Source organism: Melanaphis sacchari, unplaced genomic scaffold (assembly GCF_002803265.2).
Source record: "Melanaphis sacchari strain LSU unplaced genomic scaffold, SCAv2.0 Contig55_pilon_pilon, whole genome shotgun sequence".
NCBI classification, from domain to species: domain Eukaryota; kingdom Metazoa; phylum Arthropoda; class Insecta; order Hemiptera; family Aphididae; genus Melanaphis; species Melanaphis sacchari.
Genome location: NW_020271389.1, coordinates 711937 through 856115, shown reverse-complemented (window position 1 = coordinate 856115; position 144179 = coordinate 711937). Strand labels below are relative to the sequence as shown.

Sequence of the window (144179 nt, the reverse complement as noted above, 5' to 3'; positions counted from 1 at the left end):
TATGGGGGCTATAAAAGTTTTAAAATTTCAGTTATTTATATAATCTTTTAAAATTTATAATTTAGAAAATTGGTTCAAGTATGATAAAATATATATCCAATACAATATATAGTTTTAATTTTTTATTTGTAAAGCTATTTTTAAAGGCTTTTATTCTAAATATAAATATTTTGATAATTGAAAAACTATTTATTCGAATTTTTAATTAAGAGCACAAAAATAAAACAAAAATTATCTAATAATAATTTACAATAAAAATGAGTATTCACATTTGAAAACAGAAGTTTTTATTTTCATAGGATACTCCTCAAGTACCTATACTTAATACAAAACCAAAACATTTCAAGAATTTGAAAATATGGTCTTTATGTAAACATTAAAAAATTTTAAAAATCAAAAATTGAATTAATTGTTTATTAAATGAAAAAAAAAAAATATGGTGATCATGTCTGGTGAGTAGCTCCGTATAAGAATAAATACTCTTACATGATTGTAATAATTTTTAGTACAATCCAATGCTAACTTATACAATACGATTTCATAAACTTTCATTTCACCACAACTGTTCTGGAAATTATACAATCGACAAATATAGAGAAAAGGAATTCGTTAACGGAAATATTGTACTTGAATCATCAGAAATAGTAGACAAGGTGGGTAACTTATATCATTAAATATTTAATAAAAAAATTGCTTACAATAAACACCTTCAGAATACCATAGTGTTTGCTTAATATATACAATTTTGAATTTATTATGTTTTATTATAAGGATCTATAAACTGTTATATACGTAATAAATATTGCTTATGATATATGTGTTTGACATATATACACTTTAAAGAATTTAATAATTATCTATAAATTACGATATAATTTTGCATACACGCGTGATAAAAATTTTAAGGTTGTTGTAGTATTTCTACGTTGTAATCCAGAAGGCGTGAACTGTGAATATTTCCAATCATGGTCATTAACCGATCTTTGTTCTAAATTAATAGACAAAAAACAAATATGGTCCAGTTGGTATGGAACATTTGATCCACAACCAATTTGTCCAATAAAAAAAGTAAGAAATATCATCTTCATATAATTATTATTGTATTTACTAATTTATCTAAACATGTTCATTTTTTTAAATTATTCCATATTTTTTTTAATATATTCATATGATAATAAATAATTTAAAATCTGAATATGACTAAATTATGTATTTAAAGTGATTATTTATATTAAATATGCGGTTTTAGTTATTGTTTCAGTTGGTAAAATAAATAATTATTATAATTTAACAAGATAAAAAAATAAAAAAATTACAGAAACCCGCGAATATTTTTAATTTTTTAAATATGTACCTTTCATTAAAAAAAAATAATCAATATTGTTGTAAAATATAATTTAAAAATCAGCAACTTGTTTTTACTTTTTATTTTTTATTTTTATTATTTAATTATGTTTGAATATTATCATTTAATCTCTATTTTATTAAATATTAAAAACGTCAGTATGAATGTTTCACAAAAATTGATCTTTTAGCAATTATAAACGTCGAAAATGTGTGCTACATTTTTGTTTTATACGCGTTTTAAATTAAATTATGAAGAAAATCATAAGTGCACAAAATATTTTGTAGTAAGAAATTCATGATTTTTTTTTTTTTTTTTACCAAACTAAAAAATTTAGTATGAGATCGTTTATAAATTGCTGTCATAAAATTCTAAAAATATATAAAATATGAGCATAAAGGCATGAAATATTTTGAAGTTAGTTCTTATGTTGACGAAATTAAAAATGATAGCAAACAAAAAGTAGCTTTTTTATTTAACAACTTCAAATATTATGTTATAACTAAAAAAAATACCTAAGGCACGTAAAACTTTTTCCATTATTATTTTCCATATATAAAATTAAATTTTAAATATATTTAGACTAGTTCCATAGTATTTATAATATGAGTTAATTCGAAATTATTTATTCTGTTTTAATATACGTCTATTATGACGTATAAATTAATAACAATAATTATACCTATACATCATCATACAGTATAATAACTATTTTGTAATCTATGAGATTTTGGCAATGTTAAGTTCAACCAGTTTAATTATATAATTATTAGTTTATTACTAATAACTTGTTATTAATAAGCAATAATAGTATAAATGAAGACTGATGGTGTGTAAAGTAATTCTTAAAACGGAGAAATTAGATCTACCAATTGGTTTATTAATATGAAATTAAAAAATAAGAATGACAGAATGATAAAAAGCGCATGTGTGTGTTACATATAAATCATAAATTTACTAAACAATATCCTTAAAAATAAATGCTGAAACAACTTAACAACGTATCTGTTCGGAATCTTTTTTCGTATATTATTATGTAATAATTAATTATTAAATTTAAATTTAACACATCTATAGCTTGATATTATTCAATGATGAGGTATATTTGAAGTCTCTAAACCTATTGAACAACAGTGCAACTTACACAGTTTATTTTAATTTCATTAAATTAGAAACAATTTCTGTGCATTCATATTATGCTTTATTGAAAACTGAAATATAATATAATATAAAACACCAAAATAAAAATCAAATGAATAAATATAGTTTCATGTATAGCATAAGTAATTTTTCTAAAATACCTATTGATTAAAATCATACGTTTTTATCTAGCATTCTAATGTAAATCATAATCAGTATATTCAAAATATAATATTATGCGATATATAAATATATTGTTTATTAGTGTTTGTATTTCAGTTTAATTGCATTAAATGTTTTAAATAAGTATTAATTAACTTTAAATATTTAGGTGAATTCTGCTATAAGAAATGGAACTATTGAAATAGGTCCAGCGATTCGATGGTATCCAGAGTGTATTAACTATCAATGGAAAGTAACACAAAAGTTTTATGCTGATGAACGTTACGTAGGTAGTTACACGTTTGAAGTATCAGTGTTTGGCTACAGGAAAAGAAACATAAAACAATCAAAACAATAAAATATAATTCATTTTACGCACAAAAATATTTTACAATTTATTTAACTATCAATAGATTATTATTATTATTTTTTTTTTTATATATAAATCACATTTACATCTAGATATTCACATTCTAAACATAAATTGTTTATTTTATAGTTTAATTATACTATATTTGTATAATTTTGCTTGGGATGACGGTGTTATTTTACTCATTATACATTTTAATAAATACATTTTAAACTTTTGACTGTACATTTTATTTGAATACAATTTATATTGGTTTATTATTAAAGTAAGGACTTTCTTGCATTCGCATATTTTTTCTGGTTTACTTTTTCGTATGCGGAGTAAGTACACAATACATTTCACAACGTTTATGACTGAAATCTCAAAGTTTTTAGTGCATATTTTTGTATATTTTGACATTTTTGGGTGTAAAGGACATATTTTTTGATTATAAAAGCATATTTTTAGTTTGTAGTGCATATTTTGAAGGTTTTTCGAAAATCATGTTTTTCAGTGAATATTTTTTATGATTAAGGACATAAATTATTATATTTAACTATTTCTATATTCTCATAAAGACAAAAAAGACTCATTTTATCATAGTTGCAAATCTATATATTAGATTACAATAAAGTGATATCAAATTTAGTTAAAACGTATAGAGAGATAATATAAAATTATAAAAATTAAATATTTTAAGAAAAAATATAATTTTTAGAGCTATAAATTTTAGTGTATTAATTTTTTTTGAGGGCATATTTAATTGCATATTTTAAACTTTTGGATGTATAAGTGCATATTTGATAATTTTTTAGTGCATGAAAGTCCTTGCTCTATTTATTATATTTTTACACATATATTGTACATATATAAATATATAATTAGGATAAATATTGTACATTGAGTTTAATACTCATATAAAAATCTATTTAATATTTTTCGTGTGAAATAATTTAAACGTATACCTATATATTGAAACATAAATTAAAATTTTAAAATTTTATTAAAAAATTAATACGGATGTTGAATATTTCAAAGCAACTATTTAAAACATTTATACATTACAAGAACTACTTAATTTAACGTGTAAATTATATACTAAAACTTTTAGGAATTTTGTTCTTAGTGCGAAAAAATTGAATGCTCGATGTAAATAATTCCAAAATATTAAAAAATTAACAATTATTAATACTATAATTTAAATCATAATTTTACTAAACAAACTTACATTTGTTTTATGTACGAATAGGAAGATAATATCATAAAAATATATTTAAAATAGGCTAAAAAAACTCGAAATTGCTATAGTAAAGCATATGATTGACTAAAATGTTCTTTCTAAAATACTAAAATGTTATGCAATCGTTTTTCATAGTCACACGTTATTCCGTTATATCAGATTGGTAACTATTTAAAACATACAGTATAACCTTTACAACTACCAACGATTTATTGTTTTGATAAATATTTGTTTTTTTTTTTTGAAAATTGTTTTTCACGGTCCTACGCCATTCCGTTTGAACAGATAATTAAAGTAACACACTATTTTAAAATTATTAATGTCATCAAGTAGTATTTCTATAACTATGATCAATTGCATTAATATATAGCACATCAAGAAATTATTGGCAATAATATTAAAAATGTCGTTTATTTTGGCTCTTAATGGAGCACTTTTCATTGGTATTATGTCTTTAAGTATTTATTAATATCTAGGTATAACGTATACTTAATCATTTTTAGAATACATCCGAAACTACTCGTAGTTTATACACAAAAATATAGCTCATAATCTTATTGCCATTTTATTGTTGAATACAAATTAATGTTAATTTAATAGTTTTAAATAAAAATTAAGAGAAATAATATATTTTCACAATAGATATTTATTAAAAAAGAAACGAAAAATAATGACATGATTAAAAATTGACCATCATTTTAACTAAATATTAAAAATTACTCATATATTACAATAGTAATTTTATTTTACTAAAAGTATTTAAATTACTTCAGTTATAAAATGTTGATAAATAATATGAATTAGCAGATATACAAATAAAAATTACTTCACTGGACCATAGTTTATTATTTTGCTTGTGTTTTATTGTGATTGATGGTTTAATCCATTGTTAACATACACTGTACGTTTTAAAAAATTTGATGTGAAACCCAACATCACTCTGATTAATTATTCAATCGATCAATACAAAAATGTTAAATTTCTAAATGGAGAATTTGCAATAAATACGAAAGAATAAATAAACAAAGTAAGTAAAAATAAAACCATTATTTAGATTAAACTACGTACATAAATTATGAATTTAATAAATCTTTTAACTTATATTATTAAGAATTAAGTCTTATTTATTCTTCTTTTTTTTTATTATTATTTTTATTAAGAAAAAGACAATCTATACACATAATCTGTACAATAAGTCATTATGATAACAATTAGAAATGATCATAACATGATTCACATTGTAGGGGAAGTCACCCACTGGTAATACCTCTCGCACAAAATTTAGGTTTTATTATATTTAATTATATTATATCTAAGTGTAGCAAGGATGTTTGTTTAGTTTTTTTTTTTTTTTTTTTTTAATTTCTTTTCAGTCTGCGTGGAGGTTGGTCGAGGATAAGATTTGAGGATATTTTTTTAATTAAGAGGTTAATGTTCGATGGCAGTTTTATGTAAAAGGATTTATAGTGGAGTTTTGAAAGTTTACTTACTGTTTCGATTTGTAAGTCGTTATGAATAGATTCATTCGTTACGTACCAGGGAGCATCAGTGATGATTCAAAGGGTTATATTTTGAAATGACTGGATGAGGTGGATGTTTGAAGGTTTGGCTGGCCCCCAAATTTGAATACTATAAGACCATAATGGTCTGATAACGGTTTTGTATAATAGTATTTTTAGTTTTGGTTATAGTTTGGATTTCAGGAGAGGCCGAAAAAGGTGGAGTCAGCTATTCGCTATTTTTCTTTTTTTTTTTTAGGTGAGGGCCCCAAGTTAGGCGTTTGTCGAATATAATGCCGAGATATTTGGTTTCATTACTGATAGAAATATTTACGTTATTTAATTTAATTAAGGGAAAAGTTGCCATGGCAAAGGGTAAAACTGACTTGAGTTGACTTGCTTTCATTTATTTTAATCAACCAGTTTTTACACCAGGCTTCAATTAGGCTAGTATGGTGTTGTAAATTGTGTGCAGCTGTAGAAATATCATCGCTTGTGGACAATTAGGCTGTGTCGTCGGCAAAGGTGGCTAAAAGTGTGTTGGGAGTTCGTGGAATATCGGCAGTATAAATATTATAAAGATCAGGCGCTAGATCGCTACCTTGGGGCACTCTTGCAGTGATGATGAATTGGGGCGAAAAGAAATTTCTTTATCTAACAGTGAAACTTTGATTTTCTAAAAAAGATTTGATAACTAAGAATAATTGAGCTGGCATGATTTTTTTCAATTTAAATAGTAGCCCGTCGTGCCAGACTTTATCAAAGGCCTGAGCAACATCCGAGAAGAGCCCAGCACAATATTGCCTTCTTTCTAAGGCAGAGGCAATTGTGTCAGTGAGTCGATGGACTTTGTGTATATTCGAATGTCCAGGCCGAAAACCAAACTGGGGGGGGGGGGGGGGGGGGGGGGTTGGGGGGCGGGGGGGGGGGGGGGGGGGTGGGGGGGGGGACCGCTTTTAGGGGGAGGGGGGGGGGGGGGGGTAGGTATGATTTGGTGCTCGTGTAGGATAGGTCGGATTCGAAGAAGTATCAATTTTTCGAACAATTTGCCAAGCGTTGGTAAGAGACTGATGGGTCTATATGATGAGACTAAGTTTTTTGGTTTCCCTGTTTTTGGTATAACGATTACGACCGCATGTTTACAGATGATGGGAAAATAGGAAAGCCTCAGCATTGAGTTGTAAATATGTGTTAATGAGAGGGTACATTTTTTTTGACAGGTTTTTTAAAACTTTATTTGTGATTAAGTCGTGCCCAAGTGCTTTACGTGCAGGTAAATATAAAATATTTAAAAGCAATACCAATAACATTGTGTTAATAATTAGGTAATTATAATTAAACAGTTCTATTTGAATTTTAAGGTAGTTGAAATATTTCGTTCTAAACATTTTAAGTAATATCAACAATTATTTAAAAGTAATAATAACAATATTGTATTGATAATATTTTAATTAAGTAACCTAACTTAGCTTATTTTAATTAAATTTTAAGGTAATTTCAATATTTTATCGTTGCGACCCAGATGGTATTAACTGCGAATACTTCAAAACATTAACATTAACAGATATTTGTAAGATATTAAAGGAAAAGAATCAAATATGGTCACGATGGTACGATTCATTTGATCCACCGGCACGTTGTCCATTAGATAAAGTAAGATAGTAATTAATAATTATAATTAAATAGTTATTTTACATTAAAATTAACAGAAATATTGTACTATAGTATTCACGAAGATAAAATTTGTATCTATACATTTTTGATATGTTTAGTGGAAATTATAAATACACAGTTTTAAATTGTTTATAACACATTATTTCAAGTAAATTCTACTTAGACAGAATATACAATATTAAAAATCCTAACACATGCACATAACATTTTAATATTATAATATACTAAAGTGTTCTAAATTATAAAGTTTAAATTATTTTTTTAAATATAGGTACATTATAAAATGAAAAATGCAACTGCTGATATTGGTACATTAATTATGTGATATCCTCAAGTAACTAATTACTAATGGAGACTTACTCAAAATATCTATGCTGATGATAGATTTGTTAGTTATAGATATGCATATTTGAAACATTTTTTTTTTTTTGGTTGAAAAAAAAAATCAACTTGATTTTTAAACCATATTTTATTTTTTTGTTTAAGACATTAAACTAAAATTAAATATATACAACTATTTAATTTTTATCTAATGCTGTTAAAATCTATTTCTTTATTTAAGTTCTCTTAAATAAACAAAAATAGTAATGAAATATTTAGACATGCATTAAATTATTTTGATTTTCAAATATTATATTTATCAATGTATTTAAATTAAAATTATATCAATCCGTTATTATATAATTTATTTTTTATTTATTTAAAAACTCGTTAAGTCAGCACCTCTATGTTGAATTCTAAATTCAATAATAAATTGTTGAATACAAAAAATGGTCTTGAACAATAAGGCTAAATATCTAAAAATTGTTATTAAATCATGTTTGTTGCAACAATATCGTTACACTTTAAAATATAACTTGTGAGATTATTTTGTTTGAAATTTTTAATATTAAATATGGAAATTATGTATAAAAAAAAAGAAAAAAAATAATAACAAGGGCTCTTCTACAGTGGTTGTGGGACTCGATCACTGTTGGAAGAGATTTATATTAATTTAAGTATAAACTTATTTTATGTATTCGAGTCTATACATTCGATTTCATCGCATTTGATTAATTCACAATTTACTTTATAGGTACCTACTTATATAAATAAGCGTTACAATAATTATAAGTTTATAAAAAAGAGCAAATGAGAAGTTTTAGGGGTGTACCTATGGTGACATTCGAAAATTATCGTAATTTCTAAATTTACAGAATTAAGGTTAAATTTTTCTCTTAATAAAAAAAATGTATGAACATTTTATATCTCTAATGAGATTTATGTTAAATGTTATTAAATAATTAAAATAATTCAAGTGAAGCAAGAAAAGGTTTTTAAGGGTTGAAAATTAATAAATCAAGTCTCTCCTTTCTTTATGTTTTACCTTTCAGTACAACCCTGTTAACGACAAGGTTTACTTAAAAGTTATTAGGTACTATTGTAAAAGGGTAAAACATTGCAACTTTCATGGTTTTTTAGATTCTGAACGGAGCGGTGAATGTATTGATTTTCCAATGATATAATGTTGTATTTAATTTATATATAAACAACTTAAAAATTTACAAGAAAAATGTTTTCGTTCTTTAATTTTTACAGTAGTTTCTGATAAAAAAATTTAATCTTATAGGTAAGTTTTAATGAAACCCGGTACTTTTATTCGCATATTGAGCGACTACGTCTGGTGCTTACGTCATATGCATAGTTTACAATAACTTGACAAGTTCCGACCGCTTATCACCGAAAACCACTATATTGGGCATTACCTATATCACATTGAATTTCATGCAGATAATCTTTATTATATTGGTACAAAATATTTCACGTACGCAACAAAAACAATTAAATATTATCAGTAAAATGATGTATAAAAGTTTGTCATTGTCACACGCCATTTCGTTAGATCAGATTGTTAATCATTCAAAAAAAAAAAAATATATATATATATATATATAATAATAAACTACACTAAAATAGTTAATACAATATAATATTTTATATAGATACCGTCATATAGTATAGACAGTATAAACTTTTACAACCACTAACGATTTATTGTATTAGTACAATAAATAAAACTGTTAGAAAATAATGGCAATAATATTAAAAATGTCCTTTAATTTGATTCTTATTGGAGCACTTGTCATCGATGTTATGTCTGTGAGTATTCATTAATACGTTTAACGTATACTTAATATTTTTTTTAATACATCCAATATTAAAAATCGTAATTGATACGCAAATACATAGTTCATAATTAGGGCCAGGAATTTGATGCATTTGCACCTTTTTTAATGAGTTAATATGAGGCTTTCTTTACAGAAATGTGACTTATGTTATTTAAAATTCAATAGAACCATTTTTATTTTGTATTTTTTGATAGATTTTGGTTAAACGGTAATTTTTTACTGATTTTGTTGCAATTTTTGCAATTTTTGTAATTACATTTACATTTTTTACATTTTTCTTTCATATTATTTTGACAAAATTAATATTTAAATAAACTATGGTATTGTACAGCTCAATCCTTCAATTATTTTTCTAAAACTATCATATTTATTTTTATAATTATTTTGTATTAATAACATAAGTTCTTATTTCCGTTTTAAATTTGATTTAGGACTCCGTTGTCTGCAAAAAACATATTTAATGTATAAAAATAAAAGCTTTCTTTATATTCAGATTAATAAAATAATAAATTAATGGTAACAAATATTAATTTAAAAACAATGATTTATTATTAAAGAACCTAAATTTTAAAAATTTTATAATTGTTTTAATTATTTTTTGATAATTATAAGTTATTTTAATATTTTTTTAACATTTTATGTCAAGAAGTTCCGGGCCCTATTTATAATATTAACTATTGCCATTTTATTGTTGAATATAAATTAACATTAAGTTAATAGTTTTAATTAAACATTTTGAGAAATAATAGATTTTCATAATAGATATTTACAAAAAAAAAAAAAAAAACGAATAAATATTGAAATAATTAAAATTGATCATTTTAACTAATTATTACAAATTACTCATCCATAACAACGGTAATTATATTTTATTAGTTATAAAGCTTTGAATAATAATTTGAATTAGTAGATATGTAAATAAAAATTACTCAATTGGTCCACAATTTGTTATTTTTCTTATCCTATATTTATATTTTATTGTGATTGTTAGTTCAATCCGCTGTTAACATACACTGTGCGTTTTAAAAAAATATCTGTAAAACCCAACATCACTATAAATAATTATTCGATCGATCAATACAAAGATATTCAATATTTAAATGGAGATGTTACATTAAATACGAAAGAACAAATCAACAAAGTAAGTAAAAATAAAATCATTATTTAGATTGAACTACGTATATATAGAATAAATCTGTTGTGTTACGTTATTATGAGTTAAATTTTATTCGTTTTAAATATAAATTATTAAAAGCAATACTAATAAAATAGTTTAAATATTATTTTAGTTAAGTAACTATAATGAAAAAAGTTTTATTTGATTTGTAAGGTAGTTGCAATATTAAATCGTTGTGACCCAGATGGTATTAACTGCGAATACTTCAAAACATTGACATTTACAGATGTCTGTAGACAATTAAAGGAAAAGAATCAAATATGGTCACGATTGTACGATTCATTTGATCCACCGGCACGTTGTCCATTAGATAAAGTAAGACAGTAATTATAATTAAATAGTTATTTTACATTAAAATTAACAGGAATATTGTACTATAGTATTCACAAAGATAAAATTTGTATCTATACATTTTTGATATGTTTAGTGGAAATTATAAATACACAGTTTTAAATTGTTTATAACACATTATTATTTCAAGTAAATTCTACTTAGGCAGAATGTACATAATAAAAAAACGTAAAACATGCACTTAATATTTTAATCAATTACTATTATAATATACTTAAGTTTTCTCAATTATAATGTTTAAATTATTTTTTTTAGGTATATTATAAAATTAAAAATGCAACTTTTGATGTTGATATATTAACTCTGTTGTATCCTCAAGTAAAGAATTACCAATGGAAAATTATCCAAAACGCATATGCTGATGATACATTTATTGGTAGCTACACTATTGAAATATATTTTTTTGGTTATAGGAAAAAAATCAACTCGATTTTTAATTAATCAATTTAACTGTAATTATATGTAATCATCTTTTAAATAACCAAAAATTGTCATAAAATATTTAGATACACATTAAATTCTTTTTATTTTAAAAAGTTATATTTTTTTTTATTACAATAAACTTTAAATGTCATCAATAATTTGTTATTACATAATTTATATTTTAATATTATTAAAAAGCTTGTTTATTTATTCTAATATTTTTCAGTAAGTTTAAACATTGTCTCATCTCGAATTTTCACTGCAGAAATAATATAATTTTTTGAACAGTTCAAACAAAATAAAAAAAAATAATCCATGATAAAAAAAAAAAACCACAAAGACCAATCTGTTTTAATTTTATAAATAACATTTGAGTAATTAACCACATACAATTATTTATTCAAGTATTTAGAAAAATACCGGTAGAAAATGATAAATTAAATAATTATAATAAAGGCGAAGAAACCAAAAATTTACAGTTTTTTTGGAATTTGTTAAATATTTAATCAGGACCTGGACTGAAGTTAATACTTAAGGATCTAAGTGATTCAAGTACCTCAATTAATTCAATGAAAATAAAGTGGAGTGAAGAGAGAAGAATTTTATTATACAAGATTTATATTAATTTAGATAAAATACCCACACTTTTGTGTGGCTCAGGTTTAAAATAATTATAATACTGTTTATAAAAATGTTTTGTATTTTTAATAATTGGTTTAAGAAACAATATACAACAGCTATCTTCTTGAATTTAACGTAATCCTCCGACATGGCATAGCACCAGTGGCGTATTTAAGTTTTTTTCATGGGAGGGGATATGATTTTATAAATGAAGATACAAATGAGAATATTGTACAATATATTATAATATTTTAATTCTTGCAAATTTAATCAATTATTGATAAAAAATAATAATAATAATAGGGTAAAGTCGCCAATATTGGACCGGCGCCTTAATTGGACCACCACAATTAATCAGCTGTCAAATATAACTAATAATTATAACATTCACACATTTGTTTAAAATCGTTTTAAAACGTCTTTAGAGTTATCACATATTGTTATTAATCATCATTATCAGTGTTTTATCACTTAATCCAATAACAGTCATTTTCATGCTATTTTTGTTTAATATTCCGTAACGCTTTTCAGTAAAATGGATAAGTAAACTAAATTAAATTTTTAAACAGTGTTATAAGCAATTTTGTATGGAAACTTATCGTTTAAAATAATTTACATTTATATTAATATTGAAATGTATTCATCAATTTTTCTAAAAAAAAACAAGTTGCTTAAGTTGAACCACCAATAGTTTCCAAAAATGGATCACTAAAATAGTTCATTTTTTAACCAAGAAGGTATAAAAATGTTATTTATTTTATAAAAGTATCTGTTAAAACTAGTCAGTAAGGTAGTGACTGATAAATTTTAAATTGTATTGTTTTATTATTCTAAAAATGTTGTTTACTTTTTAAATTTAACCAAGAAGGTATAAAAATGTTATTTATTTTATAAAAGTATGTGTTTTTATTAATAAATATGATATATGTATATTTTTACATATTTCAAAGGAGATAATTTAGTTAATTATTTATAATTTATTTATAATTAAAATGCATAATTAAATATTAGGAGTGTATATAAATAAGATATAGGTGGTCCAATTAAAGATATAGGTGGTCCAAATTAGGCGACCGGTTATCTATGTTTTTTTTAAAAAAAAAAAATGTTACAGTTAAAACATTAAAAAAAAAACTAACTATGCCAAACTGTTGTTTACATGTTTAGCTACCATCTTAGTGCAGTTAAATACTTATTATTTTAAATTGTTAACTATAATACTTCTAAATGTCCAAAGTGGTCCAACCTAGGCAACTCTCCCTTAATAATTTTTTAAATAATATGATGACTATAATTATTTGTATATATACAGCCTATGGGGGGAGGGATTTATTCCTTTGATCCCCCTCCCGTAAATACGCCACTGCATAGCACCATAGACTCGATAAACAATTCAATTCGCTAGCTTTTCCCGAATATCTATTAAAAATCATAATCTCTTTCATATCAGATCAAACTTTCAAAATCAGAATTGGAACCAACTTTTGTCAACTTCATAATATACATGCTAGAGTACCTTAAGGTTCAATTCTAAGTCCTACCTTATTCAACGTATACTGCCACGACATACTAATTACTTCAAATTCCCAACTGGTCATGTTTTCGGATGACACAACAGTAATAACCAAAGTAACTCCCTAGAATCTTCAAATTTGAATCTCCAAACAGATTTAAACACAGTGACCACCTGGTTCAAAATGTTGGAAACTAAACCTTAATCCGTCAAAAAGTACAGCATTTAAAATCATACAAAGATATCTTAAATATCTAATCCATTCAAATTGATAACCAACCAATACAATAGAACAATAAAGATGACTCTGACAAGTACCAAGGTGTGTTTTTAGATGAAAAACTGGCATAGGAAATTTATAAAAATAAAAATCTCATTCAAGGCTATGAAAAAATAAAAACACTTCATCCTTTAACTTTAAATCAACCCTTAAAATAAAATCGTCCATATACTTGTAATGATATGCTCACACATCATAATTTATTGTATATTTTATCATTTCGTTAAATAAAGTAACGGTCAAGTTGTCGCACGCAGATAGCCTTCAATAAAAACCTATAATCCCTATTGATCACTGACGAGAGAGACGATCTACATTGTTTGGCCACGTGGGAACCCAAACGCTATTGTGACCATATGGCACAAAGCGTTTGACCTATTTTCGTGTGCCGCCAAAGACAAGGGATGGTCCAATGAGGCTCTCTGTCATCGGGGACCCTGGCGGTCTTGATCACGTCGTCTTCTCTAGCCAGTGCATGAGCACCAGCCAAACCATCCAGTGCATGAGCACTAGCCAAACCATCGAGTGCATGAGCACCAGCCAAACTATCGAGTGCATGAGCACCGACAAAATTGCAGTGCAGGCGCATCATACAAACGAGCAGGAGCTCTTCCCAAGACCCATCACACACCCTACAACTCAAGACTGCGGGCGACAGCTGGACTTCTTTCTTTTTCTAAGATAAAATCAGTGTTGTTTTTCTTATTTAAATTTAAGTTTTCCTTAAGTCATATCGCAACTTGTATTATCTTATCTTATATCTTTCTCTGAGGATCGTACTACAGGTATACACCGCGGCGAACCAGGTAAGGTGCATGCCCTATATACTTATTGTCAGTACGAAATACTTTACTATTTAATTTACATACGGTGTATTTGATCATATTCTCGAAACACGATCTCGAGAACCCTCCGAAGAACAGGAGGAAGGTAATAACGCAAGAACAAGTACATTCAATATTATTAATACCGGACTTACATATAAGGCTTGTGTCCCTTGTGTCAGTCCGGCCACGTCATACTCATAACAAATACCCTTTTATAATAATTTTGAATATCTTACTTCTTTTTAATTTTAATTTCTCTTATTTTTGTGTTATTACATACTGTATACCTCAATAATCAGTCTATTAAACACTTATGCCTGCCCAATAGCTTCTTCCACAAAAATAAACCAAATCTAAATTCTTCAAAACAAATTTTCAAGAATTTATCTTAAAGCTCCAGGGTTTATGAGGAATAGGCAAATTTACAATAATACTGGCATCTTTTTTCTCCAAGACTGGATAAAATTACCGTTCAAAACCTTTCACGCAAATCTTAACACATCCGATGGCACTTGGTTCTGCAGCCTGGGAAACAAAACGAAAAATCGACGTTTAAAATCACGTATACCACAAGATCTTCTGTTAGAGTGTCAGACTTAAGTGAGGATGAAGATCAACCTAAAATTTACCACATAAAATACTTATTAACTAATATCAACATATATATATATATCATTATCACAATATCACAAACTAATTGTAATTTTTAATTAGAACACGTAAACAAATTTGTAATAGCATGTAATATGTTGAACATTTTTAAATTTAATTAAAAAATAAAAATTGATTGATTTAAAAAAGAATTGGTCGAATATCGATTAATTAATAATTTATGTAACATATTATATTAAAATTTCTGAAAATAACTAAATTGAAATAATAGTATTTATTACCAATTCAATTTATTGAAATAATATTATCAACACTATAACTATCGCATTTTAATTTAAAAAAGTAAATAAATATGAAAATAATTGCTGCAGTTTTTTTTTAAAAACCAAATAAACAGGAAATTGATACAATTTGACAACGTTAAACTATTATAACAAAATAATAACCATTTTCTTTTTTTATAATATGTACTATTTATTTTTTTTTTTTTCATGGCCGATTGATTTAAACAGATAATATGCGTTTAAAAACATATTATAATATTTTAATCAAGCTATTTTAAAATAATTTTTACCGTCATAAAGTATAAATATTAAATATTATTCATTTTTATAGCTACAAGCAATTGTATTACATAAATACATAGTTACATATATCAAAAAAAAAAAAAATAATGTCAACATTTTTAAAGATAGCATTTTATTTTATTCTAATTAGAACACTTGTTATAAATGGTTGGCCTATATAGAAATTTTTATTACATATTATTACGTATGACATCTTTATTGTTTAATTAAAATTAACTATAAGTTAATCATTTTAATTAAAAATTAAGAAAAACAATACATTTTTACAGAAGATATTTACTAAAAAAGAAACAAATAAATATTTACATAGTTATAAATTGATTATTTTACCTAACTATTACAAATTACTCGTATATTACAATGGTAATTTAAATTACTTCAATTATAAAGTTTTAAATAATAATATGAATTAGCATATTATATTTACTAATTACTTCTCTGGTCTATAATTTATTTTTTTGCTTACACTATATTTATGTTTTTTTGCGATTGTTAATTCATCCAATGTTAAATTTACGTTTTAAAAAATTTGATATAAAACCCTACATGATATTTTAATAACAATAATATTTTAGTCGGATAATTATAATCAAATAATTTTATTTGAATTTTAAGTATGTTTTGTACAATATATTAATTTAAGTGTTTAGTATTATGGTTGATTTTCCCCATACGTTTCTGTTTTAACCAACTTACTATATGTACCTATTAGATATTTTTTAAATAAGAAGTCCATCAAAAACTTATAAATTTGATAATAGTTTATGGATCCAGTAAAAAAGGTTTAAATGGTTTAATTTAAATTAAATTTTATTAATTAAGTTTAGATATTTCTAAAATTAAAGGTTGTTTATTCGATTGAGCAGCTGACATTAAATAGTCATACAATGGTTTAAAGGTACATTTAAAAAAACAAAAAACCATTATGTGCATACTGGAAACACACATTGTGTAGGGCATCTATTGAACTTGGTTATGACCGATTCATCTGAATGTTGTGTGAATGCAGAATTTCTATTTAGCTTAAATATAGATGATCGTTGTATTTTTATTAGATTCCTGATTAGATAAATATTGAAAGAAATTTTACTATACTATATTACGTACATATTGAAAAAGTAATAATATGAAAAACATAGAAAAAAAATTCATATTTTAAATCACATATGCATGGAATGAATTAATCTCAGTGTTCTATAAATTAAAATGCAAACAGAAAAACATGAAAACCCATAACTTTCCAAGCTCAATTATTGTAGTTTAAATGAAGTTCGAGAAAATTATTTATTCGAGGGTAAAGCGACTTTAAAGTTATAAAGCTTAAATCCTGTCAGTTTTTGTTAAATTATCTTTTGTGTAGTAATCATTATCATGGTCACTATAAAGATAACTAAATAACTTTCACCACAAGTGTAAATATTTACTTGTTTAACAGTGTGAAAATCGATAACCCAAAAAAAAACTGTTTAGTATACACGTCAAGCCTTTGCGATGCATATACGACAACATTAAATCATCAATTTAAAAAATGTTACTTATGAATAATTATTTTAGTCTTGTTAGCTTGACACTTTTCTTAAACATAACTAATACCTAATAACCATAAATGTTTATGTTTACAAGCTGTTTGTAGTTTTTATTGTGTATTTGTGTGCAGTAACTTTCCGTGAGTATTACAAAATGTCTATTATTAACGTTAACGTCTTAAACATTCTATATTATTTATTATTTTCTTTTTCGAGTAAAGATTAATTGCGGTAATCACTTAGGGAACTCCTTATAGTGATTAATTTTGGTAAAGTAATTATGGATTCTTATATAGTAACCTTAAATAGTCGTCCGATATAATTCAATAACGATATTCAGGCACTCAGTTGTTGTATACAGCAATTAAATGTAATTGATTTAACTTTCAAAAAATTCTCCACATTACAAGATAAAATTATATTCTAGTACTTTTTTTTTATCAATGAATTTATTATTTTACTACATCATAAATTGAATTTTAATTTATAATTTATCATGCGAGTTGCACACTTTAATTTCTTCGAGAAAAACATATTTACCACACCAAGTGAATGGGAAAATATTCTCATGTTAAAATGCTTATTTTAAATAAATGTTTAGAAAATTTAACGACGATTCATGCTGAAACAAATAAATGTGATCGTTGATTGACAGATCGACTTACTATTTTTAATTGTTCACTATATTATAATATATTGTGATTTAGATAACGAAACGAGTACCATATACCTAATATTATAATACGTAATGTTAATAGGATATAGTTAATATTAGAAATAAGTAAGTTGGCATAGGTAACATGGATATCGAGTAGTCGGAAATATAGGTTACGACTCGGAATCGTCTAAATATTGTCATATTTTAGATGTAAATAGTAGCTGATTTTCGTAGATATAGTTAACCGTTTATTCTGTTTTGAAACTATGACCACTTATGTATATTATTATATTATAATTGTTTAATAATAATAATAATTATTATTATTATGTATGCGTGATGGTGATCAGCTGTAGCTAGTGCGCGTTTTAGTTGTGTTATTATTAAATAATCTCAAACAAATGGTTCGCGTCTTCAAAGTCGGAGATTTGTTGCTTTATTATATAGCATATAGGTATGCTATAATATTATGGTAACGAAGAATAAATGACTAAGTGCGGGGGAAAAGTGCGAGTCGAGCGGGTGCACAACATAATACACACACACACACACACACACACCTATGTGTAGGTACATGATACATTATAAGTATACATATATTATATAAACCTATACATATACTGTAGAAGTCCTCGGCAGAAATACACATAAATCGTGATGGCAATAAGCTCCTGTAATAATAACACACCGTATACGACGGAAGCCGTGTTAATGGTGTGACGCGCTCGCCAGCACATATTATATATAATTAGTGGTCGTGCGGGTATTCGGTATTGTACGGTGGGTGGGTGGGTGGTTACGAGACCAGCGTTTCCTTTGCTACTCTTCAAAACGACAACACGTTTTATGCATCTATATGTTTATATATATTGTATAATGTGTTAGCGTGTGTTTCGTATCCGACGATATAATCCCTTGGACAAATTAATGGTGTAGAGACGGTATTAGGCAGCGAGGCACTGTCAGCAGCAGGGTTGTTATGTTTTTAAACGAAACGTTTCAAGCAACGTGTTTTCTACGCATATAAATTTAATGTATAATACATTAATAATATTATGTTTAAAACATCGACATATTCAAACATAGCAATGACTAAAATCACAATAGATAATACGCATTAAGTGTTTAAAAATGTTAAATACGGATTAAGATTTAACGATATTACTTTACGATAGTGTAACTATACCACGCGTTATTATCGCAGCACGGTAAGACTTCAAATTTAATGTTTTGGCGTGGTTTTTTTGTCCATAGAAATAACTGAAAACTATTAATGCATAAGTACACATTTATATTTAACAGGTTTTTAGTAAATTTTATAAATTCTGCAAAGTTCTAATTATTGTAATATGGTTATCATCAGAATTCTATCTACAAGTTGAAGTATTAATAGTATTATTGAGTTAGAAAAATATTATAGTATAAATCTATAGTGTTTCATGTCTTAAAACAATCTTGACCAAATAAAGGACGTATAACCACAAAGGTATAGTAGTTATTAAATATCATATATATATATATATATATATATATATATATATATATATATATATATACATAGATTTTAAATCGTATTGAAAAGCGACTAGAAGTCAGCTCGAAAAATTATTGAGATAAAATTATAAAATATTAGGTATAGATTGAGCTGAAACACGAAAATATGTACTTAAAGTATACATATACTATTGCTTCCAAACTCGATTTAAATTTACTGCAAAAGGAGAATCGAATTTGATACGAACAAATATTATATTTTACATTGTGTAATGTGTATACGTGTCGTCACTTAAATCTTGCTATTGAAATAAAAATAGATGGATGTTTCAAAACACATCATTGTATTATTCCGTGTTAGTCATATTACAAGTACTAAATTATCTGACCAGTGCAATATAACAAAAGATAATAAAATTCATTACAATAGTTATTACCTTATTGAAATTTCAGCGTAACAAATGAAAGAAATTTAAAAAGTCCCGAACAAATTATTTATTTTTATTTTTTACAAATTGAGAATAAATAATCATATACAGTCGATTGTGTTTAAAACCTATAAATATATATTTGAAGAAAAAGTTGCAATTTAGTTTTTATGGAAATAAATAAAGGAAATGAAGAAAATAGAAAAATATGAATAACAAAATATTTAATAGGTAATCTTCAAATAAACGTTGGACATGTCCTACATGTGATAAGATTCACAACCCTCAGTTAATCATGATATAAATTGTGTCTAGAAAACAGAATCATTTTTAACATTCCTCCTAATCTTTCAAAATTACTAGATTTGAATCTCACACCCATCAAAAAACTGTTGGATTTTCTCAGCTATAAACTATTTAAATTTATTATTTATATCTAATAATAAAGCAAGTAATCTCATGTAATGATAGGCGATAGCTAACGGCCATAGTTGCCACGACTTTCCTTAATAAAACGAATGTTAGGTATTTTCAAAACAAATAAAAATTGTAGAATACCTATTAACAAGCATATTTTAAAATAAAATATTATTAGCATTTTAATAATACATTGAGCTAGAGACTTGAACGCACGATATTATATATTTCATGTATATTTAAATTTATTTTTATTTTCAATTAATACTAATTATAATATTAGGCGTCAACAATATATTATATAATGTATCAGCATTAAATCCATTTTTTTATATTGAATTCAAGTAAGTGTATTCAGCCCATAAATTATATTATCTTAACATAATTAAAAAGATCTATTACATATAATTCTAATATGATATATTATACGTGTGCTATAAGTTATAACGCAGTAATATGTTATCGTATTAATAAACATTATTATTAAACTTATTAAGTTTTTCGTTATTTTTGATCCGAGTAGTGCCACCTCGGGGCATGTACCTACCAATGAAAAATCATCAACGGCGATTTCACCGTGAACGAGGCCTTTGACGAAACAACAATCATCGCGCAAGACAACTGTATTATTATTATTTATAATACCCGCTGTTGTCATTACATCATACTATACGTGACGTGCAAACGGTCCGTCATTTAGGCACTGCTGCTATAGCGGCCCCATTGTTGTTGTGCCAATGACATCCGGAATATTAGCGACAAACATTATTACGTTCGCCACACCGCGAGCATATCATATCCATTTGTCGGCGTCCCCTCGTCAAAAAAAAAAAAAAAAAAAAAAAAATGCAACAACAACAAATCGAAAAGAAGAAACGCGCCGAAACACATGTATAATATAATATAATAATGCATAATATTGTTGTACGTCGTATTCGACCGGCGGAGTATCACCTCTGGTCCATTAATCATATTTTGGCGGCCGATTTTTATGTTTTCATCGTAAAAACCGACGGTTACGATCGTACCTATGTATATATATATTATACATGTACAAACACACGCGCTGCACGCATACAGGTTAAGCTCGCGGAGATTTTCTCCCTCCTTCTACCACAGGTCACCCCTATGTTACTTGAACGTGTGTGTGTGTGTGTGTGTGTGTGTGTGTGTGTGTATATATATATATTATGTATATTGTATATGCGTGTACTGTGTATACACACACACACACATAGAGAAATATTCTGTTTTTGTTTGCTGTGACGACTATTGGCTGGAGTCGGTGTGTGCGGGGTAAACCGAATGGGTGAGCGGCAACGACAGTGGTGGGGTGTCACAATGGGTGCCGCGACCAGTGATTTCAGACATGCCTAGGGATAATAATAATAATAATAATAATAATAATAATAATAATAATCACACAACGATAACAATAAACGATGACAATAACGGATGCCGTCGCTCCGGCGATTATTATATACGATTTTTTTTTCTCTCGTTCTCACTTCTCCCCGTCGGTCCGTCCGTCCGTGCGGTCGCGGCGGTGCGCGTACACACAGGGGCAGATGACAGGCGGCGGCGGCGGCGGCGGCGGCGGTGGTGGTGGTGGTGGTGGTGGTTCGGCGGCTTTGTGACTCTTTTTCACGGATTCAAATGTTTACGGTAACATCTCCATTTGTGTGTGCGCCACTATATACGTATATGTGTACGTGTGTGTGTAAGTCACCCCACACGGTATGGTATATTCGCACGTACACGCGATAGTCGTACGTATACGTTATACAAGGTGTGTCCCCCCTTTATACGCGATAATAATATAATTTCGTGTGTGTGTGCGTGCTGAGTGTTTGTACATCCGCGAGCGCATTCGCTACGCGCGAGATGCGGACAACATTTTTATTATTATTTTCGATACGTCTCGCACATGCAGTCGTCGTATAATAATATATTACGTTATTATGCGTTCCGCAGTTGGCATTGTGCTCGCGATTTCGTATTGTAACGAAAACTTAAACCCCGACGACGCGCTGCAGCGGCGGCGGCGGCAGAAGCGACCGTAGTGGCTTCTGGGCGACGGCTCCCGCTGCGCCGCGGTCCGCGAAATACCGTCGGCGTTGACGGGGACACGTAACGTCATTATTACGACAATAATAAACACGCATGGGTAGTGGGTATATGACATGATATGAAATAAATTATTATACGTAAATACTTTGTACGCGTATAGGCGCACCCGGCGCTTTTCCTGTTGGGTCGTATACGGAAATATTGCGGCTATCCGCCAAAACTGATGTACCTACGTATATTATTATTAGGTATTATTATATTGTATTGTTGTTGTCGTTGTTGTCGTCGTTAACATCACTATTCACTATACTATCTATACGAGACACGGTTAAAGAAAGACTGAAAGGAGAAAATGTCCTACATTTTGCGTCGTTAAAATCAATTCATTTTACATCAGACGCATGGCCGCCGTCGACGTTTAGCGGTTTAGGGTCCAGTCCTCCCCGTCACCACTATATTATTATATCTTTGAAACGTCAAAAAAAAAAAAAAACGTTTTTTACACCACTGAAATTTATACAAAAAAAAAAATAATATTTTAATGATATAAATTTACAATTTTAAAATATTCGTAAATTGCAGTGAAATAAAAATAAAATCTGCGTAAGGCTTTAGATAATATTTTTATCCCTAAATTTGATGACGAGTTAATTCGCTGTGATAATAAGTTAACTGAATAAAAATAGATAATTAATTACGAGTTAATAACACGGGAACAGCACATGCGATTATTATACGTTCCTTAAAAAATTGATATGATTAAGAATTACCTATAGCAATATTATTATAATACTATCTTATCCTAAACTCATTATTCATAGCATATCCTACTACGAGACATCAGTGTTGTAATGAATAAAAAGTATTTTTAGCAATATTTTTATTTAAGGAAATAAATACGTACTTAGTAATTGACAAATTATTATTTAAATACTATACTTAAATTACAAATATTATTATTTAAATGAGTTGACATTTTACTACACAAACATTAGCTAGCTTTTTTGCATAACAAATATTAATAAGAAATCTGTTACTAATGAATTATGAAGTAAACTATATTTAAATATTGAGACCAAACTAGGAAAAAGAAATTATTGAGTTTTTCCCTTCCCCTTCTTGACAATTTTTTGAGTAGGCCACTAGCGTATATGAAATTTTGTAACTCTTCTATATAAAACGTCAAATTTTACAATGTATATTTAATTATTTATTCGAATGAAAATAAATTTAATTTGATATTTTAAGTATTAAAATAGATACATATTAACTAGGGAAAAAATATTATTTCTAACATTATTTTACTAAGGATATAATAATGTTTACCGATATTTATAATTCATTATTCAACCACATTGCTATCAAAATACCTTATGTACATAGCTGCACTTCACCCGAATTTTATTTTTAGTAAACAAAGTAAAGAAGTTTTGGAAAATGCATACTAATGTTTTGATACTACTATAAAATACAATTTGTCCACGTTATTGGCATAACAATGAATATTTTAAACAATTGTTGTGATTGGGAGCGATATAGAAAAGTATCAATATTTTCTTTTCAAAGCAACCCAAATCCTCTTATCTGTAAGAAATACAATAGACTATAAATATTTCGAAAACACCAGTAGTAACTATTTAGGTACGAAATTACTCCACGAACCTTTATATTTGTAGTGCACTTAAAGTGTTGGAATAACAAAAAACAGTTTAATATAAATAATATTTTAAGCCTCAAAAGACATTATTATAAGACCAACAATGCATTTGAATTGTTATTATTTCTTTATAGGTAATCATATTATATACAAACGATTCTACTAATTTCCAATGGTTTTTCAAAAAGTAACTACATTTTCCCACCATTCTCTGTTTATATATACAAATCAGTACAATTACAGCGTTCGGGTAAACAAACATTTAATAAACTCTTCATTTTTACAATTGGACAGTTAACATTTCAACAGGTGAAAAATTATCATAATATACAGTACGGAATTGAAGTAATAATACAAATAAAATTTTAAATGATTCTCGTGAAAAAACAAATGAAAAATTATCTACTTATATTACTTTGATCTTAAACTAACCTTTTTTGAACTTAAAATTGGCTTGAAAAATATTAACATTTTTTATACATTAAAACCAATTAAACAAGATGTTAAAATTCGATTAAATAAAATATAATATATTATAGTACTCGTTTTCAGACATTAATTCTATCACTAACCCTCAAAGTCTATGTTATCAACAGTTCTAAATAAACTTGTCAAAAGCTACCATTCCTCAATAATTATAATGAATTATCTATAAACGTATTAATCATCCACCATCACAATTTTCAGTACACGTTAAACTATATTATTTTCTATTGTTTTAAATTTATTTATTATCATTCAATAATATTATACAATCATTAATATTTTATACGTCAAAATTTTGTTAATACTGTAAAAATTAATAGTATTTATTGTTTATATTTAATTCAATAAAAATAAATGTATAATTTATTGTATACTCTACTGCCAATAAACCAAAACGAATAAATAAGGATATATTCATGTACGACAGCCAATAAAAATTATATATTATTTTATCCAGAGATGTCCGACTTCTGGTGAAGTGTCTTTAATCAAATAATATAACACTTGTGTACATAATAATATAATGTACAATAATATAGCCTATTTTTATGAACATGAAAGGATAACCATCGTAGTTTTTATACAATTTTATAAAGCATTTGACAGACAATCATAATTTTGTCTTTTTTGCCACCTTCCTGCCTATCTATTTAAGCAATCTAAAAATATGTACAATAGGTTAATTGTTGGCCATTGTTGTAATATGTTTATCGAAATATTATTGTTGTTATTATTGTTATTGCATTCTTTTTTTTGCCCAATTATTGATGGTATCGAATTGATCGAGCGGATTTAGCTACCTATTTTCCTGGACATACAAATCTGAGCTCAAATAACAACAATCCATAAATGTACGCTATTTTATAAACCTACAGTATAAAGCTACCAACTATTGTTATATTTTATCAATTCAAAACATTCTTATGGGATTTTTCGATCGATATAACATTACAGCCTCGCTACTAATGTTTTTCAAAAATAATAGTATATTATACGTATAAGAAAACATTATTTTACTATTCGAATTATTACAAAAATATATAAAAAACAAAACAATTGAATTCATATTTTACTATACATGTATTTGTTTAAGTTCGGCATAATCAACATAGCAGTTTATATCATACCAAAACATAAACACTGCTGTCCGTTTTTAGTAAAATGTAAATGTAAATGCTATGCCAATATTATCACTATGCTATACCTATTAGACATATGTTTGCAAAGAAAATATTGGTAGGTATATTGTATTTGCCAACGTGGGCAAACTGACACCATTCGACATATTCATACCGTACATACACCTGGCTGTTGTGTTGCTTTTGTATCAGAGATACAATCTAATTTTGTATAGAGTTACACGGTAAAAGGCTTAAATTCCCACCAAGTAAAGACGTAAAATGTCCATCACGAGAGTCCGCGGGCGGAAGAATATGTTCGCGGCTCATTACGCCCCCTATTTTGCCGCTCTGTGTTGTTCTTTATTTTTTTGTTACAAAAACAACATTTTGTTTATTGTTGTTGTTCGACAGCCCTCATAAACCACAACAATCTGACAATACACATAGGGTGTAGATCTTCATTAGCTGAATAATACAACATAATTGCCTTTCATATAAAAGAAAAAATGTTTTATACACTTATTCGAATGGATAAAACGAAAATAAAAAAATCTAACCTAAGCTGTTTTAACCGTGGGACTTTCTGAACAGCCGTTCGCCGTAACAAAAATAACACAAGCACATCTAAAAAAAATCTATGATAAATCTTAAATAAAACGCAATAGTATGAACAATATTTTAAGAAAAAAATTTAAAAAAATACTATTTAATAAGTAAATAAATTGTTTAACATATTACAGAATACTAATTGAAAACCTTAATAATAATATACATGTAAGTTTCAATTTATAATATTTTAATGAAGTTTAGGGCTTTTTAATTAAAACTACTTAGTTAACAAAATTACAACTCCTATCATTTCCATTGTATAACACCTACTACTTTCTTTCGTCAACCGTATTTACATTTTCTATAAGGATATACAAAATAATAGATAAAATAATCTCTGTAAATTACTCTTTCTTCTTTTAAGTAACTTTTATTCTCTACCTAATAATTGCTGAAACTAATAGTAAACTCAAAGTTTAAAAAAAAAACCTACATTTTTATTCAGTACAATTAACTAGATTAGTATGTGATATTCATAAATTAATGTTTATACTAAAATATATGTAATATGTCAGTTTTAATTATTAAGTTATGGCTACAAACAATTTATTATTGTAAATAAACTACAAATTGTATTGAATTAGTGGAATAATATATTTGTTGATATTCAGAGTTTATATTTTCTCATAATCCATCGTATCACTAACATTATGCCACTTCGAAATAAAGTCGTATCATTAGAAGAATTAGCCAAGAAAAAAATTCACGAAATTCTCGTGTTAAATAAAGATCAAATAAAAGAAAAAGCATACAAATGGAGACTTCTCTTCATTGAATATCTTCCAGCAAATATAAGAACAGATCTTTTATGTTACGGGTATTTCTGTTGTTTAAGTGTTAAATATAATGATGAATAAGCAACAGTTAATACTCACCAGGTTTTGGAAATATGATAGTAAATGCAGATGGTGCAGGCCCAATTACCCACTTAATTGTTGGGTGCCACTTTCAGTCGCTCTTTTTGACAAGAGAATTAAGTATGTGCCACCTATATGCATTAATGATTTAGAAAACGATTTACCACTATTGTTGTCATTTATATCATATCTTTGGACATATCGTCCCAACATTGACAAATTATTTATGAACCTCGTATACGTATATGTGAGTAAAATGTGTCCATTAAACGTCAATATAAGATATAATACTATAAGTATAATGATATTATTTTAAAACTTAAATATTTTAAAACTGGTTTTAGAAAAATTGCAGTACATGGAATAGCTGTAAGAATAGTATACAATTTTCAATGAATATTTTAAGCAAGTGTTTTGACGAAGGTTTATCAAAGAATCTAGTTCAACTTCAGCTGACCTATCAATGTGATAATTCAATTTTAATTGCTATTGGTCGACATTCAAAATGTTTAAAAATGTTAGATGTTTCATGTTCATCTACCATAACAGTTGATGGCATCAAAAGCTTTATATTTAAAGTATATAAGTTAACTTGTTATAATTATGCCAATACATGTCTTGAATCTAAATTAAACTTTATCTGTATTTTCAAATATTAAAAAACTAGGTATTATACATATAATATTATAAGTTCTTTAGTTTTAATGTTAATAGAAAATCTGATTTTTAGAATCTAAATACCTTACAAAATGATATGTTAAATGGATCAGAGGTTCAAGTATACACATTCTTAAAAAGTATAACTGGAAATCGAGAAATATTAAACACAATTTGTTTTACATTAGAAGAAATACGATTGCAGTATAATAAAACTAGTAATTTAGGGTGGATTTTTATTTTATCTTGCATCCAGAGCCTAAGACATCTTGGATGGCCTGGAAAATGGTAAAGTACTTACATAGATTTGCATATAGGATACATATAAGTGTATTAATTATTATAGTTATAACTCAATTTTTTTTCTTTTTTTAATTAAATCAAAAGAAAACTTCAAGTAAAATAAATACAAATACCAAATAAATATTTAAAATCTAATTTATACTTTTTAGTAGTAATTTTGTTTTTATTAATGATAGGAACATAAAGAAAATAATTATGACCGTTTGGCATGAAATAATTAAGCCTAAAACATTCAATCTACAATCGATTACTTTGGTTGATTGGGAATTAACTTATAAAGAAATATGCATAATTACTGAATGTTTACCAAATTTAACAAAACTCAATACAACATTAACCCGAAGTTATGAACCATTGAACGATATAAAAAATCAACTCTTAATAAAGTTCTGGAATAAATTGAATTCGTTAACATTATACATAGACAATTCGATTGAATATTTTAAAGTTTTTTGTAAAAACGGATACATTCAAAATCTTACTGAATTAACAATTAAAAGTGTAGTAAGCTAGCATTTATATGCATTATTTAATATTTAAATAATTATTAGTATATACTATGAATTTAATTATTTTTCCATATAAGTAGTTAATTAAATATTTCATTCTAAATGTAAAATAATTTTAAAAAAAGTGAAATTCAAATTTAATTTAAACATTACGCATTTTTAAATATAAAACTTTAGCTTGTATAATTATTTAGAACATCTTAAATGTTAATGCATATTTATGATTTGATTTTATATTTGTAGAGAAAAATTATAGATTTGGCAATTTAATTTAATTTTAATCAATGATTTAAACTTTAAATCTATTTCATAAATTATTTCAAAAAATAATTTTCTCTGTCTTAGGAACCCTATCTTTTTATTTTTAAATTCCCCTATATAATACCCATAAGTTTGCAATATTTTACACAAATCATTTATTTGTCTCTCTTAGCCATTTTTAATTTTATATAGTTTATATTACGTAAATTCCAAATATTTTAGAATTTTTAATGCATATTTTTGTAATTTTAAATTCATGAATATATTTGTGTTCTTTTAGTACATTAAATTCACAGTATTTGTTACAAATATATCTTTATTCAATACAACTAAAATAAATACCCACTATTATTGTTTCAGGGTATTTTTTCTTATTAATAATATTATATTATATTATTTAATTATTCTTATATTCATTTTTATATTCATTTAAAATAACAATATTTATTTTCATAATTGTTATTGTTATTTTTATTGTTTATAGACATTTATTTATTATATAATAATAAATTAAGTAATATAAAATTGTCGTTTTTACCAATTAACATTTTTTATATGGTAATAAATACCTATTAACTAATTGATGAATGATGATATGATTATCCAAGTATAAAAATAATTGTATTTTATGTAACTAATTAGGTTGATTTACAGTCTTTAGATATCAGCTTTGATCTAGCATTATTACAAAGTGGTTGTCCAAATTTGATAAAATTAGACATTGTTTCCATGATACTTTATATAAATTTAAAACCAACTGGAAAATTTAAATACTTAAAAAAAGTAATAATGGAAGCACCATTTGCAGAAACCAAATCTTGGTTTTTATTTTACGGTTGCCCGTCCTTAGAAGAATTTCAAGTATAAATATAACATATTAATTTACTTTTAATTGAAAATAAAATGCATTGTAACGATTACAATTTAAAAAAATGTTAAGATATTTAACGAAATGGATCATGAATATTGGAAGAATATTTTTATTAATCCACCATCATTAATATGTCAACAAATGAAACATTTAGACATTCTATTTGTTCTTCCTAATGAAAACGCAGGCTTTTTAATTCAACCATGCATCGTAAGTATTATTTATTACTCAATATTTTACACTCTTTTAGTATTTCAAAGTTAAATGCCCATAAAAATTTGTAAAATGAATTCAAAACCTAAAATATATTATAATAGATAATTAATTTGTAATAAATTCGTTAAATTTAAGTTCAATTATATAATTATTAAAATAGAGTTATTTGAACATAGTAATTTTAATTCTCAATATAAATACATAGTTTGATTTAGCTATTTACAGCCTATACATTAATTGCGTTTTATAAAAAATAAATAATATGATAGACGATATATTGTTAATATATTATTTTTCAGATGAGCTATTCAATAATAACAGAATTTATTAGAAAATGTCTAGTATTGAACATATTTGGTCGTATTCTAAATTTTAATATGAGTACACAAGATACTGAAAATATACATAATTTCATACGTTTGCATAACTATTCGTTGACAATATATTAATATTAAAAACAATTTTAATTTCTTTTTTTTATTGATAGTGTATCTAAAGTTTTTTATTTTATTTTAAATTTAAGTTATGATTTTATAGTTTTAGTAGATTACTAATTCTTATTAATTTAATATTTTAATTGAACCAACAACTAATTTGAAAAGCATTCAGCGCGGAGTATTTTTATAGTACATAAATGAATTAAACTATGTATTTAGAAATGAAAAATTGAAATAATATTTACGATTATAATAAGACATTGATAAAATATGTATTATGTACTTAATAAGAAAAATGTGAATGGATTATAAATAAATCACAAATAATAATAATAATCATTCAAAATATTAGCGATTGTATTTTTTTAACATAATAAATAACAAAACAACAATCTATGTTAAGTTATAATTCATAATTAAATTTAAAAAACTAGTTATAAATAAAATGAAGCATATTTTAAGTAAAATACGATTTATATTAATTATTATATTTCATGAAAATCGTGGGACATAAAAATGATTTGAACTAAATAAACGTTACTGAAAATAGACTCTCCGATTCCAAATCGACACAGAAACACACAAGGCAAAAGACAGCTGTACATTATACGTGTGTATGTTTATTTGTGCTTTATTGTGCGGGTTTATACACATAATCCAATGTTATTCTTTCATTAACATCGTTCGAGTTGATGTCGACAATAGAATGCCACCCCACATATGAATCGCTCGGATTATAATATACACACACACACACATATAATATTATATTATTTTGATCAAAATGGCTCGTAGATTTTTTTTTCCCCCCATGCGTTACCACCATTGCCAACGTCCTACTTGGATATATTTATTAGCGGTCAGGGGTTCTCAATGGAAACGGGGGGTGACAAACAAAAACAGCCTCCGGGGACGTCGAAACAATAAAAACAAAAAATGTATATCAAACTTAGTAGATTGATTTTCTTATCAAACAATTATGTTAGTTAAACACAAACTCACTTTTTTAGATTTCAATCAAAAATTAGGGGGGTATATAAATTTTAAACTGATGTAGGTTACTTTTTGGAACAATAAAAATGCTCAACAGATTTATACTCACTATATTTTCTATGAAATACACCTAATTGACATCACTGGGAAAATAGTTCATTTCCAAATGTTTTAGTTATCTTCAAGAAAATAGTGAAGAATGGGAAAATCATAACAACATTAGTTGTACAAAAGCATATATTTTTGATTTAATCAAACTCGAATGATTTATTTTTTTATTAAAACGATCTTGTAACTAAATCTTTGATTTAAAATTTAACAACACTCATTACAGAAGTTATATATTATTATAATATCAAACTGAAATAAGTATTATAATATAGCAATTATGAGCATGTCAGAATTTGATTAAATTTACTGCAAATACTTTTTAAAAAAGTGTACTCTTTACTTTCTTGTTAGTACAATATTTATATGTGCTATGCATTAATTTTATAAAAACAAATAGATAAATTAATAATTGAATACTACTGTCTTTTATTTCTACACAAAAAATAAAATTTAACATAATTAACCTAAATACTTTTGATTATAATAAATTAAACTACTAAGTTTGATGTTTTGACAAATATTTGTTTACAATAGAGAAAAATCATAGTTAAATCGTTAATAACACAAAGTCTACTCCTTCAAAACAAATTTTAACTACATTTTATATTATTAATTGTTATGAATTTATAAAATTTTAAATAAATAATTAATTTAAATATATAAAATAAATTGAGAATATTTTATACTTATAAACATAACATTAGATTTCAAAAATGTAATTCTTAAATAAATTATAAATATTTACTGATATCAAACTTCCAACGTAACATATCATATAAAAATAAATGAATGCGTACATTGTTTATGTATGCGTAAGTTCTACTGCATTTAATATTATAATCCAATGATCGAAATACAATGAAAAAAAAAATTACAATTTCAAAATCTCTAATCCAATATCTTTGAAATGTTTTAATAAATAACATCATGCTTGTTATATCAATATCGATATGCCTTATTAGATCGCATAAATAATTCATTCGATGTAAATCAACTGATCGGTTATTCCAGGTGAAAAATTAATTTTCTATTGAGAACATTTTAACCCTGGTTTTAATACTGAATATTTTTTCAATGAGGGCACGAGATCAATAACAATACATTGATAATTTCATTTTACAAACATCTTGGTTACAAATCAGTTACAAAAACTCCACTCAACGACATTAACAGTTTATCCATTTTCTAGTGATTTATAATTAAATAGATACTTATACGAAAAATATAAAACGTAAGTTTTTCCTTGTTCTATCCTTAAGAAATAAAAATTTAATTATTTTATGTCATTGGGACTTGGGAGTATCAAATTATCCATTTACAATAATTAAATAAAATAACAAAATTACTGTTGATTATGATAATATTACATAGGTGTAGGATAAATAAAAACAAATTTGAGTGAATAAAAATTATTTAGTCCACAAATATAATCATATAAAATATGATATTATAATAAAATAAAATTTATAGTTGATGAGAGTTTACAGCATATGATGATGATGTCATGTTTATAGTATCAGCTTTGGAATGTGACAAGTATGCTGCTGCATCATGAACGTTAATTTGCCTATCACTACTCCAGTAGTGTACCTACATAATATTATAATGCATATAGCCTGTAACGATATTTTTTATACCATTTAATATCACCATATCTATACCTTGTTGTTGTAATAAATAACGAGGAAACACTTGTGCTAAATAGAAAATTATTTTTCACATAACACAACGATGTGTATTGTCGTGAGAAAGAAAGTCAACCAGAAAGAAACATTTTCCACCAAAGGGTTTACCATCGTTACCAGATTTATTACACAACCCGATATGTCGATATAAATCCAAAGCTAATAAATATGGATTCGTAGCAGCAAACAATAAATAGCACATAAAAATTTCAAGCAAACCAATATAATGTACCGACAGGTTTATGAGTTTTAACTAGGGGGCCAGCCCAAGGGGGGTTAACAAAATAATAATAATAATAATAATATTAACAACTAAATTGAACAAATGAAAAAAAAATTGAACGAAAACTGTCTGGCAATAAATATATCTTTATAATCGTATGAAATTCTATTTAGGTTTTTAAAATAACCCCAATCAGATTGGTTCTATTGTCGAAAAAAAGGGTTATAATATATATTGTGTCATATGTACGGGGTGGTGCAGCGGGAAAATTATAATAAAAAATAAGCCATATTATATATACATTATACAATATACATATATACTATTTTTTGCACATTTGCTTACATACAGAACAATATTCACATCCGAACTAAAATGTTAGCCGTACATTAGGTTCACGCCTATTTTTTTATCGTTTTAATAATAGATATATTTATACATCCGAAATGGGGCGGACATTTAGATTGTGGTACAGCCAATTTTAATTGTAGTTGACATTATGTTAAACATATTTTGACGACCGATTGAATTCATTATAATACAATAAGCCGATGCAAATTAGACAAAGTGCAGTTTTAACATCTCACTAAAAAATTATTATTCATAAAATCGTATTCGCATTCAAAATACAATATCCCCTCACAATCAAGTAAACAATGAATATGATATACTAAAAAAATGTTCTAATTAAATACGTAATCTAACGCCTGATATGCACTTGCACTTTTTAAATTACTAAATTTATTATTACCATAAGGTATAACAATATTTAAATTATCCACTTCGTATCAACGCGTAATGACTGTGCTGAAAATATATTTATTATTATTTACTGTCAATTACTCAGATTGTTCCATGTCATTAGATTGTAATAGTAATTTTTATATTCTTGAACCTTGATCCTTTATTTTACTTCTTACGAATATGATATCTATAAATGATTGTCCTACTAATTATTCATAATAATGCCGTAGGCACATGAATGAACAATATCGATTAATAAAAAACAATTGCAAATAAATTATGGATAAAACGTAAAATACGTAAAATAAACAAATAAACAGTATATTGTGCTAAGGTGATTTAAAATATCGAACTTTTATACTTAAACATAAAATGTATAGGATTTATTTGAAACACTAATATTAAAATTACACATAGTATAAATATTCAAATGCCTAATATTTAGTAAACATTATTTAATATATATATACATAATATTATTATTAACGTATGCTTGTGTTGTTCGTGTCCTGTAATATCTTTTGGTTTCTTTTTTTTTTCACTTATAAAATAAAGATAAGTACACGCAATAAATAAAAGCGTGAGTTTATATATAATATATTTATATACATAATATTAACCTGGTCGTGTTCCCCGGGAGCAAAGTCAAGCAGTTTTCTGGTCACGGTATTTTACTGTAAAGAAATATATACATGTATACATTTAAAACGGACCCTTTTTTTTTTTTTACCCGATTTACCCTAAGAGGGTTGAGTAAGGCAGAAGCTATATGGAACAAAACAACATTATACTTTATGTACCAATAAATAAAGTGTTACGTCGCATAAACCAAAAATGGGACATTATAATATACGTATACTAAACCGTATATACATATACAGTATCAACGGTAGTATAGTCAGAGAGCAGCAGGTTGCAACTGTTCTATCCCTCTGCGCTTACAGCAGCAGCATCTCTGCACGATCATATTGTATATAATAACACGTAAAAGGGCTAAAGAAGCTGCTTCTGTGCGTGACAGGCGTGATATTGCTATAGTTTTTTGTTACTTAGTCGTGTATACGTAGTATGGTCCGGGTCAGTGTAGTCTAGCAGCGGCAGTTTTTTTCTGTTTCTTTTTTGCTTCGAGTGCGGGTTCTATATTACCAGCTACTATTATACATATATTATTATACGGGGCCCAATATAACGACATACACACGTTACACACTCCACACGCTTGGTGTGCTGTATAAATCCGCCGAAGGGTTAGACGTCCCGCAGATTCGCCAAAGGCTTCTTCTTTTCAGCCAAACAAAAAACATGTATACGTGTGTATATATATGCGTGTGTGTTTGCGTGTGTGTGAGTGTAGCACACAGTTGTTAAAACGATATACGATTGTGATCAGTAGCAACGAAACAAAATGTGCATATATTCTGATATTGTTTAAGTACCTATCTTTGACCATCTGGACATGACTTAAATAAAAAATAAAATAATAATACAATAGATGCGTTTAAAAAAAAGAACCTTATACCATGAAGACGGAAATATAAATTCTAATTCACGCTTTATTTAAAATGTTTATATATAAATCTATCACAAAACGAGTATTTATTCCAAAAGAATATGAACAGATCAAAATGCTTTTACTTTGTCATTAAATAATATAAATATATATGACGCTAATAAATTAATAGTTAAGTATCACTAAACCACACATCACCAATATTAAACGCTATGCTAACAAATAGTGTTACAGTTGTTGTACCTTATGATTTAGCTATATCTAATGAACGTTATATAAAAACGAAGAATAATTACGTTAATTAAAAATATTTACAGTAATAGTTTTTAATACATCTATTTTACTGTCCAATAGTTGTTCACCAGCATAATACATTATAATTTAGTGTACACTTCAACGAAATTTTAAGTACTTCAGTGTTAAATGTAAATCCACCATTAACCGCATTCATATGAAAATCGTGTTTACTTTAAACAGCCCTAACCGCGTACCTATACTTACTTATATTACCATAAATTATTGTACCGATTCGTTTTGAATCGTAACATAAACACGATACACCGACACTTTAAGGTATATACTTTGAAATCTAAAACAAAATCCATTTAAATAATAACTGTCTATTTTGATAACCTTGTAAACCCTAAATAAAAAACTATTTTTTTCGTTAGTAACAAACAGAACAAGTATAGGTACACGAACTAAAATATATTTCATACATAGGTGTACCTATGCATACATACGTATTACAATGTATTATATACATGTCTATCAATTTACACGGCCAACATCTCATTATATCTATGCGTGTTTGTGTATAATAGGTAGGTATACCACTTGACAACGGTTACGCTAAACGTCAGCGAAATTTGGTGCGCGTTCAACAAATATATATAGGCACAGTAGGCACCTATACATGCTGCAACAATAATAATACACGAATTGGACTATTCTACTGTCACAATATCAAATTTCATTGTGCAACACTTTTAAAAAGTACATAACAACACCTATAATAGGTGCTCGTGTAGAAAGTTGTATCTATCTTTGTTTGAATTATTATTATTGTTATTTGTTCTTTACTACTTTACGTCTTTACAATAATAATACGTATCAAGTGTAATAAAAGGTAATGGAATCCATTCGTCGCTGACAGCACCCATGAACGTCAGTTGCATGTATGGCTGTATATTTTGTTCACCGCAAAGTTTAGAAATGACAGGACTATAAAATATTATAATAAACGCATATAAGACGTCTAGGTATGGTATTTTTTTTTTCAAACAACTACCTAGTTATATTGTACACATATATACGTGGGAATAGATAAAAAAAAAAAAAAAAATTAATAGCGTCTTCACATCAACGACTGTAGTAACGTACAACTATTGTCAACAATACGGATTAATTATGATGTTCGATTTGTTACATAAATATATAAACACCTATAGTCGGTATAAACCAATACCTAACATACTATAATGGATATGTGTACCAATGGATTAATTTTATGTTATTGTTATCGTTTGTACAAGGGTAGGAAAACCAGTCTTGAAATAAAAAAAAAAAAAAATTGTGGTTCTTGAATTACTCATTCAAATAAAAAAAAAATACTCTTGTAAACTAGTTAGAGCATGGCGTGGAATAATTTCGGTTTCTTTTCATGCACATGCTGCAAAACCCATTTGTCTTCATTTACCGACAATTCTTCCTGTTAATAAAGTGGTCCGACCATATGATATCATGATGAATAAAGTCAAGGTCCTTGACGACCCCTTGAACCCTCTTCTTGAAACTTGTTTAAACCCGTTTACTGCACATTTGATTTGTTATGAAAATGAATCTTTTTGATCAAAGGCCGTATATCTATAATATTTTTCATGGAATTCAATTAACGTTTATTTAAAAATTATAAAATATATCCTTAATATTTGATGCAAAAAATTTTAATGAAACATTTTTATCATTGCCATAATTATTACTGAATTAACAAATAATATTTAAATATATTATATATGTATATGTTTATAAAGAGGAAAATAATTTGCAAATGTTTGGTAAACGAATAGTAAAAATGACATTTTTGTAACTACATGGCACAAATATAAAAAATGCTAAAATGTTTCACAATGTGTAGTATAAGGTTTTTATAAATACAATCATATATTTTTAAACAAAAATACTGTATGTGTGTTGAAATATTGATTTTAAAGAATTGTATACAAAAACCATGAACAGTATTTTTTATATTTCTTTATACGCTAAATCATCAAAACACTTTTTAAACCATAACTGAATAAAAAAATTCACCATATTTTCAATAGCTAAAAAACCTACCTATGTACCTATTATGTGTGCGGTCAGTTTTGAGGTCCATTAAGTAGCTACCCCGGGTAGATCTTTGACATTGACAAAGTCGTGGGTCTCGATTCAAGTGTTCCGACCGGAAATAAATGCTAAAAAATGTCATTTAAAAGCCTACTGCCGTGATACAACAATTTGTTAAATTCGTACCACTCCGAAACCCGGTAGCATGTTGTTACAAAAAATATATATGTTAGACGTTGTTGTGTATTTTATTTATTTTTTAACCCCGGGCTTACGCAACAATATACATAAAGGTCAAAAATCCATTAGTAAACAATGTATATCAGAGTTATGCCGAACATTATAGTATTCTTTGAAAATATATTTGTTAGGTCGGTCGGTCGAAGATTCGTTTTGCCTTGTTTTTTTTATCATACTATTGTATGTATTGATTTGAAACGCAGAGAGACTTTATTTAACTTATTTCACATATTATATCCGGTGGTCGACATTGTTAAGAAATAAGAACTACCTATCTATATAATATTCTGTATATGTACATCTACACAATTTAATATTATTTTTAGTTGAGTGCTGTGTTCAAGCACATGCATATACATTTATAGTAAGTAAATAATATGTTTAATATTTCTATGTGCATTTTATATTATTACTGTGGCCAATATTGTTTTATGAATTATGATATTTAAATTCAAAACCTGATACGCTTAAGTGTATTCGTCCGGCTAGACATACGGACTGCGGACTGTTTTAATCCACCTTTGTATTGACAAAAGAGATTAATGCTATTGAATGACCAGTAACCAGTCAATATCGTCTTGCAGGATGTCACATTGTTAATAGAAGAAAATATTATATTTTTTAATCCAGTTATACCTACGCAATACCTAATCCCCGGGACTTAAATATCGTGGAATACATACGAGTTTAAAACCCACAACTGTTACAAGAGCATTGAATAATATGTTATGAAACATTCTACATGCGAATTTAAGCTGTTTTTAATACAATAAAACAAAGTATTAACAGAAATTGTAACGGAAAACCAGTTTAAAATGTAGTGCATACCATTTCTGTGTTTGCATTTACTGACTTACTATTAATAATTATGAAATGTATATTAATAATTATAAACTGTTTTCTTTTCAAATGAATAATAATTGCATGTCGACATTATTTTGTACGGGTCAAGTAAATATATATAAAAAAAACACCATATGATAAATGATAATAATGGTCATTATATTTTCCAAAGTCAATTAATGGTCATTGTTTTATATTTTACAAGTCAAAACAAATTGTATAAATTACCTTTACAAACCACAATACATATTTAAACTAAGTCATCTTAAGTTACAGTTGTTTATTGTTTACAGTATTTTGAAAGTTAACTTCTATAAGAATAAAATACAATGCATACAAATAAAATGAAAAATAAGAACTTTTAGTTCCACTTGTCAAAATTATATACTTTTACATTTACAGTACATATTATATTTGAATAACCATAATTGGGAATAAAATATGGAAATCATAGTTAAAAAACCAAATCTAACCTAACATAGCTGAACAATAAATTATGTATGACTAAACACATATGGAAAACAAATTTAAATTAATTTATCAAAACCATAAAATCATTTGCTTTAATAAAGTGAAAACTATACTCTTTGATTTGATAAATAACTAAATCTTTTTGCCTATTATTTAAACGGATAATTTACATATATATAAATATACATGTAAATATTTAAAATCTATATTATAATTAATAATAAAACAAAAAAAAATAAATTCAATGAATGTAAGAATATTGAAATTAAATGGTTAGAAAATGTATATTTTTATACTATTCAACAAAAAAAATTGTGTATTAAATTATAAAATAATAAGAACAAAAATTAATCTAAGTTCAAATTGTTTTATATTATACTATGTATAAACATAATTATATGTATATTATAATCATTACGAAAATAAAATTTTGGATCATTTAAACAAAAATATTAATAAAACGTTTTCAAATTCTAAAACATTAAACTATTGAAAGTATGATTATAAATAACATCCATCTCCTTAGGAACTATCTCATTTTGTGTAACCTGATCTGTTCATATTAATATATGTATACGTAGTTATAATAAAAATCTATAGTAGTAGGCCAATATTCTATTTATTGTTATAGGGTTTAAACCTAATCATTATTGTGTATGCAATTTCAAACAAATATTTCCCCTCTATTGCCTCATATAAGCAAATGTCATACAACAAAATACAAATTGTATATGAACTTGCGGTCGATTTAGAATCCTTGTCAGTTGTCAGATAACTGGATCGTTATATTTAATACATGCCTATATGACCCTTTTACAATGTGATTGTCATCTACCACCATGTGCAATGATAAATGCACCAGGGTCATTTATATTATTATTTTTGTTTGTTTGTTTATCTGATGTAGGAATTTGATACTTTGTGTTGCAAGCCAAACGTACCGAATTTGTATCATTTACATCGTATATTATAATATTGTACTCTACAACATTGTTCTCACGAAAACAGAATAACCGTTATGTTGAAGACTTAACTAAACAGTAAAGTTGTATATACCAGTCGTCCGTACATATTATACTATAGTAATAAAATGAAATATAATATATTTCTAAAACGCGAGAGCAACATTTTTATTTTTTTTTTTAATATACATTAATATACATACCTCGTGTATAAAGTCTAATCGCTTTTAATATAAAATCAAAATTCTAAATGTATCAGCGTACCTCGCCCAATCCATAATCGCTGAAATTATTTTCTAACCCACTTTATCTACCGCATATAGGTACTTAAAATAGTATATTGAAATATTAAATTAATTGTTTTAGACTGACCTAATCTATATTTGTAACGAAGGTGTATTAATGTTATTATATTCTTTTTTGCCATGATATACGCCTTATTTCTATCTATTAGCGATCGCAGCCTACAACGACATAAAACGAACGACCCTGCTGGGTCGTTGTGGCCCAGTTGCGGTGGCCACAAACACTTTTCATTTTTTTTGTCTTCTAATGAGACTACATAATTCAAACCTGGATACATATTATAACACACATACCATGTATATACAAAATAATAATAATAATAATAATAATAATAATAAAAAGCAATGGGATAATAGTGGTTAAAAAAAAAATTGAGCTGACGATATTTTTTTCGGCTTCACGGGAGTCTGTTCAAACCCAAAACCACAAATTCCACTTAGGTGGCCCAAGTAATGTTTATCATTGTCATCTATTGTTTCCATAGAGTCATAATTTTCTTGACCTTTGGTATTCACTCACTTCCCACGGTTCGACTGGAATACGAATATATAGAATTAATCGAAATCGTCTATACTCAATAGGATCCCCCCTTATTCAATAAATTATGCAAAGTATTTATCTAGACCAGCCTAATACCTATCATGATTACCTTGACTTAAAAAAATTGTTAATATTGCACTTTTTCAATTGACATATTCTTCGAAGACAAAACATGTCAAGTTTTCAACAGTTGTTTGTATTTGAGTATTTAGTGTGTATATAGTATGAAAAAACATTAAGACAAACATTTGACAGCGAGACTTTAACGGGTGACAAACAAATTTCGTTCTAGTTCTCATTGTATGTATACAACAATACAATAACAACATTGTTTCGAGAAATATCTCCCTTTGGAAAGGTGTATTCATATAAACCCGGAGGGTACGCAATTCGCAGGGGATGATTTAGTGACGACAGCTCTTGGCCATAACAATGACATCACCCTGGTTGTAAGTGGTAGGCTTGCGCTCGCTTATAATCGCATAAATTTATGCGGATTCCGTGTATAAAATGAATATAACAATGTAAACGTTATAGTTTCGCTGGCTGTCAATTGTAAAATAAACACGTTCCGAAGAAGTCATCGAGTGGTTTCTGACCTTTTTTGTCTATCCCTTTTCATAAATGAGGTCGACTGTTGAACTGCATCGTGGAAAATATAACGCGTAACAATAGCGGCAAAAAAATAGTAAGTTATAACGACGAATAGTAGGTTAGACAGTATTTTACCTAGGAAATTTTTTGTTCTTATTTAAAAAAAACATTTATATATTTTTTTTCATCGAAAGGTGATTTTTTTCCATACGTTGTTTTTATTAAATTTAATATAAATTAAAAATCATACAGGAACAAAATACATCGATCCATTTGTATACTATGCTATACTTATGTAAATTATGAGTATACGAAAATGGTGTATGAATATATATATTACAATCGACCAAGAATAAATTTAATCTATAAGCTGTGTTTACGAATTTATTAGTAACAATAGTTACACTATTCTTAAGTTCATTCAGTCATCGTAAAGAACCAATAAAACAACCTTATTAATAAAACTTGTCATAATATAAAATATAAGGTACTCATGTCGAAGGAATCCGGTAAATAAATACTACTTATAACATTTTATATAAAATATAATTAATTGGGTTGAGGAAGACTTTTAATTTTATTTTAAAATAATCTACATTTGGTTTGTAGTTTATCATGCTAAATTTATTCCACCTTATAAATTATTAACAATAATTAATTTTTCAAAACAACAGATCAAAAATGGGCCACTCGTCGAATAATGTCACAACATTTTACATTATTTTACCTATGCATAAACCTGATCTAGACGGGCGTCCGTACAAATTATATATTGTATATAATATAGATAACTATAGCGACTAGGACCCCAATATTTGACATAATATGAGTATTGATATAATATTATTGTAATATATATAATAAAATAAAATAATCTATGGTTTTATGTTGCTTATTTTTCTTGTATATTAGTTATTATTATTATTACATCAAAAATATTATTGTATAACCTTTTGTTAATTTAAACACAGCTGTTTTACAATAGATACATATATCACCGCAAAAAATTCTCAGTCCACAATTCCACATGAATAGTTAATAGTTTTATGTATAAAATAATATTAAACTTACACGATAATAATTTTAACATAATATTATGCATGTGATAAAAATCGTTGAATAGATTATGAGTGAATTTTGACTATGGGTTGTATATTTTTACCCATAATACCCACTTTCACATATTGAAAACTCATTTTATTCAACTGTAAATTAAGCACACAAGACTTATAAAATACAATTGAATATAACTCGGTTTAAAACATGATTGATATTCGATTTATTATTTAATAATACAAATAAATAAGCTTAAAATATTTCAAATATTTATCATAATAACCCTTCGATTAGTATGAAACCATACATGAAAAATATTTGAAGCCCAATTAGTGGAAATTCCAACCAGGATTTAAGCGAAAATTGGATTTCGGGTGTTATGAAGGCGTACGAAATGGTACATACCTACTACGCATTCAATCGGCCGACGGCGTGGCAAATCCCACGCACGCATGAACAGGCATTGGAGGATTATTATTATTTGCTGCAGAGGACGTGCTGGGCCAGTAATAATAACAGTGTTAAAATCTCGGGTACTTGGTGCGATTTTAATAATATGCCGAGATTTTTTTTGGTTACACAATCGTTTGTGGGTTTCCGTTGGACCGAGCTTAATTCGATTACACGTCCCGGAATGAACGAATTTGACACCCGATTGACCACAAAGCGCTGTACATGCCATGCAAAAGGGTCTGTAACACTCAGAAGTAGTTCTCACGTAGCCAACGAATTGCACATAATTCGTAAGTTCCTAATTTGATTACCCGCGTTGTTTTTGAAGCAGTTTTCGATTTGTTCTTGTCAAAAAGTATTGAGCATGTGTAGGTACTTATTCCAACAGTATAAAACCATACAAAAATATAATTTCATAGCTATATTTAAGACATTGTTGTCTTATTATTATTATTATTATTATTATTTCTCCGCGATTAACGTTCATTATTTTAAAAACAATAATTTCAATGATACCTTTTTATTTTCACTCACTAGGTACTCACAATATAAACTATAACATTATGTGAAGTATAATGCACCACGAAATTTTTTTTTAAATAAATCAACTCTTCATATTAATTAAACTAGGCTGATTGTTTTCTGTTAAAATATCTTTAGACAATTTAAATAGATATTGCAATATTGCAGCAGTTACATTATTTATAATTTTAAATCAACGTAATACTGTCCTTTTTTTATTTATTTTTTGATATAACAATAAATATAATCGAAATACATAAATACTTTATATATATTTATAACGTCTCAAAAAACAAATACAAAAGACATAATATTATCTAACTATATTTCGCAAGAAAAGTATTGTTCTAATGATATCATACCAATCATATGAATACCTGTATTCATAGAGAGTACTTATGTATAGTATAGACGATCGTTTTCAAATTTTCATATAATATAATAATACTTACTAAAGTAATAAAATAATATAATATATATATATATTATAATTCTATAATGACAGGAAGTAAAGCAAGTAAAATAAATAGGTATCTATAAGTCTACGCGGAAATTATTAGATCGTTGTTGAAAATCTATACCTAATAGTTAAGATAATACGAAGTAGGTATATGCACTTACAGTGAAATGAATTCTAAATAACGAATACTCTCTATAGCCTCTGTCACTTACATTTTGTTATCCGTCTGCAGGAGATGTCCGCTATTCGGTTTGTAAAAAAAATTGTAGTCTGTTCGAAAAAATCTATGCTATTTGCTGAGGTTTCACTTATACTTAGGTACCTTAAACGCGTTGCTCCGCGCGTAGATGGGTATCTATTTTATACGATCTTCAATAAATAAACCACGGTATACTGCCGGGAGATAGGTAATATCTGCAGGAGTTAGCGTCGCAGACGTCGGTATAAAAAACAAATAATAGGTTCTTTCTATAAGTACGCGTCAACAACGGCGTTTTGAACCAATAATATTTGTCGTACGCAAAATATAACAAAACTGCTATAGGTATAATAAACCATAAATATTATAAGCACTCTCACGCGCCGCATAAAACTATACACTGCAGTTCATAGAAATTACTATATAGATACATATCATATTATTTAGATTTATAAATCTATTATAGTGATTATGAGTAAACATAGGTATATGTATATAAATTTTATGTATTATATATACGCATATATATATATATAGGTCTAAAGCGTTTCGCGAGGTACTTCATCGCCTGCACACGATCGTATGGGTGGAAAACGGTGTTCGACATTAAATATATAAATGTGTGTGTGTGTGTGTGTGTGTATATATATTAGGTATATAATAATAATAATGTATAATATTATATTATGTTGTGTGTACGCGAAAGCCACGCGACCAAACGCCGCCCGTTGTAGCTGCAGGCGCACCCTCCGCGGCTGGAGGAGTTTACCACCGCCGCCGCCGCAAACGATTATTGTTATTATATTTTAAAAAGGCTGCTGGACAACAAAACGCAGCTGCTCCTGGTCCGCAAATTAATTCTCGGCCAGTAATCACGCGCGCGCCCTTTTCGCCGTCGCCGCCGTCGCCGCCGCCCAGGGCCGGGGTGACCCTGTAAAAATATTATGATAAAAACTGCGGCGGTGGCCGACGTCGACGACTCGTTTTTCAAAATAATATAATAATATTATATTATACGCGCACGCACACGTCACATAATGGACCGCTGTCCTCGTCGATGACCGCGGCACTCGAGTCGCATAATATTATTATTTATAACGCACGCGCGCTCGCGCTAATAAACCGATTGGCTGCCGGAGCCATGTTGGATTGTGCGCGCACCGCGTCATCGTCGTCGTCGTCGTCGTCGCGCGGCGGTCACGATCCGTCGTGGTAATAACCGCGGCGGGTATAGATCATCATCATGATTATAATAACATAGCCTGTGCGCACACGAACACCCACAACATAATGATGTATAAGTATAACGACTGTCAGCGTTTTATATTTTCTTGATATTGTCTAATTAGATATAGGTGAAAAACATATTGGCGCGTTTTTTACGCGTGCGTTGTGGGCGGGATGCATTATAAATTATAACATTATTATTTATTATAGATAGCTACCTTATATATATTAACCTGTTATTAATTTGTTATTAGGTATAGGTAACCTACTATACACGCGCGCGACGAACAATAAATTCTACTCCACGAAAATGTTCCTTCTTATCCTTCTTATAATTATATAGAATATATATATAGATACCTTGCCTATATTCCGGAACAACTATAACGATTGAATTTTCAAAAAAAAAAAAAAAAAACATCAAATACTAATTACAATATTATTATATTGTTGTAGTCTATAGATGGGAGCAGCAATAATACCTAATTCTTAACTATAAATGTATTGCATAACGATCACTTAATACGACCTTACCTTTATAAGAGATAATAGGTAGGTATACACACAAAGCCCATATACTTGCAAATAGGTATAGCACTTATAGCAAATACAATAAATATTTTATATATATATAAGTATATGCACTAGACACTACCAGCTTCCAATGTGTATATGTATATATTATATGTATTTTAGTATTTATATAGACATAATATTTAATGCACATATTGATTATATAGGTAGTTTAAAGTTTCCAACACTTGTCTACCTCTAACACAAGCAATACTTACTAGAAATAGATAAATTATTTTAAAATTTTATATGCAATTTATCTAAATATTTTTCTTGATTTAAATAAAATAAAATATATTTATTACGATTTATTGGGATTTTAAAAATAAATTAATGAATTTAATAGGTAATTATAATATTTTAATACTTATGCTTGTTCAACGAATCCCTACTTAATATCTATAGGTACCTCGTTTAAGTAAAAAAATAATTAAAACTAAATATAGGTAAGTATATATTAAAGCTTTTATTTATTTTACACGCATCATTCATCGATACTATCACGCCCTGTTAATACCATTAATTAAAATTAATGTTATAATAGTTTATATATTATACTAAATATTACGCTTAAATATTAAAATATAAACTAATAATAAAAACTTATGTGTTTTTAGGGATTCTAAGTCAAAATATTTAAATTTAAAAATATAGAAAACGTTTATATAAATAAACACGAACATATAATAGCTTACGTCAATAAACCAAAATAACATAACATTATTGTACACAATACTTTCTTATAAAATTAGTTTAAATATTAAATTATGAAATTACAAGCATAAAAATTAATACATTTTTAAAGAATAAAAATATATACAGAAATTTTCTGAGTTGATTTTTTTCATGTACCTATTTGTATGTTTGGTAATTTTGTATTCTTACTCCCCAATTTGCCTTACAGTTAAACTTTTAATTTTTGATGAAAGCTATAATAATAAAGAATAAATAAAATAGTTCACACAAAAATGTAGCAGATGAAATCAAATCGCACAAAGTGAACTAGGTACCATTGGACCACTACTTATAAAAAATAAAAGAAAGGATAAATTTAAACATGTTTAAAAGAAATATAATGATGGCAATAAAAACAGTACAATTTTTTTAAATGCTATAATTAATCTTAGTCATTAGAAAATAATTTACTTTATCGAATTATTTTATGAAAATAAATTAAAACTTTCTATTTATATAAATACTTTTTTCTAAATTTTTTGAAATAATGTATACCTATATAGTCTACTAGTTTACATAATCGAATCATTTCACTTTTTAACATATATTTTGTTCAATATTATTAGGCTATAACGGCTGTCGGCTAATATCTGTGAAGCACAACTATTAATGATACTGCAGCGTGTATCAGCGTGAATTAACTTCACGTGCTAATTTTGTTAGAAAATTAAATGTTTACAAATTTTAGTATTTTTTCCTTGGATGTTTTGACCGATTACCTTTTTTAGACATGGAAAATGTAATGAAATTTGAAAAATAAATCTTACTTTTATCTTACGTTTTATATGCGATGCTGCAATTAATTACAAATAAATATATAATAAATTAATGCGTAATAAATTGTAAATATCTTAATAAAATTATAATTCTATAAAAATCGGATCTCCTGCTTTTAGTTAATTTTTCACTCTTTCTAGAGAAAACTTAATAATAGTACCTACCTATATATATATACAGCAAAATACCTAAGCACCAATTACCAAAATCAGTTGTTGTAACAGCTATATAATTTATATTCATACCTACATAAATGTAAATACACATATAGAGTACATATATACATATATATATTTATATACGTATCATATTCTTGTGTTGGTATACTGTTAGTGGATAGGTACAAAGCGTACTACATAATATTCACTGCTAAACAAACCGATGACAATCAACACCATAATAATAGTAATAATATTTATAATAATAATAATAATGAAGTGCAATTTGAATAGGGCAGCCCGTGGTTCCTAATTTCCTAAATAAGAAAACAAGCCTCATTTTTCTCTCAGTCGACAAAACGAGTACAACGCATATTTGTATTGTTTCTCGCGTAGGTACATTTCCATAATGTGAACGTCGTCGGGGGCGTCACTTCTGTGCGCTGCCACACAATAAGCATTATAATTTGTTTGCGCTCTATTTATGCCTACTTCCTTGGCTGTAAGCAAAACAAAACATCGTCGGGGGACAAAAATAATAATACGACCTAACAGACAGGAACTGAAACCGGTCCGCTATATACCTATAGGTAAAAATGGGGGTAATATTTACATACACGTACGTGAAACCATTTTTTTATAATCATCTAATGGTGGACAGACTTTGACCGTATGAATGCCTGTGTGAAACCTATATATGATACGTATATGTATGTATAAATGATCTTTACAATTCACTCTTGGCGGAACAACAAACATAGGTGGTATAGTATTGCCTAGAGCACTTACAACTAAGCACATTGTAACCAATGTCCCACGTTCGGATGAAGTAATTGCTCCTACTTGTTTTTTTTTCCTTTTTGTGCTACTATATTTTACTAGGATTTTGCACAGTAGTTATCCCAGTTTCATCTAAGTTATATAATATCTGATGTGCTTCAAATTTATAACTACATATAGGGGCACTTTGGTACACTTTATTTCGGATTCCTGTATTTAAACCTGTTCAAGATATAATATAATATGATTATTGTTTGCGTGCGATAAGCTCGCCGACTTTATCGTCGCCCTCCTCCCATCTTGTATATGTGGCATCGGCGTCTTTGACCACCGCTGTCAAACGGGCCGAACACGCTCGCTCGCTGGTTTCGTACGACATCGTCGAGACGTTGCCGTAAACCCTTGGCCGTGTGTGCCGTCAAAAATTTCTATCGTTGCACCCGTATTTTAATATATATATAAATATACATATATCCATCTGTTATTATTTGACCGTGGAGTTCGTGAGTGGGCAGTGTACCTACAGCATAATCCATACTGGTGTTCCTGTAGCGGAGATTTCACGCGATCACATTGGTCGACATCCGAGTCGTCGATATTGGTGATATCCATAAATATATTATTATTGTTATTATTATTATTTGTTTTGTCGTATACCGATTCTTTTTTTTTATTTGTGTCATATTATTTGGACGCCCTTATTAATTTTTTACCTCAATACGAGTTTTACTATGTATTATATATTATTATTGCACGACGGTGCGTAAACCAAATTTGTTTATATTATTATATTTATTATTTGGTCACCCGCCCCTTTTACAGGTCACGATATTATAATTATTATTGAGATAAATCTCTGGGTATTATCCTCCCTGGTATATTTTTATTTTTGTCAACACTAGGGCTGTGAATTTAATGCACCAAAAAACCTTAAAATATGCACTTAAAATGCAAAAGATTATAGTATAAAATTCATTTAAAATGGTTTTTAATTTAATTTTTATATTTATATTAATATTAGGTTCAGGATATTAAATATTAGTACAAAAAAGTGTTTATTTAATAAAAAAGTTAAAAAAAATTGACATAATAATATATAGGTACAGCCTGTGTAAAATAAAAAAAAGTTTTCAAACAAGTTAATTGACAGAATTTGGTTAAAAATATTAGAAAATGAACTAAAAAAAGCAAAATATGACCTAAACAATTAAAAACATCAAAAATGCAAAAATATGCAAAATAAAAGTTTCATAGATGGATTCGTAATTACAAAGTTCAAATCATGTACTTACAAAGCTATGTTTTACAATCACCAAAAAAAAATGCACTTTCCTATAAATTCACAGCCCTGGTCATCACCATTTAAGGCCAACCGCCACCCCCCATAGGAGCCTTTGTGGTACAAAACCAATAATTAAAGAGAATACTTAAGATCAAATTATTAGGTACACTTTCAAAATTCCTGTATTTAATCCAGTATTTAAATTATTTAATATAAACTAAAATACCAAAAAAAAAAGTAATAATATTATTACAATTAAAACAAATACAACAATAAGCAAATTAAAAATATTACTGTATAATATGTACTACTATAATTATAAGTGTTATAACTTATATGTTTCCGACTATGTTGATTTAGAGCTCAAAATATCCATTAAAAAAAAAATAAAATTTCTTTATAAAAAATATATGCAATAAATAAATAAAAATATATTTCTTTCTTTTTTCTTTTAATTCACCTACAAATTAAAAGACATAATATTATTGTACACTGTTATGTCGACAACACCATATACTAATATTATTAATATACCATATATTAATGCAGTGCATAGGACATAGGTAAAACGCTTACGGTTGTTACAGAGATATCTAGCAACGAAACAATAAACTAAAATTTATTATCAATTTAGTGCGCAGTTATCTGGATAGAGGGCATTCGCTCCAACCAACCGTAGACAACAAACCACGGTTAAAGATATATCTTTAATCGTGCAACAAACATCTTAATTATCTATGCGACTGTCAATGACAACAACATTATAACCACGGTCTTGGAATTTTTCTAACCAAAATTCTTCGAGAAACCGCGGTCTGTATTTTAACCTAACCAATAATAACATAACAATATACTATCTATTATCAGCGACTTTATCGCTACTGATATAGTACAGCAAATTGATTGCACGGTGAACGTTATGTAGCATCGTCGGTGTTGTTGACTGTTGTTAATAATTATTATTGATATTATGATTAGTGAGTACGTTTAAGTCGTTCGGCCATAACGTGATATTAAACTAACACAGCGTTCACTTCACTGTACTACAGTCACAGAGAACGCGTCGTGGTCGTAAACAGTAGCCGTCCAAACAGGTACAGCAATCGTTAATAGTTGTGCATTTTTCACCCAATGTATGGTATGGTTTTATTTGTAAATTTTGGTCAATAATTTATAGGTGATTTCTATTGCTGAGTGCTACATGTTCATATAATATATTTGAACAATGGCTCCGACTGTTCAGAACAATACAACTCAGGAAAAAAGGCCAATACGATCTATAGAAAAAAGGTATGTTATTAATAATATAGCTTCCTATGTTTTATATTTATATTATTTGTGTACTTGTATTCATTATTGATGATTTCTAGGTCCGATTTAGTATGTAAAGTGAAATATTGCAATATGCTACCTGATATCCCCTTCGACTTAAAATTTCTTTCATATCCATTTGATGCTACAAGGTACTTTACCTGACCAAGGATACTGTTTTACGCTTTGCTTTAACTGTTATTTTGATTAATTTATAATAATGTATTTTATAGGTATATACAATATAATCCAACATCTTTAGAGAGATCATATAAATTTGAAATACTTGCAGATCATGATTTAGGACTCAACATTGACTTGGTAAATAAAGATAAGTATACAGTAGACTATAATTTACAAATGGATATTGCTGATGAAAAACTTTTGGAAGAAGATATTTTAGCTCCACAAGATTCTAAAAGGTATTATTTTACATTTACTATTATAACACAAATTATTTAATCAAAATCCAAATCCATGGCTTCTTTTGTTTATAATATTAGTATCATATATTACCTAGGTACAATGTGACTTAAAACAATTCTCTAACTAAATCTAAAAATTATTGGATAAAAAATTATTTGATTTTGATAAATAAAACATTGAAGTTTAAAACTAAAATTTAATTTTTCTCAATTTTAAATAAAATTATGTATTATTTATTATATTTTTCTTTTTCTCTATGAGTTAATATATTTGTGATACTTATTAATAAATAATAAAAATATTTTTTGAATTAATTTAAACTCATTATCTGAAATTAATTTTGTAAATATTTTTCATCAAAAATAATATTTCAATTTTTAGGTCTAGGCATCATGCCAGGAGTGTATCGTGGTTGCGACGTACGGAATACATTTCTACAGAGCAAACCAGATTTCAGCCACAAACTATTGAAAAAGTTGAGGCTAAAGTTGGATTCAGTATCAAAAAGAACTTTAAGGTATAATAATTATAAAAATAAAACATCTTATAAGTATTTTTTACTAAAATTTAAATTAAAAAAAATGTTTTAGGAGGAAACTCTTTACATGGATAGAGACAGTCAGATGAAAGCAATTGAAAAAACGTTTGAAGACAATAAAAAACCAGTTGAAAAACACTACAGCAAGCCAAATGTCCATGCTGTTGAAACATTAAATGTTTTTCCAGATTTCAAAGTAACATTAAAAATATTGAACATTTTTATAGAATCGTGTGGAAAATATATCTTAATTATTGTAAATTAGAATTGGAGGTATCCTTGTGCTCAAGTTATCTTTGACTCGGATCCAGCTCCAGTGGGTCGGCCAGTTCCAGCCCAAATAGAAGAAATGTCTCAAGCTATGATTAGGTAATTAATCCTTATATTTAACTATCAAGATGAAAACAATTATAAGAATAACATTGATGATAAAAAATGTATAAATATTAGAAACTAAAGCTTATGAAAAAATTTCAGAGGTGTAATGGATGAAAGTGGTGAACAGTTTGTAGCTTACTTTTTACCATCTGAAGAAACGATAATTAAACGTCGTGAAGATGCTCTTGAATCACGTCCGTATGATGATGATTATGAATACGAATATAAAATGGCCAGAGAATACAACTGGAATGTTAAAAGCAAGAGTAGTAAAGGATACGAGGAAAATTATTTCCTAATTGTACAACCTGATGGAGTATTTTATAATGAATTGGAAACTAGGTTAGAGTTAAACTATTTTAAATAGGTAAATATTTTTTTTATTTTACGATATAACTTATATTTTAGAGTCCGTTTAAGCAAGAGACGACAAAAAATTGGTACACAGAGTAGTAGCACTAATACTAGATTGATAGTACGTCATGTTCCAATCAATGAACAAGAATTCAGTGTTCACAAATTTAGAGAAAAACAATTACAGCCATATGATGAAGAAGAAGAAGCTAAAGCTGAAGAAGCAGCTAAAAAAGCAATGCAAGGTAATTGTTGAACATTTTAGCTTTGGTAGACTTAAAAATAAATTGAATATTGAATGAATACTATAATTTTACTTTGTTTATTTTTTAATATAAATTAAAACTTGAATGAAAGATAAAAAAGAATTGATATAGTTTACAATTTAAATATCACATTGCCTAAAGAGGCTTTCTCATTTTTAATGTCTTATCAAAAACATCAAATCACATTTTTGGTGTGTCAACAGCTTTCTCAGTACTCTCTTTTTTATCCCTACAGGCTACAAGAATACCTTGTACATTTAAAATATATTTATTTTTTACAACATGTTAATTGTTTAAAATAGAAACAAAGCGTATAATTTTATATTTTAAACATTTTATTGTGTATTATCATCCCAATACATATAACAAAATAAGTACCTAAATATAGACATGTATTTATTAATGGATAATCTATAGTAAAACATTTAAAGAAAAAGTTATTTAATAATTGTTTTTTTTTTTTATAATATTAGTTTAGTCTACTTGAATCTAATTTTTTTCTTAGTTAACCTGAGTAGTGAGTATTGATTATTGTCTATCAGTACTCGCACACATTTTTTTTTATGTTAATTAACATATATTTTTAATTTATTTTAGCTGCAAAAGAAAGTGCAAAGGAAATTACAACTAAAAATAAAGCAGACAGTGATGATGATGATAATGATTCTAGAAAAGGTAATAAAATCTTAAATCTATTTAAATGTTGACATTTAAAATTAGCAATGAACGCTGCACATTAAAACACTAATTATGTATGATTTTTTTTTTTTTTATAACACTGGTTAAGAAAAGAGTTTTAAAGTATCATAGTATCATACAACACATTATACTAATTTATACATTAAAAATTAAACAATTCTTTCACATTAAAAATAAAAGTTTTGAATAATTTTAAGATAAGTGAAAATCTATTTTGAAAATAAATTCGACCCCTGTATTTTGATAAAATCAACTTTATTGTGATTTAATTTCAATGCTATATAATATAAATTGTTAGTATGAAAATAGTCACCTATTCTAATGATCCATTAATCTCACTAAAAATGCACTAATTATCATAATACATATCTAGATTTTGAATGGGTGACTATCTAGAAGTTAAATTTAAAAAAAAAAATGATTTACTGTTTTTTAACAACTTAAAAACCATTTGAAGTTCCTTCTCCTCTCTAAGCTTACTCAATAAATAAAATAATTAATAAATAATATTTAAACAATTTATTTTATCAATTATCTATATAACTACTGTCATAATTTAAATAAAATGGCTATGTAAATTACTTTATTATTTATAAATTTATAATACATGAATATATAATAAATTGTTTCTAATGTTCACAAGTGATTCTAAAAAAAATGATTTAGTTTCAGATAGTGATGTTTCTGATGATGACGAACCTACGACTAACTCTAAGCATGCTAACAGTGAAACAGTTGATAGTGACAAAGAAAAAAATAGTAAACGTCAACGAACTGCTAGTGAAGTAAATTCTGATAGTGATACTAGCATTAAAAAACTCAATAGTCATAAAGTTAGTTCTGGAAGTGACGAAAGTGATAAATCTGATGATGACGATAATATCAAGAGAAAAGAATCATCTCAAAGTGGTGACAGCGAAGAAGAACGTAAAATTAAACGCGTGTCTAGCGAAGCTAGATCGGATAGTGATAACAGTGATGTTGAAATGAGAAGTAAGAAAAGTTCAGAACGTGGAGCCAGCGATGTCAATTCAGATTCTTCAAACTCTGATAATAGTGAACAAGAAAGCAACAGAGGTTCAGATAGTGATGAATAATGATAATCAATGAGATTTCAGTTTAAGACTTACTAGCATCTAAATAAAATTAAAATTATTAAAAATTATATTAATTCCAGATTTAATATTATAAAACTAATGAATTATTCTTATTATTAAAGTTATCTCTTGAACTGTACATCATTTGAAACATATCTGTAGTAAATTTAAATAAATGTATTTATATATTACTAAGTATATCAAATTTAAGATGATAAGACCGTGAGCATTGTTTTGTCATGTCACACTGGACTCGTAGAGCTATAACTTCAAGAACTATAGTTTACATCTTTTTATTCCTTATACATTCTTTTAATCAAGAAAAACAATCTAATTAAATTGTATTAGTGTCACTGGATGCCTCTTTCATTTCAAGTTGTTAACCAATGTATCTCTTTTTATAAGTATATACATGTTACATATATATTACTTATTGTATTGTTTTGTATCGATTGTAAATAATCAATTTTTATAAAAAAAAAAAATTAATAAATATATTAAAAAAGTTATTTTAGCTTATAGTATAACCATTATTAACTCTGTATATAATTCACTAGGTATACCTGTACTCAGTTATTTTCCAAATCCACAAAAAAAAGTAGTCAGAAAAATCAAATACTAAAACAGCTTAATATTTGCAAACGAATGACAAATCTTAATTTCCATTGTTATTATAATGAATTCTGAAAACAGTTTTATATTCAGTAAGGTAAAGAATGACTTGAAAATTACTCTAATTTATCATTTGATACAATAATTTTAAAGTTTAAGAACTACATATGTTGCCATGTAGCCATTGGCCAACTCCGCTGTCCAAAAATGTGTCAAGTGGATATAAAAGATGGACTTATGCATTTTTAAAAAGAACTCCCACACCTCAACACATTGTTTATTCATTAATTAAGTAGACAATATATTAAATGATATTTTTTTCAACATTTAGAACATGTTACAACCCATGCAGTAGGCCAAGTAAACAATCAAAAAGTGAGTTTTATACCTACTTAAAGAATGGATTTGCCAATTTTCGTTATCTTTGTAATATCAATTTGAAAATTGTAATACACCTCAGGAATACTAAATAAAAATTCATCAGTCCATTTTTTATTTAAAGCTCATTAAGTCTAAGGTTTATTGTTTCTTATGAGATATAAAAAATTAAAGAAATTTGAAAAACTGTTAACAAACAGGCTATTATTGAGCATGTTAGCGTTGCGTGCGTACTCCCAACAATCAGATATTAAGACTATTAAATGATTTGGTTAATAAAGTAGTACAAAATATAACAATGAACAATATGTTATTTATTTAGTTAAAAACTAAATATATGCTGAAGCGTAAAAAAGTGGCTAAGTGACTGAAAGTGCTCAGGTCTTAACGACTAGGTATGGTACATCTACCATTGCTCCTCTCTGGGCTCCCTTTTAAAATGGATTCAGTTCCTTGGTAATTATAGTTAACGGCCTTGCAATTTGCAGGTATCCTTGGAGTTGTTTTGATATTTGTTACTATAAAATAACAACCTCCACGTTGCAGTTGCACTTTAATTACTACTGATACAGTGACACGTGTAATGAGTATATTATTATTATTTATTATATACTCTGATATTATGTAGCCCACGACATTAATAACGTAAGCTTATAGATTTGTACGTATCTACGAATTGTTTGGTAAATACTAAATAACGTACGACACGTGTGTAATGTGTATAGATTTGTGTAGATATGGTTTTCTTGGTAGATAGGTAGCATACGACACGTCGACACGTATGCCAAAAATAATTACTTATTAATTTAGTTTATATATTAAGGTTAACGTGCCAGATTGAAGAGTTTGTTCTTGTTCGAATTGGTTTGACATTTGACATACTTGTTACCCGCCAATTTACAAAACAAAAATTAATATGCCGGAACGCCCTGGACCAGTATACCAGTTACCCGATTTATAGGATAACTGTAAAAGATGAGAGGACAACAACAGCTGGTGACCATCAACGGGGAAACGTTATGAGTTTGCGGGGGTTGTGTGTAATGCCACAAAATGAAAACAGTAGAAGGGGAAAGTGTTGATAAAAATAATATAATAACATTGAAGAGCAACTATTATAGAGCTACAAGGACGAACTAAACAGTATTATCTCTCGGCTCTCGCGATATTTGCATAATGAATAATAACTTCGCTAGATAAAGGGGAAAAAAAATCATTGACTGCTTGTCTTACCTATGTCGCAGTTATTAGTTATTTTTAATACACATGTGTACGGACAAAGAAACAATCCGATTGTCGACAGTATACTTTATATACACCAGCGAGTTCAGTGATGGTTACGTAAGTTTTTGTCAAAGGTTTTGTATTTTAATTGACTAATAATTTTCATTATTAGTCATTCGATTGAATTGAATTAGAACGATTTTGATTTCCGTACTAACTACGTCTAACACACGTTCATTGTTTCACCCACATTCTACAATATGGCTGACCTGATGTTTGATTATCAGTTTCGTTTGATACTGATCGGTGACAGTACAGTGGGCAAGAGTTCACTGTTGAAATTTTTCAATGATGGTAAATTCGTTGAGGTAAAAGCTTTGTCAAGAAATTCCATTATGTCTATATTGTCAATTTCATAAATTTGTCCATTTTTATTATTATTTACCAGGTGTCTGATCCAACGGTTGGAGTTGATTTTTTTGCTAGAACAATACAAATACCTAGTGGTCCACGAATAAAATTACAATTATGGGATACAGCTGGCCAAGAAAGATTTAGGTGAATAAGAATTATTTTTGTTTTAATTATTGTTCTTATAAAGCTAATGGTTATATTTTATATGTAATAGATCAATTACAAAATCCTACTACCGAAATTCAGTAGGTGCTTTGTTAATATATGACATAACAAAACGAGCCAGTTTTGAACACATACCTGTTTGGATGAATGATGCCAAACGACACATTGAACCTCATCGCCCCGTATTTGTCTTAGTCGGGTGCAAATTAGATTTGGTAATTTTTAAAATATCTATGTACAAATATCTGTTCTAAAAAAATCTGTTATAAAGTACTTCCTGGATAAAAGTTTTTTGCAAAAGTATTGTGTTTTAACAATATTCGAATTCTTTAACTATTGTATATTATGATATCTGCTTTTATTGGATCATACAGTAATTACTAATTAACATAATTTGTTTTTTTTTTTTTTTTTTAATTACAATAATTTTAAATTTATTTATTTAAAAATTTTACGTTAAAGTAAATATCTTTTATAACAGAAGTATTTTATTAAATCTAATTACCTTTACTAATTATAATATATGTTCCATAAAATTATTATAGATTGTTCTAAATAAATTGAATAAAAATTAATTATGACAAAGGTTACAAGGTTATCTTCTTGAGTTTATATTAGTAGAGAAAGATTCATAGTAAATTTACTAAAATAGTATTGAATAAAGATTGTAACAGTATTTTGATTATTTTATTATCACAAAAAAATGTTTTTATAGAACAAAAAAAAATTAATAATAATATAATCAATTAACAAATATTACCAGTAAGTTTTATGTACAAAATAATTTATCTAAATATGAATTTTTAAAATCTCAGGTAATTTTAAAATTACTACCAATCATTTATAGTGTATTTACTTGTTTTTCATAGGTAAATAATGGTGCTAGTAAGAGGGAAGTGACTGAAGAAGAAGCCAAACAATTTGGCGCAGAGCATAATATATTCACTGTTGAAACATCTGCGAAAACCGGTTCTAATGTTGAATTGGCATTCTCTGCTATCACCCAAGAAGTAATTTATTTATTTATTCACAAATTTTTTATGATTTATAATATATGTGACTTGGTATATTTTTTTCAATGCTTATCAATACATGTACTATCAATAAATCGAAAAAAATAGTCATAATATCTAAAATTTATTTTAGATTTATCAAAGGATAAAAAGTGGTGAATACCAAATGGAAGAAGGCTGGGATGGCATTAAAAGTGGCTATTCACATCATTCAGCTAGCATTGATTTTAATAACTATATTGAAGCTGAACCAGCTAAGTCATGCTGTTAAAACTTGATTCCCCTTCTCAAGCTTATTATTCTTTATTTTATATTAACTGATTAACAATTTTATGAAACAAACATTTAGCTTTGATGACTTTTTTTTTAAATTTTTAAATGTTTATCTTGACAAATATTAACCTAAGTTAAATATGTAAGTTACACTTAGGAGAACGGTACAAGACTAGTATTCTATGAATTATTGTTAATTATAGTTTATTATCATATATATTTATATATAAATGTATAATTTTTTTGCACATAATTATATTTTTTTAATATGAATGTCTTACAATTAAGCTTTGTACAAACTATTAGTCTTACTCAAATAATAAATTATTAGAATTTATTTCCAAATGTCAACATACACTGTCTTATTGCTTGTTGGCATAGATGGTAGTCTCTGAAAGGTGGCACCATGTGTTTATGTAATAAAGATAAAAGTGCCATGAATTCTGCTAAAGCCTTTTTATAATTGTGCTTGTCCATTAATTGTTTGGCTACAGAATATTTATTCTCTGTATCCTTAAAGAAAATTTTTATTAATATTTGTCATTAAATGTAATTGGACTATAGATACCTGCAAAACTTTTAGAACTGGTAACAGTTTAGTAGTTTTTGAACAAACTAAGCAATGAACTACAAACTCCATTGATTCTGTTGTTATTGTGATTGCATTTTTACAATGTGTACACCTGATTCTGAGTGATTTATTTGTCTTCATCTGTTCCAAAGTTGGCCAGTCTTGACAGCAGGCAATACAATTACATTCAAACCAATACCTATCACAGTAAGCCCAATATATTTCAATCAATTACCCACAATATTTTGTTGTACATAATATGTATAATAATTTATTAGTCACACGAGTAACAGTTAAAATATTATTCAGTGTTAAATTAACTTGTAAAAATATATTTTTATTCAATACAAAATGTATGCTGGTAGTAAAATAATTTGATAATATTAAAAGTAAAATGTATTTATTTGAAATATCCTCCTCTTATAATCAAATAATTAAACCTAACTAAATGTCAAAGTTCATTAATTATTAATTTTCTGAACAGTGTTAAAAATATTTAATCTAAAAATATTATACCAATTTAATCAGTTCTGTGATAATAAAACTTAACTGTACTTAAATACAGAGTGATGAATCAAGGATGTCTTATTTTTCTTTGATAATGAAATAATTTAAAATCTAATTTTTGAAATTTTTAAGTACATATGAGACAATATTTTTTACTTATTTGAGATATTTTGTTTTTTTTTATCATTCAAAAATATTGCAGTGATAAAACTTCTATTTTTAAAAAAGAAAACTCTTTTCTGTAAAATGTTGAGCTTTTATGTTTTTTTTTTTAACATTTATGATGTATTTTAATTGAGATTCAAACAATTGGTTTTTGAGTTATTAAAATTTGAGTATAAAGGATAATGAACTCTTGCCTGTGTATAATAGATAGGTATATATGTACCTATATGGCTATATGTGTGTTATCAAAATGATACATATAATATATCATTATTGTAATTTAAGAATGGTAAATACCTATTATGAAGTGTCTGTAATCGCTCTTCTTTTGGATGGAACATAAACATTGGACCATAATTTTCTGAAATCGTTTCTCCAGCATGCAGTTCACGGATGTTATGAACCACGACTGTTGTTCCTCGGTGGTACCTAAATTAAGACAATTTGACAATCTGTTACCGATTGGTCTTGTTGTGTACTGTGCAGTAAAACCACAATCATCGTAGTATCTATACATTCTATACGGTAATATGCATTGGTATTTGGTACTTACCTGACAACGCATGGATCACAAGAGTGGTTCAACAAAGCTAGGGTCGGGTAAACGGAGCCACCTATGAACACGGTCTGTTGCTCGTTGCCAAGTTGTCGGAGTTCGGAGACTTCGAAAGCGTTAAATTGGAGAAGCAGTAAATGATGTAACAATAGACTACCTATGAACAACTCGTCATCGGTTAGTCGACGGTTTGTGTCGCAGTCTGCAGGGAAATAGTTTGTCTTTTTCAAACAGAACAAGTAAAAAGCAGCCACGTGTGTTCTGTGTAATATATCTTGTACAGATCTCTTTTCCCGATGGGTTACCAAGTCGTACAAGTTCACGTAATTATCGGGTTCATGTGTATCACGCGGTCTCAGCGACTAGAAAAAACGTAGGTATATTATATTTAAATTGTAAGTATTCGGATAGGATTATACCATTATATAGCTTATAAGATGGATAACGAAATACTAAAAGTAAACATATTAAGATAATTAGGTAAATTATAGGCATGAGTGATAAGTGGATAAGTGTATTAGACCAATCCTATTGTCAACCCAGAAATAAATTCTAAGAACAGTGTGGATGTGAAACCTACCTTTATAAACACTTTTATTAATTATAATATTATAATAGGGCTCGGATGTTTATGCACTTAAAACTGCTGTAATATGTGTGCATTTATGCAATAAAAATTACGAAATATGAAATCAAAATATGCGCTAAAAATTATAAAATATGCATTTTTAACCAATAAAAATGCCAAAATATGCACAAAAATGTTATCAAACTTCATAAAACATAAATATTTCATTTTTATTACCTTGTAATTATTTTTATTTATTATTTTTTTAATATAATGTTAAATACATTTTTTAAATTTACATAGCGTTTTATTTACTTTAATTTTCATTATTATTTATTAATTAGGTATTACTATTATGGCATTATTAGCGTTATACTGTGCTACTATGGTTTTTTTTTAATTTGTTCAAATTTGTAACTGCATCTATTATTGTTAAAAGCTTATGAAAAGCTTCGTTCTACGTCAACTGATGTTATCTTAGACCTTGTCCAATTAAGTACCGTAATTTCAAACAAACACGATAAGTCGATAATAAATATTTATATTTTACGTCAATACTTGATAGATTGTAGACTGTAGTTACTACCTATAAAATCTATATGTAAGTACACATTTTGAAATTAATTGTATAGTTCGTTAATTAAATTGTTTTTTTAAAAAAATGTACTGAAATATGCATTTTTACTTTTAAAATCCCAAAATATTCAATTAAAAATATTAAAATACGTGACCAAAAAATATGCAAGATAAAAACAATATTATTGAATTCAGTATAACATGAATTAAATTTCTATCCAAGTTAGCATTAAATTGGATAAATAGAAAAAAATATGCAATTTCATAAACATCCTAGCCCTAATTATAATCAACGAGCTGCTATTACATGATTCAATAACTTCGGTCGTAGGTCGATGAAATACTTCAACGGCTGTTGCGTGATTATTCGAAGTGCGATCAGGCACGTTATGGAAACCCCAGCCGAGAAGAGCGCAGGTAACATCGAACATTCTATCGCGTGATACGATTCCAAAGCGATCCTTTTGCAAAACTCACCGCAAAACGCCACTCTTTCACAGTCCGGACACGGTAAAGGCGCCACTAGCCTGCAGTGAACATTAAAATTATTGGTATAAAGTAATAATGATAAAAAATGTAATACATTTCAATTTTTAATTCGTTTTGACTAGATAACAGCTCTTTTTGGTAGGTATTTAATTGCTTTGAGACATGTGTCATGTCTATTTAAAGAATACTTTTTAATGTTTTAAAAATATTATTAGATATGTCTAAAAAATACTGATATAAATATTTTGTGATAAATCTAAATCTCTACATTTATTCATTTTTAGCTTACCAAAAAATAAAAACAAAATACATTTTATTAAAAACTGAGTTCACAAATAGATTCCAATTTTCCCTTCCCTCCAAATATTTTACTTTTTACTTAAAGTACCTAAACTAAATAAATTGCTCTTAAAGTTGATGATAGAAGTATTTTTACTACTTTTAAAGATGACATAAACACAAAAAAAAAAACACTTAACATTGTAAAACTATCTATATAGAAGTATATATGATATTGCTTGGTTAAAATTCTAAAATGTCATGCTGTTATATTATTGTTGAAGGTATATTTTAATCTGTTTTAATATATTTAATATTTAATCGATTGTCGTACTCGACGTACATTTATGTACAAATACATCTTATAGTTATTATTTATTAACGCAACATTTTCCTATTTTAATTTTAGGATTAAAATCTTTCTAGGTATCTATTATTGAAAATTAATATCACGTTCTAATTCTGCAACCCTTAGTTCGTTAGTTCTCGAGTTACCTAATCCTTGATTAAATCTACCTCCGTGTCTACACTAAATTAATAAATATTTAAATATTATAGTATTTAAAATCAACGATAAATTGATAATATACCTATAACATATATTTTATAACATTAGATGCCGCCGAAAGACAAAAATCCGTCACGTATACCTGACGAAACAGTTGGTGCAATGCGAATGATTGTATTTTCGAAGTAAGACTGAGGCGTACGCACGCTCGACCAACAAAACTTTTCCAATGGGCACATCCCTTCCGGCTACCGCGTGTCTTCCTTCAATTTCGTTGTATTCGACGGACACTGCGTTGCTAAACGCAGGATATGCGTCGCTCCGGCCACCGTCCACTTCCGGCTCCTCCGATTTTGTTGTACCGGTCTCTATAATCCCTACGCATACGAATATAAAATAATATTGAAACCTGCGTGAAATGTGAATTTAGAAAAGTATAATATATATGTTTTTTATTGCTCCTTTACTATTCTTAGCGTGCTTGTCTTTGCCCAACATCGTCAACATTATCTGCACGTCTAGCTGTCGTTTGCGTCGTTCGTCAAACGACAAACGTGAATCGTCCAGAGACTGTATGGTTGCCTTAAACGACTCTAATGCCAATTTTAACTGTTTCGTGGCCAAAAAACATCGCGCTTTCCTGTGTATTTAGTACATAATAATTTATTAATATGTGTCGACCTTTTACATAATTGGTTTTATTTTTCATTTTTTATTATTGTAAGACTACTGCACATACAAACATGTAGTACTCGGCGTACGTTGTACATTTTTTATTATTATCGATGTCACGCTCTAGTATAATGTATTTTAGGAGGAGGTAGCACTTTTTTTATGTAGCCAAAAGTGTCTATTATTAGTTATTACCTATCTATAAATTTTGGACTCTTCCATAGTTTAACACCATCGTTATACATATAGGTAGATTTATTTATTTATAATATATTTTCAATTTTTTTAACACTTTAATATTCCTTTATTACAGTCACGTGTATTCAGTGTTAATTCAAACGATGAACTGAAAAGTAGAATCAAATAGTTAAAACTGTCATTCACGGGCGAGAATTTGATTAAATTTTAGAAGGGTAAAAATCTTCCAACATAAAATTAATCTATTACCTATAGTATCATAAAAAAAATTATCATTATTATTTTAATTTCAGATGATGGTTAAGTTACTTAATGTTATAGGTTTACTTAGAGCTGTCATAATAAAATTATCATACCTATTCATATATTTCATAACAAAATAATTAGTTTCCGTATACCTACTGCAGGAATATTATGATATTAAGTAGGTATACCTACCTAGTACATGGTGTATTAATAATGTATATTGGTTAGCAAAGAAATGATCTTATCTTATATACGAATTATGTTAAAAAATCTGACAGATTCTATTAGGTCTTTTTTAAAAAAGCCAATTAATAAATAGAGGCATATAGTTGCATACTTAGTTAAAATAGAAATTATTAATTACTGTTTGATACTTGTTTATTTTTAAGTGTCTATATCAAGACGCCCAAGTTATTATCTTTGCTTCTTAGTAAATTAGTAGCTATAATAAAAATCTTAAATAGGTTCGTTTCATGAATCATGAGTGTGCAGTGTGCACTGCATATCGGTAAAAGGGCAGGATGTTTATATAATTACATATATTAAAATGCGTTATGTATATTCCACGTGCGACGTACCTATCGTATACTTTGTGTCGTAGATCCTTGGGATATCCGTGGTCGAGCGCCCGTTGTATGTCCGAAATGGCCAAGTCATAATTTTCTAAATGATACAGACACGCCGATCGATTAGCATAGATGATCGACAATTGTATCTTCCAATCTGCCATAAAAATCATCTCATTATGTTAAACATTTCGTCTTTCTTTCTCTTCCAACTCCTAAACACTACCACTACCTACCCAATTATATAAATAATAATCTTATTAAATAATCATTTACCGTCGGTTTGAGGACAATGGAGCACAGCTAAAGAATACCAATTCAACGCATTTCGATAATCTGACTTCTGAAAGTAATCAGTTCCGGATTTTTTCATTTCCAAAGCCTTATCTCCATTTTTGTAGCTCGCTGGTCTGTCTTCAGTACTTTCACTGTCACTAGAAGCCTGTCCGTGTGCGTACAGTCGTTCGTACACGAACTGTATCTTCTGTTTGTCGTCCGTCAACTCGTTGAATTCATCCCAATCAGATGATTTTAAAATGTTACGAAATCGATCATGTCGAATTGAAAAGGGCTCGACGCCCGGCGTTAATGGTTCGTTCATCACGATTCACGATATCGCGACTAGATTGAAGGTAGAAATAATATGTATTATTATTGTATATCATCCGGCATAAAACAGGACTCACAATTTGAGCCAGAAGGTATTTTTAGAATTTTGGACGTTTTCCAGTAGTTTGGTTGTTCGGTATGGTGAGAAATAACGCTTCGTGGAGTTGAAATACGACGCGTTTTTTTTTTAATTTATAGAGTTAAATGTTTATCATTACCTGTGTCCTGTTACCGTTGGGAACTCGTTAACGGGGACGTTGAACCCCAATAACTATTTATGATAGAATGTCTTCACGACCAATTACAATGTGATTCGGAAAACTAACAAAAGTGTAATGTTTTTATATAATCATGTTGTAGATGCCGCTCACGGCTCACCTGCTTATTTATATTTTAAAAAACAATAAAAACCTCTCTCGAATAAGAATAAAGTGTCACTACAATGAATAACTTCCCTATTTTTTTTCGTGTAATTGACAATTACCAGCGAAGCAGTGAACATTATATTTTCATCACCACATATTCAATACCTACGCTCATTATTGTAAATTTTATGTTATACAAATAGGCACTATAATTAAACATTAGAGTACCTTGAGAAACAAAAAAATAATAAGTACAGCAATTTTAGCACTAAATAGATAATCTTCTCACTTCTGTGATGGTTCTAGCGCTTGTTATAGATACTACATAATGTATGGTAGCGCGTGTCACTTCTAAATAGGCACCATATAATATACAGGGTTGGGCACTTTTCAATTGCAGCAATTCAATTACTTAAGTAATTTGTAATTGATAATTGACTATAAAAATATTTATGTAATTTGTAATCGGTATAAAGAATTATAATTTTTCAATGATAACGCTTTAACAGATTCCTCAACAAGTATTGAATTAGAGATATTGCAATTTTTTAATGACAAAAATAAAAGTTTAACATGTTTGAAAAATTATTCTGTTGTTAAACAATTATTTATTAATTATAATACTAATATTTTTTCGTCAGCACTGGTAGAGAGATTGTTTTCATTTGCTGGCTTTATAATGGCACCATTGGCACCTAGGTACTCGTTCCCGGTTGTCTGACGAACAATTCGAAAAACTTGTATTTTTAAAAGGTACCTATATTTTTCCAATGTTTTTTTGTTTTTTTGAATTAATTTATACACTTTTTTTCATATGATAATATTAATAACTAATACAATAAAATTGTAATAAATTTTTAAATGTAATTGGTAATTGTAAGTAATTCAATTATGTAATTTGTAATTTGTAATTAAATGTTCTACAATCATGTAATTAGTAATTTGTATTTAATTACTGGTATTTTGAGTAATTTGTAATTTATAATTAATTACTTTTTTTTTTTGATAATTTGCCCATCCCTGCATATATATTCACAAAATATTTAGGTTTAATAGGTATGTGTGAGGTTGAATTCTACAATACCTACCGCATTGCACTTCGTACTTCACGTGTATTTAAAGGAATATTGGATATTGATATGTATGTGACTATGTGATCATGACGTAATATACATATACGTCAATAAACTTTGTCACTATTTGAATTTCAAACGTTTACATAAAAAAATTTTAATTTCTTTATTAAGGACGAATTTTTCGAGATTTTGTGTAAAATGTTTAAAGTTTTTAACCTAATTTTAACATTTTTTTTTATCTACAATTAAAAAGAAATTAAAAAATTGAATTGTTTATAAACAGCTTAAAATATTCACGTCCAATTATTTAGGAAATTTCATTCTGTACAAATAATATTGATTTCAGTAACAGAATGTTTTTAGTTCTACGATTAATATTTTTTTGATAGGTAATAAAAAAATAAAAATCATGAAAAGTTTAAAATTTGAACATCAAATATATTATCCATATTTCAAAAACTTCAATCGCTTATAAAATGTATGATTTTATTTTAAATTTTCGTTAAATTCCTAGTCCTCAGTACCTAACCTGTAAGATATCTTAGTGTACAGAGTACCTAGATACACCTATATTATAAATTACAATTTCAAACTGTAACTATCAAAGTTAAAATTTGTAATGAAACTTCATCAAGATTTTTTGCTTAACAAATAATTACTATACCAATTTCCACATACCAAAAATGTAAAAATTTCAAATATTTATAAATAGCACAAAGAACTTTGAAAAATATATTTCATATTTTTAAATGCTAATATTATTATTAAGTAAAAATCTCGTTTTTAATTTGTTCTTGAACTAGGCACAACAAATTAATAAAATTTTATCAAAAATCAGTTGTGCATAAAAATTCCCATTTTATCTAATTTGTTTTTCCTGATTTTTTTTTGAAAGAACTAGAATTTTTTGCTTTTGTACAAGATACCAGTTTTTTTTTATAACTTTCTACCAAAACTCAAACCTTTTTTACTGTTTTTAGAGGTGACATTAGACAATAAAAAACTATTTATCATTTTAAAACAAATAAATAATCTTGGATTAAATAATTTAGTTAATAGACATCTGTACATAGTATACAATTGAAATATGATTAACATGAAGAAATAGAATCAATATGTAGGATGCATTTTTAACAATATATTAATTAATAACTGCTAATTATTTCAAAAATTTGAAAGTTTTTTCATCAGTAATATGTGACCAGCTGGTTATTATTCAAAAAAATAAAACCAATTCCTTCTGAGTTAATTGATTTCGTTTACTTTTTTACATTAAATTTCCCATTAAATGGGCTCATAAAAAAAAAAAAAAAATGGAAGCAGGTGCAGAGTGCACCTATGTCTGTTTAAAACATATTATTTTTTAAATATAGCTTGGTGCAATTGTTTTATAATTTAAATTGATATTTATAAATTTAAACTAATTCAAAAAATATGTTTATTGTAATGTAATACATGTACAACTAAAATGTATACATTTTAAGAAAAAAAATTATAAGCTGAAGAAGGTTGTAGGTTCTTTTTTTTTTACTCTTAAGTTTAAAGTATAATTTTAACTATTATAAAATGCAATACACACAAAGGTATGATCAAAAAATATATTATGTTATAATAATGGTAAAAATAAAATAACAATTATATCAAACAGTTATGTATGATCTACGCATTAGAGACATATTCCTAGTGAAAAAATTTCACACAATAACAAAATAGTTTTCTATTTTACAATAACTATTTTTCATTTATAAAACATAATTAATTTTAATTATTATTTTCAACAGGTATTTCTGTGTGTATTCGTATTCCATGCATTGACTTAATTTGATCTTTTAAAACCTGAAACAAGCAATATAAAAAATTATATTTTAAAATTAATTTTAAGTGTACCCATATTGTAAATTCTTGAGTACAATTTTTAACGGTCAAAATATATAATAATTATAAGAGTATTGATGTGATATAGTATTGAATATAATAAATAATATCATGTTTCAAACTTTTAATGTGGTAAGTAACTCTTCAATTTCAATTTTTTTTTTTAAAAAAGAAGTTTTTAATGATTAAGTATTATCACTAATCTTAAGATTACAGAAAAAATAATAGTATACATTTAGTAATAATATATGTAATCTATTAACACTAAGTATACATTAAGTGACTTAATAAAAATCCTGAAAAGTTCGATGAAAATTTTAAGTTATCTAAGGAAAGTTACCAATACTCTATAATTCTATCTATAATTAATTAAAATACTTTAAAATGTATAGGTTTATATAATATTACCACAGGTACATATATAGTATGAAAGTTCAATTATCAGAATGTTTTCAAAAAAAATTTTTTTTTTATATGGTCATTTAAGGTTAATTACTTATGAACACATGCTTCCTAGAACTTTTTTTCAGTATGTGTGCCTGATTTATAATTAAAATCAATAATGATAAATTATTTACTTCATTAATAAGTTGGTGTTGTTTTACTATACTCAATCCCTTGAATTCTGTCGTGGAAATAAATACTTCGAAAATAGCACCACAACCACCTATATTTTAAAATAAGTTAACATATAAAAAAATTACAAATAATTTAGTCGATATACTAAGCTAATTGTATTAATTTTCTTTTAGTATTACATATTATAATCAATAATCATATTAAAAACAAAAGAATTTTTTTCTTTAATGTTAAAAATATATAATACATGATTTAATCTAAGTAATAAAAAAAAATGTAAGTACATAAATTATATAAAGATACATTAACATAATCATTGTCTTAATGAATGATTCTATGAAATTATTTTGGTTATAAGTGGTATAAATTACAATGTGATTTTAAACAAATGCACATTAAGAAAAGATTTCTTATTTTTACTTTAAATTTTATATTGATTTAAACTATAAGACATACTTAAATAATAATAATAATGATAAAGAAAAAAATAATGATGCAAAGTTTAAATTTAAGATCTAATGTTTTTAATAATTACCTGAAATATCTTTGATTTTGATTTCTTTGGCTTGAGGAAATTTTTTTTGTAATGACGAATACAAAATGTTTTCACCACCTTTTAGAGTAGCTACTTTAGAGCTATCAGCATATTTTCTTAAAGCAATCTATTCAATCAAAAATAAAAATATAATTTTGAAATAGATCATCATCTAATCATCAGTGATAAGAACAATAATTTAGGTATTTCTGTTTGACTTACACAATTTGCACTAAATAATTTAGCACTACGTTTTGTAATTTGGAACATTTTTCAAGATTTTTTCAAAATAAATAAGTCGAAAATTTACCAATGAAATTAGAAACAATATTTTGTTTAAAGTTCATGTATTTAAATACTATACAGATTAGTGATTACGGATAATATAATAATTTGATAATGTAATGCTAAAATGTAAAAAAGTGAAATTGTTAATTACTAAGGACCTTAGTACCTGGTAGCAAGTACTATAATTAGTACTTGATTAGAGATTAGAATTTCAATCAAGTTTACGGAAATTTTTTGAAAGTTTATGGCTCGGAGTGGAATGGACTAAGATACCATATACTATATAGATAGTAAGATACTAAGATTTATAATAATTATAGTATCACAGAACACATTCTGTGATATAAGGATATGTAGTCATTGGTTAAACGTTATCATAGTTATCAAATTAAAAACGTTGCTGACGTCTGTTTGTTAAATAATTCTATTTTTTTTTTTCAATATCAATTTCGTTCCAATGTTCATTGTTATGAACATAAAGTATCAAAATGGCAGTCTGTCATCAAGATTATTGAGTATATTAAACGTAAATTGTTTGTGTTTTGTTTTTATCTACGACTAGTTATTAGCTAAACAAGAATAGTGATTCCTATTTGCTGAATAACAGGTAAAGCTTATACGACTTTTGTATGTTTGTTCAGTTTGTTCAGTTTGTTCATTATTTAGTCTGTGCAACTGATGAGTCAATATCCTAGATCTTCCGGGGTTGACCAGCACACCTATTATGTAAATGTAGGTCTTGAACTAAATTCCAGTTCTTGTTCTATCGTTAGAGGAATTAATAAATATAAGTAGATTCTGTGGATTACGCTAGTAAAATGTATGAATGTTCCATACGTAATATTTATGAACAAAATATTAATTTTACTTCTGAAAATTGTATTGGCCTAGAAATTGTCAGATATTAAAAAAAAAAAAATACCAAGTAAATAATGGTCATAGAATATTATAGTTTTACTTTAACATATATTAAAATTAAATTTGAATATATTACCTATATTTTATTTTATCAAAATTTATTTTTAGTACCTATTAACTATTTATCATAATACCTATATAATTTTTATATTATCTAAAGCAATCTAAATTTTATTATTATTTTGTAGTTTATATTATACATGTTTTGGATATCAATATTGATTAATTTTTAGAAACACTATTAATTTTATTTTCCTTTCTCTAAGTAATTAAATATTGTAATATCTATTAAAAAGTATAAAAATAATTTTTGAACTTAATTTTCTTTTCAAATTACTCTTTTGTATAGTACATTTATTTTATAGATAAAGTTTTTTTAAATAATAGAGTTAAGTAATTATTAGCTGTATGTACAATTTTGAATGCTGTTATGAATTTGAAGAGTATTCAGTAATCTTCAAACTAAAATTTTTCTTTAAATTGTGAGTGGTAAGAGATTTTGTCTGTTGTCATCACTAGCTGACTTATTGTTTTCAATACTTAATAATGTATATTTTATTTTACTCTACACGCAAATAATAAAAACAATAATTTATATTAGATTAATTAATGATACCTACCTAAATGACTAATAATTTAAAATTTCTTATAAATTTATATGAAAAATAACAATAAAAAATTGCACACTTACATCTAGCTGGTCATAACAGGTTACATTAGAAATATATTTAATATAAATTTTTGTTTTTGTTTAACCATTATTAATAATATTTTAGCCTTGAAGTTATAAATTAATGCTTTAATTTCAATTCATCTTATTATAATAAAATAATTGACTATAAAATATGCCATCTGATATGATATTGTAATAAATTGTATGTTGATATAATTTTGGTTACTTTATTTTCTTCAATAACTACTAAGTGTTTACTAATATTTAGCTTATCTGTAATATTTTTAGGCATAATATATAAATAAATTATATTAGTTTATTAAATAAAACTATTTAAAATTATGAAACTACCTATGATAAAATATGTAGATAAAACAATATAAGTATTATACATATATATTTATTGGGATATTTATATAGGTATATTAATTTCATAATTAATAAATTTATTTATTATGTAAATTCTTGGATATTGTTTTTCATCAAGTTATTAATATTGTTCAAAGTTCTGTTATTAATTTTAATTTATTTTGAATTCGTAACTAGTTTAGAAAATAACATTATCTAATTAATAGCATAGATTTCACACTATAAAAAATTTTGAAATTTTATATTGAGCTGATAATAATATTATAATATTATGTTAAAAACAATGATAACAAAAAATTATATGTAATAATATTATTAATATTTAATAATATGATAAATAGAAACATAGTATATATTAGATAATAATTGTTTGCAAGTGTTTTAAATTAAAATTATTTATTGAATTCTAAACCATAAATAATGAAGAATAGTTAGGATCGCATGTATAGTTGTAAAATGAGCAAATTAATTTATGAATTAGATTTTTAATACTTATATATGTATGTATGATTCTGATAATTGATTATGTGTATTAAGATTTTCATGATCTGTTTGTTTTATTTTATAGTTACTCACATTTTATATTTTTATACTTATTGTAATAACAATATATAATAAATAATTTGTTTATAGAATAAAGTTATTATAAAGATATGAAATGGAAGATTTTGAAAGAGATGAATTGGACGATAGTGAAGAAGACACAGTAACAGATTATTCGCAGATGAATACAACAAATGATGTAAATAATGTAGATTCAACTGATTTTGTGTTGAGAACAATGTCAAGCAGTACTCTAGTTCCTACAATTAGTGTTACTCCTCATTCTACTGGGAAAAATTATCCAGTTCTTGGTTATTATTTTGATATTATATAAGTATTCAAAATTAAATTTTTTATTTATTTAAATTTATACATTTTTACAGAGGAAAATATACAACAATTGCATGAAATACACGAGGTCATACAACAAATGCGTGATTCTGCCACTTTAGGATTGACACATGTAATTAATAGTTTTTTTTTAGTTTGAAATGTTAATACAATAATATTTTTTTTGATGTTGTAGATGATAAATTTTTGTGGAATAAACAATGCATTAAGTTCATCATGTCCTTCATTAAGTAAACCTTGTTGTCAGTCTGATTTGGATACTTCCAGTCTCAACTCTTCTCCTACTCATATAGATTTATCTTCTACATTTGACTCACTTAAAAAACACAAAATTGGATTTGTTAGACGAAGTATGTTTTTATATTATTATTTTATTGAAATTTTTTAATTAAATTATTATTTTTTTTATTATTATTATTTGTCAAGAACATTGTTTCAATTTGCGTGATATAATGGGAAAACATTGTACAGAGTCTAGAGAAAGTGAAATTATTCGGAGAAGAAGTTGGGCAGCATTAGATGACTTAACAAAGAATATGCATACCTTAAAAATTGTTAAACGTCAAAAGAGGTATTTATAATGTAACAACCTTATTATTCTTTACTGCTATAAAATAATTTATTTTTAGTGCCAGTTTAAGTAGTATGGAATCTGAGACAGAAGATCCATTTACAGATAGCACAGCAAATTTATTAACTACTGACAGTAAATCATTTTGTCGTCAGAAATCGAATAAAAATGTTGGTTTAATTAGTCGCAGGTTTAGTGGAACTTCTTCTACCCACTCACTTAATGAGACTGACTATCAGGTATGAAATGAAAATGTTATTATGTTTTATTATTGATTAATTTTGTCATCACATGTGTTATAGAATGGTTTTAACAAAACAATCGTTAAACGAGCTGTTGAATCTTGTTTATTACAAGCCAGACTTCCTTTACAAAAATCTGTTTCTACCCCATCAATTATGGGTACACGTGATATTTTGAACAAAGAAAATGTTTCAAATAATGATGTCAATAGTATTCCAATGTAAGTTATTTAGATTATTTATTTAATTAGCTTAAATTTTTTAGTATTTTATTTTGTAGTTAAAGTTCCTGTATGTCATTATTAGATGCTTTTTATTAAATTAGGCATTTTATATTTTTATTGATCACTTTCTACCATCAATATTTTATTATACTCTAAATGTTATATTATACTTATAATATATTTATTTCAATGAAAATAAAATACAAACCATTAGTAATTTTAATTTAATTTGTAGTAGATTTGCCCAAGTACTTAATTAAAATATTTTTGAGTTGAGTTTGAGTATTCAGTTTTTTCAATTGAGTTTTTTTATTTAATTATACTTAAGAGGACGTCGTACCCGCATATGTTATCTCCGTCTTACAAATGCGTAACATAGCAAATATTACGTTCAGAAGATCACGGTTAACTCCTTTAAATTGAAAATTAGAGTGAATTGTTGACCTCTTTTGAAGTTTAAAAGTGAGATTATTATCTAGGGCATCTCATAGGCTTTTTATTATATTTTAATTTTAAAGCGAGTTATGTGTGTTTTAAGACGTGCAAACAATTTACAATTTTAAAATACTCATAACTTGCTTTAAAATTAAAATATAATAAAAAGGCTATGAGATGCCCTAGATAATAATCTCACTTTTAAATTTCAAAAGAGGTCAATTCATTCTAATTTTCAAGCTGAAGGAGCTAAACGTGATCTTCTGAGAGTACTATTTGCCATGTTACGCATTTGTAAGACGGAGACAACATATGCGGGTACGACGTCCTCTTAAATACAATTTAATAATACAGAAGAAATAAATTTGAAATTTATAAACAAGTGGTATTCAACATTTCATCAAGTAAATTTTTTCTAATAAAAGTTAATAATTTTTTCTATTGTATTAAATACTTTATAATATGCATAGTAAGTATTAAAAACAAAAATTTTTATTTTAAATTTTTTATGGAGTGAGTACCAGTTAAAGCAAATGGTGTAAGCATAATTATCTTAATGATTTAAATTGCTAATGATATAATAATAATTGTTTAATTACTTTATCACAGATTGCACGTATATTGCTTTATTTCAAATGTATAGTTATTATTATTTTTATTTTTATTAAAGTAAATACAAAAATTCTACCCACCATAGAGGTCGTCCTAGTGGCACAGAAGACAGTGAGACTGAAGAAGAAACATTGGATGTAGATAGTACAATGAAACGTTGTTATATTACCCCTTCATCTAATAACACAAATATACCCTTCTACAATTTATTTTCTGAGTGAGTTTAAAAAAAAAAAAAAATTATTTGCACTTACTTTGCACATTTATTTATTCATTGATTTTAGATAAATAAGATAACAATATATTTGTAATTATGCTAACTTTTATAATTACATGTTTTAGTATGTCAGAAGATCAAAATGCAAAAAGAAGAAAAAGAGGAAGTTTATTTTTTAGAAAGAAAAAGGATAAATCCAAGAAAATTCTTCATTCTTGGATGTCTCCACCATATAGTAACTTTGAACAGTCATGTGATTGGTGTGCTAAGCCTTTAGAAAATAAACCAGCTTTATCGTGTGAAAGTATGCATCCATTATAATGAGGTTAAATTTCAGTTGTATTAATATTTATTTAATTACTAGGTTGTTTGATTACGGTACACCAAAATTCATGTAAAGATCAAGTTTCTGAATGTGTTAAACAAAAATATGGAAAGGTTTGTATTTTTTTTTAAAAAATTGTATTTATTTTAATGTATCCAAGTCTAATATGAATCTATAATTATTTTTACCACATATATTAATAATTTTTATAGAGTAATTTGAGATTTTCATCATCTTCATTCCAACAAAGGTTTTATGGGAAACGCCAAAACAATAATAATCAGTCTTCTTCTCCCAACAGGTAAATGCATTATGAATTAATTTAATATAAAAATGCACGTTAGAATTTACTTTTAAATGCTATTTTACTTAAAATAATTTATAATCTTAATAATAACAAAAAAATGCATAGGATGGTAATAAAATTTAGCATGTAATGTATTTAATAAATGTTGAATTGTCAATTGAAAGCATTTTCATGGATTTTATTATTATTGAGTATTATTTTAATAAATATTAAAATTTAAAAATAAAAATGTGATAGATTTATTTTTTCCAATTAATAATTATTATTTATTATTAATGTTGATCATTTGATTTTTTTTTTTAAGTTTTATCAGTGGCGGTTGTCATATTTTTAACTGGGGTGGTAAATAAATGTTTTTCTGTCTATAAATGTTCTTAATCAATTTAATAATCATTATGCCTATAATTTATTTTAGTTATTATGTATAGTTACATAAACGTATGGGTCTAATATTTTTAATTAAGCTGTATTGTTGTACATTAGTTTCTAGTTTTCCTTTAATGAATTTAAAAATATTAATTGTGTTAATAAGATAATAAAGAGTAATTTTTTATGTAAAAATATTTATGTGATAAGGATAATCATTGTCATTTATAAAAATATAATAACAGATACTCAATAATTAAGTATAGTCACTATAATTTAAAAAAAGTCATTGATTATCATAATTTGAAATAGAATTTCTAACATGTCAGAAGATATACATTATTAAGTATTTAAGTATAATGCACTAATATATATTTGCTGTATAAAATATCATATCAATATTCAGCAGTTAACATTTTTCGAGATAAACTCTTTATTTTCATACAAAAAAAAAAATCTAAAAACAATATAATAGTATGTATTTTACTTAAGTGATTAGTATTTTACAATTTTTGTTTATTAAAATAAACTATTTATTAAACATTTTTAAATGAGGAAGTGTTTAAATTATCTCACTAGCAAAATTGCCATTGAATTTTTTTTTTTTTTTTTGAAGATTAATACATGAAATATTAAGCAATCTTTTATTAAATAGAACTGTTGCTTTACAGTAATAATTGACTGTTCTCATATCCATATGATTGGAAAGAAAAATACTTTAAATAATTTGACAAGGCACTATTATTTATTAACTATCTACCCTACCTTGATCTATTTACTATTTAGTGTAATAAAATATATTAATACATACTTGAAGTATGGCATATTTTTACAATTAATTTAATTAGAAAAGTGTTTTAATAATCAGATGAAAAGTTTTTAATATTAGATTAGAGGGATTGAAACCTAATATTCTGTACCCCCTCCCACTTGGCCATCTAATCATGTTTTGGTTACTACTACAAATTATCCCTAGAGTACTCAATGTAACTATTAAATATTTTATATTTCTATATAAATACATTAAATTTATATAAACATTTGTTTAAAACGTTTTATTAATAAAATTATATGTATAAAAAAAAAAAAAAAAAAAAAATCACTTTCATTAATACTAAAATTGAATATTAATGTTAATATATTTTAATGTAATTTATATAAAAAGATAAACCAATATGTCTAGCCTTACCTTCATTAAGCATTTTAAATAAAACTTAACTAAATGTCAAATTTAACGTATTAGTGCATTTTAAAAGTATAACAAGTATTACCTAAATTTGGATTTTAGCATTTCAACAAGATGCATACTTTTATGCATCAAAATATATCTGAACAAAATAAATATATTTGTTGAACATAAGAGTTTTTTCAATTTATTAATGTTTATTGTAAATTTTATGTTTGCATGGCTTTACATTTATATAACATATATTAACATTTAAAAATCATAGTTTTATTATTTTTATTTATTGTTTTTTAACCTATATTTCTTTTAGAAGAGGCTAAATATTTTGTATTGATTTTAAAATTAAAATTTGGATTGTAGAACATGTGAATTTGTATATATAGTAGATATGATAATTTTAATAATTGGAAAAATATTCCTCAATTATTTTTGTATGCATACTTTTTTTTCACCTATCCGTTCTCAGGAAATTTATGGTGCAGTTTTACTCGCCTTGGAAAGTGGTAGCAACAAAATTAGGTGTGAAGTAAGTGTCCCCCACAACACATATAGTGATCTATTCTTATTGCAACCCCTTTTTTATGTGCATTTTGAATAATACTTTTGGCTCTATTTTATTATAATTAAAATGTTTTGTTTGATTTTTACTTAAAATAAATTTTAATCGTAATAACATTTTTGTGTAATATTATTATAACTAAATCTTAATAGTAAAATAATCAGCTCTTGTACAAAATATAAATTTAAATTTTGAACCATTTTGTATTTTTTTGTAACCTAGATGTGGCCTATGATAGATTAATATTGAACTAAAGTTAATTATTTATTTCCTATTAATATTTTACTATATTGTATACATATATACAATTATTTTTTTTGCTAAAAGGATAATTTTCCTGACCTATTAGTTATTTTTTACAATTTAATTTTTGAATATTAATATACATTTAAATTTTGAAACTCCTATTTCTAAGGAAAAATTTTAAAGTCTAAATTTATTATGTAATGATCTTAAACATATTTTCATTATATGTATAAAATGTTGTACACAGTATAGTATGTTTAGATGTGTGTTATATATTTTTATGTTTAGAATTTAAATATTTTGAAATGCATCCAAAATTAGTTTATTTTTTATTAGAAATATCCATTTTTTTTCTCAACCCTATATATTTTATGTTATTATTTAATATATCTTTTATTAATTACTCATATTAATTTTCATTTGTAATTTGCCATATGAATTTAGTCGTATAAATAATTAATTATTAATGCTGATGAATTGTACAGACACATGATAAATATATTACAATTTTTTCTTACAATAATATAATTAATTACTGTATTAATATGTACTAATATTTTTAAATTAATTAAAAACATAATTATTACCAAGCATTTTAATTCATCATTCATACCATATTTATTTGTATTTTATTTATAAAAATAAAATGATAAGAATAATTTCTATTTTTGCATGTTATTTTAGTAATGGCTTAGTGTAGATCATATATCTAATGTTTGTACTTACCAACTTAGAACAAATAACTATTAAATTTTGAAATAGATTCTGAGCAATATTAATTTAAGATAAAACAAAAGTTAATACTTCATTGAGAAACTGAAATTGGATATTGGTTCCATTTGTTTTTGGGTTAAATGGTAATATACTGTAAAATATGTGTATTTACAGTATATTGTAAATGATTCAAGGTACAATTTTATTTATGATAGTATCTTCAAGGATCATTTAAAATCCTAATTATATAAAGTTACTAGATGGATCTATACTATTTTGTTCTATTCACTTAATATAGAAATATTTTGAAATATTTTCGGCTTATACAAAAAGGTTTAATAAAATTAAAATATTATTTTGTTTTGTTTTTTTCTTATATGCTTAAAATATGAATGATGAGAAAATAAAAAAAAAATATCTGCTATACATTGAGAACAAACTGATATCTTTTTACAAAAAATTGTTATACAAATGCAAAAAGTATTTATATGATATAATTTAATAATGTAAGAAATATTGTAAAAAACAAACTAAAAAAAAGGAATATTTTTCTTTGCTCAGAATCCAAATTTAATAATATATTTTCTGATTTTTAATCTATTTTTGGAATTTTTCAAATAATAACATTTTTTATTAAAAACAAAAAAAATAATAAACAAATAATTAATTAATATTATTTTTTAATTTTGTAAAGTTATTTCAGTTAAAGCAGATCATATATTATTGTTGTTATTTATACATTTAATATAGTATAGAGAATGTCACTAAAGAATTAATTGAAATCTATTCTTTTAAAATTGTCTAATATTCTTATTAATTGTTAGAAAAATAATTATTGATTTAATTTGTTTGTGCATTAACTTTTATGTTATTATGTATTTTTACAAATGGTAAATAATTATGTATTCATTTATATACATATATTTTTATATATTTATATGTATGTAAAAATTAATATTTATTTTAGTAGTATTTATCATAACCTGTATAACCTGTGTGTATGTTATTTATCTTTTTTATATAAATTTTTATTTTTTCATTTAAAATATAATTTTAGTATATTTTTAACTAATTGAAATTTTATTTAATTTTAGCCATCCAGAAGACAAAGATGATGCTCATAATCATTCACAAGATGGTGTTGTGTAAGTAAAAAACAATGTACTACATTTACCTAAATTATACATCTAATTTTTGAATTCAAAACAGTTAATATTAAGTATATTATATTAAAAATTATCTACCATCTAGATTTTTATTTGTTAATGTTAGAGATACATAACTCTGTTTAAGGAGTTAACATGCCGTGGTCTGACAAAAATTAATCCTATGTATTCTCACACAACACCCTGCTATAATGAAACTGGTCTCAACAGCAGGATGTTGAGTGGGTAGGCATAGAATTGGTGTGTTTTCTCACTTATTCAGAGTGTAGGAAATGAATTATTTATTATGTTCTATATTGTAAACAATTCCATTATGTTAAATATATATATGAAATGAAAAGTTCTTAACATTAAATAGTGAACAATAAATTATGAATCTTATGTGTATTTCATTATATATACAAACATATGTATTATATTTTTAAATTTTAAACAGTTCAGCTGCTTTAACTTGTTTTTGGTTTCAATTTTAGTGCTTTGCTAATATTAAATTTGTATTAGGAAACACTTTTTGATTCTTCATTTAATAATAAATTGTCTTAAATTTAAATGTCCCTCTAATCAAAAAACTTAAGAAAATTTTTTTTTTTAATATTTATAGCTTGTATAAAAGCTTGTAAAAGTCTTCCCTGTAAAAACAACTATGTGAGCTTAACATTAACACAATATAAATTTTAATATATATCATAGCATTATTAGTATTACGTCATATTCTACAACATGTTAATAAATATTCTCATATATTGTATATATAATGTTTTTGTAATAATATGAATTCCTCCTATTTTTTTTTTAGGTTTTCAGATGAGGTTTCTTTAGTACAATTTGAATTTTTAAATGAAAGTAAGTATTTGTTCGTATATAATATTATATATTATATAATACTTATAAATATGGATTTAAAGAAATTTGTCCAATCACCATGTCTTTATCAATTATAAATACTAGTAGTATTTATAACCTTTCTCTATACCAACTTAAAAATACATAAAAAAATTGATAAAATTCAATATCTTAAATTTAACAGAAAATAAAGTAATTGTTGAAAACTTTCATTTAAAAAAATCAGTTTTAATAGTGAATAAAAATATAAATTTTATTTTTTCATATGAAAATTTCTTAATATTTTTGATCAAAATCTTATGATGAAGAGTAATAGAAATTTAATCTATATTTTTTGCACCAATATTTTGTATCATAAATTATTTTTTATGAGATGGAGATTAATAAATTAACCTAAGTAGATATGCTATTTGCTTTTCAAATACCCAATGCCTAAATTAAAAATTAGTTAGTCGGAATTGGGATTTGAAGTATTTAAATAATTGCTTTGGAGTTAAAATTTAAATTAAATAATTTTGATTCAAAGTCTTGCTTAATAATTGCTCATTTTTGATATTTTAATTTTTATTTTGTCATTTGTTTTTTGTTAAAAAGATCATGTAACAGCTCACGATTTAGAAACCGATCCTACATTAGGATTGCATGAAGAACAACCAGATTCATGGACACCTACTGTTACTAAAGAGGTAATAGATCATTTTATAGAGCTTTTGTTTAATAGTGATATTTATAATTTTGTTTTATAGGTTGTGAAGAAATTGAAAGATAAAGAAATAAAACGTCAAGAACATATTTATGAATTTGTGTTAACTGAAAAACATCATTGCCTTACTTTGAGAGTTATGCAAAAAGTAATTACATATAGATTATTTTATTCTATATATACATATATATATATATATATGTATAATCAAACAATAAATTTGTTATAGGTGTTTGTTGATGGTTTACAAAAGCATTTTCAACTTGGCGATAAAGTCTATCGTATGTTCCCTAGATTAGCTGAACTTACTGAAATTCACATTGGATTTTTGAAAAGTCTGAAGGAAAAGCAACGTTTAGCTGCTATCAATAATGGTGGCGTTGTGGATTCCATTGCAGATTTGCTTTTAGATCAATTTTCAAACATAAATGCTCAACGTTTAAAGAGCTCTTATGGAGAATTCTGCTCAAGACATAGGGATGCATTGGATGTTTATAAAGTTTTAGAAAAAGATCCAGCATTTTTTAATTTTATTAAGCACTGTCAGGTTAGTGACTTCAAAAATAACATGATTTTACTTTCTACTAATTTACAATTATAATTGTTGTAGGCCAATCCTTTGTTGAAAAAAAAAGGTATTCCTGAGTGTGTGTTGTTTGTTACTCAAAGACTAACTAAGTATCCATTGCTCATCGAACCTCTCATAAAAACTTCAAAAGAAAACAAAATTGAATGTGAAAAACTTTCTAGGGCATTAGCTATGGTTAAAGTTAGTTTTTTTTTTTATTTCTATTTAGATAATATTTGTTAAATTTATTGATTTTATAAATGGTGTATATCTAGGAAATCTTGGTGGAAGTAGATTCTCAAGTAGCTGAAAAAGAAAAGGAAGATAGAAAACTTGAAATATATAATCGGATGGAAGCTAAGTCTTATACTAATTTTAGAGGACGTAAATTTAAAAAATCTGATTTGTTGTCTGAGAATAGAAGACTGAGGTAAGTGTTTTTGGTATTTTATGGTATAACTAGGAAATCGATTTTCATGGAAATTTTTAGTTTTACTAAATTAATTTAATCACTTAGTTAAAATGTTTAAGGTGTAATGATTTCGATTTTAATTATTAATACAGTTTTAATCAAATAGCTAAGCTAATTTACTATTTTTTTTATTTACATTAAAAAAAAAAAAAGTAATTTAATAATTTCTATTAAATTAAATGTGTGATTTTGTTTTTTAACTCGGAGAAATGATAAAATTATTTGTTACTCTATAATGGTTATAAACTCATGAAATAATTTTCAAAAAGTTTCTTTTACTGTACCTCAATAAATCAATATTTAATTATGAATGTAATAAACGAATAAAGTTTTGTAATTTGTATTAGTTTTCTCAAGTAATATGTAATAGGTTGTGAATTATTAATAAATGAGTTTTAGATTCTTAATGATCATTTCATTTTTTGAAAACTAATATTTGACAAAAATAATAATTTATCAGATCCATTTAAATCTTTAAAATCATTACTTATAAAAAAACAAACATTCTTTATTGATTAAATAAAACTTCAAATACTTAACTACATAAGAAAAAATAAATTTAATTAAAAGCCTTAAATAGTGTGTACATTTTAATTTTTTATAATAAATATTTTAAGTAAATATATATATTTAGTATACATATTATTTAAAATATATATTTTCTTAGATTTGAAGGAACAGCTTGGCTTATGCAACGTCATGCAAAAACACAAATGGTGATGGTTAATGTTATTGTTATGACCGATGTGTTGTTTTTTATACTTGAAAATAATCACAAGTATACATTTTTTATGCCTGAAAGCAATAAAGAAAAAGAAACTAAAGTAAATTTTTTAGTTAATAAGTAAAAGATTTGTAGAATACGTCATTTGGTTATTTTTATTTAAAGAAATTATTTTTTATAGGTTTTAAAACCAGTTGCTGGTGTAGTATCATTGCAAAAACTTTTAGTGAGGGAAAAAGCTGGAACTGATACTAAAGGTATTTATTTAATATCTTCTAATCCAGCCGAACCAGAAATGTTTGAACTCAAAGTGCATAAACCTAAAGACAAACAAGTATGGATACAATCTATTCGTTCAGCTGTACAGGAATGTCCCGAAGAAGAAGATGATGGATATGTAACCTTCAGTTTTGAAGAAAGACAAAGGCAATTAGAAACTAAAAAAAACAATATAAGAGAAATTGTTGGTATGTATCATCTTATTATTGAATATTTATTTACATTACTTTTTAGAGTTATATTATGTTTTTATATATATATAAATTTCTGTGTATAATTTTGTAGGAGTCTTGAGGCAAAAAGATGTGGAACAAGCTTTGATTTTGGAAGAAAAAATGGGATTACAGCTAAAGCTTTTAGCATCTGCTGGAGTAGAAAGTTTACCAATCGAAGCTCCATCATATTGTCATTTAGTTACTGAACATCAAGATTCAGAAAAGATAAGAAAAGAAGTAATGAATGCTATACAGGTAAACTAAATATAATTTAAATTGTTATCTATGTTTTATTTTTATTTTTATATATGAAATATTTTATTTTTGTTTTCAGAAAGTCAATGAACTTGCTTGTTCGTTGTATGCTTCTGGTACAAATTTGTCTCGTAGCGCAAGTTCTGTTGGTGAACATCAAAGTGTAACATATGTTTCTCCAACGTTACCCAAAAGGGCTGAAACATTTGGTGGATTTGATAATTCATTATCATCACCAAAAAGTAATAGACATTATATATACTTACTCATAAATTAAATGTTACTTATTAGGATTAAAATATAAAATTTTTGTTATAAATCAACTTATTATATTCATATATATTTAGATGTTTTAAGAAAATTACCAAAAGTTGTGGATGGTAATGAAAATAGTGTGGAATCTGGCAATTCTAGTCCAATAGGTACTCCATGTTCCACGCGTAAAGATTCCAAATTGGTAAAATTAGATCTAAATTTTACACAATGATTATCATAATTAATATTTACTAAATGTATATTATATTAATATAGAGAGATAGCAATCTTGCATGGAAAGAAAATTGCAGTACAAGCTCATCACAAAGTGCCACTACAATACAATCATCTAGCGAGTTCCCTACATTATTAGCTCTAGGAAAAGAACAACAAGCTACAGCAATGGAATTGACACATCATATTTATACTTTATCTTCTATTATTTCACAACAAATGACTAATATTGATAGGTAAATATAATGATAATTATAAATATGTTGGTTAGTTTTACATTGAAAACCAGCTTTTTTATTTTATGTAGTTTATTATTTTTTTCATACAATATTAGACTCTCAACTCAATTAATCTACAAAAATCATTTAAATTATATTTATGAATAAGTGAAATTATTATTGAATTATGTAAAAATTGTACATTAATATTAAATGATATTAGATTAAAAACACAAAAGGTTAAAAAACAATCAATATTAAATTTATAAACATGTTATTTTAGAGTGCTTTCACAATATTTTTTCAAAATTTAATTCAACTAAAATGTGTTCAAATAAGAGTCTATAAAAATGAATATAGTTCATACATTACTGCCCTTTAAAATTAAAATACATTTCGATGCTAAGTATGCATTAATTAATTAATATATTTATCAAAGATAAATTTCCTCTAAATTTTGTTTATATAAATTTGTTATTATTATTGTATTCAACTTTGGACAGTGGTTACAATGATATAAATTAAATGTATTATAATTATGAAGTATAAAAGGGAGTGATCATAACATCAAAAATAATTAGTTGATTGAAATGTTTTACTTTTATTTTATAGTCTTCAAGCTGAATTGGCTGCTTACAAATCTCAAAATCTTCTAGAAGACCCAACAGTAAACAGTTCAAATATGAGTTCTAGTGCCTGGTTAAAAGATAAAAGGCCAATTTATAGACATAATCATCAATTGGAGGAACTACGTAATCTACAAGATAAATTAACACACGAAAAAGAGTCTTGGATAAGAGAACGGGATTCTGAGATTAAAGATCTAGAAGAAAGAAGAGAACAGTTACTCAGATTACAGGTTAATTTAAAATATCAATTATTAAACTATTCAATTAACAATAAAATTATTTCTATTGAATTCTAAAATGTAATATTTTATATTTTTAAATATACATAAGGTTAGGTTAGGTTATGAAATTAAAATTTCAATTATTTTTAGGAACAAGTACGGTTGGAACAAACTGACGTTACTCAGCAACGAGAGCAGCTTTATCTTAAATTACAAATGCTAACCAATCAAGGTATTATTGTTTCACCTAATATGCAACCACCACCTGTGTCCCCTAATCAACAGACTCAAAATCAATCTCTCGCTGATGGAGTACCTCAACAATTGTCTCATTCAGAATCAGTACGTAGTAAAAGAACTGATTCTATGAAATGGAAGCAGCATACTCCACCTTTACCCACATCCTCATCAACATTACCTATTAACCTGATTAGTGCTACTAACCAACAAAAGGTATGTATTTGTAATGAAAAATTTGAGGTAAAATTCTGATGTGATCTATTTTTTTATTATGTTGTTTAGGTAGCTTCCAAAGTTCAAATAAAACAAAAATTACCATTTAAATTAGCTACTAAGTTGGGTAACAATAATTCAAGTTCTGCATCTGACACTATACCCAATATCACAACTTCACCTTCTTCCCAATCTACAAATGCTTTTCAACAGCTTTTACCATTAAAGTTGCGTGAGAGTGCTAAGAACCCAATGAACCCTGTTCAAGGTAGTTCCGTTGAAATGCTATCACCAACCAGTCAACAAGGTCCTAGTCATTCACGTACAGGATCTAGTCCAGCAATGATGCAAAGTGCTCAGGTATTATAAGTTTTAGTGTATAAAATTTCTATCCATTGTTGTAATTAATTAATTAAATATTTATTTTTATTTATAAGAAACCAGATAATGCTAACATTTGACATAGGAATTGATTATAGATTATTGTACAAATAATAAAATTAATTATTAATTTTATACTTAGAATGGGTTGTGTGATTAATAATTATTGCATTCATATACATTATCTTTTTGATTACAATTTATTGATTAAAAATCTAATTCTTTGTATAACTACCAATATACTATTCACTTCATTGAGTAGAAGTGCTAAAAAATTGTTTTTGCATTTAAAATTTGAATACTATACTTTATTAATGTATTTTAAACGATTATTGGTAGCTTTTTTAGTCTAAAACATATATTTATCTTAAGCATTAAGTTTTGCAAGAGTTATATATTATGAATATGGATTTTATATTAATCTTAGTAATATGATGTTATGATGACAATTACATTTATTTTTTATTTTAATTATTTAGATAATCGAGGGAAAACAATCGGGTAACAAAGCTGGCAGAACAAATACCTATCCAAAATTGCCTGAAAAATTTCGCATTCGTAGCCCAGAGTCAAAACAGTCCAAAACACCGACTACACAAACTAGTGGCAGTATCAATAACACCAATGCTACTCCCACCACCGAAGAAGAAGTAATATTTTTCTGATTATAATATTATTCTATATCTTAAAGTTTTCATTACTAGTGGATCTCTTTGTTTATATTTAATTGGACAAACTATTATGGACATTCTTAGACAATAATTATATTAATACTATATAACATTCTCCATATATAATATTTCTCATTCCACTATTTAACTTTTAAGTTTTTTAGAATCATAAAACGTCTTTCACATTTTTCCCATTTATAATACTCTTAATTCATAATGGTATAAATATTAGTAGATTCAAATTCCCAATGATTTTTTTTTATATTATACACATAGTATATTTATTTTTGTCATTGGTGTTCAGTTGTTAAAATATGTCTCCTATTGCATTTGTTTTTCCAAAATGTTTATCCTTTATTTTCATTGTGATTTTTTTGTCTGAAATTATTTATTTTATTTCTTGTAGTTATCTATTAAAAATCCTTAAATTTAAGGCTAGTGGTAATTCAAGCTTTAACTTGTGTTAATTTTTTTATACATTTTGTTTTATACTTCTACTTCTATTTATATACTATTATTATCATTATTATTATTATTATTATTTTTTTTTTTTTTTTGGGAAGTCTTTCTTTGAAGTAGCTTAAGCAATAATTGATGACTAAGACTTACTATACTTCGCCTATATGTTGCCTAACATAACTAGGGCTGTGATGCACCTTTATTTTGTGGTTATTTTTATATAGTATTTTTTTATTAAAAATATTTCATCAGCAATAATCGGTGATAACAGTGACTTAAGTAATGACAAACATCTAAAATGCAAAGGATAAATACTATCTAATTTTGTATTTTTTTTTTTAAATTTTCTAAAATTAATATGTTTTATCATACTTAAGAAACTGTTTTGTACTAACAATGTGTCTTATATGCAATACTTATTTTTCAATGTGATTAATTATAAAAATATTGTTTTGATAACTTTTATATAATAATTATTTTAATATTATATTAAATATTATGGTTCAAAAAAATATATAGTTACTTAAATTTATAATATTTATGTTTTGTAAATATCACTAAATCTTCAGGATTATTTGAACCATTCTTAGTAATATATATTTTTTTTTACCCCCTGTTTAACCATTTTTTGTTAATGACGTCAGTGCACACTGATTATTATTATTTTTTATCCAGTTTTATTTACTTTTTACTGTGTTTAAATCATGTTAAGCCTAGTTCACAGTATTATATAACTTTTATGACCAAAACTATGTTTTTTTTTTTTTTGTTACTCCTAGATTTTTTGAGTCTTTTATTTGTTATTAAATTATTATTACAAATATTTTTTTATTTTTGTAATAATACCTATATCAATCTTCTTAGATTATTAATAATTTTTTTTTTAATATGTTTTTGAAAGCTCATTGTATTTTGTATGATGATACCTACCTTATATATTTATAATAATATATTGTCATCATCATCATAATTATTATTATTATTATTATTATTATTATTGTATTGTATTACAGGTTATAATTTATTATATATTTATATAATATATACACTCATATTTATAAATGAATATAAAAGAAAATATATATTGAACTTTAAATTTTTTTATTTATATTAATTGTGTTATAGAGTTTTGTTTTAAAGGTTCAAAAAAATCATATTTTGATTTTTGATTCAAAAAATCATACATGATTTATATAATATTGGTTTTATTTCAATTTAAAATCTTAATTTTAGTGTTATATTATATTACTTATAAATTATAAGTATAAGAATTTATAAGTATTAATAAGTAATAATAAGTTTTTATATCTATTTCTGCAAGAATCCAAAAAACATAAATAAAATAATTGTAATCATTATTTTTTTTTAGTAGTTACCCTTTTGTTTAATCGAATTTTGAGATAAATTATTTCTATTATTAAAACTTATTGAATTTAAATATTTTAAAAATTTTGTTTTTAAAAACAAGAACTAAAAAGATCATAAATTTACTTAATAATTATTTATAAAATATTTTTTTAGTGGGTTTTTAACAAAGTCAAAAATATTTTAAATGAAATTGAATAAAGTATTTTATTGATTAAAAATAATAAATATATTGATAGGAAAATAACCAGTATAGGACATAGGTATTTGAAAAGTTTAAGCAATTGTACTTCATTTGTTTCATTTAAAACACCCAATTCATATTTTTATTTTTGTTCATACTATCTATAGTTGTTTATTTAATTAAAATTATGTAGCATACAATATACATATACTTAGGAAGATTATTGATACACACTGTTTAGGTTTCATTTTGTATATAAATTAGTAATATACCTGTCGAACCCTCGCCGTTATGACAAATATAGTTCGAAATAAGTTTTTATGTAAAAAAAAACATATAAAAACAATTTAAAATGATTTAACGATTGCTGGAATAGTGGCCCCGCGAACACGCTAACAGAGTTGGTGATACATGGCTGCAGACGGTTCTTATCAGGGCAACCTTTTTAATAAGTCTGGCAAGTTGCAAGCAACGTGATCGTTATCCCTGTAGCACGCCGTGGATCAGTCCGTCGTCGTTGACTTGCCAATCGCTCGTTTGTTTGGACTGTAAGTTCTCAAGGATTTTTTTCAAGGACAGGTACCACACCACACCGGAAACCGTGCAAAATAGCACCTCGACAAAGAAACCGTCCATAACGATGACACATTCATTTCCAACGAGCTTCTCGCAATCCTGCGAACATTTATTTTAGCATATTTTTGTTTTACACGAATTCAATACAATTTCAATATTTGGTATATTCATCAATACGTGTCATATAATATATTGTGTGAATATATTATATTATAATCACTTAGGTACTAGTCTTATACCGACTAATACCCCTTAAACTGTTTTTAAAAGGAAATTTTTGTACGCAGGGTACAAAAAAAAAAAAAAAAACTGGCCTTGACTCTACCCTCAAATTATTTATTTTGTATCCACACATCATTATATAGAGTGACGGTACCGACGCTAAAGGTTTTGGTTAGATCTCGTGATCGTTCTTTGATCGAGTACTTAGGTATTCGAACAGTTTTGAATTTTTTTTTTAATATCTCGAGATATAAGCGTCTCAGCGATTCGAGGTATTGGCTTCATCACTCCTCATAACTAGCTGAAAGTCGCAATCGAGCCTAATCGATTTTTATCTTCATCCTCAAAATGTTTGCACCCACACAACGTAGAAAAATGATACCGTCGTCAAATGTTTTGATTTGACTTTGCGGAGGAAAATAAGTTTCATTTCATCCACGTGTATACTCGTAACAGTTGCTTACTTTTTTTTTTATTATCCTTACTATATAGCATAAACTTACAAAAACCGCAATATTATTTAAATTCTACGGTAGGCGATCGCTTATTTTGCCTGACCCTTAAGTAGGGTCTGCATACCAAATGTAATTTACATTCATAGATTAATATAGTTATTAGCAATTAGCGCGCCAATACTTAGTATAACTCATACTTATCATTTATTAGTTATCAGATCGTATTTAATACCAATATTAAAATCCACTTGCACAATATTGAATACCTTATCCAAAACATTATCGACTTTGCATTCAGAATTAAAAATATTGACTTCGAATCTCCGTTTTACTTTTTTATTATTAATAATAATGTTAAGTATAATTTCAATTTTATGTTTTCGATTTATAGCAGACCCCAAATTATAAATGTATCCCATGTATAAATATATTGTGTCATAATGACAAATGAGAAACTTTTAAAATATTATTATTTTCATAATGAATAATTTTGCATATTTTGCTAAGTCTGGAAGGTGTGCAAGTTTTTTGATTTTTAAGAACTGTGATGTATATCATTAAATATGGTTCCCGAGAAAGATTGTAATATTCAAGCCTTATTTGAAAAAATATTTTACGTTGGTTTCGTCATTGTCGACCATCCAGCACATATTTATCATTTTTTTTTTTTATTATGAATGCGTTTGTGGTAAGTACGTATCAACGACCAGCTTCATTAACCGTTAAAATTTTACAAATCTTTATTGCGTTAACATTTAATATTAAATGCTAATTATTTTATTAATTTAAACAAATCAGTGAACAATAAAATGTAGACTAATTTAATTGAATTGAAACAATAATCATCGATTGTTTAATTTTCTGTTTATTTGCCAATTCAGGCAAACTAAAAGTTTAATATTATGGTAGGTACTCATCTGTTACTTATCGTCCCTACACTACGCGCACATATTATACAATATTTTATCGCTATATTTTATCGACCGTCTTTCGAGTTCACATTAAACAATGATGAGGCAGAGATTTAATATTTTTGTTTTTTATTTACTTTATTTGCCGTTTTCGAAAGACACTCGATTTCTCGGTGCGTCGAACACCGTTCCACCGTCAGCATGTCGAGCAGTCCCAGAGCCACAATCCGGGATATAGCCATTCCAAAGTACCATACAGTATTCATTAGTGACATGTAAGTACCACCGATCCTAGGGTCGCTGATCCGTAGGAAAAACGATCTCACGCTTAGGTAAACGGCAACTAACAACACCTGTGGAGGTTGAGGCAAAATTAATAGATAATAATAACAAACAAAAAAAAAAGCAGCATAACAACTATAACTTTTTATCGTAACACATACCTATTAGGTAAATATTGTAAATATTTGTGGAAATCAATAATAAAAATATGATATTCAATATTGTTATTTGTATTTTATATCAGGCTAATTGTTAAATTTGTGGTTTATACATTACGCCAATTTTAAGGGTTATTCGTTTTTAAAAATATGAATAGTTGATACGGTTCGTCCGGTTGGACGACCCGTGTCGTAAATAAGTACAAATATTCATTTTATGTATTACATATTTCTATTTTCATAAAATAATTATTATATTTAACAATTTATGGGACTGCGTAAAGCGTCGATTTGTGCCGACCAGACTTGAATAAGTGGATCGGCACAATCGGGGGCGCTTGGTTTTTTAGCCGGGAACTTACCGGGCTCTAACTATTGAACGGGATATTTTTATATTACAATATATATATATATATAGGGGGTGGGATCCGGCCGATGTCGGTACAAACTTATTAAAGCGGTACTCCGACAACGAACCTGGATCGGGTAGGACAGCTTAAGTAAGCGCCTGGGGGGGTCGTGTGTTGGCTCTGACAAGGGCCGTTTATTGAATCGTCTTCGGTTTGAACGCCGACACGGTTCTTGTATTGTTGAGCGGTAACGATGTGGACAGTTATCGCCGGGCGTCTGGGTATGGCACCGTCCGTGGATCGTCGTCGTCGGATTGTACACCACTACGGGTCTTAGACCGTTGAGCGATGGCCACGTGTAGAATCAACGCCGATTGTTGGGATACGGCACCGTCGGTGGATCGTCGTCGTCGGGTCTCACGTCAGCAGTGGTCTTGTATCGTTGAGCGATATCCACGCGGGTAACCAACGCCGGACGTCTGGGTACGGCACTGTCGGGGTATCGTCGTCGTCGGGTTTCACGTCAGCAGTGGTCTTGTATCGTTGAGCGATAACCACGCGGAGAGTTAGCGTCGGTCGTCGGGTTACAGCACCGTCGGTGAATCGTCGTCGCCCGATTGTGCTGGCAGCCGTCGAGCAGTGCTTCGTTGTCGTCGGTCAGCGGTCTGGAAGTGGTCTTGGTCTTCTTCTGTTGGGTTCTATGTTGACTGTTGATAGTTTGAAGATTTGAAAAAGACTGACTAGATGGTCAAAAGTGTCCGGTATTTATACCGTCTTCGGCCATCTAGTCCGTTATTCATTGGTCCGCGTGATTCGTACTGACAGATACAAATCACACCGTTGCTCTGCTGTTTATATTTACCAGGTGTGATTTTTATCTGTCAGTCTTCCTTGTTTTACCCAATCGATATTGTTGGTCTTGAAAAAGACCTTTTTACTCATACGTACAGTTTATTCCGTAACATAGTTGTGACGATAAGGGAATTGTTCTGAATAATGTTGATTCAAAAAAGAAAAAAAGCGTGATAATCCTTCTACGATCAAAGCTCCAGTCGCTCATGTTTGGTTCAGAGATAAACGCACGTGGAAGTTATACTCTTGCACAAATTGTATAGCTCAGAGCTCTTGATAACTGTTGTTGGTGACCAAAAGTGGGCATTAACTAGTTAGTTTAATTTTTAATCAACTTATGAACTTAAGTAGCTTAATTGACAGTTTAAATAACTTAGCTTTTTGCAGTTGATATTAGAAATTATTTCAATAAAGTTATAATTTTATAAATAAAAATTGTATTTTTTTAATATCATATGGACTTCAATTGCTATATTACCTATATGAAAAAATAATATTTGTTAAATTATAAATTTGGGATGTATATAGTTTAAATTAATAAATAGTATACTATGTAAAGTAAAAGGTCATTTATTTTGCTTTGCACTGTACAATGTACATTATGATAAAAGTTCAGTAAAATTGTTTTTTATAATATAGTTAATTAGAAAGACACAATCACTCCTTATGTTATTTACATACTAATTAAAAAAAAAATAGATAAACTTTTTTTTAACTGAGTTCAATTAATATTTTTTCCATATTTAATTTTAACTTATCGAGTTTGTGTTCTTTTAATTTAACTTAATTTGAGTTAATTATTTTCATTAACTTGCCCACTTTTATTGGTAGGTAACTACTAATTAAAATTGCGTCCGTTTTACCTTTTTACACGAACAAAAATAAAAAAACGATTTGCGCTCCACGAAATATAAGTTGTAAATATATATATATATACATTTATATACTATTTAAAAATATTAATACACGGACAAATAAACATTTGAGTTTTCCAAGTATGTATTGTTGAATGTTCAAAACCGGATATCCTATAAAGTATAAGATATAATAATTTCACAACAACCGGCGTATATTTAATATAAATAACGCATATTATAATAATTAATATAGGTATATGTATGGTGTTTTATAAATTATTAATATTTTTCAATCGACGTACTGAGTGTGCAATACTGCAAGTATGAAGTCAATGTACGAGACTATATAATGTTATCATTATTAGTGGCGGTATCACTTGCAGTTAAAGTTAGTGACGAAAGACAAGATAATTATACGTATTTTTTACTTACCAGTCTCAAAATACGAAGGAATTCGAAAATCACGAAATAGTAATTCGACCAATCACTGTACTCGCCGTTCATAAAGTTCGGTGTATAGTATACGAGGACTCCCGAGGAAATTCCCAACACCAACCTACAAAAAAAAAACAAAAAAACTAACAGTTATATTATTGAGGTATGCCTAGCAGTATGCTATAATATTAAATTATGATATTTTAATAATTTAATGTTATGGCATTTATAAGTTATAACGATCAATACGGGCCGTAGACTTGGTCCGCGTTTAGAAAATTGTGTATAATGTCGTACGAGTGCAGAACGCTTTTCTGTTTAACTTTTCCCATCATAGACGTGTACCCGATAGACCTGTTTAATGTTTATTTATTATTATTTTGAGATCGTAGTTACATTTTTTTTTTCGAAAGATAAAGTCAACGCACGTGGGCACGATGCGCGCGAGGACCTCTTACGAGTATTTTATTCAGATTTTTTACGGCCGCATAAACATCCAAATCCTAGTTATTAGGGAGTCGGAAATCCTGAAAAATATTTTTGCTGTAAACTGCACATCTATATAAAATAACGTACATAAATAGACGAGTATAGCTGTAAACTCGCGTGTGCATTGGTAGGCACCTAAATGGCTGAATATCTCTAGTATGTATTAGGCATATTATGTACAGCCGGGCGCTGACAGCCGTCAAGCACTACGCGCGCCGCTTAGTAATGCTAGTAATGATAGTATGCTATGTTGCGAGAATATTATAACATTATATATAATAGAATATGAACTTTTAACTTGAAAGTTTAAATTAGAGTAAAAGTGTTAAGTGTTTTAAAATAATACACACAATTCAACACTCGTTTTGTTGTCAATAATATTAGAGTGAATATTTGATTACTTTTAGCCCTTAAATCTGATTTTGGCTTTGGTTTGAGGAGATTGGTTCTACTTTTTGAAATAATTAACACCTATCGGTGCTATTTTTTTATTAACGCCATCGGTCTAAATGACTATGGAGGAAATGTACCTTTATACTCATATTAGTACCTAAATTTTTAAAACTTATGAGCATGTTTGAAACTAGTTCTTCGTAATTATCTGCTTAATGATTACCCAAGAAATTTTCGATAACCGACACGTAACTAGACCAGGCAGAAGCTTTAGTATCATTCATATATTTTGGGAAATTAGAATCCTTGATCAGCTTACGAATTTTAGGGCCATCAAAAATTCTAGCCTTTAGTTTTTCCAAAATTAATTCGGGGAACGATCTACAAATATATTTGAAACAATTTCAATCTTTTTCTAAAGCCTTGACAAATTGCTTCATTAAGCCAAGTTTTATATGGAGTGGTAGTAAGATTATTTTTTCTCTATCCTCTAAATGGTTCGTTTATGATGTTTGCTTCACATACAGTCATATTTACTCTTAAAGGTCATGTCACTTTCTTCCAATGATTTTGTTTTGCCCTATTATCCCATAAGCAGATAAAACAAGAATGCTTGGTATATCCACTTTGTTGTCCCAGAAAGATGTTCACCATTTTAAGGTCAACACAAATTGAAAACTTGTGTTTTTAATAACAGAGCTTGTGCAAGACCATTTTAATATTTTGGTACTCTTTCGTCAAATGGGCGATTGGAAGTGATGCATATTGGTTACCATTATGGAGTAAAACACACTTCAAGCTTCTAATCGAACTGTCTATAAAAAGTCGTCAATCTTCTGGTCGAAATTCAACTCCCATTTGAAGCACAAGTCCAGGAATGTTATTACAATACACAATATTCTCATCTTCGATAAAGTAAGGAAGAAGTGTCACTTCTCTCGACCGAAAAGCTGTTTTTTTAGTTTTTGGCTTTAAACAGTTCTTTTCTTTAAGTCTGGAAGCTAAAAGTTCAGATGCTTGTTTTGACAAATTGAGGTTACCTACTCAATTAACCATTATATAAGAATAAAAATGGTCGGAAAAGATTACACATATTTAACCTAGTTTATCGTATATAAGTTATGGCCAAAAAATGAAAAATCTTAATTTTGGCATATTTAGATATTTATTATTATCTCAAAAATATGAGCCAATATGATGAAAGTATAGTATTTTATTTGAATTTAGTAATGTCAAATGAACCAATATTCATTCAAAAAACCTTGGCAACAACATTTTTTATTTTTTTTTTGTCTACCAGTGTTATTATTATTTATGCACACACACACACACACACACACACACACACACAGGTACGTTATACAATCTACTTTAATAGGTACCTGTTATTTTTTTGCTATTATTATAAGTAGATATCAAATTATTGTCTAAAATTACCAATATGGCACCGTCTTGTAAAGTATTTTCAACGGTCTCGGCCCAGACGTATATTTGGCTATAAAAATAGGAATAAAAATCTTTATTGGAATCAACGACAGATCGATCAAGGCGATGGATTCTTTTGTCATGCCGTATTCCATAAATTTTGGATTCGACACGGATGTCCCCAAGGACGAAAACGAGAACTGAAATAATAATATTTTAACCATGAAAACATACAGGTTACTGTAATATCTTAGATAATAGACAAGAATACAAATTGACAGCCACTAAAATTACTATCGAATATTATTATAATATATTTTCATCGTATTAAAAAAGTTCATTACTTCATATGCCAGCATAACTGCGGTAAATATTTTCATTGTCCGAAGATTTATGATTTTCCATAACAGTTTATACATTTGCTTGACGTCGATTTTGCTGATTTTATCGACTTGATTACATCTCTCTTTTACGAATATGGCGATAGATGCGGAGACCATAGTGTATGTTATTCCCCAAAATAATAAATATCCTGTAAGCAAATAATTATTATGCAGTAAACAGGAACTAATTTCGAACATAATAATTGAAGATGAAAAGCTGGAAACTTTCTAATGTTTCACATACTTAGGAAGCAAAATAACACGTGATGGAAAAAGCGAAACGGATATAAAGTGCAGAATATCACAAGCAAAACAAGCGTTCTACAAAAAAAAGCACCTTTTCACAGCAAACATTGTCAGCCTTAAGACAAGAAAAACTCTGATTAAAAGTTTGAAACATGGTGCTGGAGAAAAACACTGAAAATTTCCTGGACAGATAGAGTTAAAAATGAAGAAGTATTCCAAAAAATGAACGAACGAAAAGTAATATGGAAAACAATCAGGGTAAGGAGGAAAAAATAGAATGGACATATAATAAGAAACAATAAGTGGATAACAACAATAATAGAAGGAAAGATAGACGGAAACGCCAGAAGAGATAGACCAAGAACACCATTTATGAAACAAATTATAGAAGATATTGGAAAAAACTAATTACAAAGAATTAAAAGTAGCAGTTATGGATAGAGACCAATGGAGATCCATCGAAGTCATTGAACCAATCTAAGGATTGTTCAAAAAAAAAAAAAAAACAAATAATTATTGAGTAGTGGTTTTATTATTAAAGAGCGCGAGAATGCAAACAATTTCTGTAGCTGTGTATAGTTAGACGGCTAAACATTAAGCTGTCTGGAAAAATCAAATAAGACCGTTTCAATAGTGTAAAAAAGGCACTACAGAAAAACGTTCGCGTCTCATATAATGGTCGAATATTTATCTATTTTTTCTATTAAAAAGTGGATAACTTTACTCAGGTCATATCGGAGAATGGTTTTTAATTTATCACGCCAGAAGGGTGCATTAAAAAGTAGGTACTCAAATATGTGTACGACGCGATGAATGCGAAGACGTTTAACATTATGACTTTTAAAAATAGAGTTTTTCAAATCGTATTCCAATCACAAGACCGGACGTCTTTCAAATAAAAAGGAAAACAAAAAATAATCAAAATCTGACTAAGAAGTTGACGAGGCGTGAGAGTTTTTCTGGAAGAAATCTATAACTTCTTGGTTATTTTAAAATAACGTGTAAGTATAACTACGTATTTAATTATTACTACACAGATTATATCTACACAAAAGCAAAGATTATTGATTTTGTTTTAATTTTCTGCCACTTTTGCACAACTAGGACTGGGATTTTAATGCTCTAAAAATCTCAAAAATGCTTTTAAAAAATGTAAAAACGACTTAAAAAACTCAAAAAATGCATCAACTGACCTAACCTAGTTAAAAAATTGGAAAAAGTTTTAAATTATATTACAACAGAGCATTTTTTTTTTTTTTTTTTTTTAACAGTATTAATCATTGTTATTTGTTTAATTCTATTGTACTTCTGTTTTTTTAATCATTTACTCTAAAATAATAATTTAAAAAAAATTTTTATCGATGATTACTTGTTATGCTATATAATTCTCATATAAAGTCTCTTATTAATCGAAACAATTTTTGTTTATTTTATGAACAAATTGTGAAAAATGTTCTAAAAACTAAAAAAAAATGCACTCAAATTGTCAAAAAATACCCTAAAAATGTATTTAAGGTTAATTTTGTCAAAAAATGCAAAAAAAAAAAATACATTAAAATAATCAGTATCACCCAAAACACATTTTATACTTACGGACCAACGTTTCAAAAGACCAGAAAAAAAGATGCCTTTGTATTAAAAAACTCTATTCTACTTAAAACGTATTGTTTATATACTTACCTGTACTCTATCCAGCGAGAGAATATGGGCGATTAAAATCGGTTTTTTTGCGCATCTTCACGCGACACTTGCGAGCTGGTTTCAATGCGTATCCGTCACGCGGGGGGTGCGCAAAATTTGCATGTTCTCGCTCTTTGAACAGAGTATTTAATGTTATACGCGGTAAACGCATGTACAGAAAGTGCTTTACACTTATCCCGCATATAGAGGAACACGCCGCCTACTATATTATGTATTCATGTACCCGCGTTCCGTGTTCGGACAATGTTATATAATTTTAGTTTAAAACGTCAAAATTCATTTGAATATTTAATGGAATTAAAATAATTGTTTATTTACAGTACTCGTAAACCGGAAAATACTTAAAAGTACGTCCTTTAGATTAAGGACTAAGGTATGGCCGTATATATAATATTAACATGCGGATTACAAAAAAAAAAAAAAAAAAAGTAATAATTTTAAAGAATATTGATTGGAAACAAATTTACATGATATTATGTTAACGGTTACAAAAATAAAAAGCATGATAAATTATTAAAATGATTATTGGATTTTCATAGCATATTTCGTACACTGTCTAGAGAGATTTATTAAAGTATATAATATTATAATTTTAACGTACCTTGGTAATTTTCTTACTGTGTTTTAAAATATAAAATTACGATTTTAGCTGTTTTCTGAGTAATTAAGTTATTTTTATCCCTATTTAAAAGGTCGTTTGTATAAACTATAGGTACTCCCCGCAAGTTCCCAAAGTGTTTGTGTTTATTCAACAGAAAGTCAAAAAATGCATTAGATATTATAGCTTTTGCATTCAATAAACGATACACAATTTTTTTTATATATTTACATTTAAATGTGCGTTCGTGAAGATTGTAAATAATAGATGTTAATATTTGCATAAGAGAAACTTTGTTCATCAGTATGAATTGATTTTTCCTCATACATCGACGATTTAATATTCTCTATGTGTACCTACACAAATTTTGACTAAGCTGAAAATCTGCGTTCTCGTGCAACGGATTATCTGGTATAAATCGTATAACTAATGAATACTCAGCCGAAATAATTGCTTATATCAATACAATAAATCGCAAATGTTTATTTTATTTTATTTAAGCTACAAAACAATAAATTCAGGACGTGATCTTAAACGTCGAATGAATAGGTTTTCCCTTCTACAAACCATTTAATGTTCCTAAACCATAAGCTTGGCATATGCGTACCATAAATGGTATTATAACCCATAGTACAGTTTTTATATAATTGCATTTAATTTATGGGGCCATATTTCATGTAAGAACGGCTTACCTTCCATTGAAATCATGCCACCTTTTTGGGCTGTGGAACGTAGCCACTTGTTGCAAAATTTCTCAGACTCTAACAATATGAACAATACGTAGCCGAATGCTACTCCCAATGCTTGACCAGACGTATTGCACGTTGATGCGTATCTTAGGTTCTCCCTGCAAGCCCATAAATAAAAACAATACAATATTCGAATAAAAAGCGCTGTAATATTATCAGCGGTCGTTATAACCGCACATTTTCAAAAAAAAAAAAAGGTCGTCTTTCAAATACACATACGTTTATACATCAATTTTGTACAGTTTTCCCCAAATAAAACGGTTTGGTACTGCACACGCTGCAAGTATCAATAACAAACACATTTATCTAAAATCACATTTTATTTAAAAGTAACGAAATTAATTTAATAGAATATTTGAAAACACTGGAATGTACATTAATTCAAATATTATTTACTAAATATAATAATAAATAATTAACTTATTTTTTCTCATTACATGATATTGAATTATTTTTAATTATCATTGAATTCATAAGATCTTATGAGTCGAATTAATTTTACGACGATTCGTTTATCGTCATGATTAATAATAATAAATGCGTTTAATTTTTCACTGTCAACGAAATGTGTGTGGTTGTGAATTATCGACCTTCTAAATTTTGTTTTTTAACAATAGAAAAAAATGTGCGCTATATTGGACGGTTAAAAAAGTGTGGTTATGAATGCTAAGTGTGCGGTTTTGATCGACGCCTAATAGTATTTGGCTTAAATTATTTAGTCGGCGAGAAAGCTAATATATATATATATATACATAAATATATAAATATGTGTATGTAGGTACTCATACCGTAATATTATAGAGAGCTATTGATCAATACAATCTAATAAATATTATCCGTGCAATACCAACACAATAATGCGGGGTTAAGCTACCTGATGCTGATCTCCTTTGTTTACCAGCGTATTAGCCGTATACGATCAAATAGATAATATGCAAACATGAACAACCTAAGCGTGTTTAATGTGTGTGTGTGTGTGTGTGTGCTATATTAATATTGTTTGCTTTAGCTAGTGCTGCATAAACACGGGCAAACACATCCTTGATCCTCGGGTGTAAATACCTATTTCGTAAATTTTAAATGTTAGATTCGTGATTTAAATAATTAAGTGTTCATATTATAGCGCGTAGGTAGGTAGGTATATCGCTCGAAACGGAATGGAGGGCACGGTCCCAGAGCCGCCGCCCTCTCTGTGCGAGGCGGCATCGACACAGGGTGTCCGCAGTGTATTTCAGTTGTCACGGTACCTAGCTGAAGTAGAGTATCAACTAAAATTTATTAACCTACCTCCTTAACAAAGTGAGCGTCCATCCGTCGACGGCGATGTCATTAGTTGCGGCTAAAGCGTTCACACAAAAGAACGCGCACGTCAACGTGATCGTACGCGTCTCGTCCTCCATCAGCCATTTTACGTTCGACGCCACGGATATCAGCAACAGTCCTGCGTGCAAAAACACTCGTTTTTTAGACGATTATTCGGAAACTTCAAACCGAGATATTGACGTGTAGACTGTACAATGTGTGTGTGTGTGTGTGTGTGTGTGTGTACAGGTAATTTCATCGTAGGTACCTATACAACATTCTCCTGGGACTAGCCATGTCTTCCGTTTGCCCACACGACGCGAGTACATGACGTCTACCAACGGAGCCCACAATAGCTTTAAACTCCACGGTATATCGACTACACCGAACTTTGCCTGAATCGAAAATAAAAATAGGTTTTGTTGCATTAGTAATTTTTAATGACAATCGTATTCGTTAGATTATTTTCGTAAATAATAGACGCCGCAATGAAACTTAAAACGTTTACATCGTAGACGAACCGAAATATTTTTACTGCAGTCTGCTAAAAAATTAGTTGTACATCATATTATTATTACCACCAGCGATAGATAAGCACACTTCAGACAAGCAAAAGTATATTGTTTTACATAACAATAAAAACAATGTCATCTGTAATATGTGTACACCAACAAATAATACGTTAAAAGTTTCAATGTTTAAAATAGGTACTTTTTACTTTTTAGTATATAAATATCAGATTAATATAGATTTAACCAATAAAACCTAGAATTAAATTGACTATGCTATTGGCGAATGTCAGAATTTCGGATTTCTGTTTATTGATCTTGAAAAATTAAACAAATTAATTTGGTCAAAACAATGATGTTAAAAACAAAACGTTTAAATCAAATTATGCGTTAAAGTGAAATTAGTATTTGATCATTGTTCTAATTTTATTTGATTAATAAAATATAAATGATTTGAAAAAAAAACACGAAAATAATATTATTTAAATAAACTCTATAATGACGATACGTTTAAAGATTCACTTAAATTCTTCATTAACTTTTAACTTCATTTTTTAGTTATCAACATAATAAAAATTATAAATGTGATTGTGGCTCATGAAATTGTTATAATAATATGATATATCTATAATATTATTATTTATGACTGTATAGTTGACTACCGTGAGATCAATAGCTGCATAAATCAAAATTCCGAAAATGCATATTAAACAATAATATGTTGTTAAATGTATTATCAATAATATAAAATTAAATTTTTCCTAACATTAAAACACAGATTTAATACTTGCTAATATTTCAGTACTTTGAATTTTTACCATAGCAAATGGCTTATCTTGAAATTCGCAATATTACGTTTGTAAAAGCCTGCAGAACTACAATAAATCATTCCGGGGTCTGACCGAATTAATTAGTATGTATTAGAACTCACCAAAATGAATCGGCAAAAAACCGAAATCCTGACACTTACCGGTAGCTATCATTAAAGTCGATTTAATTAAATTTGGGCTTTTTCGGTATTCATACTTTTATTGTAAAATACGAACGTCCAATAAAACACACCTGCTGAACATATGAGACGTTCATGTTCTGCATGTACGTCCTAATGGCAAATGAAATCCCTATCGGTACACCTTGTAACATGTATAGCAGCACAAGTAGGGCCACATTGAGCCTGTCCCCTTTTAGGTTGGGCTTGATGTCTGTTTGAGCTTCGGACGGCGTTATGTCGTCGTCGCTACATCGCACATGGTTGTTGACACGTGCAATCACTTCTTTCCCGTTTTCTGTTGTCGGTTTCGCGATAACGACGTTCGCGTCTTGGTAAGCAGACTCTAAGTCGGCAAGTTCCACGTCCATCGATCGTTCTCACGTTTTTATAAACGATTACGTTCAATATTTTGATTGTTGAAACAAAATCTATAGACAGTTAACCTATTTAAATATATTTAATTAGGTATTTAGGTAAAACAACGACTATAATAATAATAATAATTATTATTATTATTATTATTATTATTATAATTTTAATAGGGCTTGTAAATCTATGGACTAAAAAAGTTTGAATGTACAATATGCAACTATGCTCAAATATGGACTTAAATATTCGATACAAATTTTTTGTAATTAAACAACATAAACTCGTAACTATTATGTTAATTAATTTTTCAAGCTTATAAACAAAGCTTAACAGCATTTTAATTTTTTTTTCATTTTAAATTTGTGTGAAAAAAAATTGTTTTTTTTTATTTAACGTAATTAATATTATAAAGCGATTATTAAAATATTAAATATATTATTATTATTATTTATATTAATGTTAATCAATGTTCAGCTATGTATCTTATCCGTTGGGATTTAATTCTGTACCAAACAGTGACTGCTCTAAGCTCTTCATCAAACTCTAGAGCACGCGAAACACATCGTATTAGATATACGCTACCTATTATACTCGTACACAGTACCTATATAAAATTATAATTAATTATTTATACAGATTGTTCAAACTGAACACGAGAAATATTATATTATACATGTATATCGAGTGCCGCATTGCCGTTAACAGAAGCTCGTAGCTTATCATTAAACATTTAAACCAAGAACATAAACCGATCACCTACCCGATCGTCCTTTTTATGAGTTTTAATAAAAGTCGATCGATATCGTAAGTTTTTTTTTCAAAGGGAAAAGAGAAAATTTGATTTAATATATTTTTTTTTTTACGAAGTATATTGTTTAAAACAGCTTTTTACATATCTAAAATGTTCAGTCGATTGAACACCAAATATGTTTTTTGTTTGTAAATGCGACAAATTTAAAGGACCTGTTTATATCTGTATCGTTTTAATATTTTACTTTTAACAATACGTTCAGCGATTTACTAGTCGCATCTGTTTTATATTTTAATCATCTATATTTATTATTTTTTTATTGCAAATAAACAATATTCAGTACACACATACAATTATACGAATAGTCCTCAAATTTAACATTAACATTGGATTCCTTTTATTCTAGTTTTTATACAATAAACACAGATACAAAGTAATACAATATAAAAACAATGAATGTATATTTAAATATTATACATTTTTTTAACATTTTACAGGATCTGTAAAATATTTCAAGAAAAAAGCAATTAGCTAAATCACGTTGATGAAACTTTGTTTTTAATTAGTTATTTAATTATTGTTACACGGACAAAAAATATATTTATAATAATTAATAATTATTAAGAATGGATTATTGAAAAATTCATATCTTTTAGTTTTTATTTAGGTATTTCGATTAATTTATCGTTAATGCGAAAGGTATTTTTAAAGTTCGAGTAGTAGTAGAATAGTGAAGGTCTTATAAAATCTACAATAAGCTAATTTTAATTTGTCAACTACTTTTTTTATGCAAAGATTCTGCAAAGATAATCTGTATAAAATATGAAGACAATTATCAGTATTTATGTATAATTTAACTAGAAAAAAAATGTATCTATTAATACTCTGTATTTATATCTATTATAAAGTGTACAAAAAATAATAAAATTATATTAATTGAATTATTTAATTAGATATTTTTTAGAACTTACTCTATTTAGTATTTTATTATTTATTTTTTTGATGAATAATTATAAATGAATAATTTAAAAAGTTCTATTTTAATGAAACTAATTTAAGTTCTTTGATTCTGCATTGCATTTTTATATATTTTTATACAATTTTGTTATGATGTTTAAAACTTTTACGTAGCTGACACTTTGTATATTTGAATTTCCATAAATTCTACCTCGAAGAATAATTTATTCATTCAACGTATTATTAATATTTAGAGCGTGAAACTTTTTGTCTATGAGAACTTCTCAGTATGTGCACAGAATGTTTTGACGATTTCTCATAGACTTATCGCTTAATTCAATACTTCATTCATGTATTTTTAAACGTTCTTTTAGCTGACATTTAAAAATAGATTTCGTTAATTTTATTTCGATGCAATTTTTTATTTTTTGCGAAGAATCATTTGGTTTTAAATATTTAAATATTATAGAAGCAGAGCGATGAATTTATTGATTTTACAATATATGTTTTTTTTTCTGTCTGTCATCACCTTTTGGGGCAATAAAAATGCTTTGATTCTTAATAATAGGGGGAGAGGGCTGCTAGTAGAAAATTAAATCTAGTTGGTACACTATGCCGAGAAAAAATGCTCAAAAATTTAGCATAAAATCCCTTAAAAGTTGTTAATGTTTCAATTAAAAAATATTTGAAATCTATAATCACAATTTTTTTTTGTAATCGTTTAAAGTTAGGATTTTTGATAAAGTTCATAAAAATCGCAAAAATTATTTTGCATTTAAAAATACATAAAGTTTTTTATTTTTATATATAAGATTTAAAAAACTTGTTACAACGCTCTTTATTAGTTTTTCAACCCATAATTGAAAAAAAAATGATACTGGAAAGCCAAATCAATTTTTCATAAGAATTTCAAGTTTAAATGTTAACGATATTCGATATTTACTAAAAAAATAATTATTTTTCGTTACGGTTTTTATATTTTATTGTATTTCAAAAAAATATGATAATAGATACTGGAAAGTTGAAAATTTCACTAAATGTTTATATTGTTATTTTTATTATAAGATAAATGTTAATTATTTAATTTATTATAATTTAAAGACTTTATTCGCGGGAATCTATATCATTGAATTCAAATTTAATACACCTTTTATAATGGTTCATTCGAAATCTAATGTACCAGAATTATACCTACTCACCTATCTTTTTTTAATTATAATTTTAAAGTTTTTTCTTTAAAAAACGTTTTAATAAGAAAATCGATAAGCAGATAAGAATAATTTTCATTATTTAGTCATTAAAGGATGGTTATTAAGATTATATAACATTAATGATTTTTTAGGAAACTTGCAAAGACATAATCACTAATTCATAACTGTATAATATATCATAAGGAGAAAATATTAATTTTTCTAAAACAATAATACACCCAAGTTGCGTAATATTTTAATATTAATATCGTATGACTACATAGAAGTGTTTTGATCAAAAATTATGATGAAATATAAAATCAAATTTATCACTTTAATTTTTATTTAGGTATTTAAATAACTGTTAGTACATTTAATAAAAATAAATAACTAAATATTCATGCAAAGTTAATGTATAATCTAAAAGTCAGTGTATTATTGTTTTTATTTATTTTCACATTTTAGGTTTATATCCCTAAAAAAAAACAAAGAACTAGTGAATTATTTAACTAATTAATTAAATTTAACGAAACAATATATACATGACAGTAAATGTTCCAATAAAACCAAGTTTTTTTACTTGATAGATTTTCTTTGTATTAAATCATTATATTTTTAAAATTTTAAAATGCACTTATTCATTTTTTTTGGCAGCTGAAAGTTGAACGATTGACTGCACCACAATACACAATTGATGTATTGTAGGAACAAACGCTATTCAAAATAACAGGCACGTTAAACGGTCTTGAAATTTCGTTTTGGACAGAAAAGTGATTTGCGGACGATACGCATGAATACATTTTTGGCCGGTTACTATGCAAGTGAAGTACGTAAACAATTCGTTTGCCAAGTCCGCCCCGATCTTGGTAATGATTTATAAGTTACAACAAAATACAAAATGTCTTGAACAAGTTGAAAACAACGAAAATGTTTATTATGTGTCAATATGGGTGGAACTAAGAGAGACATATATTGTTAGCCTTTCTTAACCATACAAAACGTGTCAAAAAATAACAACGTTTTAACGTTTTTTTACAACATATTTATGAAGATAATTTAATATGAAAGGTATATTATTTGTTGTTAGAAACCAGTCACCAACTGCATTAAAGTAGTAATTTTAATTTGTTTAATATTTTCTTTATTTTAACAATAATATTTAATTTTATTTATTAATAAAACTAATTTTTTATTCGTAGTAATTTTTGGCGAAAATTGGAATTTTTAATAGAAAATAATTACTGTTTCTAAATAATTGTTTGATAAAATCCAAACGAAAATTTGTCTTTATGATTTATTTAAATCTTAAAAATTATTTACTATCATTACTTGAATCAAACTTTTATTGTTTAATTTATTGAATTTATGGTATGTTAAAGTAAAATATTTACCTGTAAGTAATATGTAGAGTGGTATAAGTAATATAGCTTTTAGATTTTTTTTTACCAACAGTTAATGCATATCTACATGTTGTCTAGTCTTGTGATTTATGCAAATTATATGTTTTTGTTTACCAACAATTGAAAGAGCGGTTAATACGATACTTATTTTATCACTGCAGTTATAAAATCGGGTTTTTAAATATTAAACAAAATAAAAGAAAACCGAAAAAGCTTAAAGAATTTTTACAATTTAATGTGGTTGACTATTGTGTGATGAATATGAGCGATATTTCAATACTTGACGTCAACTGTAAAGCAACGGAAATTAACATAATATTTCTATTTGTTATTCCTATCTATAATTTAAATTTAAAATGTTATCAGCTATAACAGTATATAAATCATACACCAGGGGTGTCCAAACTTCTGCGAAGACTAAGCCATGTCATGTGAGTAGAAGTTATTGTGAGTCAAATATACGTACATTTCAATAATAATACGTACATTATTCAATTAAAATAATTTGTTCTCTTAATATATACATTTAATTAAAATGAACGCTGCATTAAAAATTATCGCGGGCCGCGGGTTAGACACTTCTGTCATACATTTTTGTTTTATGTTTTAGATGTAGGCAATAACTATTATTGATTAGGGTTATTAAGTTATTGAATAAGTCATTATTATTATCTTTAATTATTCAAAACTCAATAGTTGTATGTTATAATGACTATGCTTTCTGTAATTAAAATAGAAAAACACAATAACAATTATTTCGATAAAGAGTAATAGATACGTTGGTAATAAATGAGTGAGTGACTATAATCGTGTAATCGTGTTATAATTAACACGTATATCACATGATTGTAAACGATGCGATGTGTCATAAGATACAACTCATAGTATTCGAAAATATATACAATTCTGAAATAATATTATGGTTAAGGCAAGTTAACTAGTATAATGATTAATGAACACTTGTTGAACTCGAGTATAAAATTTTGTTTGAGGCCAGAAGTAATTATAAGTCTATACGAATGCAAAAAATTAAACATCTATAGATAATTACACCTATCATATTATATTATTATATTATCAATGCATTAGTAATTTTTATTTTGCCATCCATACACATAATATTATATCAATAACTATCAGTGTCGACACCTATACACATGGAAATATTATATGGAAAGCTTTTAATAAAATATGTCAATGAAATCATGAGACATATAGAAATAGAAATGTATTTTTTTTTATACATAATATCTTTTTCAGATGGTTAGTAATGCATAATGACGACACATAATAAACATAATGAACGATTTACTCGTATTAACTTTGATAGCAGTAGTTTAGATAAATTAATCAGTTATCAGTTTTTCATTCATCAAAATTCCAATTTTAAGTCTGATTTTAATTATAATCTGTGTATGCTATGAGATAGCAGCTAATCTAATGACAAAGTATCCAAATTGATTTTGGATGAATTCATAAATTCACCTTAGTTGTATTAAAAAATAAAGGATAAAAATAACAGATGTATTAACTAAGTATTAATTGGAGAGACACAAATCACAATGAAATTGTTATTTAGTAATTATTAAACTTGACATTTAAATAATTATGTTTCAATAATTTTGGTGGTCGTTGAAAGGTAATTTTTTATGAAAAAAATATTTCATAATATTAGTTTTCAAATTTTTAACTGATTTTTTATATAATATATAAAATGCTATTTTTTTTATATTTTAAGTAATTTTTTTATAATCTATTTATGTTACCATTAAATCCGAATCCTAGTTATTAATTATAAATTGAGTCTCTATTATTATTCATACTTTTATTATAATTTTTTGGCATTAGTGTTTATTATCTGTATAAATGTATTTCACTATTTCAGTAAGTATTAAGTATATTTTGTATTTGTATTTTTGGTCAGTAATTATTCACATGGATTATAATAGAATTTTAAAATTTAAGTTACACATACGTAAACACGTGTCACACTTACAATAAACACTTTTTTTTCTATTTAAAAAAAATCTGCAATAATGATTAGTCTTTCTACTATGAATTGTATTATTAATCCAGAACGAAAAATAATTTCTTTTTGATAATAATTTTCAAAAATAACTGTGTTGTAGTTAGATCTGTAGTAAGTTTATAATTGCTTGTTAATTGTTACCTTAACAAACATATTGTCAACTTCATAAGAGTACTTACTTAAATTAGTTGGCAATAATATTTTCTTCAGCTGTAAACATCAAATTATTTAGATTCTCAATTTTATTATTCTATTTTTTTTTTTTTTTAAATTGTGTTAATTTCAATGGAAGATGAATAAGTAAAAGTTAAAACTATTGTTTAATTTTAACTTTCTAAAAAAAAATGTCCTATGCTTATGTTTATTTATCGGTAAAACTGAAATATTTAGAAAAGAATTATAATAAATAAAATAATTATTGTTATCTTTATTCATTTACTTTAGAATAAGATGAATAAGTGTAGTATGATATTGCATTTCAAAATTATAATAATTATATATCATATTTAAATAATTATATCTGTGTTTGTACATTTCTTCAAACATTTTTGACAGTGTTGTAGTGTTATTTATATATGAGTTCAAAGAATCTAAATAAAAAAAAATAAAATATTGTAACCGCCATACCAAAACCATCATCTAAAATTGTTGTGCATTTTTAGTTTTTGAGCAGACAAGCAGAGCGATAAATGTATTTATTTTACACTGATTTTTGTATTTGTGTACATGATAAGTATTCAATAAAATGCTATATTTTTTACTTTGAGAGTGATTTTGAATAAAAATTGGATGTAGTTTGTACTTTAAAGAAGTAAAAATTAAAAATTTCTATAACTTTATTTTTATAATTGTTAAAAACAAACAAAATTGAAGAAAAAAACAAACATTTTTATGCAAATCCTTTTTTTGACAAAATTGATTGTGTTTTTCGGTATAAGGTGTAACTCGAAAATAATTAATCGTAGATACTTAAAATGTTTAACGAATGTTTAAATTATCATAGGTAAGTACAAATTTGGACGAAATTAGTTATTTAAACAAAATATAAGTATATGACGGTATTCATTATTTCGTTATAATTTAAAAATATTATATTATATGTGTGAAATAAACATTTTTATATAAATTACATTATCATGCATTTTATTATATGTTGTGATATTTTTAATTTCTTAAAGATACTATATATCTACACTATGAATCTATTTTGATTTTTTTTTACGTTGTTTAAAGAAAGACGTTATTACATTTTGAATTATATAAGTTAGGTAATGTTAATATAATATGGTATAGATACATATTATAATAACTAAATAGATATTAATAATATTATCAATTTATTATTTTTGAAAAAATTATATCATCTTACCTTAATACTAAAAGTAAAATAATTGACACTTTAATAGCTATATATTGCAGTAAGGGGTTTGCTACCATAGCGGATGCACGTGTGTTACACGATACGTGTCATTAACTTCCTATATTGACCGTACTCCATTCCGTTATTACGCAGCACATAATAAGTGTGCCTGGCATACATATTATGGTATCACCTCACGCATTTAAAACGCAATTTGTCTCTGCATTCTAGCTCTCTTTAACAAGGGGAGAAAATCAAATTTTTCATTTCACCTAATCGTTTTGCAGTTTGGTCAATGACAGATGGTAAGACTGAATCTGACGTATTTCAGTCCAATAACAATATAGTCAAGCGAGAACTACCTCCATTCAAAAACGTACCCAAGTCCATTCGCATGCTGGCGATCTATTTAAAAGAATGTCAGCAATTTTTTTTTTGAATTCCACAAGAAATTAATACAGCTCACGGGTATTAATAATTTTTCGTGTAAACCGACGCCATCGTTTTTACTGATCCGCTCAAACAGTCACCTAACCTTCTCCACAATATTGAAATATCTAAAAAGTATCAATGCAGAATTTAATACCTTTCTTTCTTACTAAATGAACTGATGCACGATTGAAATTCGTAATTTTCACCATTCCACAGTTTTATCTGCAGATATCTCGGGTACTCTGGCGAAGTCAGGGCATTCGGTTTTACGTGTGGTTAATATAAACAAAAAAAACCAACTTTCATTACTAGTTTTTTACGTCGAATTGGCATTTAATGACAATTGTCAAGAAATTTCTAACATTTCTACTCTACTCTACTCCATTGTGATTATCGAAAAACCACACGTCATATTTAACGATCCACCTCAGTGCCATATTTTTCAAGCATATTTCATACTCGCAATTACTGTTGTTATCTGGCCAGGTGTGTAAAACGTGGCCAAGATCATTACACCGTATATCGCACTAAAGACCGTAGTCTTCCGGCTAAATGTGCTCTGTATTCTGACAATCATATAGCTTCCTACAAAGAATATCCATTTCATAAAATATTGATCGAATAAAAAAAAAAAAAAACCAAACGATGCAGAATCTCAAATACAAGATTCTCGCATTCATCGTCATGTCATAAAATTCAATTCAGGTCCATCATATGCCAACACTATTGCAGTTCAACCTACAAATAGTATTTACGATACAATTTGTAGTTGTTGATCAAAATAAGAACTTTACGAAACACTCTATTTTTCCTTTTCAACGTCCTTATAAACTCCCCGTAATAAATACTTACATTCAATTCTCAATATCTAACTATTTATGTAATTTGTTATAATTTAGATATGTCATCTATATAACTATATTATTATTATTTTTTCTCTCTTTCAGTTATGTGTAATGCGCAAACTGTGCAACTTAACGGCTATATTATGTAATTACCAAATGTATAATTTAACGAAAATATTGTAATTGTTGAGCTGTAATAGTTTTTTACTAGACGCTAATAATAATAAAAAAATAGCAATATCAAAAAACATATCATGAAATATACTTTGTGGTATAAGCTGACATTGTCTCCGCTCAGAATAGTTTTTCGTGTACAATGATATATTATTGAATTTAAATTTAAGACACCTATAAAAGTGATCCACTCGACACTTAATCTACAGTAGAGCTGTACTAACTTACTTACCTTTTTAAATTTTATATTAGCATTGACAGAAAAATATGAATAACTATAAAAAAATCAATAGGTTTTAAAGTACCTACACATCTATTAGTTGTTTATCTCAAAGTTTAAAAAGCAATTGTATGGTTATTCAAACATGACTAAAAAATTTCACTTTCATTTTTAATGTCTTACGTTCTTGAAAAATAATGTAATTTTGGAATTTCAACTAACTCTAAATATTTACTAGAAGTGTAGGAATAACTGATATTTATAAACAACAAATATAAGCTATTGTCTAAAACTATAATTTTATTTAACTCATACCACTCAGAATATTATTAATTTATTTATGTATTATAATAAATAATTCTATTTTATACTTTTTTTTTCTTAATATGTATCTCTAGATTTAATATATGTGAGTGTTTTGTAAATGAAAAAATATGGGTACAAGTATAATGTATATTATAGAAAGAGTGGAATGAAATAAAAATGAAAATATCACAACATGTATACATCGTAAGTGTTATGAGCATAGCATCGTTTTACATTACTACGGAGAAAAACCTATTTGTGGGTAAAAATTGTAAATTGAATACGTTATTTACTTCTGGATCTTTAGGTACGTATAAAACATGACTTAACTTACCTTTGTCGGTTTCATTCAAATACATATCATGACATTCGCAAATCGAGCGTATATTCTGCGCTTTAGATGTGCGTAAAAAATATCACTAGATCTCCGTAGTCCGTATAATAATGCAACATGTTAAGCGCTTTGCTAAAGACAAAACCTACTTGAACAGAATGTACAATAGTAAATAGACTATTGTTGGTTTATTTTGATGATAATAGTACATTATTTCGGTATAATTAAAATGTTTAATAATAATGATAAAAATTAGAACAATTTAAGTTTTGTGTAAAGAATATTGATCAATCAGCAAAGTGTATTGAACAGTATAAACATAATATTATTAACATAGTTAAAATGTATTACATATTATGTAATCAACGCGTAACACCAGAAATAGTTCCCGATGAAGGGAATTATGAAAAGATTGTCAATGACGACACTGGTCGTCATCGAGTCAGTTGAACTTGAGTTCCATTTTAGCAATTAACAACATCACAAAACAACATGATAATTATTAGGCCACGTGCATTATGTGCCTATGATATAGTAGGGTGGTAAATTATCTAAAAGTGATATTTACTTGCCCGAAATGAAATTGAGAGTTTAGAAAACATGCATAACGCATTACCAAAACGTATGGGTATAGGTAGAATCGACCGTCGAGTATGGTTCTGTGGTTGTTGATCGCAGTTGAACCACAAAGTTACTAATTAATTAATGTCTATATTATGCGTCTTTATTAGAACGTAATATTGTTATATTATTTATTAGGAACCGCACGGAATGAGCATGTCAAACGCGAACGGTTGCCAAACGAAAATCCGAGAACTAAACCGGTGCAGACGTGTTGATTTAAATGTGTAATTTATTTTTAGAGTCATCGTATATAATAATGGATCGTCACGTAATATTTTTATATGACATATAATAATGATAATAATAATAATAATAATAATAAGAATAATAATTGTAATTATAATAATAATAATAATAATAATAATAATATTCATAAATGCGTACAGTGTACACCTATAGTGTACGTTATAGTATGATTATAAAATTTAAATGGAAACAAATCGATATCACAATAAGTACTTATAAGTAAGAATCATTACTTTAAAAATTGTTTTAATTGACAGATAAATAGTGGTCAAAATTCTGATGGTAATATACATAAATGTATACATACATAATACAGATTATAATATTATATTACATACATACAAATACATATATATATATATATTATTGTATAATCGAATAGTGCAGCTTTTAAGAATCACTTAACGTTTTAGCTTAGATATACACACATACTTCTACGTAGAAAGTACAAGAGTAGCATTATAAAAAAATAAGTTTATTTTTATATTAATATTCTATATAAATTCATGCCAGGCGTAGCATTGAGAAATTCACCGTAAATGTGAAATATATGGGATATTAAAAGGAACAGTAGAACGTTCACGAAAAGTTTTTCTTTCCATTGATTTTTTCCACGATACCACCCGCATATGTCTGTTGGACCGGAATGATATCCTAAAAAACTTCTTTGGATAAACCGAATAGAGTTTTAAGGAATTCTATTGTAGAACCGTCGACAAATGCGAGACACAAAATGTATTAGTAGAATAAAATTTTTCTGTAACACCTATAGGTGGTGTGTACGTCCCGTGTTAAATATAAAAGTGTACCTAAGATATTATTGAAATGAAACTATTTTTAAGAATAAAATATAATACATAATATGTTATATATATATAGAAAAAAAATAATTATTATAGTTTTTTTGTAAAATAAATATGTTTATACTATAATATTTTAATAGTTCTTTGTCGGTCGTCTGGTGTGCTTTTTACAACAACGTGGCAAATGGTTCTACACGCTGTTACTTAAGTTTGCTATCACAAGCAGCAAACACTATAAAAACTAAAAGTACTGAAGGATGTTTAGCTCAATATTTAAAAAATGTAAATAGTATCTATTGTAAATATTCTTGTGTACTGCAACTTTAAAGTAGGTGCCTACAGTTTTCTCACAGACACATCCGGTGTTACGTATTTTTAGTTTTTGTAATTTTGTATTTTGTATACACAATAAAAATATATCTCATACATTGAATATATTATATAAAATGGTGCATATTATATGCAGGTATCTACATAAAATATGACATTGGTTGGAGGCGGTTGAAATATGTTTGTAGCGTTCAGAATATACAATTCGTTTACCTTTTCTAATCGTTGAATTCGTAGCCGCATAGATATATTCTATAATGTATTAACATGACATAATGTTTGTGGGTATACCGTCTAAATACGGATAAAAATAAATAATTTGTCTAGTTAAAATAATCAATCTTTGGAGTTTCAAATAGTAAACATAGTAAAATATTTTTTACGAGCGTTAGAAAAAATAAATATAATCTATACACCGTTATGTGCTATTATACTATAATATCAAGCATTTCTGTTCGTCAAATTAATCGTCTAAAACGCGTGCTTGTACCAGCACAGGGTATATCGGAGTATAAATCTATAATAGTGCACCGACCTACAATACGCGAGTTCACGACAAGGTCGTGAGAGAACGAAATATTAGAAAAAAAAATAAAGGTGAAAAATATATTCACGGGCTTGTCGCGAATGTAATGGAATCTTTGCAAAGTCAAACGGTGACGACAGCGACAACGACACGTATCTTAAATATTTTGGTACTACATCAAACATGAAAAAAAATAAACATAGAAAATTCAAGTCGAAACCCCAAAATTGCAGTTTTGGGCGTTCGAATACATGATACGTGTCCCGAATATATAAAAAAAACTTTTCGAGTCAGTTTATGATTACCGTACGTATAACTATAATACAATATCATATATACGTATGGGGAAACCTTTAAAATACTTTCCGACAAACGTGTACTAAATATTTTTTTAGAATTTTCGCTTAAATTTTTCGTGTTCATTTTAGTGAACACGTGGGTCCGTGTACCGCCCATCGTGAAATACAGAGGTACAAAAACCCCTGCGTGTGCTAAACATTATTATCATTATCATTATTGTTAAAAATAATAGTAATGATAGTAATATAATAGTTAACTAATAATCCAATAATATTAGGTCTTTGTGACGTAACAACATTAAGTTAAGAACAAAATAATTAAATACAAATAACGGCAATCTTACTATTCGAATAAAATCTAAGATACCTATTATATAAGAGTTTAGACAATTATTATAGGTAATTTGTTGTTTTTTTAACTATCTATAGTTTCTAAATCATCACCATAACAATTTAATTTTGTAAACTTCTATACGGTTTTAGAGGGTTAATCCAATTAATCGTGTGTGAAATTCAGCCTCGTATTTTAAAAGTATTTGTAAAACTAGTACTATAAAAGGTTCAATGCAAAACATAATATAGGTAGTCGAACATTCCAAAAATACCAGACGTAAAATTAATAAACTTACACGTATAACAGAAGGTTTTGTTGTCAGTTTCTAAATTTGAAAATTAATGTTTTAATAAATCGCTAATGATTTAACAAAATACCTAGGTTCATCTAAAACAGAAAAAGGCAGTATATTTTTAGGTAAATAGAAAAAAATACACTTAGTAATTTATTGGTATATTATATTTCTATTTAATAATATTTAAATATTATTTTTTAAGTGTCAGGGGTTATTGCATAATTTTTTAATAGTATATATAAATAATTAATATCAACATTGTGAATAAACGTTTTAAAAATTAATAATATCTACATATCGTACCAAATGTGGCATACAATATTCAAAATGAACTGAATTTTTAGAATTTCGAAATATGAATAAAAGGATAAAAGTATTTTTTAAGTTATATTTCAGCGAAAAAATGTATCCCATTATACATATTTTATACTTTTCATTCATTATGAATACCAATGGTTTACAAGGTATTCGCCATGCTTGATTTTTAAATTCAGTATAAAATCAATTGAAGAATATAATTTATACTTTATAGAAAACGCCGTTGCATCGGCTGATACGTAATTTTCTCTAAATATTCGATGAAAATGTATAAGGAATTTTTATGTATTTTGTAGTATACCTAAGATTACTTATCAATTAAAATCAAATGCATGAATTATTTTAATTTCCAATCAATACAATATTATATTTTTGAATTTTTTAAAGAAGATGTAAAAATTTAATGAATGGTTTGTGGTTGGTTTTGTTTCATTGACTTTATGTATTATGTATGAACATTGTGATAAGTTTTATGATGCATCAAGTATCTTTTACTTTACCTTCTTCTAACTTGATATGGGAATGTGAAACTTTTTTATGATAATGAAATAATTGTTCTGTCAGCACGTTATTATAATATATTCATATAAATATCACATATTCCGCGGGAAATTAATTAAATACAGGCGTTCAAAAAAAAAATGTGAACACACGTTTTAAATTATAAATAAAAAACTAAAAAATTAAAAACCCACAGGCTGCAAATAAAAGGATATGAAAAATTGATAAAAACATCTCTGCACATGATATATTTAAATCATAATTTGGAATGAGCACTTATAGATATTGAAAAGAAAAAACCATCTATTTATTATTGAATATAGCATGAACAATAGTATATATTATTCAATGGTTTGTTATTTTAGAAAATAATCAAATACGTGATAATCTAAAATTGATTGTAAAGTACTTATGATTAAATAAAAAAATGAAATTATATTTCAAATACTGTTAAAACGATGACCAATTTAAGATTACGTAGTAATTAATAGCTATGGTCATAGAATATTGCCGTATTTTTAATACTTTAATGTTTATCATTCTAAAAAAAAGACAAGATCAATCGTTAAACTAATAATTTATGATTAATAATAGAAATTAAAGTCAAATAAAGACAAAATATTTTGATGATTTTCTTATCAAACTCCACCATAGTATTAATTGATGTATTATTCGGTCTATAAATAAATAATATATTGAAAAGAATTTCATTGATATGAAAATGAGAAAAAAATAACGCGGAAAAAGTCGATTTGCATTTTTTGTTTTTATTTTTCTCATGTAAAAAAAAATATGATAAAATACCGATATAGATACAGACAGTCATCTAGATTTTAGATCCTAGACACTATAACTATTATTATTGATCCTATATTTATACATTAATAATAAATCGTTTAATAATCAAATTACTAAATACTCTGGTGGAAAGCCATTAATAAAATATTTTTAAATGTTAAGTGCATCATAATTTTTATAAATGTATAATTTTGGTATGAAGAGATTTAATAAAATATACGATTGAATTTATACATATAATCTTTAATCGTATTTTAAATAAAAAATGACTTCATATGAAAAATGAAAATTTTCTATGACCTAAAATAATATCTATTGTAAAACGATATTAGATTGTCTTTCGAGCCAAAAAATTTAAATAAAACTGAAAATATGAAACAATTAGAAGACTTAACATAGATATTAAGGCAATATAAATTTAAGCTTAATGACAAATATTTACAACGAATATAGCAATATCTTGATGGTGTTTATTGTATTAAATTGAGGCTTTAAAAATAATAATTATTTTTAAATAAGTACTTCTGATTGTATTTACCTAATAATTTAAAAGAAGCCGAGAATTCCCTACGATTTCAGTAAATTCAGGCATGGCAAGGGAACAAAAATAATTATGTTGTTTCAAAGAGTTGGAAGAACTATCAGTGTAAAATGTGTAAATACGTAAATCATTTTTTCGAAAATTGGGATAGTTAAAAAAAAGAAAAAATATTATAAACAAGGGATTTAAAAATGTGTTAGTATTTTTTTCCTATTCCAAGATATTTTTATAAATTTTTTTACAATATTTAAACTTTATTTTTCACGTATGTACATATATATTTGTAATTAATTATTATTATACTTACGGGCGTGTTTTTACCTGTTTAATACAGGTAACTATATAATAAACATGAATATATTATTATATTATGCGTGACGAAGTTCGTCGGGTTTTCGCGCGCGATAAGTATTATTATGATATAATATATACAATAAATTTAGTGTCAAAAAACCAAAACAAAAAACGTATTCGTTAAACCATTTTTTTTTTTTTTTTTTTTATGTAGTAGTAGTTGTAGTTTGAAATACGCAGTAATTATACGTACATATTTTGTCGGTCAAAACTTGAAGAAGGCAAGAAAATTAGGGGGAGTTACTTTCCTGTCGTTCACTTCTTTTCTCTCTCACTCTCTCTCTCTGTCGATTTATCAACCTCTCCACTCGTTCCGTATTATTCGTAACGATAATTTTTACGATAAAATGTAATGCGCCTATACGATACAAACGTCTAACATGAATAAAACGAAAAAAAATCAAACGCAATATTATCATAATACGCACAGGCGTAACGCACGCAACACATCTACCTCTCACCTAACAACTTTATGGTAATTTTATTAAAATTATCGAGTTAAGACCGCAGAGAACATAGATTCTCAACCTTTTCTGGCCCGTGGACCATTTTAAAGCACGAAATGTAATCACGGAACCCCCACCAAAACAAAAAAAAAAAAAAATAATAAATATATATATATATATATAATCAAGTAAATGCGAGCGAGACATTATTATTGTTAAAATCTTAAAAAAACGCTATCGAAACAAATATTTGTTTCTGGGCGGACTCCCCCGAGTAACCGTCTGCGGACCCCCCGAGGGATCCACGGACCCCCGGTTAAGAACCCCGTGCCGGGCATAGAAATATCATCGTAATACGTTTTTTCTTTTTTTTTTTTAAATTTTTTTTTCTGTCGGGACGCTCTCACATGGGATTGTTGCTGTTGTAGAGTATGACGCTGAAACGTCTCTGGGCCTTTTTGAACACGGTAGTGACCGCGTTGCTGGCCATCGACGTCCACGTGGCCGGGCCGCCGCCGCCGTCCGAGTGCCGGTAATGGGGCACGTGACGGTGGCCGTCGTCGGTCTCGTGGAACGACAGCCGACCTCATGGGTGGTGATGGTGGTGCTGCTGCGGCGGCTGCGGCAGCGGGTGGTGATGGTGGAGTTGATGGTGCGGCTGCTGGTGGTGGTGCTGGTGGTGCTGGGCCAGCGGGTAACCGTCCGGGCCGACGGCGGCCGCGGGTTGCAGCGGCGCACCGTCGTCGTAGAACGCACCGCCACCGCCGCCGCCGCCGCCGCCGCCTTGATGCTGGTGCTGGTGGTGCAGCTGGACATCGCGATCGTCCACCGGCACGCCGCCGCCGCCGCCGCCGCCGTCCGAAGGGTCCAGTTCGTCCGAATAAGTGGTTCCTCGGCTCTGGACCAGCGACATGCTCTTCTGGTAGCTGAACAGCTGCCGTTCCAGGCTGTAGTTTTCGGCCTGCAGAGCCGTGATCTCGCGCCTGTAATCACACGAGAATCCGATTATAATATTATATATTGTCGTCATATTATCGTTATCACGGCGCACCGAAATCGGTAGACGTGGGTGTTGGTTATTGTTTCACGAAAATGCCGAGTTAAAAAGGAAAAGGAAAAGGTCGTATTAAAAAAATACAAAAGTGTCCATCCGAGTGCGCGTGAACCGCTCAGCGCGCGGTGTCTTACGGACGGCCGCGTGACCGATCGGGAAAACGGAGAACGGAAAATAATTCTCCCCGGGAGAAGAGTTCCACGTGGAGGGTTTTCGGACCACGACCGTGTTCTTGTAGGGATCGTAAAAAGAAATAATATATAACCGAGAACTCCGGGATCTTTTTCAACGGTCTGCCGTTCAGGGTTCTCTTTGTACGGAGTTTTTTTTATCGAATCCCGGAAACGCCGACCAACGTTATGCGAACCTTCGGCAGGCTCTTCTCCGAAGACGTATTTACTTTAAACTTTTACGACGTTATTTTTTTATGGGTTCGGTAAAACACTCGAGTTTGTTTCACCGGGATGTCTTATTCCGTAACCGCGTTCTACGTTAAATAACCAATAAACTATCATTTTTCGACGGTGCGTTGTTTCTTGCCGCGCAACTGTGTATAAGTATCACGGTTTCTTCGTAAGCAATGCGACAATCGTTACAGAAAAAATGTCAGTGATGAGACTGAAATTTGGAAGGTATGCGTGGATAAAGTAAGCTTCAAAATCGACGATCGTAATTTTATTGAAAACAACCCGACAGGAAAGTGATCGCTGGTAAGAGCTCGCTTACCAAGTGAAAATTGTGTTACTATAGGATATAGGATCAATAGACTCTGGAGTGCAACGGAAAGAGGGGAGGAGAAATAGATAGAGGATTTCGATATGATTGAAAAAGTTATCTTTAAGCCTTATCTACCAAAAAAATAAAAAATAAAAATGTGTTGACATAGTTCGGTGTTTGCCATTTGATTCCGGTATCATTGCTTAGTATCATCACGAGATTTAAATTATATTTAAAATATTAATATAATATGACTATTATGATTATTAATGTTATATAAAACTCATTAATTTATTGACGAATAGAATAAAATAAATAACGCAGAGTTTCACAATTTTATTGTTCTTATTGGAAAGATAAAGTTTGTAGTTGTCATCAGAAAACTTGATATGCCTACTTTTACACCAGACGCTGATGTTTTTTTTTTCAGCAATTGAATGAATAGGGTTTTTGGTTAGGTAATTGATAAATAATATCAATTATCATTAATGAAAAAAATCATTGTTCCTATTTTTATCAATCTCAAACCCAACTAAAAGATCATATTTTGTTTTTTTTTAATTTTATCACCACTTAATAATAAAATAACCGAAGAACTTCATGAATAAATTGTATATTTCATACTACCTAAATACTATTTGTGTGTACCCCGTGTGAAAATTACGTTTGTGCTGAATATGTGTCATAATGACTAATATTCTCATATTTTATAAATTTTCCATTTTAGAAAATTTATTTAATATCGGTAAGAAAGCTGCGTAAAAGCTTTGTATCAAATATGTAGTCAATCTTTGTATCAAAAAGTTTTTAGTGACAAGTGAGACGAAAAAAATTGAAAATATTGGAGTGGAACAAAATGTAGGTACCTGTCGTTGAATTTTTCATTTATTAGGCAGTTTTTATTTTTGAATAATATTATGGCTATACGTGACACTTGCAGGGTATGATGGTTGTGCGTTTAGACTGTTCAGAGTGTATAATATTTATTCCGTCACGAATAGAGGAACGTTTTTATTTTAAGATTTGATTTTCTTCATCGATCACAACACCAATTGTATCATAATATATTATATTATCCTTTTACAATATTTTTATCGTATTCTATGCATGCAATCGTGTCATACAATATATATAAAAAAAGTAATTTTTTAAAATTATTATTGGTCCTAGTCACGTCGTACATTGTGGACAGTAATGTTTTATTGTTTGTAAAAAAAATCAGTATGGTTGTTATGAAAATGGATTGGTAAAAACGTACTCAAGGGAATTACGTAGCAACAAAGTAGTTGCTTATTGGTAGTATAAATTGTTGTTGTGAACAGTCGTAATAATAGTGTTGCAGTTTAGAGATTAAAGTTTAGACTGACTAGGAATAGAGCGATGTAACTGTGATGGAATATATTGTATAAAAACGGATTGAGGGAAACATTATCGGTAGAGGTAGACACAGTAATATTATTATGTATAGAATTCTAAAGTATGAATGATAAGAAACTAAAGAACGATGAAAAGGTGTAAATTATTTTAGATACTTAAATTATAAATAAAAACGGATAGTGTCTCAATTATATAATTTAATTTATCAATAATAACGTAAATACCTAGCTCGTATATCAATAATGTCTATAAAATTAGAAGATAATAAGTCACCATCGTCAAGACATCAACAAATAATAATATATAGGCAATGTTATAAAATTCAAATATTTTGTTAATACTCTTAATACTATGACTAGAAAATCACTTTAATGTTTACGTCTGATTTGGCAACGTAGGTAGATAATTGTTTTATTTGAACTGGGTTAGACGCCACATAGTCTATAGAAAAATCGGTAGCCTATAAGTAGGTTGATAGGAACTATAATATATATGTTATGCGATGTGTTAATACGCTTGCGCGTATAAACATATTGTAACATATAAGTTGTCTGTAATCGGGATTTATATTGTGTACCAAGTATCTTCTATATAGATTATGTATTCGATGGACCGTTATTTTTTACTTAATACTGTCTATACGATGGTCGAAATATTTTAAAGCCCGAAAGTATGTTATTGTTAGTAACCGATTAGATAAATCGAATTTACAGCGTGGGTCCCTTAGAAGTTTCTATTTCAACGAGCAAATCCAATGAACATTTTTGTCAATTGTAATTCGAGAAGGTCGAAATTATCAACACTATCTTGGAAAAGGAATATTGCTGATTAATGGGCATTAATGTTAATATCGTATGCAGTTTAGTTTTATCGGAAATATCATTATTGAGTAGTCATTAACGTTTATATCCTTTAATTAATGCCTTTTATAGTAACATATTATCATATATATGTATATTATATACAGATGTGTAGGGTGATTCTTTGAAGGTGTCCATAAAGGGAGGTTTCACTATATTCTTATAATTTTTTATTGTTATTAAATTTTAAGTTAATATCGTCTTACTGTAGAACGAAGTAAATATATTTGTGATATAGTCAATAGCACAAAATTAATCTAATTATTTTGAAAACTTCATTGTGTACTTAAAAAATAAACTATTGTAATGTACGTAAAAGGTTCACATGAATAATATTTTTGAATTACAACAAAATAATTGAAACTATTGTTCTTTGTTTAAATGTTTAATTTGATATCTTTAATATTTTTAAATAGCTTTAATAACTACTTATGATAAAATTTGTATTACAATTTAAAGCTTTTTTTTTTACAATGATCCTTTATAGAAAAAAAAACCAAAAGAAGATAATTCTAAATTTCTATATATAGCTCAAAGAAGTACAAATCTTTTGATAAGTGAATAAAGTAAAAAATATATTTTTATTGCTCCAAACAGTAATAAATAACATTAAAAAAAAAACCATGGTACATTATCGGTCTGTTAAGGATCTAAAAATATATGTACTGTAATACCCATAAACATTTGTACAATGTGTAATACAAATTTAATTGTTTAGAACAGAATTTGTTTTGTCATCGTCGTATCCAACGGAATAACTGTATGATTCCAATATCTTACCCAAAGTGGTTTTAAATTCTTAAGTAATTTTACAACAGCAGCTTATGCAACGCAGGCAATTAATTATGTTTAGATTAAACTTTAAATACACATCAATTATCATATTGTGATGCTTTATTATTTTTGAACAACGTCACATTTAATAATATAATAGTGTACTTATAGTGTACAATTACTGTGTCGAATAATACCCTATTCAGATGCTTATACAACCGTTCCGATACATTTTGAAAGATACAATATAAAGGTTAAAATATTAGAAGAGGGGGATGATGGTACTCTGTAACCGACCCGGATTTACTAGATGGTAAACGTAATAAATATTTTTATTACATTCGATTTTACACAATAAAAAAGTTTATAACCCCGTAAAGTTGACTTTTCACCCAATAGTAGTTGTGCAACTGTATATCACTGAAATATTATGAGCGGCGTAGATTAGTTGATATAAAATGAATGTTAACGATTGACATAATAAATAATTTTTGAATCGGAACAATGTGATGGGATAAGATACTTCACAATATTTTAATATGGTTATTATTTTGGAACATTGTTTTAGGATGGATATATTTTAGAAGTAATAAAATATTATACATAAATTGTATTTCAGTCAATCAAGAATTTATAAAAAAAAACGCACTACTCATTTTCACAAAGGATAATTTTAGTATATAATTACTATATAATTATTTAAATTAATGAATTAGTAAAAGAAATAATTTTGAATGTTAAATATAATAATATGAATTATAATAAACTAATATAGTTAAATGTATTAATTTTTATTGGAATAAACATACATATTTATGATTTTATGTTTAAAAAAAAAATTGTTAATCGTCAGTTGTTTGTACTTTAAAATACTTAAAAGGTTAATTAAAATAATTGAAAACTCCTTTAAGTTTCTAAAAAAATAATTTTAAGCAACTATTAACTTAATATGTCTTTTTTTTCAGTTAAGATATTATAAAAAAAAAAAAAAAAAAATAGTATATTTATGTTCTGAATGTTTATTTTTTATGTCATTTTTCGTTTAATGATTAAATATTTTTGATTAATGGATTATAATATTTTAATTTGCTTATAAAAAAGTAAGTTTTAATTAATTATAATTAAACCTATCATTATTTAAATTTAAACAAATAATTATGACTGGTTATTTAAAATAAACAATTTGGTTAAAAACAACTGAAATTATAAATCAATATACTATTGATTTTGTACTAGGTTTAGTAACCTTTGGTAGTTGTTTCAAATAGATCTAAATAAATAATACATTTCATTGTAGTCGAAATCAATACATTGTTCATTATCGAATATCAACCTATCATTAAAAAATGAGAGAATAGCAGTAAAAATGTCATATATATTTATTATATTTATTAATTTTAACTAACCAGTCCAAATTTATATTACGAATATTAAAAAAAAAAAAAAAATGCTAATAATTAAAAATTGCTTAAAAATTAAATTGATTGAACGCAAAATTGTTATAAATTATATTTATATTATACTTAAAAACATAACTTATGTTACATATTATGTTATAGGGTAGTTCAATTTCCATTAAGAAGTGAATGTTATTAATATTTATTTGGAGGTCGAGTTATAGTATTTTTTCTTATAGTTGTTGTGGTAATGTTGTTAATTTCTTGAATTTTTGATATTTTGACATTCAGTTAAGATGTGCTTGACGGTTTAATTCACTTCACATAACTCACATATTGGTTGGTTGTTTTGGCCAAGAGGTGGTTGTATGCTATAAATGTGTGCCTTATCCAAAGGCAATTTATAATCGTTACGTCTTTCCGTTTTAGACCCGGGTTTTGATATTTATAGATGTGGTTTTTTATTGAATTAAGTTTTGTGTTTTGTTTTTCTCAGTGTTCTTGCCATTTGATATAGAAAACGTGTTGTACTTGTTTCTTTTTGTCAATATATTATGTACTCTTATTTAGAATTTGAGTGTCAGTAGGGGTGGCCACATTGTAAGCTTTTTTATCTGCTTTTTCATTACCATTTATTTCACTATGGGCAAGTATCCATTTAAAGAGAACATCTATTCCCCTTTGGCATGGTTTATATATTTTTTCTTTGATTAGTATTGATACGTTGGTTGGATTTGTTGAATTCTGAATGTCTATGTGGTTGCTGAGTGAGTCATTGAGTATTAAATAGTTATTATGTGTTGTTCCTTTACTTTTTTATTATATATCTATAAATTATAGTCAAGTAAAATCTATATTTTTTAATGTTTGTTTATTTAAAGTACAATAAGCGATTTGATAATAATTATAAAATAATTAAAAATCATTTAAAACCTTTCAAATATTATATAATTATTTTAAATTGAAAAGATAATTATTTTCATCAAAATATGCAAATTTCAATCGTGTTAAATAATTAGTACATAATCATTTTACAAACACAAAAAGACATAGTTAAAACGAAGATATATCAATTTAATTCATCGGTTGTCAACATATTTCCGCCAGTTCACGTATGACATCAATTCATCGTGTTCTTAATAAAACACGATGAAATTTTAGATAAAAAAAACAAGCAAAATTTAGTTTACTTAAACATAGTATGATAAGTTGAAGCGATTAATCTTTGGAAATAATGGAACTGCTGACGAAGTTGAAATCTGATTAAACGAAGAACCCTGTAATAATTGAACGAATATTTGATTTGATTTTTCTTATCATACATATAACGTTATTTGATGAATTTTCACTTGAATTATTTTGACATTAAAATTTAGTTGAGATTAATAATTTTGAGTGTGTTTATAGGTACTTTGGTCGTTGTTATTTTTACACACAAATTTGTATTGCACGTTTGAATTTACAAAGTTACAAATTTGTTTTAATTTTGTGTTCAGTCGTATTTTTTGTAATAAAATTAAAAAACAAAAGTTATTTAAAAATACCGAGTATCTTAATGTATAGTTTTTTTTATTATTTGTAATTTAAACATTTGATTATTTTAACTTTAGAACATTAATTTATTGAGAAATAATAATTTTATTTCAAAAACTGTTACTTTATTGTTATTATACCACGGTTTATATGTGCGGGTGAATAAAAGACTGGAATATGCATAAGTTATGGTAAAATATGCACTAAAAATTAAATTTAAAAAAAAAAGATGATTATTGTATTGATAAAAAATAATTTTAATGTATATTTGATAAAGAATGTAGTAATACTATCATTTATAAATCGAGCTATAGTTGAACGGTCAACTTTTTCAAGTGCTTTAAAAGTAATTAAGTATAAAAGAACAGGTTCTAAAGATAATTTTCCAATAAATAAATTCGTGATAATATAATGTTTACACGAATCTGTGGTCTCATTTGCCGAAATTAAAATTAGGTTTTTCCCAATTTCACCTCTAAAGTTTTCCAAGTAATTTCTGTTAAAGTCTACAATGTATTTTTTTTCCGTAAAATAGATTCATCTGGTATGTTTTAATTCATACAATATTTTTTTAGAAAAACACAAAATTTTGAATTACTTAGATTTTTCATAGGAATTTTATTCTCTATTAATGCCTCACGTAAATTATTGCTGAAATTATCTTAACGCGTCATACTGTTACTTCGAGGCCATGATAACTTATAGTGTAGTATATAATACGCATTAAAATGTATATAATGTGTATAAATATTTATTCAGTTTTTATATCTCAATATTTTATTAACGTTGTATTTATTTTTAAAATTCTTAAAAATATTGAAATTTACGTAATTTTTTATTTACAACATGTAATAATTTATTTTTATTATTTGAATATTTAGTGTTGCATAAACACTGCAATAAATTGACATGCAACGTATTGACGGGAATTAAATGACTCAATTTGAATAAAAATAAATTATTATCTCATGGTATAATGTATATACTATATATATATATATATATAATGCATTATTTTCTATAAATAGTTGGTTATTACAATATTATGCTAACGATTTTCATACATGTGATTTATAAACATTAATAACTTTAAAGCTTACTATATTGTAATATGTTTTATTTACCTATTTGTTCAGGACTGATAAAAAGATATAAATAAATTCTAATAATCTTTTTAAATTGATTTGTACAAATGCAATGAGTTAATATAAAGGTAAAAAATAATAATAAAAAAATATCCCTAAATGATTATTAAACAGTAGTATAAACAAATAAAATAAATTTTAATTATTATTGATTACTTAAATCAATAATCATTTACGACGAAAGCTAAAGTTACTATGCATTTTAACAACTACAAGTAATCAATTTTTTTGACCCAAAACATTATACATTAATAAAATATAATTTAAATAAAAATAATGAATCAAATGTTTAAATTTAAAAGATTGAAAGTATAAAACAAATTATTATCCACTGTGTAAAATATGTATTTGTATTTAGTATATAATTTACGTGAAACAAAAGGTTTACTATAATAATATATATATATATATAAATCATAAAATGTATATAAAATATTATTTCAAATTTATATATATATATATATATATATATATATATATACTTACTTTAGGTTTATTATTTTTTTTTGCCGGAAATTATAGAAATATATAGTAATTATGGTCAACAAAACATGTCGTGTGTATTGGATATTAACAACCAAAAATGAATATTGTGTGAGCAACATTCAGTGAATTCAATAACAATACACCGGATTAAGTAACTATTTTGATTACCATTCTAAAGTTGCACTGGTTTATTAAAAACACAAATAGAATCTTAAAATGTACGAAAAAAATATAAAAAATATAATATTATTGTCACAAAGATTTCACAAAACATGATTTTTTAAGAAGTAAATAGGAATATATCGACAATATGAACTGACCTTTTACAATGTTCAGTAATTTTAACAAACACAGTTCATAAATAATTTATGTGATGTAATGTGGGAAATTATACGAATGATCGTTCTGCTTTTATTTTCTGTATTTTAATTTAAAAATAGTTGAAATGAAAAAAATTAATTTATTCATTTCAATGCTCTACTTATAACTTACCTTATCTCAAATTTAAGAAAGTCACAACTAAATACAATAACACTCACTGAGCAAAACTAATATGCATTTATCTGGCCTTTAAGCTAGTATGAATTTTTTGTTTAAATAATTCATTGTATCAAGAAATTGCAGATTAAATAATATTATCTGTGAAAGGACATAACAAAAGCACACACAAAGGTACTTCAAAACACAAATTACCAGAGAATTGTAAAGAATAAAATATGATTCAACAATTTTAAGCTACACATATTGTTATGATTTAAGTGAATTTATTGTATATTTAATAAACAATCGAAAAAATAAGTTAATCAAATCAAAAAAATGTTATAATAATACATTGAAAAATAATTAAAAGTGTATTCTTTTTATAGTAAAATTTTTCGTTTAATATGTTAATATAATAATATTATATTACTTTTATAGTTTTATAGCTTAAATTCTTTTATTATTATTATTATTGTTTATTTAAACTTTGTTTTACATTTAGTTTCTATAGTAAAAGTTTTATGCTAAAAGTAAATTATAAATTATAATCACATACAAAAAAAGAGAAACAACAATTGCAAAAAAAAAAAATAATAATAAAATAATTAATAGTTTAAGTTATATTAGCAATATATAGCTAAGCAGAAATTAATTATTATAAAAAGTAGGTAAGTAGGCGTTCATAACTGCTCCACTGTGTAATAGGTAATAGTACTTCATAATTGAGTATATCACTATAATGTATGACTAGTTAAATTTATATTCAATGATAAATCGTTACATATAAAAAAGGATTCTGAGCAAAGACCGTCTGTCATAGCCTAAATTACTAAGAATTTTTTATAATATATTTATATTGCCGAAAACATTACTTTTATAATGTTATAATATGCAACAAATAGTATACGTATAAATATAAAGTGCTTAAAAATATGTTCATAAAAATATTTATGAACATTCAACTTTTTTTAAACTCAAGCAAGCAAAAAAAGTTGTTGAACTATGTATTACATTTTCAAACCTTAAGTAATAATATATCAAAATTTATATGAATTTCATTTAGTATATTAATATTCATTTAGTGTATTTCACTGTAAAATAACAGGCATTTTCGTAATTTTGACAAGTTCGAGAAAATTCTGATTTTAAATGCTCTTAAAAATACTGTAAGTTTGAATAATTATATAATATTCATTTAATAAAAAATTTATTCAAATATTACTGATATTTTTAAACTGAATAGACGCAATGTTATAACCAGTTATTAACAGTTTATCATGAGTAACAATTTTGGTTGATATTTTTGGTCTAATTATTGCATTGTAAGCTAAAAATTAAACAAGATTGTCGTTTAAATTTAAATTTAAACATATCTAAACCCGGTAATACATAGGATACATATGTAATGATAAAAAAATACTATTTATAGGTATTACATTGGGCTCTTAATTAGAACTGGGAATTAAAATTATAAATTTTATTAATAATTCACTTTAGATATAATTTAGTTTGTATGGTTTTGACATGTTATAATGTATTTATGTTCGTTATAGAAATATTAGATTTACACAACATTATGTAGGTAAGGTCTATGGTAATTTATTATTTTGACATTGTTGCAGAATGGAATATATTTCCACCTTTTTTAATAATATATTCGTACCCATTCGTATTATATGTACCTATCCATCCAAAATAGATTATATTTTTATATTCTTTTTTAAATTAGTAATTAGTTACTAATATATTAATAAAATATAAAATATCATGAAATAATATTTTGACTGTACATTTCTTGTTTTATATTTACAAAATGAAATTGTTTTAAATGTAAGGATTTTAAATTTTCAATATTTTTTTAACATTTTCTAGACATGGTAAATGTATCAAACATTTTGGCTCTTTCTATTTATTAAGTATCAGTTATGTTGGACATAAAGTAATACATAATATTTAATTTGATTTGTTGTTAATATTAAATTGTGTAGTATATTATAACACTAATAACGAACAGTTTATTAATATCTTAAAATGTATAAGAACGGTATAAAATATTTAGTAGTTTAATATTTCAATTCTATTTTATCATACGTATATTTTGGTTTTTCCATTAAAAAAAAAAAGAAAAAAAGGAAAATAATTATGTTTATTATTCTTTTTTGTTATTACACGAACACTGTTTAGTTACTTATAAAATAATAAATTATCAAAATGTACAAAATGCATAACATCAACAACCTTGAAAACAGTTTCTAGGGAAAAGGTAACAATATTTCAGGTACGGTTTGTAAGTAGATAATATAATATTTTATACCATTGTGAGTATTAGAGAACGTAGGAGGAAGGCACCGTGTACCGTTGGTTTCATATTGTAACCCAAAGGTATAATAATCAGACAGTAGTGTCCAAGACAGTTTTTTTTTTCCATTCTCTACGAACACCCTCACAAATTAGGTGGTTTTCAAAAGCAAGTTAATACTTTTTAGCAAAGTGGCCGCGGGCGAGCTGGCCGGTGGATTATCTGACTTGATTAATTATGCTGTCAAAGGATATTCGTATTTGCAAGGGAAAAGGAAAAATAAGAGACCATTTTTTTTTTCTATCTATTCCCTTGTTACTAACTGCGGTTGAATAATTTCGATTAAATTACGTCCAAAAAAGGTGGTGTCTATACTCAATAGGTAGTTTAGCTAGTTGATTAATAAAAAAACACAATTAACCCTTTTACCGTAAAGCATTCATACTAATAAACGGTGGTCGTCGTTTAAAGACGTCAAAATGGGAATTGTTTTTACACCTTTATGGGCATCTATCGTAAATAAATAATGAAGGCTAAGTGATTAACTGTATGCAAAATCCATTAAATACAACCAACATTTATTAATGAATTAAACAATTCGGTTTATTTGTTAGTCAATTTGAAATATTTATGGTTTATTAACAACAGAAAAATATAAAAATCTTCTTTATAAATTAAAAATAATTTTTAGAATGAGATTCAATTTTGAAAAATGAGAATTAAAAATGATTTTAATAACTATAATGGATTATCGTTGTAATAAATATTAGTTAAAAGTATTCTCAAAATAATTTGTTTCGAACTTAAATCTTATAAACATAATTTGATTTTAATTTTATAATATAGTTTTTATGGATGGAGTGTTTTAGACCTAATATTTATTAATATATACATTTAAAAACTTTTAGGTATGAAAAAAAAAAATATATTTAAAAACTAAAAAAAAGTTTATTAAAATTTAAATCTAAATACAATGTTTATTAAGTCTTGAATATTATTATAATTATTTAAATGAATATTAATTACTAAATATTTTATTAATTTGAAAAGTCAGATAAGACACTTAAGTTATATTACATTACACTCATCTAGCTTTATTTACACATTGACTAGAATATTAATTTTATATACTTGTACACATTATTAGTCATGTGATAATACATTTATATTCATGTAATTATAAATTTAATAGAAAAAATAATGATACTAAAAAAGTTTAGTTTTCAGGGGATATTTTAAAAACTTAGGTTAGAAACTAAAAAAAAAAAAGTTAATTAAATTAATAAATATATCACATACATATAAATTTTGAATATATTAGTAATCTCGAGTTAATAAAACCATAGCATTCATAGCTTTATACATTATAGTTATAATATACGAATTAAAAATCCAATTAAAATAAATCACCATACATTATTGTATTATTAATGAAAATTCGTATTGAAGAAGTAACAATAATTCTTTATTAGTTTGTATATCTAGTATTTATGTTCAAAACGTTGTCGTCCTTTAAGTTTTTCATCAACCAGATTTGTTCATCCTCGGCATTCCATATGTGTTATATTATGTGTGATAATTATTTTCACTATTCAAGAATTTTAATAATATAATATGAGTGTACATTAATCGGGATTCCTAACTAGTTATTCATTTATATTTCATTTTGAATGGGTAATATCAAATCATCAATACAATTATTTAAAGTATGATGTAAACTTTATTTTATTTATAAATTATTTTCAATGCTTTATTATTTCCAGATTAATATAAAACAATTTTGAATTAAATACTAAGTAAAATATAATATATTAAAATGTTTAATATAATTAAAAATAGTTTAATAGATGTTAACGTGCTTTACTATAGTGTATAGTTGTACAAGTTTTATTCTATTGCGACCAGTTTATAAACAGTGGATGATTTACCAAACATGCCTCCATCTCTTCATCTTTAATAATAAAATTGTTTAAATTATTGAGATTTTTGTACTATACTTATGGAGTGTCTTGTAATTTTGTTGCAACACAAACTTTTGATTATAAAATGAACACCATTATTTTTTTTTGTTAATTAATTTGTGGATATATTTTAAAAATGTTGATGTATCTAATTCGAAATTTAAATAAATAGTTTTTCGGGTATTGACGTCTTTTCTGAGAGTTATAATCATTAAAAAAAAAAAAAAAAATTAAAAATTAATTATTTCAATTTTACACAATATTGTATCCAGTATATATTATAATTGAAAAATACGTATATAATAATATATATATATATAAATTTCTAAAACTATGAACTCTCTATAGCTCCTATTTAGTTCAAACTTATTATCATCAATTAATTATTCTGAGTGAACAAAGTCATTAAACCCAAAGACTATGATTTCAAATTTCGATTTGATATATCAAATTTTTTAGAAAAAAATTCGCAAAATAATATACAGAAGAAAAAGGGAGTTTGCATTGACACTTTTAAAATAATAAAAATATTTTCAAGAGTTTTAAATATATTTTAAAATTTCAAAAATTAAGATTAATATAATATAAATTATTAAATATATAGAATGATACATGCCATTTTCGATAAAAATCGCTTTTATTTTTTTATTTTTTGATGTTATAATTTGCCATTGCATTCAAACTTAACACGTCTACTAAAACTTTTTTTTCTTCAAATACACTTGAATTGAACTTTATAGCAAAATGACTTTCCTAGCTTTTTTTATGTACTTCAATCATACAATATATTATATATATTATAGTAACACGGCATCTTGGATAGGCAATTTTACTACACTGGTGTCGAAATTTAATATTTTTATTGTTTTGAACATCAAGATGAAATAATTAATTCTTTTATAATAACATAATTTATATTGTTATATCTAAGAGTTTCTGAATTAAATTTTAGAATTTAACTGAAAATGTATTTAAAAAAAATTAATTTTAGAATACAATTCCACTGAATTAATGATCAAAATGTGGTTATAATTCTTAGATGCTAAAATATTATTGTCATACCTACTAACATCAAATTTCATTTTATTACAAATATTTGATACTTACATAACTTTTATTATCGTGATAATTATAATTAAAGTTGCTCTTATTAACCTGCTGAAAGTCAAATCATTTGTTTTTTTATTTTATTTTGAAGAGTCTATCGTAATGAAATAACTAAATAAATATATTTAAACATTTTTATACGTTATAATAACGAATACAATTTATCATTATACTTATTTATAATAATACAATATGTTTATATTATGTTGAGTTATAATCTATGATGAAAAATATGTATAGCAAAAATTTACATTTTATACTAAGTATTATTATTTATTAATCATAAATTGCAATGATTAAACCATTTCTCGTGATTTTTAGTATAATTTTAAAATTCAGATAATATACACTGTAAAAATAAAATTAAACTTTACAATACTTCTTAATTTTTTTTATAAATATTTTTTTAAATATGAACAGATTACAAACACTTTTACCAGATTTCATGCAAAAATGCAATACAGCATAACCTATTGTATCTTAAATAATCTTTAACTTAAAAAAATATCCAGTTGTTATTTAAACATTCACACCTAAACGATTTTATTTGATATCTTAATTTTTACTATTTTAGTGGAGTTATTTATTAAAAATAAATACTGGATATCAAGGAAACTGTATGTAAAATATTTCATATTCATAAACATTTATAAAACATTGTTTAGTCTTTTTATTATATTAAATGAATATATTTTGTATTATATTTGATTCATAAAATTAAACATACGCTTATTGTTATAAAAAAAGAAATTATATTACTGGTAAAAATGGAATAATAACTAAAAGAGTTTCGTATTTTTAGAGCTTATTTAGTAACATAACATGAATAGTTGTAAAAATATTTATTATAATATTTGGTACAATTTTAAATATTTTGTGAAGTAGTAATAAGAAAACTGATGTAGTAAAATTAAGTTATCTTTAAAAATATATCATGTATTTCTTATGATTTTAAACATTATACTTCAAAAAAATTATATATAGTAGCAAAATATCTATTATAAAATAAGTGTTTATAAAAGAGAATTTGAATATAAATAAAAAAATGTGTAAAATAAAACAATATTTTAATCATAATTTTTAACTCATTAGGTGATTTATCAGTACATACAATTTAAGAATGACTAGGAGTTATCATTAAAGAATTTATAAATATAAAATATTTTGAAGGTGACCACCATAAATCATGATTCAAACAACTTAAATCCTTTTATTTTTTTCAGTATATCTTATTCATGCATTTTAATTTATATTTATAAAATAAATCTTTAGATATAGTAGAATCTATATTTTTTAAATTTATGTCACAAGATAACTGAGTCAACAACGATAACGACTTGTCGCATTGTACTAGCGTATTTTTTTAAAACGAATAAGAAAAAAAAAATTGTAAAAATTTATGATAAAGATTAACATGAGCTAAGAAGACATAAACAAAATACTTAATCTGCTAATCCATCTACACAAAAAGATTGATGTTCGGTCAGTATTTCTCCTTTTATTTAGCATAAAATGAAATATCATAAATGCATTAAATAACAACTTTTGAAACAACATACTTTATACTTATAGCCAATTTAGTTTAATAGTATTTTTTATATTTGTTAAAAATGTTTTATACTAGGATATTTAATACCTATATATAGTAATAACTTTAGGTTTAAATAATATTTTCAATTATTATAGATACTTATTATTTTTGGTAAAATTTATTATAAAACTCTTTTTCTGGTAACATGTTTAAAATATAATAAATTGTTTAAGTTTACTTACGTGCTTACATAAAATACACAACATTAGATAGAAATTCAATTTGCTAATGTAGTAATTTTAGCTGTGTGTTTGATGTAGATATACATATGTATATTGTATATGTATAATATAAAATATACGTATAATAGAATTTATTTTACCTTTTTATATTAAGATAATAATTCCTGAAACTAAATTTAATACTAAGATGTAGGTTTCGAGTAATATTAGATTTAATAATAACAGAAGGTCATATTTCGTAAATATTTGTTAGTCAGTATACACGCTTTGTCCTTTTACATACTTGTTAAGAATAAAAAAGACAAACTAAAACCTTGTCCTTTCACAAATTTACGTTCAAAACAGAAATTCAAAGTACAATATACTGTTTAACTTATCAAAACTTATTTCGACATCATTAATTTTTAAATACTTTGAATATTCATTAAATATGACTAGTTAATAGTGTAAATTTAGTGTATACCAAATCATGTTTTATTTATTGCTCAATTATTTATATTGACAAACTAACAAAAGCTAAACAAAATAACATTCATATTTATTATTCATTTTTGTAATTAATTTTTTATTTCAAAAATATATTTTATGTCAATCATGCTATCAATTCTTGTTCCGCGGATACAAATACCACAGGAAATAAAAACTATCATTTTAGATGAACAGAATTCAAAATAAAATAGTTTTTTAAAATAATTTCTCTTTAAGTGGCGTTTTATAGAATAAACTATGAAATTATTTTAAATATTACTGTTAAATGTATTTATAAACTATTATAGGTTATAAACAAACTATTAAACAAATATATGATTAGGGAAGAGAAAATGTATTTTCTAGTTTAATATTGTCATTTAAAGAATCGAATTTGGACAGTGAGATTTAATAGATAGTTTTACTATTAAAAACTACTACTTACTGTAGAAATCATTATAATTAATAATTATAATTTATTTCATTTTTTGAAACCTATAAACGAAGAAAATTCACTTTTAAATTGACCATAATATAGTATTATTAATTATGTAATGCATTAATCATGACATATTTACGTATAATATGCTATAAAAGATGAAATATATAATTATTATCCTTATTTAGATCATAGTTGATTATTATATTTTTGTAAAAACAAATATTAATGAATATTCACAATTTAAATGTATCAAAAAAATAAAAAATAAGTTTTATGAAGTTCGATTTGTTAAGGTTTAAGGTCATAAATACATTTTTAATGAACATATTTATTGTATTAAAGGGAAAATAAAACAAGATCCGAGCTCTAATTGTAAAACGTTTTATAGTACTTTTTACATATTCTATCATCAACGCAAAAGTTTTATTTAGTAGGTTCGGTTTTTAACTTATAAATATTGATACATTTTTGATATTATTTTAAAGTCAAAGTAAATTTTCTGTTTTAATATAACATTTTTTCTACTCAGCACGTTCGCTAAATATAACTTAGGATTCATTTATTGTCTTTTAAATTACTTAATATTCTCATTACATTAAAACCCAAGTGAATACCAGAATTTCTGCTTAATAGGTTATTACCAACGATATTTTTCTTATTGTATTTTCCTTTTAAATACCGTCTTACGTCTTATACTTTCTGTTTTTATTTTAATTTTACTCCAAAATATATTTATGAAAGAATACTAATAGAATTAAAAAATTAAAAGTGTTAAAAAGAGTATACAATTATATTTTTCTATAGAAAAATTACTTTCGATAAATTTTGATTTTCAGTTATTTGATATAACATAAATAAAATAAAATTGTATTTACAATAATAAATAATTTATTAAATTTAGTGATAACAATTTTTTGCAAACACAATAAATAAATAATTATATAATTGCCTTAAAAATACACTTTGTATTTATTTTTGTAATTTTAAGTTATATTGTGTACAAAATTACAAGAATTTTATAATAGTTCATTATATTTTTGTGTAAAAAAAAGGTGTCTTTTGATTGAAAAATAGTATTAATAAATTCACATATTTTACTGGAACAATAGATTTCATGTTATTGAATAAAAACAACATTTATTATTTATGATTCAGACAACTTAAATATTTAACTCAATTTAAATGTGGTGGTAAATGAAAAACTTATTTCTTGTTTACAATTTCTATATTTAAACTATTTAAAAATTTTCAGTCTCAAAAATACTTTATGATATAAAATGTATACATGTGAATTGCGTAAATTTGGCTTATTCACCTTTTGCTTAAAACATTATTAAAATTAGATTAAACTAATATTATACTTCTATTTTTTCACCTATTGGATACTATTTATTTTAATAATATACATTTGATTAGGTGATATGTTAAATAAATAAATAAATAATTTATTATATTTTATTGAAAGTAAATTGATTATTTATAATGATTGTGTAATAAATTTCCAAATGAGGAGTATGCTTGTAACTTTTTTTTTACTTTTTTAAAATATAAAATATTTAAATCTATTATCACGTATGCTTAATTTAGGAGATTCTGTAAAAGTCAATGAATATTTTGAAATAATATTTTATAATTATAAGAATCCTTTAACAGGTAAACAGTATTTTTGTTTAATATCTTTAACCATTTAAGAAACATATCGTTAATTTCACCAATATAGAGAAAAAAAATAAAAAATAATTGCATTTTTCAGAGCACTATTTAATCTAGGCTTAGTTTTTAATCTTTAAAAATATCTTTTACCACAGACAAATTTTTGTATTCCATATGACAAAAAAAAGTGTTAGAGAAAAAATTATAGTAAAAACATGCTACTTACATTAGTATTATAAACTGTAAAACTAATTAATTCTTCTTTTCATTCAGATCCATTGAGTATTTATTTAAAATAACCATAGATATTTTATTTAAGTCTATTTTAAACACATTTCACAAATTATATTTAGATATATCATTAATTATATTAAAATAAACATTTTATTTAAATGTGTCAAAGTAATACTAAGTATAAGCTGTTAAGGATCTTTTAAATACAATTTTTAATGGTGGTAACTTTTTTATTTTTAATAAAATATATTTATAATACTTAGAATAATATTACGAGTAAATAGGTCAACATTAACTACTCGACATGACAACGCGAGGAAAGGGAGTGTCCATCGACACTACTTCCAATTTATAACTTAAAAGGATAAGTTGCTAAAATAATATACTAAGACATTATATTATTTAATAGATTACGTGGTCATTTCAATTTGAGACGATACGACGAAATGGTTTGTTAAGTAATGTGTGAGTAAAGAATTTACATATGGAGAAGGGGGGGGGCTTAATGGTGATAACTTACTCATATAATGTGAAGTAAATGTTTGAAAAGTGAAAATTTAAAAACAAAATAACCTCAAATTATATAAAATGGTCAAATGTCCTACATTAAAAATTTTCAGCGCATACTATTCTTAACCATATGATTCAAAAAATATAAAAAATATAGAAAAATATAAAGTTTAAAGGTTTTCATTAATACATTTAAAAAAAAAAAAAAACATTTATTTACCATGTGAAAAAAAAATATATATGTATGTATTTAAGACAAGAATAATTTTTGTCGGTACATCCATTAATCATGTTTAAGTAAAATTATTTACTTTAATTTCGGTTTTCCCTAAAATAATAACACAGAAATTTAAAACATAAATTAGGTTTTATGCTTCAGGCAAACGATTTGTTGATTGTTTGAGACAAATGCATAAAAAAAAAGAAGATATTTCGTATTATTTCTTAATAATTGTACAGTTGATAAATTAGGTTATGTTAATATAAAACATATACATAATTTTTACGTAGAATTATGTTGCTATTATGATTATGGTTAAAAAGTATTTGAATTATAAATGTAATAATTAAATAATAATAATAGTTTAATATTAATAAATCATTGATAGGTAAATAACCCCAGTTTTGTTTACAGATTCAATGATATTTTTATTAATTTTCAAAAAAAAAAAAAAAAATACTTATATGATTTATAATATATTTGCCATGGTAGTTGGTCAATAGGAAGTGTAAAAAAAATATTTTTAGCTTAAAAATTTTAGTCAACATAATTAATTTTATTTTTTTAATATCAATCAACAACTAGGTACAATATGAAATTACATATATAAATAAATAAATAAATATCCAATTTTTATTTGAATACTTTAAATACAATGATATTATATAATAATATGTACCAACTTTAAATTATTATTAAATAAATATAAATGAGAAAATTGAAGTAAAAAATTTTTTTTTCGATTTAAAAATATATATAAATATATATATATATTATTTTTTTTTTTTTTTTAATACGCTGTAACATGAATTAAAAAATAATAGAAGTTCATAACCAATGATTTACGGTACAATTATACTAATGCCTAAAATATTCATTGACTAAATGATTGTTAATTTTTTTAAAGTTATCTGCGTGGAAAAAAAGTAAGATAATGTCTATAATTGATTTAAATATGATAAGAAAAAACTTAGTTTTAATTTTATGAAAATATTACTTTTCCATTAATAGGTAACTAATAAAGAAATTATTTTCATTTGAAAGTAGGATTGTCATTATTTGGTTTGTTTATTCAGTTAACATTAGAATAATACTATGGTTTTGGATCATTAAATGTGCTTTTAGTTAAGGAAAAACACTTGAATATTATGTTTGAAAAATTTATGTTAGAAATAAATGTAAACAAATAAATAACAAAATTCTGTTTGTCTTTATACATCCTTAAAACCATAACATCATTAAAATCAAATAGTATAATTTGAATTAGTAAGCCACATAATTTGTGTAATTTAATAAATTAGCCGATATTTCATTTTATTATATTTTTAAGTACCAAGTATATCTTCTACAAGATTGATCACCTAACCGAAGTTTATTTGTATGTTTACTGTAGATTAACTTTTAGCGAGTTCTTCAGTTAGTTTGTTTGAATTCTTGTAATTTATATTTCATAATAATGTAAATGATATCGATATCATCTAAAATTATTTTGTAAAAATCATACATTATTTATTCGACTACAGTGATCAATGATCAGTGTACATAATTACTATGAATATTCTCATGTATCAAAAGTACAATAATGTCTGTAAACATTTCGACCATACTACAATACGTTACACTTTAATACGTTACATTTTTGTTTAATTGTAGCTAATAAAATAAATAATATTGCTGTAAGTTATTTTATTATTATATTAAAGTATCAAATAGTGTATTAATTATAATGTAAGTACAATGTTTATATTTATTGGTACAGAATTAATTGATTTTACTTTAATAACCGGCAATCTTTGTTGATAATGATTTTTATTTCTTTTTTTTTTTTTAATATGTTAAAATGTTTGTTAAAATTTAAGAAAAATGTTTAGTTCAATAGAAAAATTCTCATTTTATGTCAATATCTAATAACTAAATTTCATAATCATAAAATAAAAAAATGTTTAATCTAACAATACTCGTAACTATAAAAACATTTAAAAAAATGTATATTTAGGATATCTACAATCAATCTATATCTATAAAAATGTTATTAAAGTTTTATTTATTTTTTTTAGGAAAAAAATCCATTTAAGTTAATTAAAAAAACAACACTGAATTGTTTCATTTTAAAATTTTAAACAACTAGTTATATTATTATTTTATAAATACTTTACAGATTTTCTTAATTTAATGTATTTTACAAAGCATTGTTCTATTGTTATTTATTATGTCAAGATAAATAAAGGATTTTCTTTTTAGTTTTTCCTATATTTTAGTGTTTCTTTGTTTTTTCATACTTAACAGGTGTAATAATAAGAAATGTTATAAAATGTTTATTATGAGATTAATTAATATATTAAATTTTATGTATAAAATTAAAGTTTTTTTTTTTTTTTTGTTTGAATTACATTTCTATGACTTATATAATATTTATTTTATGGTAAGACGTATTAAAAAATTGTTTTTACTCTGTAAAAAAAATTGGTTTCTTTAATTTTCTATTTTTTTTTTTTTTTTTTTAATTTAAAAATAACTAAAAGCTAAGTAAGTACAAGACATTACACAATAATTAATTTGAATGGAAATTGTTATTTTTTTATTTACTCATGTAAAGTATAATCGTTTCATTTAAATTAGTTAAGTAGCATTTCGCATTATTTCTATTTAAATGTAGAACAATGTTATTTCATTATTATTTTTGCTTAATTTAATTATAACTATAGTTTATTAATAGAGGCATTTGGATTAAAGATCGGATAATATTTTATATTACATACATTTCAATTAATTAAAATAATTGATGAATATACGATATAGCTTAATGTTAAATCATAATTTACATGTACGCATATTAAAATATATAAATAAATAAATATTCATATAAAACAGTTAAAAACTTAATATTGTTATTTATTACAGAAATTAATTCAATAATAATTTCCTACCGTATTTCCATTAGCCATATAACCTTCTATGATTATTATTTATGTAATTGAGTTATTTTTATTTTTTCAATTTATAAGGTGAGTAAATTATTATAAACCAATTAAATTGTTGAATATGATCTTATTAGTCATAGTCAATTTTTTGGTATTTTTTTCAATGTATAACTATGTATTTTAGTTAAAAAAATAACAAATAATAGTATTGAAAACCCCTTTAATAAAGTAATTTATAATGATCTTTTTGTTCGTT

General features: G+C 26.3%; 9 protein-coding genes and 1 pseudogene across 18 annotated transcripts in view; 6 read left to right on the top strand and 4 right to left on the bottom strand.

Annotated features, from left to right (window-relative positions):
• The window catches only part of LOC112599867, a 3427-nt gene extending 411 nt beyond the window's left edge, over nt 1-3016 (top strand). Inside the window, exons 2-4 of the mRNA XM_025346944.1 lie at nt 507-653; nt 907-1068; nt 2817-3016. Of these exons, the coding sequence (XP_025202729.1) occupies nt 507-653; nt 907-1068; nt 2817-3005 (498 nt within the window). The 3' untranslated portion in view covers nt 3006-3016. The remainder of the gene's footprint in view (nt 1-506; nt 654-906; nt 1069-2816) is intronic.
• A 2097-nt stretch (nt 3017-5113) lies between these two features.
• LOC112599837 lies at nt 5114-9093 on the top strand (annotated as a pseudogene).
• A 381-nt stretch (nt 9094-9474) lies between these two features.
• Nucleotides 9475-11522, top strand: LOC112599868 (the record flags this gene model as incomplete). The annotated part of the gene is made up of 4 exons (XM_025346946.1): nt 9475-9548; nt 10569-10718; nt 10908-11069; nt 11361-11522. Coding segments are annotated over exons 1-4 (543 nt in total), but the record flags the coding sequence as incomplete, so codon positions are not given.
• A 39563-nt stretch (nt 11523-51085) lies between these two features.
• Nucleotides 51086-55703, top strand: LOC112599822 (RNA polymerase II-associated factor 1 homolog). Of its 2 annotated transcripts, none has more exons than XM_025346884.1 (11): nt 51086-51411; nt 51495-51607; nt 51688-51780; nt 51862-52050; nt 52436-52571; nt 52645-52788; nt 52858-52961; nt 53070-53312; nt 53379-53569; nt 54188-54265; nt 54956-55703. In XM_025346884.1, exons 2-11 carry the CDS (start codon nt 51543-51545, stop codon nt 55384-55386), a joined length of 1674 nt encoding a protein of 557 aa, XP_025202669.1. In that variant the 5' UTR covers nt 51086-51411; nt 51495-51542; the 3' UTR covers nt 55387-55703. The 2 variants fall into 2 exon arrangements, with proteins under 2 accessions (XP_025202669.1, XP_025202670.1); XM_025346885.1 differs by having other exon boundaries at nt 51488-51607.
• A 1759-nt stretch (nt 55704-57462) lies between these two features.
• On the top strand, nt 57463-59810 carry LOC112599825 (ras-related protein Rab-39B). Of its 3 annotated transcripts, none has more exons than XM_025346890.1 (6): nt 57463-57717; nt 57795-57968; nt 58049-58158; nt 58229-58394; nt 59049-59189; nt 59326-59810. In XM_025346890.1, the coding sequence occupies exons 2-6, from the start codon at nt 57861-57863 to the stop codon at nt 59461-59463; spliced, it is 663 nt and encodes a 220-aa protein (XP_025202675.1). In that variant the 5' UTR covers nt 57463-57717; nt 57795-57860; the 3' UTR covers nt 59464-59810. The 3 variants fall into 3 exon arrangements, with proteins under 3 accessions (XP_025202675.1, XP_025202673.1, XP_025202674.1); XM_025346888.1 differs by having other exon boundaries at nt 57773-57968; XM_025346889.1 differs by having other exon boundaries at nt 57463-57968.
• LOC112599824 (SET and MYND domain-containing protein 4) lies at nt 59776-66040 on the bottom strand. The gene is made up of 9 exons (XM_025346887.1): nt 65643-66040; nt 65379-65523; nt 64152-64324; nt 63827-64061; nt 62716-62935; nt 61262-61626; nt 61006-61137; nt 60034-60235; nt 59776-59978 (listed from the first exon to the last, which is right to left on the bottom strand). Exons 1-9 carry the CDS (start codon nt 65965-65967, stop codon nt 59793-59795), a joined length of 1983 nt encoding a protein of 660 aa, XP_025202672.1. The 5' UTR covers nt 65968-66040; the 3' UTR covers nt 59776-59792.
• A 3086-nt stretch (nt 66041-69126) lies between these two features.
• LOC112599850 (bolA-like protein 3) lies at nt 69127-70991 on the bottom strand. Its single transcript, XM_025346928.1, has 4 exons — nt 70628-70991; nt 70406-70532; nt 69870-69958; nt 69127-69252 (listed from the first exon to the last, which is right to left on the bottom strand). The coding sequence occupies exons 1-4, from the start codon at nt 70673-70675 to the stop codon at nt 69178-69180; spliced, it is 339 nt and encodes a 112-aa protein (XP_025202713.1). The 5' UTR covers nt 70676-70991; the 3' UTR covers nt 69127-69177.
• A 184-nt stretch (nt 70992-71175) lies between these two features.
• LOC112599816 (rho guanine nucleotide exchange factor 18) lies at nt 71176-88100 on the top strand. 4 transcript variants are annotated; one of them, XM_025346876.1, is made up of 29 exons: nt 71176-71300; nt 73287-73507; nt 73580-73659; nt 73723-73897; nt 73974-74118; nt 74177-74357; nt 74421-74581; nt 75717-75848; nt 75974-76152; nt 76213-76286; nt 76386-76474; nt 78499-78558; nt 80646-80696; nt 81514-81560; nt 82155-82246; nt 82307-82411; nt 82493-82810; nt 82874-83032; nt 83107-83261; nt 83971-84127; nt 84209-84494; nt 84592-84776; nt 84856-85018; nt 85124-85233; nt 85308-85501; nt 86096-86342; nt 86484-86786; nt 86856-87146; nt 87647-88100. In XM_025346876.1, the coding sequence occupies exons 2-29, from the start codon at nt 73312-73314 to the stop codon at nt 87830-87832; spliced, it is 4521 nt and encodes a 1506-aa protein (XP_025202661.1). In that variant the 5' UTR covers nt 71176-71300; nt 73287-73311; the 3' UTR covers nt 87833-88100. The 4 variants fall into 4 exon arrangements, with proteins under 4 accessions (XP_025202661.1, XP_025202660.1, XP_025202663.1 ...); XM_025346875.1 differs by having other exon boundaries at nt 75690-75848; nt 87647-88099; XM_025346878.1 differs by lacking the exon at nt 75717-75848 and having other exon boundaries at nt 87647-88099.
• Nucleotides 88101-90008: 1908 nt separating this feature from the next.
• LOC112599856 (acetyl-coenzyme A transporter 1-like) lies at nt 90009-108674 on the bottom strand. Of its 2 annotated transcripts, none has more exons than XM_025346934.1 (10): nt 108389-108674; nt 103802-104173; nt 102499-102625; nt 102216-102369; nt 100872-101026; nt 97596-97783; nt 97264-97451; nt 94942-95065; nt 92148-92363; nt 90009-90521 (listed from the first exon to the last, which is right to left on the bottom strand). In XM_025346934.1, exons 2-10 carry the CDS (start codon nt 104096-104098, stop codon nt 90327-90329), a joined length of 1644 nt encoding a protein of 547 aa, XP_025202719.1. In that variant the 5' UTR covers nt 104099-104173; nt 108389-108674; the 3' UTR covers nt 90009-90326. The 2 variants fall into 2 exon arrangements, with proteins under 2 accessions (XP_025202719.1, XP_025202720.1); XM_025346935.1 differs by having other exon boundaries at nt 103802-104158.
• An 11305-nt stretch (nt 108675-119979) lies between these two features.
• The window catches only part of LOC112599831, a 105342-nt gene continuing 81142 nt past the window's right edge, over nt 119980-144179 (bottom strand). For all 3 annotated transcript variants that reach the window (XM_025346897.1, XM_025346896.1, XM_025346898.1), the window contains exon 8: nt 119980-121495. In XM_025346897.1, coding sequence (XP_025202682.1) covers nt 121099-121495 — 397 coding nt within the window. In that variant the 3' untranslated portion in view covers nt 119980-121098. The remainder of the gene's footprint in view (nt 121496-144179) is intronic.

Coding starts and splice junctions, on each gene's coding strand:
- LOC112599822 (XM_025346884.1), top strand. CDS start 51,543: ATGGCTCCGACTGTTCAGAACAATACAACTCAGGAAAAAAGGCCAATA. Junction 51,608..51,687: donor ATACGATCTATAGAAAAAAG/GTATGTTATTAA, acceptor GATGATTTCTAG/GTCCGATTTAGTATGTAAAG. Junction 53,570..54,187: donor AGCTAAAAAAGCAATGCAAG/GTAATTGTTGAA, acceptor AATTTATTTTAG/CTGCAAAAGAAAGTGCAAAG.
- LOC112599825 (XM_025346890.1), top strand. CDS start 57,861: ATGGCTGACCTGATGTTTGATTATCAGTTTCGTTTGATACTGATCGGT. Junction 57,969..58,048: donor ATGATGGTAAATTCGTTGAG/GTAAAAGCTTTG, acceptor ATTATTTACCAG/GTGTCTGATCCAACGGTTGG. Junction 59,190..59,325: donor TCTCTGCTATCACCCAAGAA/GTAATTTATTTA, acceptor AATTTATTTTAG/ATTTATCAAAGGATAAAAAG.
- LOC112599824 (XM_025346887.1), bottom strand. CDS start 65,967: ATGAACGAACCATTAACGCCGGGCGTCGAGCCCTTTTCAATTCGACAT. Junction 61,138..61,261: donor TGTGATCCATGCGTTGTCAG/GTAAGTACCAAA, acceptor GTCTTAATTTAG/GTACCACCGAGGAACAACAG. Junction 60,236..61,005: donor TTACAGACACTTCATAATAG/GTATTTACCATT, acceptor TTACTGTGATAG/GTATTGGTTTGAATGTAATT.
- LOC112599850 (XM_025346928.1), bottom strand. CDS start 70,675: ATGTTCCAAATTACAAAACGTAGTGCTAAATTATTTAGTGCAAATTGT. Junction 70,533..70,627: donor AATTATTTAGTGCAAATTGT/GTAAGTCAAACA, acceptor TTGATTGAATAG/ATTGCTTTAAGAAAATATGC. Junction 69,253..69,869: donor AACACCAACTTATTAATGAA/GTAAATAATTTA, acceptor TGCTTGTTTCAG/GTTTTAAAAGATCAAATTAA.
- LOC112599816 (XM_025346875.1), top strand. CDS start 73,312: ATGGAAGATTTTGAAAGAGATGAATTGGACGATAGTGAAGAAGACACA. Junction 80,697..81,513: donor CATTCACAAGATGGTGTTGT/GTAAGTAAAAAA, acceptor TTTTTTTTTTAG/GTTTTCAGATGAGGTTTCTT. Junction 83,262..83,970: donor TCTGAGAATAGAAGACTGAG/GTAAGTGTTTTT, acceptor ATATTTTCTTAG/ATTTGAAGGAACAGCTTGGC.
- LOC112599856 (XM_025346934.1), bottom strand. CDS start 104,098: ATGGACGTGGAACTTGCCGACTTAGAGTCTGCTTACCAAGACGCGAAC. Junction 102,370..102,498: donor CCCAGGAGAATGTTGTATAG/GTACCTACGATG, acceptor TTTTGCACGCAG/GACTGTTGCTGATATCCGTG. Junction 95,066..97,263: donor TACAAGACGGTGCCATATTG/GTAATTTTAGAC, acceptor TTTTTTTTGTAG/GTTGGTGTTGGGAATTTCCT.